The following is a 114,420-nucleotide window of genomic DNA, read 5'->3' as shown; positions in this document are numbered from 1 at the left end:
TCAAGTGTTTCATATTGTATGAATAACGATCAAGAGCATGACAACCAAAAGCCATTATTTGATGCATATTCATTAATTTCAACAAATTCAATGAATAACTTATCCTGTTGCATTTGCTGAATGATGTCCTCAGATACATTACTTGACTCCAAAAATTAACTTAGGTCATCCATCCTAGGACATTTCAACACAAATGTCTGACCATTGCAAACATACATAATGGAAAAAAAAACATATTCTCATAAAAGTCTTTGACTAAATCAAAACTTCTCCCAAACATTTAGGCAAATTCATAGCCTTAAAGCCAGTATTGTTTTGTTGGCCTAATAATCATGTGTATTTCACTTGCATTTATGATTACTTTACTACAACTATTCATCCTCAGATCACACATAACCTCACCTTAATCCCTGATTGTGACATTTGTGAATTCAGTTGTCAATTGTGCTTCTGATGTAACATGCACAGGGCAATGGTGACACCAGAATAGAAATATATACATTTTCTGCTTCACTGAACACACAGAATATTACACACATGTTTGTGCTCTTTCGCTGATATCATCCAATTTAAATATCTTAAATAAGTGTTTAAATGGTATGTTCACTGATCAAACATACATTTTTGATCATGGATCTAATCACAAAATGTGTCAGAATGACCTCTTTCCAAATAGCTATGAATACAAGAAGATATGAATTAGTTTTTAATGCTGATTTATGACTTACATAGGTAATGCGGACTCGCCTTGCCTACCGGAACGTTATGTGGAAGCCATAGCATCTTTTACAATTCACAATATTGCCTTTGTGACTCATCTCATTTAAAAATTGTAATTTCACTTTTTATCATAATCTTCACTTTTTATCTCATAATTATTACTTTTTATCATAATCTTCACATTTTATCCCATAATTATTACTTTTTATCATAATCTTCACTTTTTATGTCATAATTTAGATATTTTTTTAATCTCGTAATTATGACTTTTTTTCTCAACATTTTGACTTTTTATCTCATAATTATGACTTACCAGTGTAGGATCCATTTGTGAATGCAACAGTATGAAGGCATTTTTTCTATAATTGGCTGTTAAGTATTAAGATGTATATACTGTAGAAAATGTTAACTCCAAAGAAATATGTATTTGTAAATGTATGTTTCGTATAAATAAAACAATAAGTATCTGAATGTGCTGTGTGTTCAATAAAGAGAACATATATGGGATGATTTATTCATTTTAAAGTATTTGGGATTTTAAAAACAAAAGTAGAAAATATCTTGATTGTATGATGTTATTTCATCCAACTGAAATCAACGTCATTTCAACATCAGGCAAGCAAATCAATTAGATCGATTTTATGTTTGTTTTCAGTGGTGTGAACGACGTAGATTCAATGTGACTTTGATAAGCAAAAAGTTGCGAAATCAACATCGTTTCAATGCCGTGAGAGACATAGATTCTATGTTGATTATTTGTCGGTTTGCTAAGTGATTTTATCACACTAAAATCGTGTAAAAATGCAAATTGTTTATAGTTTGTCTTGTGGCTATACTTTTGAAACCAAAATTTATGGATGGGCCCCATTCATTTCCATTGTAAGTGCCTTTTCTTTTGTTAAATAAATGTGGTAATCAATATAATGCCACAAATGCTGTCAATTGAACTTAAATTGTACTGAACCCCAAAATATTCCTTTAACTATAAAATGACAAACATGGCTCCTCCAAATAAATTTTTGTATTGTATAAAATAACAGTATTAAAGGATAGCTCAATATTTGTATAAAAACATCTTATCAAATAAATGTGTAAAAATACAAATATTTCATATAGTCTCTCATGTCTGTCCTAGAATCTGCATGTTGTAGTGATAATCACACCAGTCACCAATTGAAATGAACTGCATCTCACAAAAGACACCAAAGTATTTGGTGATTTTTGATTCCATGTCACTTAAGGTGTGTATGTGATTGTGAGAAAAATATATAATAGCCATTCTCTCCATCCTTGGGCACCAGCTTTGAGTCTCCTCTTAACAGTACATGAATGATCCGTCCACCATTCAATACATTAGAAATATGTGAATTGGAGGGAGTTGTTCATCTGAATAATCTGAAGGATTTGTGAGAATCGACCAAACGTTTAGAGCTCTTGCGGTATTATCAACACAAGGAAGGGACAGTTTGTTTTTGTTTTATTTACAAAAAGATACACAAGAAAAACAACCACTAAATGGTACAAATATGTTAAAGGTTAATGTAAATGAATAGGTAAATAAAGTGCATTAGATGGATCACACAAGTTGCAAGTGGTTGAATTGGATGTAGCAAAGTATGACTATTATTATAATATGAAAAGATATAGATGTTTCTCTGTAAATGAAGTGAAAACCTTTTTTCTAATTAAAGAAATAAGATTATTTCTAGACATTTGATAAACAGGTTATGCAATCTAAGGAACATTAGATAATCATAAACTGATAGTATACACTAATGCCAAAGTCTCTGGAGAGAAGTTTGGATAGTGATATATGTACGTTTTGCTTGATCGATTGATGAGTTCGGTGATAGCGACGTCTTCCACTGGTGGTTCAGGGACACGCTACAGTGGATTCTGTTTCCACAGCCTTGCACACGAAGGAGCTGAGGAACGTTGCTCCCAGAAAGCACTGAGGGGGTTCTAGCAATCTGGAATATGCAGATGCAGTTTGCTCGCTAGAGCTAAACCTTGTCACTGGTATTTCTGTAGTTATCTCCCTGGTATGTGGACTCCAAACTTGGCATTGCTATTGTCTCTTTTAGTGAGATTGGTACTTGGTCGATCTTCTACTGTCTGTCTAGGATGGAAAATTGGATGATCTGTTTGATTGCCCCCTTGATTGCCAGACTCGGGACACAAGAGCTTGAATTGTTATATTCTGTTTGCCATTAATGATGCATATTTTGATATTGCCTCCTGCCTTGCCAGCCAGAATCTCAGAACGTAGGTTCATATTATGTTATTGTCGCCTTTCTCTCAGGATCTGAGACACAGGATGAAGGTGTGGCCATCCGGAGGATAGATTTATACCTTTCCAGTAAGGCGGAAATTGAAATCTGCTGTGAGAGAACATTGAGTGGATGAGTTGCAGTTGATATCCACTTTAGGGGATATATATATATATATATATATATGCATAAACTGGTCTTCTTTGTGGCTTCTTTGTTTCAGCTTTTGCCACATGGTAAGTTAATATTTGTTCACTTAGTTCGCCCGGAAGTCCTAGGAAATTTACGATCCTTTTTCACTTCTGGTATTAGAGCATAGGGTTTGATAGGTTGGTAAGAATTTTGGGCATAAGAAACCACTCGTGGACCAATGAGAAGTCCTCTCCATTGTGTAGGTCCTTACCTACTGCTCTGTAAGAGGTGTCTGGCAGTTGTTCAAGTAACTTATCTGATGGTGGCTCGGCACATGTTTGTGTTGGTCGACCAGGATCCAATCAGAATGGAGCCACTTTTTTCATGCTTTGACAGTTAGGGAGGGGCTCAGCCATAAACTGGCTATGGATTGTCATTTTGTCCGATTGTTCACCACAATGTATGATTTTTCTCCTATACAAAAATGAAAAAAGTTTGGTTTAAAATAGTTGTAGATGGAGTTAAGATTGTCACACAACAGTCACTGCTTAAATGTCATGTCATCTACCCTAAAATTCAGCAAATACGAATCACCCAAGTGGATTAAAACCCTTTAATGCAAAAGTTATATTTTCTTTAGCCAACTAGATGTAAATACAGCCTTTTTCAAAATATGTCAAGAAAAAATATTCATGTATATAACAGCCATAATTTGAAATGCAATTCTTGTGAAAATGTCAGTTTTTCTATTTCAGTGTACATGCTTAACATCTACATCTGTAAAAGAAGATTCTATTGAAATGAGCTTTGCTTATAAAATTGTTAATAGCTAATGGCAACAATGTAAATCCAAACATCTAAAATTAAGACTTTCAAATATTAAACAATGTCTACTTTCAAAAATTACAATATGCCCTTTAAAACAGCTTGTAAGCTTTTGACAGGGCACAACAATATGTGGATTTATAGGTGCCTGTTGTTGGTTCTCAGCAGTTTGGGATATGCGGTCCCAATAGAGTGGCCATGTCTATGGACCACCATCTCCAGCTGGTACACATCCAGATTGACCACGGCTGCGGTGCTCTTCTCAGTTGATGTTAGGAACAGGATGGTAAAGATGGCCATCTCAAACTCAGGACTCACACCAATAAAGGCACTCGCCACTGGCTTGACCAAACCATGCCAACTAAACTGCACATTCAAGACATGATCATCCTCATTGGGCTGTGTAGAAGATAAACAACGTCGGATATTAAGCAGTTGATTAAGCAATTCTGCACATGTAAAAGTCCTTATAGACTTTCTTAAGGATATTCATACATTGGTTCATGAAATCATACCAGTTCATTGGCTTTGTAGCCCTTGTAATCTAGAAGCTCCTGCTTTTCCTGCAAGTAAAACTGAACCCAGTTGTGGAGCCCCATGATTTCTCTGCCAAACTTGGTTTCCCCAACAAACACATGCTCAAATCCACTGGAGTCCTCCCTTGTTAAAAGAGAGATATGCATTTTATACTTTCAATTGTTTACAGGTGGGAAACACACAAAACCAAGAACATGTCCAGGTCATATATTGCCTCCATATCAAAAGAAATTAGAATTTATCTTTAATCTCGAAGAAAATGTCTAAAAATCTATTTTTAGTACCATAAAGGATTTTTGGATTATGACATTATTTTTATTGACAATTACGCATCCTTGCCCTAAATTTTCATAACCATGATGAAAAAACATTATAATAATCTGATTCTCATTACTGTAATCGAAAAAATATTGATACATTATCTACATTTTAAAGTAATTATGCATCATGCTAGCATTGTTTGTATTGACTTTAAAGGTTCACTCAGTAAAGTTTTTCCTCATTTAAAATGTTTAACTTATAAAGAAATGAATAGTAGTTTTGAAAAATATGTATAAATTCATGACCACTCATGTGAGATGAAGAGTTCAGTCATAACAGTAACCTTATCTACCTTTTTCCTATGTCCTGGGATGCTTAATGCGAAATGTGGGGGTTACTTCCGTTATCAAGTAAACATACTTGTTGTTGCGACATCCATACATCCATACATTCTTTCATTGCTGTGTTGGGATTTTGAGGAGAGGGTGTCTGATTTCACGAGCACATACATCAATCACTATGTGTTACTGAACGATAATAAACAGAAAAAAAGTCAAAAATTCAAAGAAAGCGAGAACAAAACCTGCACGCTGTTTTTCCCAGGTGCAGTTGAAATTTAATCCAAGCACAAACATAACATTTTCCATTGTTTTAGTGGAGTACCTCTTCACTTCAGATGTGTGTGCTTGTCATCTTGTCACCCTGCATGTTGATATCAGACAGACACACTGAGGAAGAGCTCTGAAGTTCTTGCGCTTGCGTATGTAATCGCTTTTTCAAGGACGGTTATTTCCTTTTAAATCTGCACGCAAGTTAAAACCTTTGTTTTATCATTGCATCATTCAGGACAGTGTTTACATCTTAAATGTGATGTGGTAATGTGCTTTTGACTTCCTCTGTATGTGTTTTTGTTTTGTGTGATCCAAACACAAAATGTTTTGCACCCTGTTTATACTTACAATCAGATCATCCGAAATGCATCTTAGCTAGCGAATGCCATAGAACGACTTCTGGTGGAAGTCACAGCCACATCCGTTTCCCCAGTAAGACCCCCAAGAAAAAGGTGTATAAAAGCTTTTATTCTACATGGAGAATGAATTAAATTAATTCTACATTAATTAAATGAATACCGGCTTACTGTACATAGTGAATTTCTACAATGGCACAAGTAACTGAAAACAACTCCAGGCTACTAGGTGTCAGTGTAAGCCAGTGTAAACCACTTCAACATAATTTAGAAAATACTGAGTGCACCTTTAATTTATGCCGAATTTTTTTCTCCATCAAGGTAATCAGAAATTGGGAGAAAACATGTTTAATTGTCTCAAAAATAATGTCAAGATGCAAGAAAATAATTTTTCTTTTGATTTTGGGATAAAATGTAACCTGGACATTTGACCTGAAATCGATGAGTATGTGCATGTGAGGGTGTTATTCACTCACCCTCCGCTCCTGTCTCTATGGTAGAGGCGGAACCACATGTAATACAACTGACTCTTAAATAGTTTCAGATCTGAGTGTGATTTCCCCTTTTCAACCAGGTACCGGTATGCACGCTGATGAAGCAAAACATGATAATATTTTATTAGATAAAACTTGCATATTCCGACCAAATGTTCTGATCAGATCAACTCAGAAACATCTTAAGACACGCCACCACCGTTTTCCAATTTATTTCTACTTGTCATGATGTAGCTTCCAAGAACAGGGTGTGGCAGGAGGCGACAACAATACTTTGGCTAGCAACACAAAAGCTGAACAACATGTCCGTTAGGCTATCTTTTCAAATAACCTCTCTAAGCAAAAATAGGGATGTATGTAGACAAGACAACTTATTTTCAGGTTTTAGTTTTTGATTGTTTCAAGAAGTCCAGAGAGGTTGAGATACTTTATAATGTAATACATATAATTTGATTTATTAAGAGTGATGAATCATACCTTCATGACTGCTGTCTCTAAGATAGCATCCAAAAAGGAGTTATTTTCTGTCACCTCCTCAGCGGTTACTCTCTCTGCCACACCAGTGGACCTCTCATAGTTATCCAAAAGCTTTATGAAGCCTATTGAGAAGCACAAGATCACCATTTAAAATCATATAAGTATAGCTGTTTATTAAGCAATTTAATATTCACCTTTATATTGATTCTATGAGATGTGAATTAAGAAGACTCATAAATAAATTCATATTCATAGAATCCATGTTCAAATGAATTTGTATTAATTTCAAATGTTTCAGGGACATTGTTGCAACAAGCAACCCCAATACAAGCATTTCCATAGAAATCAAAAGGAGAGGCTGAAATGATTTCAGGACTAAATGAAACAAGAAAAACAACGCAGAATTCTATCAATCAACTTAAAGACTAACTGCCTCTTTTTCTAAAACAGAATTATATTATATAAAGGATCTTGGCACGTCCCTGACAAAGGCATGTTTCAGCACAGCTCCATGCATTAATTAGCTTTTGTGCAAACAGCACAAACTGACAGCAGATCATGACTAGCCCTGTGGGAACTAGAACATTGTTTTTTTTATTTTATTGGTGCTAGACTGGTACATTTTACAATAATGATAAAACAAAAACATACATGCATATGTGGTGATAGAGTTCAGTTTAGTTTCATCAACACGAGTGAACAATGGTGATGAGGCACGATCTACCACACTTGTGCTTCCATGAGGTATATACCTAGCCTTGCCCTAAAAGAATTTTAAACTTTTAGATTAAATATGTTTTGGGGACATACATACTATAAATGATTACTGAGATTAAACAATGTAGAGGGACATTAGAAGTCCTGACACCTGCAATGTGATTTTGTAGTCTGTTCCAGCCTTCAGGCGGTTCACGTCTAACTTCCAGAGCTCATTGAAAATATTGGAAAGCTCCTGGTTGACAGTTTGACTGAGAAGTTAGGACAAAAGTTCATTTTACAAGATCTATCTGCCGATGTGCAGTAAATAATACGGTATTTCTATGTGAAGGTACATTTGTGAAATAATTTACCTTGTTGCATCACTGAAAGTAAACAGTGCCAACAGCATAAGGATGCTTCCGAACTCATACCTACAACAATAGGCAACACTTTATAAAACCACATTATTAAAATATTATATGATAATATCGATAACAGCTTAGTAGTTCAGGCACATGCAAATATGACAATGGTAACACTTTACAATAAGGTGCCATTTAATATCATTAATTGATGTATTTGTTATCATGAACAAACAATTACAAATATATTTTTACAGCATTTATTAAATGAATATTCTGGGTTCAATACAAGTAAAGATCAATCTCCAGCATTTATGGCATAATGTTGATTTCAACAAAAAATTATTTTGACTCATCCTCCTTAAAAAAAAAACAAAAAAGCACAAATCGAGGTTACAGTGAGACACTTACAATAGAAGTGAATGTGGACAATTTTTTTTTAGGGTTTTTAGGCAGAAATTTGAAGCTTATAATTTTATAAAAGCAATTACCCCTTTTTTACATGATGTAATATAAGTCTCAGGTATCCCCAGAATGTGTCTAAGAAGTTTCAGCCCAAAATACCCCACAGATAATTTATTATGCCATGTTATAAATGCCTCTTTTTGGGTGGAATCAAAAACATGCTGATTTCGTGTGTGTCTCTTTAAATGCAAATGAGCTGCTTCTCCCAGCCCCAACATAGCTCTGGTCTCCATAAATACAATCAGAGTCAATGGTAACTTTAGATACATTAACTGTGGAATCAGCTAACAAGCACATTCAGAAGGCGATTTGCAAACATTCACAAAATATAAAGTGCGATACTTACATCTTCACGAAATATAGCTGGAGCATGAACAGTTGGTACTGATGCATGCTTGAGAATCACTTTGTTTTGAAAATCCTGCTTTATATTGACCCTCATTCACAAAGCAGTCTGGTGTAAAATGATTTGCACAAACATACACAAATTTTGATATGTTTTGAGGCACACTTCCTTCAAAAACAAAACTTGTCTACTTCGTCTTCAGTGGCTCTGATGCCGGAAGTACATGAAGACTCTTATGTTCACTTTTACAGCCAACAACAGAACACGTATGATGCTTACGAAGCTGAGACATTATTCTTCTCACTGTATCTGCTGCTTCTTTTATTTAAATGCCAGACTGGTATCATGAGCACATGCCGCCATCTACTGTTCGTGTAGATCACTCAGGGGAGGATCTATGATAATAGGCTGGAGTCCGTCACCAGTCGTGGGCGAGGCCTGATCTAACCTGATGTCACTTTAGAGCAGAAACGAAAACGACTCGGTTACTAACGTAACCTCGGTTCCCTGAGAGGAGGGAACGAGTATTGCGTAAGTAGCTTACGCTATGGGAAAACTCAGTTTCTCGAGAAATATTGAAGTCTTTATGTAAAACGCATTGCAGCTGCACAGCAGACAGCAATGAGCGAGGCAGCTCGGTCATTGGCTGTGCTGCGGCAACTTGCTCGAACCAATGACGGGCGACTCTGAACGCAGCAACCAATGAGTGTGCGCCACGGCCAGCGCTCAGAGCCCGCCAAGATTAGCGTGGCTAAGGCTATATATTAGGCGCCCGTCATGAGAGTTCTTTAGGTTCAATCGACTGAAGCGAACTGACCAAGCACAAGCACGGCAGCTTACGCAATACTCGTTCCCTCCTCTCAGGGAACCGAGGTTACGTTAGTAACCGAGTCCTTCCCTCTCGAGAGGTCTCTCCTATTGCGTAAGTAGCTTACGCTATGGGAACACCATGCAAAACGCCGTGTGTGCTGACTTCGTGCTATAAAGCCAGATGCGGATGCCTGAGCCTTAAAGCAAAGTGATTATCCAACAAGCCGGCCAACGGCGAGCTATATAATGGGAAAATACAGAGCGCCTTTGCCCCAAGGAGGTCCATGGTGGGGCGCTCATTGTAAAAACACAAGCACATAACTTATGTACTGATTTTTCTATGTATTGATATGCATAAAAAAATCCTCTAAGTCAGTCAGAGACGGACCTATAAGGGAGGAGATAATGCTCAGCATATACATACTCCAGTCCATTCTACAGTCAGGCTGATAGAATGTTGGAATGCAATGAGGGGACCTGTAGGTTATAAAACCTGATAAATGTCGAGCGAGGCCCAGCCTGCCGCCGCACAAATATCTTCAATGGGTATCCCACTCGACCACGCCCACGAGGAGGCCATGCTCCTCGTAGAGTGAGCTCTGACGCCTAAGGGGCATTGAAGGCCCTTGGCTTCATAAGCCAGCGCTATAGCATCCACTATCCAGCACGATATTCTTTGCTTTGAAACTGCGAGACCTTTAGTGCGGCCGCCAAAGCATACGAATAATTGTTCCGTCTGTCTGAACGGGGCAGAACGTTCCAAATATACTCTGAGCGCCCTGACCGGGCAGAGTAAATTAGCGTCGCTTTAGATCCGCTGGGGACGATAAGCTGCCAGAGATATCACCTGTACTCTGAAGGGTGTGGAGAGCACTTTAGGAATATACCCGTGCTTTGGCCTAAGGACAACTCTGCAGTCGTTAGGTCCAAATTCCAGGCAAGCAGCGCTTGATGACAGCGCATGCAGGTCGCCCACTCTCTTGACTGAGGTGAGCGCCAGCAAGAGCACAGTTTTGAGCGAGAGCTGTTTAAGGTGCACGGTTCGGAGAGGTTCGAACGGGGCACTCTTAGTGCGTCCAGGACCGTGGCCAGGTCCCAGATCGGCACCGAGGGGGGGCGAGGGGGGTTCATCCTCCTAGCGCCTCTTAGGAACGAATGATTAGGTCGTTTTTCCCTAATGAACGTCCTTTATCAGGATTGTGTGACGCCGCTATGGCAGCCACATAGACTTTGAGCGTGGAGGGTGTGCGGCCCGCGTAATTAAGCAAAAAGGCGAGTACACTTGGTATCTCGCACGATTTGGGGTTCAAGCTCTTGGTATCACACCAGTCACTGAACACTTTCCACTTTTGGGCATATAAGCGTCTCGTAGAGGGCACTCGCGCCTCCGTGATGGTTCTCAAAACTCCACTGGGGAGGTTCTCGGGAACCCGTTGAGGGGCCATGCATGGAGGGCCCACAGATCGGGGCGTGGATGAAGAATCATCCCGTTGGCCTGCCTGAGGAGGTCTAGCCTCAGCGGAATCGGCCATGGGGCAGATTGCATCATCTGCATCAGTTCTGGAAACCACGTCTGGTTTTTCCAGAGAGGGGCTACCAGGAGCACTGCACATTTCACTTCCCTGATCCGACTGATGACCTGAGATAGCATCGCGATCGGGGAAAAGCATACAAGGGCGGCTCGGCCAGACTTGGGCGGGCGCGTCCGTGCTGTTTGAGAAGAAAAGGGGGCAGTGCGCATTTTCCCTGGAGGCGAAGAGGTCGACCTCCGCCTTGCCAAAGGTTTGCCATAACCACTGAACCGTCAGGGGGTGGAGAGACCATTCTCCTGGGAGAACCTTGCTCCCTGGTTCAGGACGCCTGGCACATGCGCTGCTCTCAGCGAGCGCAAGTGGTGCTGTGACCATGAGATGAGCTCCCTGGCCATAGAGTCCAGGGAGCTCGACCTGAGTCCACCCTGGCAATTTATACACAATACTACCGTCATGTTGTCCGTTCGGACCAGGACGTGTTCGTTTTTCAGGTACGGAAGCAGGGCTCTGAGAGCCAAGGCGACCGCTTTCATTTCCAGACAGTTTATATGTAGGCGCTTTTCCGGGTTTGACCAAAAGCCGGAGACAGGCCTGCCCTCGTAAAGGGCCCCCATCCTATTTTGGAGGCATCTGTCGTGATCATTTTTCTCCGTGTGTTCACGCCCAGACTCACGCCGGTTCGATACCAGTCGACAGCTTTCCAGGGCGTCAGGGCTTTTATACAGCCGTGATTTGCTCTGATTAAAAAGTGGCCCGAGCGCCACGCGTGAGTGGGGACACGGCCCTTGAGCCAGCGTTGGAGAGGACGCATGTGCAACAATCCTAGCTGGAGTACAGCTGATGCCGAGGCCATGAGACCGAGCATCCTTTGAAATCGTTTGACAGGGCGCGCGCGCGTCAAACGATTTCAAAGGATGATGTTGCAAGGCGTCGAATAGAGAGCGCGCACTCTGATGAGAGGCGCGCCGTCATCTGCACTGAGTCTAGCACTATTCCCAGAAAAGAGATATTCTGGCTGGGGGATAGCACGCTCTTTGCTATCGATTTGATTCTCAGACCCAGGAATTCTAGATGGCTGATAATCCAAGATCTGTGCGTCGTTAACTGACTCTCTGATTGTGCTATGATTTGCCAATCGTCGAGGTAATTCAGTATTCGCACTCCCTGCTGTCTCAGGGGGGAAAGTGCTGCGTCCATACATTTCGTGAATGTACGGGGGGCCAATGATAGGCCGAATGGTAGTACTGTGTACTGGTATGACTGTCCCTCTAAAGCGAATCTCAGAAAAGGCCTGTGATGAGGCGCTATCGGAATGTGAAAGTAAGCGTCTTTCAAATCCACTGATAGAAACCAATCCCCGGGGCGAACTTGCGCGAGGATATGTTTGGTCGTTAACATTCTGAACGAGCGAATCATTAAAGCTTTGTTCAGATGTCTGAGATCTAGGATGGGGCGGAGGCCACCGTCCTTTTCGGGACGAGAAAATAGCGGCTGTAAAAACCTGCCTGCGCTCATAGAGGGAGGAACAGATTCTATAAGCCCTTCTCTATTAGTTTGAGCACCTCGGTGCGTAGAACATGTGACACATCTCTCCTCACTTTAGTCTCGACCACAGCTGAAAAGCGGGGTGGTCTCGTGGCGAATTGAAGCGAGTTAACCATGTTTTATTATGTTCAAAACCCATTTCGGCATGTCGGGGATTTTTTCCCAGGCTTTTGCTCGCACAGATATGGGCTGAATGCTGGCTGGGGGCGTGTCGCAGTGATGTATGGGCCCCACCGGCAAATTGCCTTGTGCTAACACTGAGCTTACAGCTGTCAGATGCGCGGGCGCGCACTGAGCAGCATTGTTGAGTGCCGAGTGCAGGGCTGCGTGTGAGATTACAGGCACGCGCGCTATCTCCGAAATGCTCACAGCATGAGCTGGAGAAATGTTTGAAACTGTATGGACAGTGTTTTCGGGTGGGGGTGCATACATCGTAATAGGCACGCGCGCCACTGTCATAAAGCTTCCCGCTCTTAGCGGGGAGTTTCTTGGCTCGCGCGTCGCATCCGTGATGCTTGCGGCATGAGACAGAGAAATGTTTGCAACTGTATCGACAGTGTTTACGGGTGGGGGTGCATACATTGTAATAGGCACGCGCGCCACTTTCATAAAGCTTCCGCTCTTAGCGGGAGTTTCTTAGCTCGTGCGTCGCATCTGTGATGCTTGCGGCATGAGACAGAGAACTGTTTGAAACTGTATGGGCAGTGCTTATGGGTGGGGGTGCATATACCATAGTAGGCATGCGCGCCACTTTCATAAAGCCTCCGCTTCATGGCGGGGGTTTTTGGCTATGCATAGTGTTTGTGTGTAGGGGTGCATGCAGGACAGCAGTCACGCAGCTACCTTTATAGTATTTCCGCTTTTACTGGGGAAGTGTTTATAACTGTGGGAACAGTGCTTTGCGTGTAGTGGTGCATACATGACAATAGGCACACGATCTACATATATGGTGCGTCCAGCTGGAGCTGGGGAAGTATTCGGCACTGTTTGGACAGTATTGATACGTGGGAATGCGCACTTTAGTGTGGACACGTGACCCCTTAGTGACACAGGCAGAAAATGACTCTTTTTGTGATTTCTGTGTGTTGCCGTTAAAATGGCGTTTGATTGCAGGTGAGCGAGTTCTGTGACTGGCCCATTGACTGCTGTACAGACATTTCCAGCCGCCTGTAAGGGGACTGGGTAATGTTTCACACGTTTTAGAGAGAGTGGTCCGGGTTCTTCCAGAGAAGACCAGTCAAGCCCGAGGTCTTCCACGGCTTTGGACAGGATGCGGACGATCTCAGAGTCCATGCTGGTGCCCGTGCTCGTGTCCGCTAATGTCGACGGCGCGGGGTCGAAGGCCGAGCCCGGCCAGTCGTCGGATGCAGCGTCAATAGAAAGGCTGTCATCCTTTTCACCGTCGTCCCCTGACGCGCCGAACGAGATGAGACCCACCGCTCTGTTGGAGGGGTGCTGGGCCGCCTGTGTGAAATGGACTGGCGGCGGGGAGATCTTGGGTAGTGGTGAAGCACGCGGGGACTGGCCCGGCGTGATGTCACTGAATTCCGCGTGCTCTGGCAGCCTCTGTGAGCGGCGCTTTTTCTTGCGTGGCTCGAACGGAGGAGATGGCAGCACGGTGGAAGCAGGCTCGTTTGCGGCGAAGGCGGCAAAGCGAGCGCGCAGCTTGGCAAGGCCCAGGGAGTCACATTCGGGGCATCCGCCCTGAATGAGAGCAGCTTCTGCGTGGTCAGGTCCCAGGCAGCAAGTGCAGATAACGTGACGGTCCCCGTCAGGAAGAGGGCCTCTGCACGAGGCGCAGGTTAAAGGCATTTGGAACAACGCCTCGAAAATTGCTTTTACTTAACCCTTTAAGACCTAAGGGCATTTTTACAATTCATTTTCCGTCTGGTTTTATTTACTAAAAAAGCTTGTAAAACATCAACCCTGTTGTGCACAGACAATTGACACACCTCTTTTTTTTCAAGACAAATTGGACTTTCAGCATATTTGTGTTGCATTGATGTCACCTGAATGTAAAATAAGTTATGGGACCATAAAGACAAATGAAAAAATAAAACGGAAATTGAATCACTCAAATATTTATTGAAATCACACACAAATAAATAAAAGCTAAGCAAATTTCCTCTGGAAAACAGTTTGTTCATGTCTTTGGAGTCCTGGAGCACAGGAATAAACATTGTAACTTCTACAGAACCAAAACTATTTACATTTTTCCAAAAAAAGTCCAGGCGTTTTTTGCCTCATTCACTGGTGCCAAGCCTCAAAACAGTTCCTATCAGCAATCACACAGAGGGCCACATCACAGGCTTTGCATTTCCAGGGGGTGGCCTGTTTGACCTGCCTTGTCTGCTTGCAGTTCACACATTGCCTTCTACCATAGGAGGCCTTCTTGCTGGTTTCAGTTTGGTCTGATGTTGGCACAGATACATGGTCACTTTGTTGCTGGCGCGTCTCTCTCTCTCTCTCTCTCTCTCCTCAAAACTACTTTGCCGTGCGTCTCTCTCTCTCCTCAAAACTACTTTGCCGTGCGTTTCTCTCTCCACAATATCAGAGCTTGGTTCATGCGTAATGGCGCTACACCAACGTGGAAGACGGATCAGCCTGTCATTGGTCAACAACCTCACGCAAAGCATCATGTGATATCCAAAATGGCAGCTATCATCGAGCTAGCGGCAAAAATGATGGAGAATTGATAAATTATGGACATCAAGTGGATAAATCTTGGATGTAAGTGTTTGGATTTATTGCTGAAAAACTCCGAAAAGAGGCACAAGTTCGGGCTGGATAGAAAACCTTCTGTAAAGGCTACAAAGACACCAAAGACACCCCCGTGATGGCTAGCTCGTTAGCTTTCTGCTGGAAAAAACGGTAAGAAAATCGATAAAACTTTCATCAAATTATATAAATATTTATCGGAGGTGCCGTGTGATGTCGTGGACGATGCCGTCGGGCTCTGAGGGTTAAATCAAAAGCGTCGCAGAGGCGAACACTTGTAAGTAAAAAAGGATATCAGTGATGCGTGCCGGATGGCGTAGCAGAAGGCTTCGAAGGCGGCTGAAGGCGCCGGCGTCCTCTTAGCAGTCCTGCTGCAGGCTTGTCAACGGCGGGCGAAAAGACTCCAACAATCTGGAGGATCCAGCGAAGAGAAGGTCTTCGCTGAAGGAGATCAAATCTAAAGAACTCTCATGACGGGGCGCCTAACATATAGCCTTAGCCACGCTAATCTTGGCGGGCTCTGAGCGCGCGGGCGCAAAGCGCACACTCATTGGTTGCGCGTTCAGAGTCGCCCCGTCATTGGTTTGAGCAAGTTGCCACAGCACAGCCAATGACCGAGCTGCCTCGCTCATTGCTGTCTGCTGTGCAGCTGCAATGCGTTTTTACATAAAGACTTCAATATTTCTCGAGAAACTGAGTTTTCCCATAGCGTAAGCTACTTACGCAATAGGAGAGACCTCTCGAGAGTGAACCATTCATTTTGACACACTGTTTTTGATTAATAGAAATATAAGAAAGAGTAGTGGGTGGACTTTTAACATTGTAGGGTGGTTGTGTACACACACTGCCGACTCACATTTATATACAAACCATGTAAAAGTGAATTTTGCATAATAGATCCCCTTTAATTGTTCTGTTAAAATGTGTGTATTATTTGAGCTGTAAAGGTGTTTAAAATTGGCCCCATTCACTTCCATTGTAAGTGCCTCACTGGAATTTCTGATTTTATATTTATTTATTTTTTAACAAAAGGAGAGGCAAGTCAAAAATATTTTTTATGGTAATATATAATGCCACACATGCTGTCGATTGTGCTTAATCTGTATTGAACCCAGAATATTCCTTTAATCTTTGTTAATGTTTGTTAATAAAAATACAATTATTATATGACATAATTCAAATCCAGAAAAATTCCAATAGTTAACCTCGAAAGAGATGCAAAAAAAAACAACAAAAAACATAATTAACAGTATATTTGCACAGATAACATCAACTAATTTTCTAAACTAAGTAAATTTGGTTTCCCCAAACGAAACAAGCAGTGGCATGTTAAAGATCAACTCAATGACATAGTAAAATAAACATTCTGCTATTAAGCTCTCAGTATACAGTAACACTACTGGTACTGTATATGCAACATGAAAGACAAGTTTTCCACATACCCTTTGCTCATGGTGTTCGGTATAATGCTCGCGCACTGATGAACACGAGCTATTTGTGCAGTTTTTCCTCTGTTAAATGACTACTGTGCTTTACGCCCCCGTGAAGTGGCCCCTTGCGATGTTCTCACGCCTGGATACACCTAAATACGTCCATTGCGTTGAACCATTTCTACCATTGAAATAGAACATGTAGGTGTAGCATGGCAAAATACATTGAACAGGAAATCTTAAATGGGCGGTGCTTAGAAGCCAGGATATTGTCTCTGATTGGTCGAAAACGATTGTTTGAGTAACAATCTATATTTCAATTTTAACTAATTTTCACTGGCTATTTAAGGTTTTTAATTATATTATTCAATCAAATTAAGGTCCAGGGGCCGGCTTCACTAGCTATACGTAAGTTACAACTTAACCTAGTTGTGGCATAAATGGCACTTACTAGTGCGTAAATTGTGACTATTTGACCATTGCACCATATAAACTTAGGCAGGAACTAAATATTTACAGAAGCCTCTGTCCAGGAGTAACGGATGGAATAAATCAACAGACTCATTTAATGACATCAGTGTGCTCATTTTACATGCTTCAGTCCTTTCAACATAGCCAATATGATGATGTTGTATAACACTCATTTACATTTACGGGAGAAAACATTTAGTAAAAAACTTACTTCTTCAGCATGAAACCAATCTAACGGTGCACTTTCCTGTGTATGCCCGGTGTCAAGTTTCAACATATAATAAATGTTTATTGTTCCAGCATGTTGTATTAGTATTTATTTATTTATTGTCCCTTATTCATTTTAGACACGGACATAGTTATTTACATAAGCTAAACATAGCATTAATGAAAACGTGTTTTATTACGTATTGCATTTTAATGGAGATATAATTTATTACAGCTGACAGTGTGGTAGTTTGTCAAGTATTTAGACACGAGCCGAGAGACATGTAATCCACTACATTCAACTTTATTCTTCTTCTCTCTTTTCTTACATCACAATCTAAGCCTGTCTCCTCACTAGCGCCCTCAGTGTTCACTAACAGTTATTAACAGGACACAACAGACAGTTACGAGCAAACAAGGTTTGAACAAGATCAAATTGAAATTGATGTCAGTTTAATACTTCGGTGTCAAATGTGAAAGTTGTTTATTGGATCAATACTGGTAAACATCATATTATGTGGCTACGCATTACTTTACAGAGAGTTATAAGAGAGTAATAACAACAAGTTAAGTTAATCAGGTGGAGCAACCAAATTAAGCACTGACTTAGTTACAAACTAACTCGTAGTTACTAAACCCTTAGTGTGAACTTTACGTCTCAACATGAGTTAGACTTTACGAACAGCTGGTGCAACTCTCTGCCCTGACAGCTACTGAAGCTGCACTAACAACTCGCAGAACCACGTTGTCACACGGATACCGTTTCTTTTCTCCTCACTGGTCCGGATCATGGAGCTGTGAAATACTTGGAAAGAGCTATCCGTTAATAACATCCCCAGGCCCATTCATCTCTATGAATGCTCAGTTAGCGCAGGGTTCACAGAATGCGAGCGAAATGGAGGCTGCCATCTTTTCTTATGTCACGTGAAAATTTCACTTTTTTATGAGCCCTTCTAAAACAATCCGTCACTGGATGACCATGCTCTATAATTATAAATGCAATGGAATACTCTAAATTGAAATGGATCTTGCCATCGGGTGGTGTAGTTCCAGCATCTTCCAGCAGGTGCTAACAGTGACCTGCTAACCAGCCAATCCCTGGCCTCCCGGTCAGGACAGACGCACAATACTTTGTGATTATTGGATAAGAGGCATTTAACAATTTTTTCCCTTTCGTATGTCAGATAACAAGGAAATTAATGTATCTAATATATATATATATATATTTTTAGTGTTCCCTCCAATAAGACAAAACACGGTCTGAGATTTGAATGCAGTTCAGTTGAAGATTTGGCTTTGTGAGCACTCATGCGCCCCCTGGAGGAAGACAACAGGAGACAGTAACACAAACACTCCAGGACTTATTCATTTCAACTGTTTATTTCTAACAACTTGAAAACAAGTCTAATCCAAAGTTTAATATTGGACGCATGATAATTAAATTATTGTCGGGAAAAATGATAATCATCTATGAAAAGGGAGAGTATAAGAGTTAAAAATTCTACTTTGCACTTCAGTACAAGCAACTCTACAGATACTGTCCGGAAGATGGCGTTGTTCATCTTGATGTCAAGATCCAGCCATAAATAATAGTGGCTGAATCTTTTATTATTATTTATTCATTTGAAACAGTGGTGTCTAATACAAAGTTACCATATTTCTTGTAACGGTATCTATGGTATCTGACGGGTGTGTATTCAAAGTGCACTTGAGGAAACTTCATCCCCATTTATCTGTTTTATATTACATGTTACTATATAAGATTTTGTTTCTTTGTCATACTAAACCGCATATTAGATGTACTACAGACTTCTATGCCCCATTGAGCTGTGAGAGTTCAGTGGGAGGAGCAAACTCATAAATAACACCAGTGTTACTCCAGTGAACTTGGTTTTGGAATATTATTTGTGTGACTGACACAGTACAGACAAAAACAGAAGCTGCATGCCTTTTCATTACTTTATAGTTCTGTATTTTATTCAACTATTAAAAATGAGTAAAAGTCAACAAAAAAGACATGCACCTCTGAAATGGTTATGAGTGGCAAAATATATATTTTTAAATATATTTATCAGTTGCTTACCAATTTTGTGCACATGCCAGTATTGCTTTAAATATACATGCTACATGATGACAGTTCCATAAAGAACATTATTGCTATCCTTTAAGTACTGCAGCAATGTCAAAATAATTCACAATTAACTTTCATCAAGTAATGCACAATATTTTGCTAATATTTGTCCAAATGAGGCTTAAATAACATGCAAATGCAAACTTCTACAAACTGGGAGTAAAAAACAATGTACAGAGTTTTGCATGCATATGCATTAAACATATGGCACATAAAAGGAGTATTTTGTCTTTATAAACCAAGATAAAAAAAAAAAAAAAAAAGCAGTTAAAATATTAGTGTAATCATCATGTTTGGGAATGCACCTGGATCATTTGAGAACATTTTTATTACTGGCAGTGTACAACTTTATTCATTTATTTAATAAAATATCTCTTTGATTTTGCCTGAAAGTGTCACTGTGCTCTTTTGCCATCATCAAGACTGGGGCAAAATTTGTTTTAGGTTGACTGATGATAAAAAATGCATATGTCTCCAATGACAAGCAAACTAAAGTGAGACTGCCATTCATTTCTGTTAGAAATATCATATCGGTTAACAAAACAACTATATCCACTAACGATCTGTTAAAAAACAGGACAGACATTCTTCCATCTACTTCCAGAAGACATTGACAACTTCCATATGCACACAATTAAAATAATAATTTTTTAAAAAGTACTAAAATAAAAGGCAATGAAATGTGACATACTTTAAAAGTGTGAGTTTTGATGAATTGCCACAAGTGGTTCTGATTGATATATTTGGCATTCTGAGAAAGAGGTGTGTGTGTGTGAGATTGTGTGTGTGTGTGTGTGTGTGTGTGGAGATGTTGGCAGCGGAACTGGCGGTCACTTCCGATTAAAGCAGCAGCACTAGGGGCTAGACTGGCCCTGCAATGCCCTCACACATTGGAGTCATCATCTTTCACACTGGCATTGGGGAACGACGTGGACATCCCCCTAAAGAACTCGTCCTCCTTTAGCATACTCTGAACAAAAAACACAGGATGCATTTTTTTAAGCTTAAGGACACTAGTGGTAGACCGATATTATTTTTTTAAATGGCCGATGCCAATATCCAGAGAGCAGGGTGGCCGATACATCACACAATTTAATATTATACATAGCAAACACAAAATTGCTAATATTATATATATATATATACACACACACACACACACACACACACTCTCTCTCTTATTTAGCACTATATTTACTCCCTTTCACATAAAACAAAAACATAATATTGTAATTTAAATGATAGATAGCAGTATCTTCAGATTTCTGTTTAGTCATCAAATTTGAGTTATATATATTTAGTATATTTGTACATTAATAAATTAGAAGTTAATATATTAGGAAGGAAATAACAGTACACACAGTAGTCCAGCAACCATGAATGGCATGATTATTATCATTAACAATTACATTTACTCAAGAAATACAGAAACAAACCAATTGAACATATAGTGCATAGTGAATAACACATTTACTCATAACACACATGAAAGCGCTTTACCTTGGGCTGTATCCGAAAACATAGGCAGCTGACTTGCTACCTAATCGGTTAATGGTTTAACCAACATCTGTTTTGAATTAATGGAACTCATAAGGAAAATGCTCTCCAAAAGCACCTTATTTTCACCCTACCTCCGTATAGCTTCTGGAGGCAGCATTTTCCTGGTTTCATGCGAATTCAGCAATTTCCAGACAGTTTAAACGACCTGCTTAGATTGACACAATTCGATTGACACTTCGATGATTTGTGAATCAGAGGAAATTTTGATCCTGATCCTAAAGTTTTTGATTCGGCCTGATAGAATACATGCTTCAGAGGAACATATTAGATGAGCACGCGACAGGAGGCAAATGCTGGATTTTCGTGAGGCTTGTGAATTACATCTGTTTAAACGAGATTTCTGCATATTTGCAAATGGTATATAATACACATTTTATAGATATTTGCCTTTTATCATTAGAAAAGACAGTTAAAAGTTACAGGGAACTGTTGAGGACAGAGAGGTAGAATATGTGCTTTAGAGGAAGATTTAAATGCGTTCCTCAGGATGCTGAAGTTGTATGAGGTTGGTTTATTACATTGGTTTAAATAAGATATGTGCATATTTGCAGAATGTTTATGATATTAGCTTTATTGATATTTGCTTTTTATCATTAGAAAATCCAGTTAAAAGTTACAGGGAACTGTTGAGGAGAGAGAGGGAGAATGAAATAGGCGATCACTTTAATATTATGAGCTCAAACACATCTGCTGCGGCTCTGAAATGCAGACCATATAAATGAGACTGTGTTGCACATGGTCTAATAATGTAGCAACACGATGGCACATAACAAGAAAAAACCGTGACTGGTCATTTACATGTCTCAGTCGCTTCACATGCAAGAAGGCGATTCTCAGCACCCTCAAGAAACAAATTGGCCAAACGGAATAATGTATTGGCTGATATTCAGATTTTTTTTTATATCACATAGGCCAATAAATTTTTCCGGCCACTGCGATAAATCGGTCGACCACTAAAGGACACTATACAAAAAGCATCTGAAATCAGATCAGATATGCATCTGTTTGTTACCGTTAAGTTGTTGATGCCCTCAGAGAAAGCTCCAATCTGCCTCACAGTCCCTTCGGAGTCCTCCATCTGTGTCAAAACAAACACAAAAAGGAACATAATGCACCAGACAGTCAGGCTACTGTACACAGATAAAACATAGTAACTACACTACAAGAAATTGGGTCTCAGCATCAACTATGCTCAGTTTCAGAGATAACGGCGTGTAAAAATGGACCCTTCTTTGGAGGTTTGAAAAACAGAAGTAGACTATAGTTGGGTAAACTTTGCGGTGAATTGGAGACCTCAGTATTGTAAATATTTTAGGTTGCTCACTTGCTCCAACAACAAATGAAAAAAAAATCTATTTATGCGTTTCTGTGATTTTCCAAAAGGAAAAATCTTAAGTGTCACTTCGTTAGCAGCTGTAATTGAAACACTGTTGCATCTGTGGTTACTAGTTTGTACTTAATAGCATTGTAAAATAATGTCATAAATTTACATGAAATAATTACAACATCAAAAACTGCACCATCAAAGTCTGTGAAAAGAGACAATTGCAATCACTAGACAAAAGCCATTTCCACTCAGTTTCGGTGTCATTGTAGTTACTCTGTTTTGCCTTTGTAGGGCAGCCTGCTGATCAGTACCAGTTGGCACAGACATTCACTCAGAGTTTGCAGCAATTTAAATTGAACATGAAATGCCATTCGCAACACATTTCGAGACCTATTTTAAGAGCACTAGTGCTAAGCGCATCGCTATGTCATGAGTCATACACTCAAAGTCATTGAGCCTGGCCAGGGAGTTTTGGTATTTTCGTGCAAGCATGCGCTAAGTATAGACGCAAGTAGGTTTGGCGAAAAATTAGCACAAAGCGCTAATGGGCTGGGTCAATGTAATTTAATCATGATATAGTATCAACAGTGATTTTATCAGAATGCACTTATCATCTATCGCTCGATTTTGAACAATTGTATTAATTTATTGAATTAAAATGATTTCTTAATTCAAATTAAACTTCAAATGAAACAGAAAAACTTCTTACACCTGCCCCCTTTTGCAGTGACATAAACATCACTCTTATAACAACAGGTGGAAAAATAGCAATACAAACGATATCATAAATACAATTGTAAATATAAACATAATAATAATAACAGAAAAATAAACAGTGACTACAGAGAGTTTACCACAAATCTCAAATATTTGTTTCATAAAATGTCTACAACAGTGTAGACAAAATTTTCATGCTGATCAAACAGTGATCTTCATGGACATATATTGATATTCAACTAGCTTTCAGAGTTTGGACATTACAATCTGCTGGTGGAACCTCCAAACTGCAAATGCAGGAACTGAATTTAGACTTCGAATTGCAAAAAGATCTACTTTTGAAACGTCATAACGCAATGACCTATTTCTCACGAAATCAGCAAATAGAGCTTTAAGCCACTTCATTAACATACAATACACCCACAGTTTGCACACATACATCCACAGATGACCCATGACCACCCGCGCTCTCTCGAAAAATGGATAAGACATAGCACTGCGCTTTGCGCACTTGCGAAAATAGAGTCCTTCATTAATGTGATGCATTATCGTGTGAAACCAGATATTCAATAAGAAAAAATGCAAGACTGAATTTTATCCATCAGGATTGTGAAAAGCAGGCATTCAATTCCAGAATGGAGCTGGAGGGCGTTAATCGAAAAGGAAAGTACTTCATTTCAATAAAACATTACGTTGACAACATAACCGATGCACTGATGAATTGCTCCCAATAAATTGAGGATTGTGTATAAACAAAGTAACTACAGTCAATTTCGATTTCAATGTTGACTTCAATTAAGACACCCATCCGTCCATCATGAACCAGAATACCTCCATAACTCTACCTGATCAAATCGATCTAGGTCATCATCGTAGATCTGGAGCTCCATGCCTCTGTAGCCCTTCTGGAAGCTTCGCCCTTTGGGCATCTCTACATCCATGGGACAGACATATTCTTCATTGTCCTCTTGCCTTTTTTTCCTTCCAAACCCACCAAATGCCAGTTTATGGGGCTAAATGTTGCAAAAACAAAAAAAATCAAGCCAGAAGTAATTTCAAAGTGCCAATATACATATCTCGTGCCAGCTCTGCTGGAAATGTTTTGCATCATACCTTGACTTTAGCTGTGGCAGTGAGTAAAGTGTAATCTGGGTTCTCTAGACACTCTTGTTTGAGCTGCTGGGCCTCAGAACCCACTAGCAGGTTAAAATGAGTGGCCAGATGCCGCCGCAGCAGAGTCTTATTGGGAGGGATATTTAGCAGCAGAGCCATTGTCTCCACATTAAAACGAGGTTCAAGCACCTGAAACAAAGAACAAAGAGTTATCCACTTGACGAAAGTCAAACTTTACTTTTCTTTCCTCAAAACAGAGACCTCTCTTGGCTCAGGATAACTTGTCCAGTAGATCCCAGCCTATTCCCAACATGACTAATTTACAATTTTTTCCCCCAAAACAACTTACTGTACACTAATTACAGGGAGCAATCAGGGACTAAACCAACAAACTTTCAGGTGCTTGCCAAGACTTTTAAATCACTTAGTCCAACTCAATTAACCAAACCGATACAACTTTCATCTTCTCTTTCATTACCATCAGCCCCCCGTGAACTCCACTGCCCCTAAGGTTGGGCGCGTACTCAGCCAGGTCCACGGACCGCAGCCACTCCATCACACGGTGGTTAGTCCATTGAGAGATCTCAGCTGGACTTGCGTTGTTCTGAAACAATAGTGAGCATGAGGTTTGCCGGTGTTAACAAGCAATAGTGGCATAATAGCACATATTTGAAGCTGGTTTTCCCTCTCTCTGACTACCTCATCTGAAGGTCTTCGCCGCAGACAGTTGGGGTCGTAGTTGTTGAGCCGTAACACCTGGATGGCTCTCTTAATACTGAGGTGATGGAGAACACTGCCCACTTTCAAAGATAACAGGTCATCCTACTCAGCATGAGCAAGAGAAGGAAAACATTATTAAAATACAAGCAGTGAGCTCCAACAAGGGTTACTTTGTTGGTTCCTTTTCAAAGAACTCACTGAACTGAAAAAATACAATGGCTTAATTCATTAGTACATGCAGTACACATTTCTTCTACTTGTATTTATTGCTGGTTTAACCTTTTTAATTCAGTAATTAAAAGGAAAATTCAGGATTAAATAAAAATTTGCACTGTAGATAACATATGTAAAATTGTAGAAAAAAAAAGTTGTATCCACTTTTAACAGAAGTCTATGGGGGCAATTGTTGCACACTTGCCTCAGAAACGTCCATTGTAAGTGGACTTCTGCACACATTTTGTTTTGTTTGTTTATCTGTCTGTCTGTGGTAATCCACAGTAATGCAACACATGCTGTCGATGTGAGACTTACCACTGTAATATAGTGAAGCATTCTTCCGTCTATGCGTCCCTCATCAAACTGAGTCTTGTACTGTGGGAGACCAATATCATCAAGCCACCCTACAACAGAAAGAGAGGGGTAACAAGTCTGTCAATTATCAAATATTATTAAATCATCTACGAAGTAAATATGAAAATGTTTCTGATAAATGTGGCCTAGACACGATCAATCTCTAAATTAGGTTTAATTCTCTATGTACTGTATAATACTGAGGGCAAATAAACATTCATTCCTCACTTGTCACCCAGTGGTAGTCAAGTTTGCCTTTGTTGTCATCCTCTTCTGAGCCCAGTGATTGCAGCGCAAGCTGGACTTTCTTCCTGTGAAGAGGGTGTTTTATTCCCAGCTCCTGCATAAAGATGGCAAACACAGTCCTTAATAGTTCTTACCAGTCAAATGTTTGGACACACCTACTCATTCTTTATTTATTAACACTTTAGTATAATAGTGAAGTCATCAATTATGATGTAATTGTACACCTGGGATGCTTATAAATAGTATTGAAGGAGTTAACATGTTTGCTTCACATTTGGTACAAATGCTTGCAATTAGCTGTTTTGAGATAAATTGAATATGCCTACATTTGAAACCACAAAACTATTTATCCCGCTAATTTAATGTATTTTTTGTCATATTAAAATGCTTTTGTAAAGAAAGTTTAAAAAGTTTATTTTTATCTACACTTTTTTTCCTCAATGTTTTGGCTACAAAAAAATTTCACAGCGACAACAGAGGTTTTCGAAAACGTTCTCCCAAGTGTATAAATTTGTGGTGTCAAAGGTATTTTCACGTTATTCGGATTAATGTGGATGAAGCCTAATTTGCGTGCATAAGATCAAGCATTTAGATAATAGGTTAAGACACTGAAAAACATTAAAAAAAAAAAAAAAAAGTTTTGAGTACCCATACTTTTGACTGGTAGTGTATAAACTTGTATATTTTTGTCTACAAAACTAATTTAAAGCATTTAAACATAACATCAATAATTCAGCTCAAAAGGCTTTTAAGAGTATGAGAAAATGTTTAGTACATTTGTCTAGAATGTATAGTGCATGCATATCTGGTAGTATAGGGAACACTAACACAGCATTTAAGGTACTCATGCAAAGAGATTTAAAAGGATTTGGCATCCTAATCCCTTATTAGATCATACATTATAAACCTAGTACATTAGCTGACATAATGACCTGTTGAAATGCAATGCCAGCCATTTCAGTCCATTGGATCTATGCACAGCGGGCTCCAAAAGTTGAGATCACAAGTCTAAATACTACTATTTTGCATTTTTCTAATACAAAAGTTTTCATAACATTTTTTATTATCAGCATAACAATTTCAGTGAAAAGTTGAAAGAATAAATTCCTTAGTATTTGGTATGCCCCTTTTGCTTTAATATCAGCATGCACTTGAGCCGGCATGGACTCCACAACAAAACCTGATGTTGACATGATCAATGTCACAAATATTTCTTCTGCATTTGACATGATAATTTAATTTTAAATTATTTAATATGCTGAAAACTTATTTATTTCCCATTTAAAGTGAAAAAGTCCTAAATATTTTAAGTGGTTTCAGACTTTCAAAGCCCATTGTATGATATCATGCACTGATTTGGAATAATAAGAACTCACTCGTTCCAGATCGTGTTGGGAGGCCTGCAACAGAGTCTGGCCAGAGGAGACCCACTGCCTGGCCAGACTCACATACAACCCCAGCCCCTGTTCCTGCATCCAATCACACACTTGCTCACGGGACCAGCGTGCAAACGGTGCATCCAACTCACTGAAACAAGCAGAACACATACAGATATCTAGAAACATTTCTCACCTCAGAGAAGGAAATTGAGAAAAAAGTTAAACAATCTATATAAAAATGTTTTTATAATGTAATATGGTGTTGTCAGCCCTTATTACAAGGCTCACAAGAATACTTGAATCTGATTGGTCAATCAAGGTATTATGCTGTCAGATATTTTGAAGAATATATGAAATATATACCTTTCTTTACACATAATATAATTTCAACTTAAATCAATAATTCATATTCATTTAATTGGCAAGTAGCCATGTAATAAGTGGGATAATATACAGTCCGCTAGTAATTTTCCTGACAATCCCTCTGACAAGAGTGACAAGACAATGATTGGCTGTGGTACACAGGAACTACATATACTGCAAAAATGTAATTCTGACATGTATATTAGCTCTGAATGAGGACTGAACTTATAAATCAACAATAAGCAGCACAAGCTGGATACATGTGAGCCAGGGTTTGTTTACCAACAGCAGATCTTGCCATTTTAAGAGGAGCTACATCCTGTGATTACTGACCTGTTGGTGTTCTGCAGGTCACGTGACCAGCCCAGTCTAGGACCAGCTGTGGCTCTGACTCCTCCCCGTTTAAACTCATTCTCAGATAGATTGTCATCCAGGTTAAATGTTGTTGATTGACTCCTTTTGAGCCTTTAAATGAGACAAGACATTAATTTATTTGTCTGGTCTGTTTATCTCAATACAAATGTATTGAATTAACTGAACATATTTTATGCATGCTGTGAATTATTGACCAATGCTTCCACATTTAAGAACTGCATATGAAACAGATAAAGCCACAAAAATAAAATTCACATATATTTAGTGATACTTTAGAAACCAAAAAATCCTTTAAAGCTGAAGTGTGTATTTTCTGCACCACTAGCATTTTATAAATAAAATGAAGCATACAGACACTAAATCGGTCTAGTTGCACCTTTTTTTTCAACTATGAGATTTTTAGGTTAAAATGTTTAATATACACTGGGAAAGTGTATATTTAGTAAGTCTTTGTCCTAAAATTGCAATACTGCAGATCTGTTGCTTCATACTCACTTTCCAAAGAGTGCTTTAATTCCCTTTGACTTTTTCTTGCCCTCTGGGGAAATGGGGAGTGTGTGTGTGCTGTCACTGTGAGACGACCTTTGCGGCATGCCTGCTAAATCCAGATGGTCAGTGCCTTCCCGCTCAGTCTCAGCTGTGCAAACACATATATACACAAGAAAACAGAAAGCCTTGTCACCACAGAAGACTACATTACCCACAATACAATGATGCACTAGAACAGAGTGCACGGTCAGTCAAGCATCAAATAAACCAAGGATTATGGAAAAACATAGCAGTCATTCAGCTGGAGACCAGAGCAGTAAAAATGTCAATGTCATGACAAACAGTCCCACAAATTAAAGTCTCTTCTAGATCTCCTGGAATCAGCATCAAGGGGCAAGACTGCAGATTACTTCTTGTCTGGACTAAAGAACAACTGGATAGGGTTTATTTTAGGGGTGGAACAACAGGACATGAAACAAAGTCACATGCAGACATGAAGGTTAACACAACAGAACTAACGACATCTCCGTAATTAAATGGCACACTAAATCCAGCCTGAACATACACTGATTGAAATGTGTGAATGTGTTGAGAAAGTTCACCCAAAAATTGCAATTCATAAGTAAAATAATTTACTCATCCTGATTTTATTCCAAACACGTCATCTGAAGCCATACAATAGTAAATTACAGAATTTTCATTTTTGGGTGAACTATTTATTCATTTCAATTGGCAGTCTATTTGAAGGGAGGTTTTGTCTTTGAGAAATAAACAGAAAGACACATAGTGGACACATCCAGCTGTTCTTTCTACAAAGAGGCCATTCCACTTTTCGTCCAGCCTGTAAAGGGGCCTCAGTCTTCACATGAAAAATAGCATGGACATGACACCACCAAAGAACAGAAAGGAAACAGAGGGCAGATGTCACACACACACACGTACTCTCCATAGACTTCCATGCATTTTATGGATTTTATACAGATCTAACGATAATTTCTATCCCCTACACCTAAACCTAACACTCATAGAAACCTTTTTACATTCAATTATTTTTTTGTAATTATTTTTTTTTATAGATTAATATATTAAACAAAGAATAGCAAAACATATTTAAACAGAATCAACACTTAACCCAAATTATTACTCATCCCCTCCCGATTATTTATTTATTTATTTATATATATATATATATATATATATATATATATATATATATATATATATATATATATATATATATATATATATATATATATATATATATATATATATAATAATCATGCACGCATTAACTACACCACTCTCTCCACTGCCCCTCCACGAGAGACCTCCAATCTTAACACACCACCAAAAGACATGGGTTGTGTCTCCTGATTCACATCGCCAGCAGGTGGGTGTGTCCTTAAGACCAAGACTATACAATCTAGAGGGGTCCAATACAATCTATGTAAAATCTTAAATTGCATAAGGCACCTTGCATCTCTAGATGTAGACATGATGTTTTTTAGAATCCTAGACCACACTCCCTCCTCCAATACCAAGTTTAAATCTTTCTCCCAAAATCTTTCAATAGAAATTAAAGCTCTGTCCCCCAGACTCTGAATTAGCAGAGAGTAATACACTGATGCCTCATGACCTTTTCCAAAAGCAGTAATCACCTCTCCTAGACTGTCTGTCGCTTCAGGGGGGTGTATGCTACTCCCAAAAATAGTACAGAGCAGGTGGCACAGCTGTAAATACCTAAAAAACTGAGATCTGGGAATCCCAAATGTTGAACCAAATTTTCAAAAGGATCTCAACACTCCACTCTCATATAGGTCACAGAGTGTAGTAACCCTCCTTACAATCCACTCTGACCATCAGAAAGGAGACTTAAAATACATAATTTTGGGTTCAGCGATATGCTCAAGGCAACATTTAAATAAATATCTGAATTAAACACTCTGGACACTTTTGTCCATACCGAATGCAAATGCGAGATAACGGGAGTAACTTAACTTCTCCGGTTAGTTTGATAGAAAGGCTTTGCAATGGGGCAAGAACTTTGTTCAATACAAAACCAGGGAGGGGCTCTCTCAGGTGGAAGCAACCAATGAGCCAGATGTCTGAGATTGAATGCATAATAATAAATAAAAATGTTTGGTAGGCCTAGCCCACCTTTGTCAATCGACCTATGTAACTTATTGAAGTGTAAACTGGGACATTTACCATTCCAAATTAAAGACTTCGCTATGCTATCAAATTGCTTGAAATAAGAGAGGGGGACATCTATAGGGAGTGACTGTAGCAGGTAGTAAAATTTTGGAATACAATTCATTTTAATAACATTAACCTTCCAAATCATAGATAAATGTTATGAAGGGTCAAAATTAACTAACTAAATCACACAAATTTGCGGGGAATAAAATACCCAAATACTTAATGCCCTGTTTGGGCCACTGAAAGGCGCCCGGCTGAAAAGCCATTACAGGGCAGTACGCAGTCAGAGCCAAAGCTTCGGATTTAGACCAATTCACTCTGTATCCTGAGAATTTAGAAAAGGATTTAATAATTCTGTGGAGGAAAGGCATAGATCTAGTAGGTCAACTAGATCCCTGACGGGTGCCCCCATCCAGAGTAAAATAATCTGAAATTAATCAATTTGTTTGTACCGCCACTACCAGGTGTCTATAAAGTAACTTATCCATCCAATAAAGGTATTCCCAAACCCGTACATTTCCAAAATCTTAAAAAGATAATTCCATTCTCCCATATCAAACACCTTTTCGGCGTCAAGTGAGATGGCAGCAATGCGAGTCTGATCATTCACTCCCTTGTGAAGACCTGTTTACCTGCTTTAGCACCACTGATAACCTCCATTATCAAATCATCTTTGTCAACTGGCATAGTTCCTGCATCACTAAAAGCTGCGATAGTTAGTCCCACATTGAAAAAACCAGGACTGGACTGTAATAATCTTAATAATTATCATCCTATATCAAACCTGCCCTTCATCTCCAAAATAGAGACAGCCCTTGTCAAGATCACTAATGATCTTCTCCGTGCAGCTGATGCTGGCCTACTATCCATTCTTATTCTCCTAGACCTCAGTGCCGCCTTCGACACAATATCCCACCAACTGTTGCTTGAGCGGCTTGAAAGTATAGGAGTTTGTGGTACTGCCCTTAAGTTTTTTGCGCACTACCTGACAGCCCGGACATATTGTGTCAAAATTGAAGATCATCAGTCAGAGAGCTCAGTACTCCAACATGGAGTTCCACAGGGGTCAGTATTGGGGCCACTTTTGTTCATCATCTACCTTCTTCCATTAGGAAATATTTTCAGACATCATGGCATTCACTTTCACTCATATGCAGATGACACACAGCTTTATGTATCTACTAAACCCACTGCCACACTTTCTCTAAACACCCTCAATACCTATATCCACGATATCCAGGCATGGATGACTACAAATTATCTACAACTTAATAATAAAAAAACTGAGCTATTGCTCATTGGCACTCCAACCACACTCTTAAAATCCAACCTCTCATTAGTTTCCATCGGGGAGGATGTCATACCAGTTTCAAAACAGGTAAAGAGCCTTGGAGTTATTTTGGACAGTACCCTTTCATTTTCCAACCACATCAATAATGTCTGTCGGACGGCTTATTTTCACCTCAGAAACATCTCCAGACTGCGTCCCTCACTTTCGCAACACTCCACTGAAGTTCTTGTCAATACCTTGGTGACCTCTCGGATCGACTATTGCAATGCGATCCTGCAAGGAATCCTCAATAAATTACTTCACCAGCTCCAACTTCTCCAAAACTCAGCTGCACGCATTACCCGTACCAAATCTATTGATCATGTTACACCCCTGTTGAGTCAACTGCACTGGCTCCCCATATCACAACGAATCAACTTTAAAGTCTTGTTAATGACATTCAAGGCTCTGCACAACCTCGCCCCCTCGTATATCACAGAACTACTTCAGATTTACATACCCACGTGCCCACTCCGTTCATCATCAGCAGGATTATTGGTAACCCCAGACATCAGACTGTCCACAATGGGAGCAAGGGCCTTCTCCCATGCGGCACCAAAACTCTGGAATTCTCTTCCCCATCATATCCGTGCCATAGACTCCATTTCGCAGTTCAAAACCACTCTTAAAACTCATCTTTTCAAGTCAGCCTATAAACCTTAAGAACCTCCACTTTTTTCCATCAGCATTAGCCTCTTGGATGTTTTCTTTTTTAATTTATTTTATTATAATTTTCGTTCTTTTAATAGCTAATATTATTTTTTATTTCAATTTTTTGTTGTAAGGTGACCTTGGGTGGTTTGAAAGGCGCCTAAAATTAAATGTATTATTATTATTATTATTATTATTATTATTTTATTCACCACTGACCACATGATATTGAAGAAACTCCTAATGTTATCAGAAGAGCTGCGGCCCAGAATAAACCCAACCTGATCTATATGTATAAGGGATGTCATAACTTTACTTAATCGTTTAGCCAAAAGTTGTGACAATATTTGAACGTCCAGCTGGATCATGGAAATTGGATGGTTACTCTTACACTCGCTTGGATATTTGTCCTTTTTAAGAATCAGACTAATACAGACTTGTGTCATGGTTGGAGGAATTTTTCCATTCTTTAATGATTCCGTATAAACTTCTAGCAAAAGTGGAGCCAATTCCATAGCATAAGATCTAAAAAAAACTCAGCAACAAAGCCTGTAGGCAAGGCCTTAATTACCTTGCTTTGTTTATTTCAGAATTTGTTTTCACAGCCATCAGTTTAGGAAGTTCTAATGATTAGAAACTTTGTGGAACCATTAGAACTTCCTAAACTTACAGCTGAGCAAAACAATTCTGAAATAAACTTGGAGCGTGGCAAGGTAATTAAGGCCTTGCCTACAGGCTTTGTTGCAGAGTTATTTAGACGAACACCTGGAACTATAGAGATCAGAGGAGACAGAATTTTTTAAAAGCATTATTAATATCAATGGCTGAGGTAAATATTTCACCACCAGCAGATTTCACTGAGGGAATGGTAGAAAAAGACTCTCTCCGTTTTATATATCTAGTCAGAAGTTTTCCTGCCTTGTCCCCTGACTCAAACTATGACTGTCTGTATTAGTCTGTATTAGCCAAAACTCCACCTTCCATGGCAAAATAGTATTACATATGTATAACAATCGGGTCAATTCTCTGAGGCCATCAGATGACATTCGGTGCTTCAGCTCTGCCTCTGCTCTTTTAATATTTTCTTCCAACTCCACAAGTTATCGTGCTTTGGATGTTTTGGTGAATGAGGCATACTGTACGATACGGCCCCTAAGAACAGCCTTAAGTGCCTCCAAATCCACACCCACAGAGGACACTGACGATCAGTTGGTCTCAAAATAAACATTTATTTCAGCATTTAACATTTGTTGGAATTCAGGATTTTGCAAAAGGGACACATTAAAGCACCAACTATATGATTTCCTTTTCTCCATATGTGGCAGTACCTCTATACTTACCAGGGCGTGATCTGAGACTAAAATGTTTCCAATTGAGCAATCATCGACAGATGAAATTAGGGACTTATTAGGATATATTAAAAAAATCTAATCTAGAGTAAATCTTATGGACTGAAGAAAAAAAAATGTATAGTCCCTACCAGATGGGTTCAAACGTCTCTAAATATCTGTAAGACCAAGATTTTTACACATCCTGTGAAGTGTCAATGTTGCTCAGGGGGCTTACACACTTTTGCTTCACTATGATCAAGGACTGAGTCCATCAAAAGATTAAAGTCTCCTCCCAATATTATATCATAAGGGGTGCCAGCAGCATGCAACATCCCGTCAAGATCTATGAAAAAGCCCTGATCATCAACGTTAGGTACGTAAATATTAGCCATATAAGACTTTGCCCCTGAATTTCTGCTAAAACAACAATGACTCTAACAGATTTATCTTTAATCTGTTTGAGACATTTGAATTGTACATGTTTACTTATCTGTGTAATGACTACCCTGCTCTTACTTGAGGCAGCACTAAAGAAAACATGTCCACCCCATATCTTCCCAAATTGTCCAGCTTCCTGTGGGGAAAGATGCGTTTCCTGAATAAACACTATCACATTTCTTACGTTAAGAAGAGAAATAACCTTCCTTTTTATGGGGTTCCCCAACCCATTCACATTCCAGAGAGAGACAATCCGCTCATATTAATATTTAACAAAAACAAAACTATAACAACTACATTCCAAAATAAGTACAACAATCAAACCCCGACCTTCCCCCAGAACCAAACAAACCGAAAAACATAAACGTGCTCATTAACCCCGCGCATGACATCAGCAACTGGTGTCCATCCCTACGAGAGCCCCCGCGACAACTTTGCCACCGGATTGCTCAAGTCTGGTGTTTCTATAAAAATTTTGTGAGACAGTAACACAAAACAAATAATCTAGAAAACAAACTCAAGCCAATAGGTGGAATAAAAACAAAGATGATGTAGATTAAATGACAAAACTGTCCCGAAGGTGTTATTCCACAAACAAACTCCAGCCTTTAGGCAGAACCAGCACAAAAAAAGGGAAATCCATTTCCTCAGAGTCAAGCGAATGTTCAGTGAGCTGGCCCATTAGGCTGCTAATGAGTGCAACAAATGACAGAATCACTTCAATGAATTAAAAGAAATACCCCACAAAACAATCTCCAGCCAATAGGAGGCATAAGCACAAAGAACCTGCTGATTCATCCACTCAAAAGTCCCAAAAGAGTGTTACTCCACAAAACAAACTCCAGCCACTAGGCGGAATCAGTACAAAAAGATACAAAAGGGCGCTCAGTTCCTCGACTAGTCAAGTGAATGTTCAGTGAGTAGGTCCATTCGGCTACAACATGAGTTCCACAAAATATCGCTTGCTGTGAGCATGTAAAAGTTGTGGCCATCCTTAGCATCTATTCTCAATTTGGCCAGGAACATCAGTGCAAAAGCAACCTTCTGTTGATGTAAGTGTTTCCTGCATTCCTTGAATTAATCATGTTTCTCTCTTGTTGAAATTGCAAAGTCTGGGAACAAGAAAATGCTGTGGTTCTTCCAAAAAAGCCTTACTTTACTCCTCGCGGAACACATGATCTTTATCAGATGATCTCTCTTTTCCAGGAACCCTGTGAGCTCTCAATTTCCATCTTATGGCCTGTTATGTTAAGCAGATCTGGTAAAAGCCCGTCCAGGAATTTCACAATATCCCGACCCTCTTCAACTACAGAAATTCCGATGATTTGAACGTTATTTCGCTGGTTGCGGTTCTCCATGTCGCTCCAAATCCACCTTGGTAGCTAGCAGATCAGCAGCTAATTCCCTCTCTGATGACTCCAGATAATCTATCCATTTCTCGACATCCCTCACTCTTGTGACCACCTCAGTGAATTTCGTCTCTATGGCAGTGATCGATCGACGTATTACAGCAAAGATCCTTCAAGTCAGCAATGACCTTCGTCAGCATTGCAGGCATGTTCAACAATTCTTGCTGAATTTCCCTCACTTCTTCGGCCAAATCAGCTCCCTGGCTTGCGTCCTGCTGCTGGGCGCATCAGCTCGAGCACATAAGTGTCTTTTAATGTCTCCTGAGCACAAGGATTTTTAATTCTTTGACATGTTGTCTTCTTAGAAAAGTTATGGAACAGGGTGTTTCAAATGTCACCGGTTTATGACATAAAAAGTATTAAAATTAGCAAAGTGCACAGAGCTCGCCGTTCACACATCTGAACCTTGCATGATGTCCATGTTGTCCCATTTTTACATTAAAAAAAAAAAAACATTGTTTAGTACGTATACTAAACCACTTCCCTCGTGGGGACCGCTGGCTGGGCCCCACAAGGTAGGTGATTTCAGGTTTTTACTATCCTTGTGGGGACATTTGGTCCCCACAATGTAGTATAAACATACACACACGTTGCCAAGAAATTTGACTATAATAGACCAAGGGCATATCATGTATAATGTAAAACAGGGGTGGGGAACATCAGGGCTCAGGGCCATATAAAGCCCGCGAGGCCATTTGAGAATTAAATTGAAAAGCAAAAAATGGCCTTGATTCAAATAATGTTTATAATCTTAAAAGATAACAACACAAAATATTGTAATAACAGACAGACCTTTTAGTGTTTTTGGTGTGTGAACACGTAATGGAATGCGTACATTAATTTCAACCCACAATCAGAAATTGCAAGCAATTGTATGGCCCACAAATAATTTCGTAAATGCTGAAATGGCCCTTAAATGGAAAAAAGTTTCCCTACCCCTGATGTAAAATGAAGTTAGTTATACCCAGATTTGGTGCACTGGCAGTCCTCTTGCCACTTTTGATCTTGAAGAATCCCCGTCCAAAGGAAGATCTGGCTTTCCTGGTGCCAAAGCTGTCACCTTCAGCAGTATGTGAGGAGGTTGGGGATGTGGGTGGTAGAGTTGTAATCTTGTTGAACTCATCAAATGCTTTGCTCTACAAGAGCAGGAAGAAACATTTAAGGAATTCTGAGTCAACGTCAACAACCTTTATATAAAAATACAAGCTAAAAAAATTATAAACATGAAAGGTATGAAAAAGGAAAATATTGTGGACCTTTAAAAGGAGGAAACAGGTTTGAACCACTGTGAAGCTACTTATTACAAAAATTATGATTAGAAAATGATTTAAGGATGAATACAATAGTATGAGTTACAAAAAATTATGTTCAGAATTACCTCTGCTGGTCTCTGTTCTACTGCCAATGGCCTCTAGAATTAAAAATCATAAAACAAAAATTATGTTGCATCACTCTACATCACATTTGACTTACAGGGTTCCCACTTGACATTTTCAGTCATTCTTTATTTTATTTTTATTGTCTTAGAGATTGCGCTTACAAATAGCAATATCTAAACAAGGCAATATATTTTAGAGTGGACCATACATAAAAACAAATTATAATTACATTGAATATTTACTCATAAAAATATACAGGATTTTTGCAATAATGTTCTTAACAGAAATAACAAAGATTTTAATAAATTTTTATGACATTTCCAATCCAATAATAATAATAATAATAATAATTAGGGCTGTCAATCAATATTTTTTTTTTTTATCGAATTAATTACATGGTGTCCCGATTAATTAATCACATATAAAAATATATGCTGAGAAAGCCCCTCATACAACAATAATTAAATATATAAAGATTATACATATTAATATCAATATATAATTATACATAGTTATCTTTAAATATTAAAAAATTATATATTTATATTTATATTTTTTTTTTTAGGGCTGTCGATTTAACCCGTTAATAATGTGCGATTAATTTGACTCTCTGGAGTAAACAGGTGGTACTACAAGTTTGCATTTCTCAGGAATCTTCCCCATTATGGTCCAGGGGCAGTGCGAATAATTCGTTAATTATTTTAACACGTTATTTCTTGTCAAATTAAATCGCACTGAATTGCCGCGTTAAATCGACAGCCCTAATAATAATGTTTTTTTTAAATAAATCCTCTTGAAATCAATTCACCTTTTCATCAGCTCTTCCATCAAGATTACTGTGACCTGACCTTGTGACCTCTCTAAGACATAAAAAAAATAAAAAAGCAGTTTCCATAACAGCCACTCACAAAAACATCCAGATATTGATCAAGCAATATTCTGTGTTTAATACAGTTTAAGCTCAATCGACAGCATTTGTGGCATAACAACATTTATTTTTACTTGTTTTTTCAAGAAAAGGAGAGCAAACAAAATTGAGGTTCCAGTGATGCACTTACAACAGAAGTGAATGAGGACAATCTGTAAACATTAAAAAACTCAGTTTCAAAAGTATAAATCACAAGACATAAACAATGTGTGTTAACATGATTTTAGTGTGATAAAACCACTTACTACCCTTTTCTATGTAAAATTATAGCCAATTTTACAACTTTGTTGCCACAAACCCTAAAATGACTGTAAAAATTACAATTTAAACAACTTTACAGCTCAAATAATACATTAGTTTTAACTGAAGTGCTTTTAAAAAACGATAAGCTTCCCATTTCCACCTATTAAACCTCCAAAAATTGGCCCCATTCACTTCCATTAAAGTGCCACACAGCAACTTTTATTTTTGCTTTTTTTTTTAAAGAAAAGGAGGGACGAGTCAAAATGCAAATTTTTTGTGGTAATCAACATTATGCCCCAATTTGGAATGCCCAATTCCCAATGTGCTCCAAGTCCTCGGGGTGGCATAGTGACTCACCTCAATCCGGGTGGTTGAGGACAACTCTCAGTTGCCTCAGTGTCCTAGACCGTCAATCCGCACATCGAGCGGCATTCATGCATAATCAACACATATGCCACAAATGCTGTCGATTGAGCTTAACTTGTATTGAACATGGAATATTCCTTTTTGGTACAACTCTAAGGTATCAACCCACAACATTAAGATGCCAGAAACACACTTGTATTCACAATAGTAGCATTTTAGGTTACTCCAAAAATAGCATTTCAAAATGTGCCATTTTTTAACCGTATGCCACCAGACAGACATACTTACTCTGAACTGTCATGTACTGAGGTCTCCTGTGATAGAGTCGGCTCCTGACTCTCTTTATCACTACAAACGACAAACATGCATGCATTGGGATACAGAGGTGGTGGGTACAAAGCATGATGGGTAAGCAGTGAGGTGCATAAATAGCTAATGCAGACTGACATGCATGATGAGCTAACATGGGTAAAGGTGACAAAGTGACAAAAAATTATAAAATGCTATAGAATAATGGGAAGGTATGAGGAGGGCCACATGTTCATGAACTGTAGAGAAGAAATGGGACTGTATTACTAATAATAATTAACATAAAACTGAGAAACATTTAAAAAGCATTGAAATGACTAAAAAGATAAGAAAGACTTAGGATACTAATATAACATAAGATAGGAAAAGGCTTAGGAGTTGCTAACAAAGAGGATGGAATGCTGAGGTGGAATGCTGTAACACAGGTGGGATGCTTTGGGATGAAGCCAAATATATAATATAAAAGTGTGCTTGCTTGTCCTGAGTTTCACATATGGTGATCATAAAAAATAAAAACTCATGATAGTTGCACTGATCTAAGACAATACCTTATTGACTGTGTTTGTTCCAGGACATGACCACTGTCTGCTTTGGCTGAGGATGATACTGTGAGTGATGGCACTTGGAGTGTACTAACAAATGTAGTCGCCTACACACAAGAGATCATGGAGAGAAGATGTAAAAGGTAAATTCACAGCAGTGATTAAACCAATAAGATTATCAAGCATTCTGGTTTACCACTATTTCTCAAATGGTGGTCACTAACCAGGCAGGAAAAATCCAGAATTGTAAACAATTATGATGTAATCAAATCAGCAACAGCAATGCAATATAAAACTATTTAATAAAAGAAATTTCCTTTAAATATAATAATGCAATATTTGACAAGTTTATTACAAACTATTGAAATGTATCCACAGTTTTCCTTACTAACCCCTGATCGTGGCTTGACGGTTTTCTGGTTCCACAGTCCATGAGAAGCAATGTAAAAATTTAACCCCATGTGACTAACAATCCTAGCAACCGGGCCAATTTGGTTGCTTAGGAACCTTAAAGTGTTGCTGTAAAAACTACCGAAATGAGTGACCCAGAGGGAGAACAACCACTTTACGTTAGTTGGAGTAGAAATTAGTTCAGGCTCAACTTGTGCAGTTGTTGGCTGTCACGACTTGAAGTAAAAATGAAATCAATGTGGTAAAACACTGCCAAAAGATGGGCATCTCGATTCAATCAAGTATCAGGGACAATGATGCCACTTGCTTTTTTGGCCATTTTTACTAATTAAACACGCTAAACATCACATTGTCACTGTCAGCAAAGAAAACAAGCTGATGTCAGTGAAAACACTAGAGATCAAAAAAAGAAAAAATCCAGGACACTTTCACATTCAGGAAAAAAGTGAATACAAAAAGGACTACAATGTTTATATGAGTGTGGGGTGTCTCGCTCTCGTAACAGCGCGTTACATAATTGGTGGACCATGCGCGGCGTGGCTTTTCGGTAAATAAACATTATTTTTATGTTGAAATCGCACTGATTTATGGTTTACACCGAGGTATACACCTTCGGATAACAACTCATTGCTCATAGGATATCTGTTTTGAAATGTTTATGTTGCAGCTAAAAAACTATTTCCCTATTGAGTAAACATATGTGTTTTTTTAACATCTATTTTTTTTTAACACAAAGTTACCAAACATTTTGCAGGTATTTTTTGGAACAGGGGTCCCTGTTTTAAAATGTTTGAGAAACTACTAATCTCTATAAATGTCTAAAAAGACACTGTCACTTCATGATCACTTCAATCTTGGATTGTCTGTGACATTAGCATGTGAGCCACAGGTTGCTATAGTATGTGTACTGCAAGTGTTACATTTTGCCTTTAGCCTGAATAAATACAAATCAACACTGCTTGGCTTAACTGTCAATCAGACAGTTACTCTAAATTAAGAATAATTCTGGGCTGCAGTGCAGCAATCTAATATTAAGCATGCCAAAATAAAATACCTCTGTACCAAGAATGCTGACTAACATGTAATAGCGAATGATATAGCCCTGAGGCGCAATAAAACAAATATGCAATTTATGCAACGCATAGGGGCGCCATGTAAAGGGGGTGCAATCAGAAACACCTTCCCACCCCTCCCGCTTGACACTTATATGGGGACATAACCCCCTTCGCTTGATGCATACATACTCGAAAATGGGAAGCTGCACCCATGATATAGCCTCAAGGCAAAGATTATATGAATTTCAAGATGGTCTGAATAGAATATTATACCTCATTTTGACCCCTCAAGGCCACTTCCTCTGTGTATGTGAGCACAGACCTCTCCGTGTCCATGGAAATAGAGAGGGCGGTGGACATGGAGAGGGAGCTGTCGCTATTGCTCTCATCACAGTCTCCTTCTTTGACCTTATCTGATGAGAAAGACAGGAGAGGAGGTTCTTGAGTTCTCGATCATTTGTTCCGACAAAATCCCACATAGTGCCATGAGTGCAAATACAGGCTGTCATTTATCAATGCCACATTATTTGATTTAACTAATTGTGTGAATTTCCCTACCCAAAAAATTGAATCCAATTCACCACCCCAAAAAATAAATAAAAACAAATCATAATAAAATTACTGTAATGTTTAATCCAATTATTCTCAATGCATTCTTAGTTATTTAAAAAAGGTATTATGGTAAAAAAAAAAAAAAAACTACATTATTAATAATAATAATATTTTTGAATCATATTTTTCTTCTTTAAATCAACAACAAATACTACCATTGTGTATAAATATTGTACATTTTAAATTATATATTTTGTTTTTCCATGACAGTAACATCAATGTGATTTTTTGCAATATGGTAATTAAAATTGGGAAGAAAATGTGCTTAATTTTTCTTAAATTAAAACAAATGTCACAGTACAAAACATCTTAAGGGCCATAAAAAATAGACTTATTATCATTAAGCAAAATAAAATATCCATATTTCTATAAATGGAACATGTTCTTGACCGGTTTCATGACGTTCCCCCATTAAAATTTTATTGTCATAGCATTACTTCTGTTTATTTTTTTTAATGATAACAAAGATGAAAAAAAATTAAAAAATAAAAACAAATCACCTTTTCTCCCTTGTTCAGACATAACCATCTCTTGCACCTTCTTATAACGTGTCAGTGACTGTCGTAGTTCTTCAATCTTGCGATCCTAGAGAAAATAATATAAATGGCGGCATTAAATAAAGTTCCTTAATGAATTTCAAATGCATCAGAAATTGAATCTTTTTGACCTAAATGTACCTTCTCCTCATTTGCTGCCATCAATGACTCCATTGCTTTCTTCATCTTCTGTACTTCCATATCTGCAAGGCACAGGCTTGATAAACTACAAACCATTTAATTATGCCTAAAGGGCAAAGCCGCATTAGGCCTCAGGCCTGACATTTAGCATTACAAACACAGTAGACACATTGAGCTGAAATAACAGTGACCTTCTGCGACATACATGAGAAATGTACACAATGGAAGTGAGGAGGAGGCTGTTGGGTTTAAAACGTGAGTGTAGGCAGCCACAGATAAGCGTGGATGTCCAGCCTGTGAGGTCATGAGGAGTGTGAACATGGAGAAAATGGTTATGGGGCAATGCACTGCTAGTGATAATGGAGGGAAGGGAAGGGAGGAAATAAGGTTAAGAAACTAGTTTTGGGATTCAGGATGAGTTACAGAACAAGGGGACAGGCAAAGAACAAGGAGACAATAATGTGAATGTGACATGCCGAACGGCCAGCACAATCGGACTCTTGTCAGGGTGAAAACATGAAAAAGGATTGTCATTTAAAATGCGGTACTTGAATGAATAATTTTCAGGCCCAGACAGAATACAACAATATTTATTCTTCACATTTTCTGTGCTGTTTCTGGGGGGAAATCTGAGGAATTTTTAGGGTGTATTTGGAGTATACATCTAATTTATAATTCTCTGAACAAATTTAAGTAATTAAATTTTGCTGAGAGTACTACAATTTAATTGGCAGCTGATAAGCATAATTCAATTATCCAAAATGGTTAATAAACAAATGTACACTAGAGATGTGTAGAACGTTGTGAATAAGGTGTTGATATTTTTGCGGACATCTGCTGAGCTTTTTGTGTTCTAGACATATAATGTTGCATTTTAATCCATTAATTTCCTTTAAAACTGGACTATGTTTTGTAATTCACTTGGCTTTAGGTCATAGAGAGGCAAGCTTCATGAGTGCCATGCCCAAACATGCAGGCACAGGAAAACTAAAGAGGACAAAAATAGTACATAGTCAAAATAAAATTGAAAAGAGATGGGAATGTATGTGTAGAAGGTAGACATAAAGTCCCCTTACGTTTCTCTTTGAGCCTCTTTTTAAATGTTTCCTCAGAATGGAAAACTGTTTAAGACAGAGTAATGATATTGAATGTCTTTTGTTACTGAATGTGTTATAACACCAATACAAATGCTACACATAAGACAGAAAAAAAAAAAAAAAATTTAAACATAAAAAACATAACACACATACAAAAAACAAAGAAAAACACAACAAAAAGCTAAACAAACCAATGTAACAGAAAAAAAATAAAAATAAAATACACCCCAGCACAAAACACAAAAAGCAAAACAAAAAAAATACATTCCAAAACACACACACACACACGCGCACACATATATAAACATACACACATGTTTATATATATATATATATATATATATCCAAGTTTGATTTACCCCAGCTTTTAGCTTAAAATTAGTCAGTACAGCATCACAGGCACTGCACAATGACATGACAAAAATAAACCCCTCAAGGGCATGCTGAGACAAGCAACACTGTGATTACTAGGTGTGAATAATACCAACTATATGTGACCCACCTCGCTCTGTGCTGTCTAGGCCTGCAGGGGTTGGAGCTCTGGACCCAGTCTCATCATGCAACCTTCTCAGCTCACCATCTCTGCCATCCAGCTGCCTTCTCAAAATAACTAGCTCCTCCTGAACAAAAAAACACTTAGCGTATTACAAACAATATCCTGGACCACCAACATATTTAACAGGTTAAACACCCCGTAATCCAATGCCATGCAATTACTAATTATTGTCAGAGAGCTCTGCAGACTGCATATGCTACATGAAAGTTTCTACGATAAATAAATAGTGTGGATAAGAATGATCAAGTGTAGTGGTTGACCGATATATTTTTCTTTTTTTACTCTAGAGCTCATGGTGGCCGATGGCTTGTATAATTCTAATAGTATATGTATAATACAATTTTAAAGGTAATAAATAATAATTTATTTATTTATTACATAATTGACATGTACACAAACTTGCTAAATAAAAGGAGCACTTATTATACGCAATATTTACTCAAAATCCACGTGTATAATAAGAAATTCGGCAAAGCATGCATGGTTATCAGCCGATAAAGGTCATCTCAAAATATCATCCAATTAATCAGCCTATCCAAGATAACAGTGTATCGCTAATAGAAATTAAGACAATGGCAACTTTCAACAACACATCCCTCAAGATTTCCAAGTACTGGCATGGTGGGAGAGAATTTTTTGGACAAAACACAAGCACAAAGAGACTACAGTGTCACACGGTCATGCAAACCTCAAACTAAGTTTGAAATCTCAAACTAAGTGTGTGGCTTAACAGTAGAGTACAGTAGGAAGTTGCAACAGAAATAGCTTCTCCTGTGTTTTATAGCTGCCTGAAATGTACTGCCTCTTAACTAAAGCATACCTGTGGTTAATTAAACATACTGAGATCTTAAACTGGTGCCTCAAAGTCACTACTTTGAGAGGAAGTTTGATTTAATGAGCAGCTTTCAAATTATGATGAGAACTTTGTCTGTAACCTTTAAATGGTGCAAAATGGAGGGCTATAATGCTCTGTGAGCTCTGTCAAACAAAGATGACTAAAAGACTGATTCTGTGAATTGTTAGTGTACACGGACAGTCAAAATTTTGGACACACTTGACTTGATTCTAATGATCTTCAAAACCTTTAGAGTTAAATGTTTATGCCTAATTTCTTAAATTAGTTTTGCAGACAAACATAAGTGTTCCTACATTTGAATATCTCGTGTTATTTACTGGCTTTATGTTTGCTAGTTTTCACATTTTAGATGGTAAAGAATAAGTAGGCCTATCAAAATATTGACTGACGTGTACTTAAAACAAAGGGCTACATAACAAAATGCCAACAACAAAAGAGACAGTGGAAAAATAACTAAATAAAAGGTTTTGATCCAGAAGCAGTCACTCTGACAAATGCCGACCTTGAGTGCCTGGATTTTTTGTTCCTTCCTCTGTTTCTCATACTGCATCTGACCCATTTTGAGTTTCAGGCTAGACAGTTTGGCCATTAGCAACTAGTGGTAGAGAGGTTAGCCAAGGAGGAAAAGGAAAACAGAAGACGCTTAAAGATAAGACAAGAAAAGTGACAGAGGTATGCAAGAGTTCGGTAATGGTAGAGAAACAAGAGCAGAAGAGAAAATGCTATGAAAAGCTTTACTTTGAACAGCTTTAAGTTTTCAAGTTTTGTCGTTCCACTAGCATGAAACAAGCAATTCACTTATAAAGCTTACCTTGGTGGTCTTAAGTTTTTTTTCATACTGTAACCGTTCACTCTCCATATCAGACACGCGATATCTCAGTTCATTAATCTCCAAAATCAAACCCTAAAACAAATTTAAAAAAAATAATAATTTTTACAAACTATTCCAAAACCATTTAGCAAAAATAACTTACTACTTTTTAATAGTAATAACATTGTTATGTTCACAATATTAATATAAATGAATGAAAGTCATTTAAATATTAAAATCAGAATATCGAAGTTTAGACATTAACAGGACTTAAAGGAATAGTTCACCCAAAATTAAAATTCTCTCATAATTTATTCACCCTCATGCCATCCCAGATGTGTATGATTTTGTCTTCTGTAGAACACATATGTAGATTTTTTTAAGAATATTGTAGGTCCATACAATGTAAGTGAATGGTGACCAGCTCCAAAAATCACATAGAGGCAGCATGAAAGTAATCCATATGACTTCAGTGGTTACATCTATGTCTTCAGAAGCTATATGATAAGCTTGGATGAGAAAAAGATATACAGTATATAACTATAAATCTCAGCTTTTAGAATGTGAAAGTGGAGATTTATAGTAAAAAAAGGACTTAAATATTGATCTGTTTCTCACCCAAAATGATGCATTGCTTCAGAAGATCTATATTAAAACACTTGAGTTGTATTGATTACTTTTATGCCGCCTTTCTGAGATTTTTGGAGTTTTAAAGTTTTAGTCACCATTTACAGCTGAAATATTCTTCTAAAAATCTTTGTTTGTGTTCTGCGGAAGAAAGAAAGTCTTAGACATCTGGAATGGCATGAAAGTGAGTAAATAATGAGAGAAGTTTAATTTTTGGGTGAACTAGCTCTTTAAGGTTAGACAAAGTACACATTTCATGTCAACCACCCATACACATATATGGATTTCCAAGGCCATATTACGAAGCAATTTTACTTCAAAAAGCTTTAAAGAGAAGTGGAGTCGTGAGTTTGAATCCAGGGCATGCTGAGTGACTCCAGGCAGGTCTCCTAAGCAACTAAATTGGCCCGGTTGCTAGGGAGGGTACAGTCACATGGAGTACCCTCCTCGTGGTGGCGAGTTGTGCGTGGATGCCGTGGAGAATAGCGTGAAGCCTCCACACGCACTATGACTCAGTGTTAACGCGCTCAACAAGCCACGCGATAAGATGCATGGACTGACAGTCTCAGATGAGGAGGCAACCGAGATTCGTCCTCCGCCAACCGGATTGAGGAGAGTCACTACGCCACCATGTGGACTTCGAGCGCATTGGGTACTGGCCATTCCAAATTGGGGAGAAAAAGCGTAGAAGCCTTTTCTCATGTCCGATATGCTTTATTTAACAAACAGAGGAAGCATTCAATCCTTGAAAATGTCTATACGTTCGAAAAACAAGAATCTAGTGACAGCAGCTCCCATTTAGCACTCAGGCTTTTCAGGGCCAAGCTCTTTGTGAGAATGTCTTCCATTTAACTGCAGATTTATGATTCAATAAACTAAACAGCCTCTAGTAGTAAACACACAGTAAATGTTCAAAACACACAGAGACATCCACATGCAGCAGTGAAGCAGTGGAAAACTTGTGGACAATCTGAATAATTACATTCTGCATTTCAGAATACAGTAGTTTGATGATCCTCAAGAACTTGAAATCTAAAATTAGGCAAAATATAACATTCTTTACCAGATAAAAATTGGACATTTTGGTAAACAATGTGTAGATTTGCTGAGCCAGTAAAATATGTGGCAGCAAAATAGCACAGGAAACAGCCCAAACCATCTTTGAAAAATGTGTTGGGCATCCTAGAACAAACACACTTCAGACCAAACACAATTTCCCTAGAACAAATCCCATGAACCTGAGCATTCCCAAAACCCTCTTGTTGAGGAAATGTAACACTTGCCAACCCCTTCTTACTTCTGTACATCCACAGTGGGACCTAGTCCTTTGTGGTTATGACTACTTTTCCATAGAGAATAGAGGCCACCCAAACCAATTTTTGGAGATTAAATTGTTTCTGGTAAAAAAACGTTTTGCATTCAGTTTTTGCATTTATCATCCACCCAGACCTACCAAGTAGAGAATAGTTAAAAGACTACCATTCCACTGGATTGGAACAGATTTCTGCATCACAACATGACGTGATCGGTAGGCCTAGATGTGGAAGTGCTAAAAGAGCACATTGTTTAACATAAGGGTGGCTATTTTGCAGAATCACTATTCTAAACAAACATTCAAGTCATTTGTCTAATAATCACTGGAATATTTAAACAAAAGAGTTGAAAGTTGAAACAAAAGAGCTCTATACGCCAATGGCGGAATCACAAATTAACCAATGACTAGCATTATAATTAAAGGACAACCACTGACCTTTTAAAATAAAGAAATCATTACATAATCATTTCTCTCTCGCCCCATGGAGTATATAAGAATGTTTCTTACAGTACCTCACTATCTCCGAAACTTTCGTCAAAATCAAGTCTCTCATTTTCAAAGGCAGTCAACTTCAGTTTCAGGTTGGAAACTTCTGACATCAGCTCTAGCTTTTGGGTCTCCAGGGCTGATCTGCACAAGAGTTCCTAAGTAACAAATGTAAATAAGCATTCATATATTTTATGATAAAAGACCAACAAATCGCTTGGCCTATATTTAGTTTACAAGCAGTCAAATATGGTCATATCTGAGCATGAACAAAGAATTCCTATTTCAATTATTATTTTATTGAGATAGTCCAATCGGTTTGAGCAAAACAATATTTCTACGCTTCAGTTCGCTAATATTGGGTCTAATGATAAATGCCATCTGCTGGGTCTATAAAATAATATCACTAAACATTGGCATTACACCACCACTTTGCATTCAACAAGAAACTACACTGTTCACAAGTAAATACATATTCTAATATGTTGTTAGCATCAATTATTCAACTTTTAAAGTAACAACTTTTATTTGACTTTTAGCCATTCATGCTTAAATGAGCTGTTACAGAAAATATTGACACTATATTAAAAAATGTCTCAATATATTAGCTTTTGGCATAAACTATTGTTATCATTTGTCAAAAAAAATATGATTAGTCTCTTTAAATAGGCCTTGGGACAGTGAAGTGGGAAAATGACTGGAAACTATGAGAACTATTGTCACCCGTACAGAAGCACTACAGAACAAAATACACATATACCCAATTGTTGGATCAAGTCTCCGACAAGCAAGGAACATCTTTTGACCCACCCGCTGTAACATTTCCTCAGTGGCATTTAGTTTCTCACGATGTTCTTCAAGGGACAGGTCTAGGTCCCTTATCTTTTCCCCCTGTGCTTCCACTTGATCGGTCAAAACACTCACCTGTAAAGAACGATGAGCATTAACTTACACCTTACCTATATATGTTTTATATGCATGCACTGTATATAGGATGTTACCTGAAGGACAAGGGATTCTTTGTCATTTTCAAGACGATTAAGTCTGTCCTGGTAAACATCACCAGTGATTGAAATATGTCCATTTGACTGCTGGAAAAGAAACAGAAAAAGAATGGATCATTACTGAAGAATTCAAAGAGCTAACAAATGCTTATTGAAAAAGAAAATATATTAATTTTAAGTTGTTGTTTACAGGGTCACAAAAGATCTAAGCTATTGTAATCCAAGTGGCTTGCATGCACTATTTATTGTGCCAACAAAACTTTAACGGTGAGTGAACTCTGCATATACAGACTAAATATGGGTTTACATGTTGACTTTAGCTTGGCAGTCATCCAATCTGTCGTAGGACACAAACAATAACACTGTTTCTTTAATCTGTTCTGATTGACATCTTCAGGCTATTATATCAAAGACTCTTCAGTCTAGCATAGTATGACACTCAAACAGACAAACATGATGCAGTCATTTTAATACAGCTTTAAATAATGTTATCAACGCACAGGAATTATCCCAGTATGGTTGACAATGCACTACTTCAGTGCAACTTAGAAGAACTCTACAATACTTAAATGTACTGTATGGTGTCTACCAATCAGAAATACCATATATAATACATAATGCTGTATGAAGACACACTTGAAATATTTCCAATAGCCATAGACAATTCATTACTTTTGACTGTCACAGAAATATACTAAAGCCAAAAGATTTTTTTTTACCAATATAAATAGTATAAATACCTATTTCCCTCTCTAAAACATGACGACATATAGTAAGTTAACTCATATGTGAGTATGAGAACTCGTATGAGTTCTAGAATGTGGGTTAAGTACCAGGTGCCCCTGCAGCCACTCCACCAGACTGTCTGCGGTAGAGTCAGGGATTTGGCAACGCAAGCTTTCTCTCTCATCTGTGTCCATGAGCTCCAATACGCCCCTCAGGTCCTCCAATAAGTTCAGGGCTCGCATACTGCCCATGAAGGGCGATGTTGGGGATTGACAATCAAAGATGCCATTGGAGTAGTCCAGAGTCTTGGAACCTGAGTGCCAATGACACAATTCTCAAATGGTAGAAAGTAATGGCACCATTGTTTTGATGCATCTTTTTCAGACAATGTAATTTGCAAGCAATTTGTTGGAGCTACAGAGTGTACATTTAATGCTTGTGAGTGCCAGTTAAAAGGCATGCCAGCCAATAAAGGAATAAAACTCTTTTTATCTTTTTTACTCTGGTGAACATTTAGCACAATATACAACAATGTAAGGTATATCTGAGCAGAGTAATAGTAATAACGGACAGTTATTAAATACTGTTGAGTAAAAGATAGCATGACATTATAATAAGTCATGCTGCAGGCAATGCAGTAGCAACTCAAGTCTTGGAATCAGAATTAGGCCAGCTTTAATTGGTAAAACGGCAGTCTAAATCATGTGATCAGACAGGTGACTCCAACAAGAGATGCCAGCCTTATAATAAAAAAAACTGTTGATAAAAATGTATCACTTCATTAGCAGTTCATTTGGATAAATTTTGCATTTATTTAACTCACTATTTTTTGGGAAGTGAAAATGTAATGAAGCTCGAATTAGACATAATAAGCCAGCATTAGTCATAAGTAGTTTACACATTTCTACCTGCTATGATACCATCCATTTGCTCCAAGGCTGCTGCCAACATGTCACTGGCATCAGACATCATCTTGTTAAATTCTGTTCATCCTGCATCGGGGGGAATACAAAAACAAACATACCTTTTATTTGACAACTTTATGTTAAAGGAATATTCCAGATTTAATACAAGTTAAGTTCGACAGCATTTGTGGCATATTGTTAATTACCACAAAAATGAATTTCAACTCTTCCCTCGATGTTAAATCGATGTTATAGTGAGGCATGGGCAGGGCCAGAAGGGTGACATGGGGTGGCAGCTACCACCCTAAAATGAGCTTTGCCACCCCACTTACATCCTGGAGACGGTGCACAATGGCTTAACCGGTCCGTTTCGTGCATGGTCCATAACAACATTCCCCCTCAATGTCTGGCAGGACACATCGTTCCTCGTCATCGGACAACTAATACTTTCTGATGGCTTAGACACTGAACAAGACCATCATCACTAAATGAAAGGATGATAATAATGCTACATGTTCTGTATTGGCGTGCAGGCAATCATAAATTCCATATCCTCCTGAGACCTGAGCATGACTGCTGTGTGTATTTTCCATTCCCCTTCTTGATTTGTAACTATTAGCCCCTAAGAAACATGTAAAAAAATGAACAAATAAATACATTTAAAGCCAAATCGTTTTCCTAAAAAATGTTTTCCACATAAGTGGACAGTGGGAATAAGTTGTGAAATTTGTAATAATAATACCAAAAGGCAGTGTGACGAGGAGTGGGGCATGGCCACGCCATGATGGAGCACGGCCAGCACTGAATCAGCTGATCAGTGGGAGAGCGAGATAAGGGGTAGCCAGAGAAGCCAGTTCGAGAGAGTGAGACGCACACAGCCCCACTGCATATGTGTCTGTTTGTCTTATGTTTATGTTGTTTTAAGTTTTACATTAAAGCTTACGTTTACGGTTCAGCCAGTTCCCGCCTCCTGCTTGCCCATCCTTTAACTGTTACAGTCAGATATTTTGAAATTAGCATAAATAAACCTTTTGATTCAATGTAACGGCCAGTATCATCCAATCACTGCCAAACATGTTGAAAATAAAATTTTACATGACAAATTCTGAATCTATGTACTGTTTATCATTGTCCCATGTCTGCCAAAAATGTTCAGTGGTCCAAACATCATCTGCAGCCTGAAACTGAACTTTTGACCAGATGTTAGGAATTAATGCACTTGGCTTCATAGGAAAGCTATAGGATGCTCCCTTGCTCCCTGATTGGGGAATGACTTGATCTCCAGTGTGCTGTCTGTCTGCACTGATCTCAGAACAGTTTGAAATGCACCTTATTTTCATCCTAATGCTGTATACAGCCTCTGGAATCAACATTTTCCTGCATCTGGATGCATCCATTGATACTCAATGTGATAAATCACATTTAAAGCCTATGGTCCACGTATGTAGTCATTGTGTTTAACAGCGTCCCGTTTCACAATAAACAGATGACCTTTTTAAAATCCATCCATCCATCCATCCATCTTCAACCGCTTATCCGAAGTCGGGTCGCGGGGGCAGCTGCTCCAGCAGGGGGCCCCAAACTTCCCTATCCCGAGCCACATTAACCAGCTCTGACTGGGCGACCCCGAGGCGTTCCCAGGCCAGTGTGGAGATGTAATCTCTCCACCTAGTCCTGGGTCTTCCCGAGGCCTCCTCCCAGCTGGACGTGCCTGAAACACCTCCCTAGGGAGGCGGCCAGGGGCATCCTTACCAGATGCCCAAACCACCTCAACTGACTCCTTTCAACGCAAAGGAGCAGCGGCTCTACTCCGAAGCTCCTCACGGATGACTGAGCTCCTCACCCTATCTCTAAGGGAGAAGCCCGCCACCCTTCTGAGGAAGCCCATTTCGCCGCTTGTACTCGCGACCTAGTTCTTTCGGTCATGACCCAACCTTCATGACCATAGGTGAGGGTAGGAACGAAAATTGATCGGTAGATCGAGAGCTTTGCCTTCGGCTCAGCTCTCTTTCGCGTGACAACGGTGCGATAGAGCGAGTGCAATACCGCCCCTGCTGCCCCGATTCTCCGGCCAACCTCCCGCTCCATTGTCCCCTCACTCGTGAACAAGACCCCGAGGTACTTGAACTCCTTCACTTGGGGCAAAACCTCATTCCCTACCTGGAGTACGCACTCCATCCTTTTTAAAATGCCATATTTAATTAAATTAGGGACTCTTTTGACTCAAACAGGTTTTATTAAATTTTTTTATAAGGTTTCTTACCAGATGTAGGTTTGCTGCTGTTTCTCCCAAAGACAAACTTTGCTGAGATTGCCGCCATGTTGTTTTTTCACATGACTTCCTTTAAGTTTAACCCTTTAATGACAGCCTAGATTCTCCTGAACTGAGATCAGTCGGATTAAATTAAATGAAATTATGCATAGCCTACAGTGAAGCCAAAATGTAATGTCCACACATGTGGACGGGGGTCTCAGGAGGATATACAGTTTTGTTTGGTTTCTAGCCATTGGCTAGAGTGGCACTTAGAAACACTATTGCACAGAAGCACCATTGTAATGCATTGTAAAGCATGCTGTATCACACAAACAAACAATTTCAGACAAACTTAAAAGGATTTAGAGCTAGAACAGATGAACAGAAATCATGCAGAAGCAAAGGCATGTTCATGCCTTCATGTAAAGGCATGAATGGCCTGTGTAGAATCAAATAGGTTTTACAAAATGTGTAAATTTGAATTTGTAATTTTTGTAATGTTAAAATATTTTCTCAAATTCCATCTTTTAACATGTCACTTTATCCCAGCTGAGTCAATTATAATAATAGAAAATAAATACAAAAAAATTGTTGTTTAATTTCCTGGAAAAATAAGACAGGACTTTTTGCATGCCCAACCAATGGAAGACGGGGAGTGTCCTCCATTTGGTGTAATTAGTTGTGCAGAATTTACACACAAGTTTCTCCATAATCTTTAAATCTAACCAAATATTCAACTTGACTGGTTATCCCCTTTTTTTATTATTATTACAGCGGTGGTTCCAGAGAGCACAGCACATCCTTTGGGTGAAAGTTTGGCTGGTTCTCAGCTCTCTACTGTTTCCTGGGTTAAACAGCCAAGAGCCAACCATTAGCCACACATTACAAAGAATAACTGAGCCAATTATTTCAATTATTGGCACAGTGTTTGTGCTACTGCTGGGGACACTGGGCACTTTGTTAGGTGACTTGTGGGGACACATTGTTAGGCCCTTTTGGCTCGTGTCCCGAGAACACAGTGGCGGCATTCTCCCAGTTTTAATCCTAAAAACAAGGAAGTGACGACAAGATAACTGGTCATGTTCTGATATGTAGTCCACCAGTGTTGATTATGTTCTCTCTTATATATAATATTTGCAACACAAAAATAACAAAAGCACCACTCTGAAATGTGTTTAAAGGACAGGATTTATCTTTTGGGCTTTTTGGGATCACCTTTGTGAGCATTATGGCTCTAAAGTGTCTAGAACATGTGCATTACCGCTGTGTTACCACAACACAGAATTTATGCTCACAATGTCATAGATTTAGGAGAATTGTTAGAGCTACCGTTTCCATTTTTAAGGATTTTCTTGTTATTCCATAAAAGTCCCCTTATCTTATTAAACTTATAAAGCAAGCTTTGAATTTAAAAAAGGTTTAGTCTGGAAATGCAGCAGTCACTTTAGGTCAGTAAATCCAGCTATACCTCATACCACTCCTCTGTGTAACACATTTGCAACCCTATATCTGCTTTGAATGCTCAAGCATTCACAAAACTACATTTTCAAATATTCGGATGACACAGCTATTTTAAGTTTACTTTATCTACCAGTCAGAAATAAGCCAGTTTGTTGACTGGTGTGATAATAATAAGTTAATATTAAACGGAGGAGATGTTTTTGATCCAAAATGTATAGGTGACCATCATCAAGTGGTTATACATGGCCAACACATTAATCAAACGCAGACTTATAATTATTCGGGCATTTATATAGATAGTTAATTTTCTTGGAAAACACACATTGAATGGGTTTGCACCTGTCTGAACCAAAGATTGTACTTTTACGCAGACCATGTTTTTATGGGGTTAACAAAGCTGTTTTAGAAAGTATTGTAAGGTATGGGAACCTATCTATACAACTCAAATCTAAATTGGTGCACCTGGTAATGACAGCAATGAAAATTGTTGGGCAGGAAGAACAATCTTCAGGGTTTATCTGAGCAATGTATTCTTAATCACGTGCAGAAGATCTTGTGAGATCAAACTAATTTCTTGTATTCACAGTATGAATTGCTTCCCTCCGGAAGAAGATATAGAGTTCCATTTTGCAAATTAAATAGACACAGGAATTCCTTTGTACCTGTATCTGTGTGAATGTTTAATATCAGTTTAGCTTTACATGTTATTATTTGTATTATATTATATGTACTATTTGTGTATCTGTGCGGTAATGGTTGATGCTTTTATGATGCGTTTTTTCTTATTTTGTCTATGCAGTAACATGAAGTCCACAACAAATTTCCCTTCAGGACAATAAAGTATACTTTACTTTGAAACAAGCTGTGCATTAAAGAAATTAAGCTGGGTTCAGGTGTCAAGATGTTTGCAGCCAACAATCAGGTTGCAAAAAATGCTTTAAAGTACTCAGAGCAAACATGCTGTATGTTCTTCCATTTCTGAACAGGGGGTTAATGCTGTAGTGGTTAATGCTGTAGTGTCAGAGTGGTGGTGGTGTAGTGGTCTAAAGCACATAACTGGTAAACTGGTTATCAGAAGATCGCTGGTTCGATCCCCACAGCCACCACCATAGTGTCCTTGAGCAAGGCACTTAACTCCAGGTTGCTCCGGGGGGATTGTCCCTGAAATAAGGGCTCTGTAAGTCGCTTTGGATAAAAGCGTCTGCCAAATGCATAAATGTAAATGTGTCATGTATAACATAACTGCCATAGTACAATCCTAAACAGTTACGGAGTGGTCAAAATATTCTGGAGTGTTTAAATCTTCAATTGAATGTAAATACTTTATCAAACCCTTGTACAGATGTATTCATGTTATATCTAGAAAATATTTTTTCCAAACATAACATCTGACATGCATGTTCACACTGTAATACAGCAACTCAAAGATATGTTGCATTTTGTCCTGCAGACATTCCACTCTGCATTTCTAGATAATTCTGTCCATCTACATTAATAAAACTATTCAGAATGTGCAACACAGCCACAAAGAACTCCCTGTATTTCCTCTCTCATTGTGGAAAGCCTTTTATTTCGAGTTAACCACACAACTTACACATTTAAGCTAAGTGTAGGTTGCTTTGCATTGCAGATTTTTGCATGTCTGGAAATTTCCTCTCATGGCTGGAACTCTCTGTGTGAAACTTATAATTCCTCTCAGAATCATATGAAGACATTAGAAATTAAGATTCTGTGTTTGGATTTTTCAACCTGGAGAAAATCAAGAGGGTTGATGCATGTGCATAAACAGCATGCTGTCAACCATCAAAAAGTTGGAACAAAAATATTCCAAGTATTTTTTTAAACCACAGAGAAAGGAAAATCTTAACAGACAAGCTTCCCCTAATTTATGTTGATTTTTTTACTTTAACAATATTTGGAACAAATCTTAACAGAAATCGTGCCAATGATGACATTAAGTGGGAAGGAAATATGCATGCGAGATGTGTGTTACTGCCTTTGAGTGGAAACATTTTGCTTAAAATGTCTGTTGTGGCAGTTCACAATACATTTTTAGAAAAAAAAAACGGTACTGCTAAAGAAACAAGGTCATCACTGGGTGGTACCCTTGTTTTGGGTACACATTTGTACCCTTAAGGAGACAAAAAGGTAGTTATTTTTGTTCCCAGATGAACAAAACATATAAATGTTCCTTTAAAAAGATACACAATAAGTCCTTTGGGTACAATTATGAACCCAAAATGAGTTATACATTTTAACTAGAGGTACAAAAAAGGTTCCATTGATGGTACCAACCCAGAGAGGTACAGCACCTGTAGTGCACTAGGGCTGAAACGATTAGTTGACGTTATCGACAAAAATGTTCATTGTCGAATAGTCGTTTCTTCACATTTAACGTAACATAAGATCACATTAAACTGTATTGATGACTCGTGAGAGCATGACTTAGGAGAGGAAGAATTACACAAATCAGTCCAGATGCACTCTAAACTTTCCAACCAGCTTCATCTTATGTAGATAGCAAAGTACAAGGGAATTATACAAAAATAACAAATAAGTAAATACAGAAGCACTCTCGTTGTGGAATAAGTGGAGCCGGAGCTCTTTAAAGGAAACACCCAGGTGTTACATCTTAAATACAGTTATATTTAATGCATTATATTTTTATTACAGTTCAAATAAAACGGAAGCAGATCATGTAAATAACTACAAACTCAGAAAATGGCATTTCTCTGTGAGGTCAGCGCCTCTTCTATGAGTTGCACGAATGTCCCGATCTAAGGGGGAGAGATTGAAACTGCACCCAGCTGATGCAGACTGTCACGGGACGCTCGTCCCTCGAGCGCGCACACTTAATGCAGCTAGATTATTACGCGATGGCTCGTGACTCATTGAATCATAATATACGTTACTGTGCATTTCTTATCGTGAAAAAAATTGGCAATATGCAGCTTTATTAATAATCGAGAGTTTGTTTTTTGTGAGTTAAAGATGGATTGAAGTGAACAGAAAGGTGAGAGAGGAAGTCTTTGCCCCATTATACACAGCAACAAAATACGTTTATGATTTGTTTTGGCTTGTTTTCCAATAAAAATATCTAAAACTCATTTAAAACAATGTACATTTACTTCAGCTGCTATACTGAAGAAGAAAAAATTGTTATCTGAGAATGTTGAATATAATATTAAAAATACAAAGATTTCAAAATATCTAAAAATCCTTTTCAAAACCTGAGAAGCAGCATGTAAGATATTTAGACTTGCTTTTAGAGAATAGATCTTGAATATTAATCGGTTAAGAGCTAGTCCTTAGTCGCAGCCCTATAATGCACACAAAACTAATCTTTAAGACTGACTGTCTTTTTTGCTAGTGATAAATTCTGATCAGTTTGTTCAAACAGTGTGGTTAGGATCTGAAATATTAACAATGGTTTAAAGGAATAGTCAATACAAGTTCAGCTCAATTGACAGCATTTTTGACTTAATGTTGATAACCACAAAAATTATTTTTGACTTGCCCCTTCTAGCAAAGCAAAAAAAAAGAGGTTCCAGTGATGGTAGTGAATGGGAAAAATCTGTAAACATTAAAAAACTCACTGTTTTAAAAATATAGACACAAGACATAAACAATGTGTGTTAACTTGATAAAACCACTTACTAACCTTTTCTGTGTAAAGTTCCTGCCAATTTTACAACTTTGTTGCCATGACGATGTGATGTCAACAATCCCTAAAACTACTGTAAAAATGGCAATTTAAACAACTTTACCGCTCAAATAATACACAAATTTGAACAGAATATTTAATGAAAGTGCATTTATGCCTTTAAACCCTCATTGACTTACATTGTAAGTGTCTCACTTTTTATAATATAAAAAGTAGGGCTGCAACTAACTATTATTTTGATAAGCGATTAATCTAACGATTATTAGAATGATTATTCAACTCTTCGTCAATTATTGCAGCGATTAATCATTAGCTCTTAACTGATTATTCAGATTGTGCCCCGGCTTAAAAGGTTGTTTTAAACATGCTTACTAACAATAAAGAGAACAAAATCATCTTTTAAAAATACCTCTAAATGACATTCACTGAATTAAAGGGAAAAATACTTTTTATAAGTTCAGTAAATAAATTCAAGGCAAAAAAATCCTATTGCTAATCAAGTGTTTTTGTCTTGTTTTCCATTTAAATATTTAAAAAAATCCATAAAACAAGATACATTTCATTGAGAAGCAACATATAAGATATTCAGACTTACTTTAAGAGAATGTATCTTAAATATAAGTGTATTTTGTAAACAAGTGTATTTTTTACTTGGTTATACTTGGCGAGTGCAGTTAAGACGAAATATACTTATATTCAAGATCTATTCTCTAAATATCTCATATGCTGCTTCTCAGGTTAATGCATTTTTTTTTTTTTTTTTTTTAAATATTTTGAAATTTGTATTTTTATTCAACATTCTCAGATAACAATTCTTCTGCAGTATAGTTGCTAAAAAAAAAGTACGTTGTTTTAAAAGAGTTTTTGATATTTTTATTTGAAAAAAAAGCCAAAACAAATCATAAACATATTTTGTTGCTGTGTATAATGACTTCCTCTCTCACCTTTCTGTTCACTTCAATCCATCTTTAACTCACAAAAAACAAACTCTTTTTTTATTAATAAAGCTGCATTTTGGCAATTTTCTTCATGACAAGAAAAGCACAGACATTTATTATGATTTATATACTGAATCAATAAGCCGCGAGCCATCGCGTTATAATCTAGCTGCATTAAGCGTGGGAGCTCAGGGGATGAGCGTCCCCACAACAGAATGTGCATCAGCCGGGTGGCGTTTTCTGTCTCTCCCCCTCAGATCGGGATATTCTCGCACTAATAGAAGAGGTGCTGACCTCACAGAAAAATGCCGGTTTCAGAGTTTGTAGTTATTTACATGATCTGCTTCTGTATTAGTTGAACTTTAATAAAGCAATAACGCATTAAATATAACTGCATTTAAGATGTAACATTGTTTCCTTTAAAGATGCTCGACACGTACGTTTTGCTTCAGCAGAGCGGCTACACAATATTATTATCTGTTGCTTCACTTTATTTACAGATATTCCAGAGTTGTTTCCTTGCCTTTTTATTGCAACTTGCAGCAGAATTACACGTCAATAGTGGGGTTTCCCTTTACGTAAAACTCAGGTATTCCCTTAATGTACAAGCACATATACACAAACATGAGGGACCATCAATATTTTACAGTGGTGTTTATAAATGGGTATATTTCACAGTGTATCTGCTTTTCACACTACTCCAGAAATGTTTTGATGACTTGTTGTTGGGCTCCATCCTAAGTTTGCTATCTGGTCTGCTCACGCCAGGGTTGGGGAGTAACGGAATAAACGTAACGGGATCATGCATTTAAAATACAAAATATAACTAACTGTATTCCACTACAGTTACAATTTAAATCATTGGTAATTAGAATACAGTAACATTCAAAAAATATTTTGATTACTGAAGAGATTACTTTGCATTTTATTGTCATTTGTTTCATGTAATATTTAGTCCTTTCAGATGGAAAACATTTATACATATAAATGATGTGATCCAAAGTGCATTTGAACAGCGGTGAAACACTTTCTTATGATGTGTTACATTCATACGAGCAGACAGAGAAGTAAGTTTGGAGCAGTAAAAATAGAAATAAACAATAAATTGTTATCTTTACGCTAACTAAAATGCTATTTCTAGCCATTTTACATGCACATGTTATCAGACACGATCATATTTGTTTAGCAAGAAAATTCATGTTGGATCATAATTTCTTTTTTCTAGTAAGACCTTTGATATTAGGGCAAAAATCATTTTCTTGATAATGATTTTTGTATTGTTTTCTTGTAAAAATATCTAAAAATCCTTAAAACAAGGTCAATTTGATAGATCTTTTTTTAGAAACAACACTGCATAAGATATTTAGGTTGTTAAGAGAATGTATTTTTAACATGTATCTACCAGTGCTGAAGAAGTTAATCCAAAATTTGTTGGATCTTAGCTTTTCGCTTTTATTAAAGAAAAAGAGGGACGAATCAAAATATTTTTTTGGTTGCAATCGACATTATGCCACAAATGCTGTCAATTGACCTTAAATTGTATTGTACCCAGAATATTCTTTTTGTTTTTTTGCTGCTCTGAAAAAAATATATGTAAATGGAATTGGGTTGCATATGCCAAAAAGTGAGATTTTTGCTGCCTGTTGTTTTTATTTCAAAGGATCTCTTGGCTCGGTGTTCCCATAATGTAAATATTACCTTCCATTTCGCTGTCCCTTTAACCATACTGAAAAGACCTCACAATGAAATGAAAAGTAATGATCATTAGAGTGCTGAATAAGAAAAAAATCTTAATGGCCTCTGAAATCCATCAGTGCGAGCACCTGAGGGCAGAGAGTATGTATGAACTGGATTGTATGAGCTTTATTAGCTACTACGCCTCTGAAGCGCTCTGACTGACTGACAGAAAAACCTCTGCTGGCACATACTGGAGAAAAATACCAGCCTTCGGGTCATTCATCTCTACCAACATAAAAGTATTTATGGCAGGCAAGCCGTGTAAGCCAGCAAACTTGCCTCAAGTCAAGTTCATGCAAGCGTAGAAAAATGTCAAAAGAGTCATGGGACAAGTCTGTTAGATAAGACATATCTAAAGCAAGTTAATTTCATGTGTGATATACAAGTAGAAATGTGTTAATCTGGGACTCCGAAGCTCTAATGTGTACATTTTCTCCATCATTATCAAATCTGTTAAAATTACCACATTCAAGCTGGGTTGCCATGTGATTGAGGTTTATTTTGGTTAGTCTAAAGTGTTGAGGTGAAATCACAGTAAACTTTAATCAAAAGTATGGATAACATGGAGAGGGTCTTCCCATGTTTGGACCACATGACAAGTCAAATACCACTCGTTTAAACCAAAGTCTTTGTGCAAGTCAGTCCACATGACTCCATCTTTGGAATGCTCTCAGGCAGCAATTTTTCTATGTAAACAAGTTGCACACAAGTGCAGCTCCTATCTACTTGCATGGGGAAAGACCGAAATCTCCAAAATGGTTGGTCAAGATTAGTGCTGCACGATTAATCATACCACAATCGCGATGTCAACCTATGCGATTATATGAAATGCTGCGATTTTATTAAATAAATAAGTGCATGTGATGTGTGGGCGTGACAGCCCATTCTCTCTGAGAGCTGTTTGCCCATTTTCTACATTGCTAATAAAGATGACCAGTCAGTCTCAGTTTAGGAGTGGCACATGTGGTCATGTGAGTTTCCGGTGTTCAGCATGGAAATCAGGTGAAGATGGATGCAGAGCAGTCCGACACTGAACTGGTGGCCAGAAAAAATAACACAGAAACACAGATCACAGCTTTGCGATATATCTTTATTTCATCAATAATTAAAATTAATATAATACGGGAGCGTGCCATGTAAATAAACACAAACTCCAAAACTGTCATTCTCTGTGCGGTCAGAGCTGCTTCAACCAGTCACGGAAGAGACCAAATCGGAGCGTGAGTCGAGACCAGGAGAGATATAAAGTTCCACCGGCTGGTAACAACTTGGTATTACCATGGTGTATGCCCCAAAAATACTTTTTTCTCAGTGTTTTGTCCAATTTAGGGATCTATGCTATTATTTAGGTTTTCTAATGTGCTTTTGTCAGTTTGATGGCACGAGTGAGTTCTTGTGAGAATGTTTTACACTTGGCTTCATGTAGAGGAAAAAAAAAGCAGTCTGACGTGATTGCAGTGATTGAGCCAAGGGAAGAGTTACAAAAGATGTTTGGGTGCCGTGCAAGTACTAGAGAGCAGGGTGTCCCTCTAAGCAGCGTATTATACATAAGGAGCCAATCTGACATGGACACAGACTGTTCTCAAATTCAAAACATCTAAAGGGACACCCAGCTGACACTGATCTGAAATATCCTGTCACTATCACAAGCCAAGGCACCAACATAGATATTGATGCATCATACTCCACATAACCACATGCAAGAGAGAAGGACTGCTTGGAAAAGAGGCATTCCATACTCTAACTATAGCAACAGTAAAAATAAATTCCACAGCGCTTAGGTAAATGCACATTTCTGTATGCCAATATAAAACTGGATGATGAAAGACACAAACATGCCGTCAAAAAATGTTTACCTCTTCAAGGTGTAGTTCACCAAAAATGAAAATTCTTTCATCATTTACTCACCATCATGCCATCTCAGATGTGTGTGACTTTATTTCTTCTGCTGAAAACAAACAAACATTTTTTGAAGAATATCTCAGCTCTTTAGGTCCACACAATGCAAGTGAACGGTGGCCAGAATTTTGAAGCTGCAAAAAGTACATAAAGGCAGCGTAAAAATCAATCAGTAAGACTCCACTGGTTAAATCTACATCTTTAGAAGCGATATGATAGGTGTGGGTGAGAAACATCAATATTTAAGTCCTTTATTACTTGAAATTCTTAAATTAAAAATAAGAAGAATGTGAGTGGAGATTTAATAGTAAAAAAAAGGACTGAAATATCAATCTGTTTAATCACCCACACTTATATGACTTCTGAAGATGTGGATTAAACCACTGGAGTCATATGGATTATTTTTATCAAGCCTTAATATGCTTTTTGGAACTTCAAAATTCTGGCCACCATTCACTTGCATTTTATGGACCAACAGGGCCAAGATATTTTCCAAAAAAAAATCTTAATTTATGTTCAGGAGAATGAAAGTCATACCTGAGATGGCATGAGGGTAAATGATGAGATAACATTCATTTTTGGGTGAACCATTTCTTTCAGGTTTGTGATAAAATTTTGTTATACAACAAGAAAATTGGATGACGAAACCTGCATTTTCACCAGAAATATGCCCTGTATTTTGCAGTACTGTGCATTCTGGGATATAAACATAAAAAGTGTGTAGCTAGAACATCCCTTGCAAACTGTTTTCAGAAGTCTTTCAATTGAAGCAGTTACTGGAAACCAAAGCATGATGTTTCAAATTACATAAACAATTAAATGGACAAACCTTACAATTACTATTCAAAAGAGCTTATACAAATGCAAATATATGCTTAAAGCTTAAGTTCCCCATCTAAAATGCAGCATGCAGCTTTAAAAGGAAATTGACATGTTTTGATTATATGGGGAATTAACTCAAAACATGTTTCATGTTTCTTATCTGAGCTTAGTCTTGCAGATGATACCGAACCACAGGTGATGATAAAGCAGTAAAGGAAACCACATAACAGCTCTTGTTCTTCCGAGGCTTCGTGGAATGAGTGAATCACAACTCCACAAACACACATGTGCCTCAGGTAGCAAAAGTGATGCAATTTTTTAAACTCAAGTATAGCACAAAACTTAAATATCCCATTAGTGATAAAGGTTTCTATATAACTACATGCTCTCTGTACATAAACACTCGTTGTAAGCTACCCCTAAGGCTATGTAAATATTAACGGATTAGTACTTGTGAAGTTGAGCATTTAATACAATAACTCAGCTCATAACTAACTTTACTACACTTGTGGCGTACATCTTTTTACACGAATAGAATATTTCAACAAAAAGTAACAAGCATGTTGTTTCTCACTGAAGCAAGTTTAGAAAGCCAACAAATACACACGGAAGACATACTTCTCAATTATTCTGCAATTAATTCTTCTGTAATTTCTTACCAAACTTGGTTCGGCGTCTAAAGTATGAAAGAAGAAATACGTGGGGTCCTTTCCTTGTCTTTTAATGTCTTTACGAGATTTGGTTTTTCCGTAGTTGGTGTTCCCACCTCGCCAGCGCCATGTCGACAATGAAAGTGGGAATGTGAGACGTCATAGCCAAGTCTTGTCACAGGCAGGGAATATCCTACTATGGCTAGGTTTGACGTTTAATATTCAAGCACCATGCCTTCGCCATTGGATGGTTCGAGAGCTATCTAATTAATATTCAAGATACAGTCATTCGCCATAGAACGGTTACCAATTTGCGTCATCAAAATACATTAATATTCATAAGCTAATCCATCGCCATAGTAAAATTCGTAATTTCTCAACTCCACCACAGCGAACGGGACGCGATCGATTCTGAATGCAGAGGTTTGTGGGCGCCAAATCTGAAAACATTTATCTGACCACTTTAGTTTGGATTTGTTTTTTATTCTGGTATTTTAAAACTATATATGCCAATTTGGTTTGAAACTGGAGTGTTTCGCTTTAGTCAGTAGTTACTCATATTTCAGAAAACAGCTGTTGAAACAAGTCATAAAAGCCAACTGAACAAATTCGGCTTGTATGCAGCTGTTTTTTATTTGTATTACAGTCTCTTGTGAGAAATACAGAACACAAATGCACTATTGTTATTTCTAAAGAACAGAGCAGAAAATATGAAATATGAATGATCATAAGGTGAAAAATATTGTATACCAAGAGTAACCATTAGGCTAGATACTGGTGCAAGAATCCAGACAGTTATTTCAGTTTGTTTTGTGAACAATAATCTAAAGAGAATATTGTTTATAATGTTTGTAAAGTTGTAATAAATGTTTAAATCCCACAATACATTTTGTAAGGCAAAATTAAAACTGCTGAGGATGAACACAATGATTTGTTGCCAAGTATAATTCTGTAGCTTTCCTAGCTAAGAGTAAAAAATGACATTATAGAACAATCATGATTTAATTTTATTTTACATAAAGTGGTCATAACATGGGCAATAACATTTTTCTTGATCTTTTGACAAATAAGAGGTCATTTTAATATAAAAACATACGTTTCAGAACTGAAAACTTCCTCCTTAATAGAAAATCAGACATCAGAAAACTTCAAAGGACCGTTCGGATTGCTGAACAGATTATTGGTTGCCCTCTGCCATCCCTTCAAGGAATGTACACTTCCAGAGTGAGGAAAAGTGCTGGAAAAATCACTCTGGGCCCCACTCACCCAGCCCACTACTTCTTTGAACTGTTGCCTTCTGGTCAGCACTACGGAGCTCTGAGCACCAGAAACGGTCAGGTATAGGAACAGTTTTTCCCCTCAGGCTATCCATATTATGAACAGTTAAAACTGACCCATTGAGCAATAATTATGTGCAATACACAGTTTAGTCTATTTATATTTATCCAACATATCCTCTTCTGACATTTAATTCCCTTGCACTATCTGTATATAACACATTTGTACATCTATATATACATACACACACACACACACACACACACACACACACACACACACACGTTGTGTTTCCATGTTTTATGGGGACTTTCCATAGACATAATGGTTTTTATACTGTACAAACTTTATATTCTATCCCTAAACCTAACCTACCCTAAACCTAACCCTCACAGAAAACTTTCTGCATTTTTACATTTTCAAAAAACATAATTTAGTATGATTTATAAGCTGTTTTCCTCATGGGGACCGACAAAATGTCCCCACAAGGTCAAACATTTCGGGTTTTACTATCCTTATGGGGACATTTGGTCCCCACAAAGTGATAAATACACGCTCACACACACACACACACACACACACACACACACACACACACACACTGGCAGCCAAATATTTGGAATAATGTACAGATTTTGCTCTTATGGAAAGAAATTGATACTTTATTCACCAAAGCTGACATTCAACTGATTACAATGTATAGTCAGGACATTAATAATGTGAAAAATGACTATTACAATTTGAAAGAAATTATCAGAACTTAAACTGATCTTAAACTACTTCAAAGTGTTTTCATCAAAAAAATCCTCCACATGCAGCAATGACAGCTTTGCAGAACCTTGACATTCTCGCTGTCAGTTTGTCAGATACTCAGATGACTTTTCACCCCACACTTGTACTTATCCTCTTGTTTAGTTGTACATCTGGCCTTCCACATCTCTTTCTGTCCTTGTTAGAGACAGTTGTTCTTTGTCTCTTTCAGACAGAGGGCCAGAGACAGGGTGGAAAATATGATTAAATTATGACTATTATGATTATTATGTTGTAGATTTCTACTAACATTCTAAGTGGACTTCAGGGAAGATAATACAATTATTAAAAATATTATTTCATGACCCCTTTACCAGTAACGAAAAGCAAATTATGATACAGCCAAAAAGATAACTAAATAATTTCAAGTGTGTTCATTTCAGACATTTGGAATCTGTATATCTGTTTTCACAATACATCAGCAGTAGAAATCAGATTTGACCATGTAAATATACAGCTTTACATCTAATTCAAACAGAGTTGAATAATGCTTCAACTTTTCATATTTGAGTTTTTTCCAGAATATATACTGTAGAATCTAATAGTCATGCTGTATCCAAAGAAGCCTAAAGCTTCAGAGTACTGCATGGCCTTTGAGAGACCTTTCCACCTTCACTGTAATTGGAACACACTCCAACATCTCTCTGATCCATTCTTCATTCAGTGTGCCTTCAATTAATTCCTCTTGACTGAATATCGCTATAGAGACAGAAAGAGAACAGAAAAGAATGGCATAAGGAGATTCATCATATGTCTTTTCCATCACTTTCACTTGCTAGTGTAGTACTATCATCACCCAAGATTGGGGAAATGACGTATGAAAGTAAAAAGAAGAGTCTGATACCACACCATTGTTATCTTTGTCCAGCTGCATAAATATCCTGTTGGTACACTCTTCAGCAGTCAGTGGATCACGTTTGGTCAGTGAGACAGCTACACATATCTTGTACACAGCCTGAGAACAGGCAAGACACACTACAAATTATGATTATATGTTGCCCTCTTGTGGAGCAATGAATTTAACCTTTTCATTTAATCTAGAACAGTGCTCAAATAAGTAAAAGAGAACAAAAAAGATTTATAATAGCAAGTAATGCTGTGCTTAAAGGTATAGTTCACCAAAAAGGAAAATTCTTTTATAATTTGCTCACCCTAATATCCCAGATGTGTATGATTTTTCTTCTTATGCTGAATACAAATATTGTATTCAAATATTCTTTATAAGAATATTTCAGCTCTGTAGGTCCATACTATAAAGTCAGCATTAAAGTAATCCATAAAACTCCATTGGTTTAATCCATGTCTCCAAGCGATATGCAGGGGTGTAAAGTAACAAATTACAAATACTTACATTACTGTAATTAACTACTTTTTCTCAAGAATTGTACTTCAGTAACAATTAAAAACAAAAACTCTGGAATCAGATTCATGTAGTGTTTATTAGGGATGTGCATTCATTAATAATTTGGTATTAGAATATTTAAGCTCATAAAAAAAAAATTATATTCTTTACTGTTTGTCCATCGTAATCGATGCGGACCAGCTTAGTCATCCAGGAGTTGAGGGAGTAAGGCAAGTCTGTGAGTGCGCAGATGGCTGATGAAGCCAATCTGTGCACGGAAAGTTCTCTGGCAGTGAGGACAGGGAATGGTGGCTGGCCAATGGGGGTTGCCAGCTCTAGTTTTCCTGGCCTGGCGACGTTTCTCTCTGTTGCAGCAGACCTGTTGGCTTCACAGGTCACAGAGCCATTGTGGACTGCGGGCGCCACTTGTTTCTGTCCTGGGCTGTCTCCCGAAGGTTGAACTGGCCTTTGCTATCCTCTCACTGATTTCATCATTTATTACGACACTGTGGGACAAAGTGCTGCCAAAATAGGTGAACTTGTCCACTGCTCTCAGTCTTTGGCCATTGACAGTGATGCTGAGTTCCATGTACTGCTTTCCAGGGGCTGGCTGGTGCATCACTTCGGTCTTTGTTGTATTGATGGTAAGACCGAAGTTAGTGCAGGCTTCAGAGAACTTGACCATACCATGTTGAATGTCAGCTTCTGAGGCAGCATTGAGGGCACAGTCATCAGCAAAGAGGAAGTCTCTGATGATGTCTGTCATAGGTTTTTGCTTGCAGCCTCCTCAGGTTGAACACTTACTCGTCTGTGCTGTACTTGAAGCCGATTCCTATGACACAGTCAATGAAGGCATCAGTCAGCATGGTGGAAAACATGAGGCTAAAAGTGCTGGTGCAAAGACACATCCTTGCTTGATGCCGTTTGTTACAGGGAATTGCTCAGACGTCTCATTATTGTCCTGAACTCTGGCTTGCATACCATCATGGAATTGTCGAACCATGGAAATTAACTTTGAAGCCATGATCTTCCAGAGGCCATCTCTGCTGACAGTGTCAAAGGCCTTGGTTAGGTCCACGTAGATGTTCAGTGTTCTGATCCTGGCAATTTTTCTGCAGCTGTCTGGCAGCAAACACCATATTAATAGTACCTCGCTCATTGCGGAATCCGCACTGACTCTCTGGAAGCAGTCCTTGGTCCAAGTGTTTAGTGAGATGGTTGAGAAGCAGTCTGACGATGACATAGTCAGGAAGAAGGACAGGCAGGATATACGAGTGACAAAGTCTTTGTGTGGTGCCGACTGCTGAACAGACCACCGCCTCATTGTCTCAAAGATGAACATCAGCATTCAAGCAAAGCATTGCACCCAGAAAACTAAGGCCCCTCGACAATTGAACATCAGCAAACTAAAGATTGCTACCGTTAGCCAGTCCTTGGCCAACATTCTGGGAGAGTGCCTGAAAAGCACCTCCATGGACAGTGAGGACGTGGAAGCTAGTTGGGCAGCCCAGGCAAGATCATCGTCAGACTGCTTCTCAACCATCTCACTAAACACTTGGACCAAGGACTGCTTCCAGAGAGTCAGTGCGGATTCCGCAATGAGCGAGGTACTATTAATATGGTGTTTGCTGCCAGACAGCTGCAGAAAAATTGCCAGGATCAGAACACTGAACATCTACGTGGACCTAACCAAGGCCTTTGACACTGTCAGCAGAGATGGCCTCTGGAAGATCATGGCTTCAAAGTTAATTTCCATGGTTCAACAATTCCATGATGGTATGCAAGCCAGAGTTCAGGACAATAATGAGACGTCTGAGCAATTCCCTGTAACAAACGGCATCAAGCAAGGATGTGTCTTTGCACCAGCACTTTTAGCCTCATGTTTTCCACCATGCTGACTGATGCCTTCATTGACTGTGTCATAGGAATCGGCTTCAAGTACAGCACAGACGAGTAAGTGTTCAACCTGAGGAGGCTGCAAGCAAAAACCTATGACAGACATCATCAGAGACTTCCTCTTGCTGATGACTGTGCCCTCAATGCTGCCTCAGAAGCTGACATTCAACATGGTATGGTCAAGTTCTCTGAAGCCTGCACTAACTTCGGTCTTACCATCAATACAACAAAGACCGAAGTGATGCACCAGCCAGCCCCTGGAAAGCAGTACATGGAACTCAGCATCACTGTCAATGGCCAAAGACTGAGAGCAGTGGACAAGTTCACCTATTTTGGCAGCACTTTGTCCCACAGTGTCGTAATAAATGATGAAATCAGTGAGAGGATAGCAAAGGCCAGTTCAACCTTCGGAGACAGCCCAGGACAGAAACAAGTGGCGCCCGCAGTCCACAATGGCTCTGTGACCTGTGAAGCCAACAGGTCTGCTGCAACAGAGAAACGTCGCCAGGCCAGGAAAACTAGAGCTGGCAACCCCCATTGGCCAGCCACCATTCCCTGTCCTCACTGCCAGAGAACTTTCCGTGCACAGATTGGCTTCATCAGCCATCTGCGCACTCACAGACTTGCCTTACTCCCTCAACTCCTGGATGACTAAGCTGGTCCGATCGATTACGATGGACAAACAGTAAAGAATATAATTTTTTTTTATGAGCTTAAATATTCTAATACCAAATTATTAATGAATGCACATCCCTAATAAACACTACATGAATCTGATTCCAGAGTTTTTGTTTTTAATTGTTACTGAAGTACAATTCTTGAGAAAAAGTAGTTAATTACAGTAATGTAAGTATTTGTAATTTGTTACTTTACACCCCTGCATATCAGCTTTCGGAGACATGGATTAAACCAATGGAGTTTTATGGATTACTTTAATGCTGACTTTATAGTATGGACCTACAGAGCTGAAATATTCTTATAAAGAATATTTGAATACAATATTTGTATTCAGCATAAGAAGAAAAATCATACACATCTGGGATATTAGGGTGAGCAAATTATAAAAGAATTTTCCTTTTTTGGTGAACTATACCTTTAAGCACAGCATTACTTGCTATTATAAATCTTTTTTGTTCTCTTTTACTTATTTGAGCACTGTTCTAGATTAAATGAAAAGGTTAAATTCATTGCTACCGTTAGCCTGACGATGACATAGTCAATGAGAAGCCAGTGCTTTGAGCGAAGGTGCATCCATGGCATCCTGTTGCGTGTTGGGAGGCAGAAGGTTGTGTTGGTGATCAGAAGTCCATGCTCTGCACAGGTCTGGAGCAGGAGAAGACCATTGCTGTTGCATGTGCCGACCCCATGCTGTCTGATGATTCCTTCCCAGGTTTTGCTGTCAGTGCCAACTCTTGCATTGAAGTCACCAAGGATGATGAGATTTTCATTTTTGGGAACCATGGCTATTAGGGGATCCAGCTCTTCATAAAACTTGTCCTTGACTTCGTCTGTGTTGGTGCGTAGGCACTGATGAGATGCTTACGACCTTGGCACAAGGGCAGTTTCATTGTCAAGATCCTATCATTCACCACCTTTGGTGGTCCTGCCAACTTGCCGACCAGTGAGGTCTTCACTGCAAAGCAGACTCCAGCCTCAAGTCTCTCCTCGTTGCTGCGACCACTCCAGTAGAACGTGTAGCCGGATCCTCTCTCACAGAGCTCACCTTCGCCAGCCAGCCACATCTCACTCAGGGCTATGAAGTCGATCTTATACCTAGCAAGTTCTGCTGCAATCAGGGCTGTTCTCCAATGTGGCCTGTCACTGTCATTTCTGTCAAGCAGTGTCTGCATGTTCCAACTGCCAACTGTCAGAGGGATAGTCTTTGTCTTTTTCTTATGATGATTTTGACCACATTGAAGGGGTCCCCATCAGTCGTGGTACGTTGACCAGGATTGGGTGGTGCAGGCAATGTTTAGGGCACCTTTTCTAGCCCCTTCCTCAGACTACGGAGGTGAACAGTGCTGTCCTAAAGAGGGCTGCTCAGTCGCTCAGGGGGCTGCCGGACTCAGCAGCTGCTCCGATATAATGAAGAACCTGATGGCCTGAGCCGCCTGTGTGCATGTTTGCGGCTACAACTTCCAGTGCACCCACACCAGTTGCTTCGTCGCTTGCATGTCACCACAGGGCTTGAATGGGATGGATGACAAAGTGATTTGCGCTGTCATTTTGTTTAATGTGAAGAAGAGTTGCGCATCGTCAACCTCACTCTCTCGTCTGAGTCCATCTGATCCAGAGGCAAGACATGGTCAAGATGGCTGTGGATGGAAATAATTGTGCACAATACTTGTGCACATCCCTAGTGTTTATCATAGATAAGTGATGTATTTTCAAAGTTGGCATACAGTGTTCATTATAATGGAGCATGGGTTTTGCAACTTTGTACTCAATACTCACTACTCATGAGTGCTTTTAAATGAGCTACTCTTTTACTCTTACTTGAGTAGTTTTTAGGACAGCTACTTTTACTCTACTCATCCTACATCTTTTGGGAAGTAACAGTACTACTTGAGTATGATTTTTCAGTATTCTTTCCACCCCTGGTGATATGATAAGTGTAGGTAAGAAACAGATTCATATTTAAGACTCTTTTCACTATAAATACTCCACCCAGCCCAGTAGGTGGTGATATGCACAAAGAATGTGAATTGCCAAAAACTAAAGATGAAGAATGTGAAATTGAAAGAGGAGATTTCTAGTAAAAAATTACTTAAATATTGAAATGTTTCTCACCCACACCTGGCATATCGCTTCAGAAGACATAGATTAAACAACTGCAGTCTAATAGATACCATACTTGCATTGTGTGGACCTACAGAGCTGAGATTCTTCTAAAAATCTTAATTTGTGTTCAGCAGAAGAAAGAAGGTCATACACATAGGATGGCATGAGGATGAGTAAATGAGAGAATTTAAATTTGTGTCAAACAGTATTTATGTAAGTGAACATTGGTTTAGCAGAGGCCTAATTGTTGAATAAATTCAAATAACATAATTTTAACTCAAAATCTAATTGCATAGACCACAGTGCATGTCAGGAGAAACAGCATATTCTCTGTGTTATGGCTCTTCCCTTTTCAAGTTGACATGCCTTAAATGAGTTTTGCAAAGGCTTCTACTTAAAACATCAGGCTTAAACCATCACATGTGCAGGCCTCAAAGCTTCTGTGGTTTTTGAGCTCTGTAATACCCCATTGTTATCTAGCATGCAGAATATCTGCTCTGCATACTCTGCTGACTCTTTTCCCACGGTTCACGTTACAGAAGTGACATCTGAGCTCATGGAGGGTGATCAGCCCACTGGGACACTTGTTCAAGAATTTCCTGCCAGACTGAGTAATAGGAATAGAAGTGTTTGGTAACTGAATGTGTGTGTGTGTGTGTGTTTTTTTGTTTTTTTTATCTGAACATTTATTTATCACATTTAAATCAATAAAATCTAGTTTTATGTATTGATATTGATCAATAATTGTATATGAATATTTAGATCCTAAACAACTGATCTATAGATTATTTGGCTAGATGTCTGTGGTATGATTCCTATTGCTCAAGTCAGTGTGCCAGTTTCTGTCTTATATTTTTATTACACATTTTTTGATGATGAAATGAAACAAAAGTGAGGGGGCACAGAATTCCTAGCTATAGCCCTGCTGTTTATCAGGTTAGTGTTAATGATCAGAACACAGTATATAAAGTTTACATCCACACTGAAAATAATTCAGTAGTGGACATTGGTTCCACACAATGAAAATTAGTTTCTTTGATATTAAAATGTAGGCTACTCCAGGGGCGTGTCTAGAGCATTTTCAGTGGGGGGCCATGCTGGGGCACTACCTCCAAACGGGGTGGCCGCCAGTGACCAAAAAAAAAAAGCTAAATTCTACAGTATATTACGTAAATCCTATTGATTTTATTATTTTTTTAACTTGAATAAAGTTACTTGTAAACAAATGTAGTAATAAAGCATGTAGTAATTTAGTTTTTTGTCATCCCTGTATATATCCATTAAGTTAAATTTGAGAGCCAGTGTTTATTATTTTTAGTGTTTTCATAAAACTAACAAGTTTATAAAATAAAAGCAATTTAAATAATGAGCAATTTTAAAAACCCAGAAGCAGAAACGATGTCAACTATTTTCTTTTAATTAGTTTGGCCATTACAATATACAGTAGTTTTATTCACAAAATAATTCCCCCCACTGTAATAATTCAAATGGTTTGGCCAAAACATCATAGTGTTTCATTCAACATTTCTTTCAGATTAATTTACAAAAAAGCTGAGTAAAACAGAGTTAAAGTTTTAGCACTGTAACAGTTCAAATGAAAACACCACAGTTTAAAAATAAAATATGGAACCATTACATTGTGCTCTGCTAATATATTAAAGAACAGTCTTTAGTTTAGAAACAATAAAAACAGTAGCAGAAAGAGAGGAAAACAGTTGAAAAAGAAAGAAGGCAGACCTCAACTAGTTTCGGTGGTGACTGGCAAGCTCACCAGTATTATTTATAATGGTTGCAGAGTTATTATCTATATTGATTAAAAATAATGGTATTGAAGGTCTTTCAGTGTTGGATAGACATATACTTATAAGTCAGTTTGCTGACGATACAACATTGTTTCTAAAGAATGAATATCAAATTCCATGAGCTTTACATTCTATTAACAAGTTTTCTAAAGCTTCGGGGCGACATTTAAACCTAAACAAATGTGTAATGTTAACACTGCATGAGTTTCCTTTGCAGTCATTATCTAATATACAAATTAAAAGGGAAGTTAAATATTTGGGGATTATTATTTCTAAAGATAAAGATGTTATGGAGAATAAAAATGTGTTGAATAACATAGATAAATGTAAGTCCATATTGAATAGATGGCTGCAGAGGGATCTTACAATTTTTGGAAGGGTTCTTTTATCTAAAATGGATAGTTTGTCCAGATTCATCTATCCAGCCTTCTACTTGCCCATATCGACACGAATGATTCAATTAATAAATAAGGTGAATTTTAAATTTATTTGGAGAAATAAGTGTCAGTACATTAGAAAGGAGGACATGATTAAAAAATATGAAGACGGTGGGGTGAATGCTATCGATTTTGACATTATGAATGGTGTTTTGAAATTGAAATGGTTAAAATCCTTCATTCAAAATAGCCACTCCTTTTGGTTTATTGTCCCCAATGCTATCTTTAACAAACTGGGGGGAATACACTTTCTGTTATGTTGTGACTTTGAGTGCACCTCGTTACCAGTTAAACTTTCATCCTTCCATCAGCAAGTGCTGCTCTATTGGAAACTATTGTTCAAACATAACTTCACTCCTCACAACACTCCAGTTTGGAATTGTAGATATATAAAGTTTGGCAGAAAATCTGTATATCTTGAGGAATGGATATCTAAAGGGATTTGGACTATTGCCCATTTCTTGGATGATAATGGAAATTTGTTACTGTATAGAGAGTTTTGTGAGAAATTCCAAGTACAGTGTACCGTTAATATGTTTAATAGAATGATTAGAGCTATACTTCCTTTAAGATTAAGGGTTAAAGAAGACATGTTGTACTCCAAAATCTCCCCAGTACTGAGACAGCTCTCCTTAGAAGGTTGTGATTTTTGTGATAAAAAATGTACAAATAGAGTCATTAGAATTTTTTTTTTTACAGGCTTATTACCCAAACCCAATTAGATGGGAATATTTGCTTAAAGATTTTGATAAGGTTGAAATAAAAAAAATTAGGACAAATTATTTGTCTTTTCCTCTCCCTCCTAAAGCTAAGGAGGTGAACTTCAAAATTTTAAATGAGATTTATCCTACTAAAGAATTTTTAAGATTGAAATTTAATTTTGATGTGAATAATTGTGTTTTTTGTGAAACAAATATTTTAAATCTAGAGCATGTCTTCTTTGATTGTGATCTGGTGCCCCTTTTGGAGTGAGGTGCAGAATTGGTTAAGGTCTCCCACCTCTCACGTGGAAGTTAATTAGGTTTGGTGTTTGTCTGGAAAACAAAGATTGTGATTTTGTTATTAATTTCTTGTTATGTTTTGGAAAGTTTTTAATTCATAAATGCAGGTGGTTTAAATCTAAACCCAAATTTAATCACTGGATGAATGAGGTTAAACTCTTGTGCAAATCTTTAAAATTTGTTAAAAATCAGAAAGCCCTTAAATTGATTTCTCTTTTGGATACATTTAAATTAATTTAAAAAGTCCCTTTTTATTTATTTTTTCATTTTATTTATTTTAGTTTTTTTTCTATTTAATTATTGGTTTGTTTATAGTGTGTTTTCTGTTCTTTGTACTAGCTATGCTCAACCTATGGCTGAACAATTGAGGTTATATTCAGAGATTTATTGATGTACCTTGTTTGTTTGTGTTGTTGAAGGATAACAGTAGTTATTTGAGAACATTTTTATGTATATTTTGATGTCACTTGTGATTTGTATCCTTTTTTTTGGCAATAAAGATGACTTTATTAAGCTTTAAAAAAAAAAAAAAAAAACTTCTTTGAATCACGAACTTCAGTAGAGTCTATAAACTGATTGGCCGTAAAATGAACCAATCACAAGACATCTTATGGGGGGCACCTGGGGTGGCCAATCGAATTTCAGGGGGGGCCGGTGCCCCCCCTGGCCACCACGTAGACCCGCCCCTGGGCTACTCAACTACTTTGTGTAGAGAAAACCTAAATTAATTGAATTAACCTATCTTAAATTGAATCTGTACAAATAATTCCACTGAACCTTGCAGCCAAGCAACAAGCTACTTTAGCACATTGCAGTATTCTATATATATATATTTTTTGTTTTGTACTGTATGACAAGCATGAAATCCCCTGCCTGGTTTCAGCAATACATTAGTGTAACAAATATTATTCACATACTGTAGTCCCAAAACATTTGGATTGTAATCACAGATGGATTGTCAATAAAATTAAGTTTAGATCAAATGCTAAAGAATTGTGTCCCATTAACCCATTTAAAATAAGTTTGTAAAAAAACAAAACAAAAAAACAACATAGGTGGCATGACCCATCCTGCCAATGCTTCATGGCTATATATTATGTCATATTATGAATTAGGAGGCAGTCCCTTCAAGTAGTGCACTGTGAGCTACTATGCATAAAAAAGCATCCTGATGACATAGTAGGGCTTTGCCAAGTAGAATCTGATCTTTTATCATCTAAACTGCCCTAAATAGTGAGTATCAGTAGTTATAGCACAACAACCTAGTTCATACTCACTTAATGCACACTTAAAGCTTGTGACATAGGTACCACTTTTTCTGCAGGGTAATGTTGAAGCCTGTCCCATCTTCATCAGTGCAACAAAATTAACAAGCACAGTGACACATACAGTAAATAGCAGAGCCCATCTTACTTCTCTCTCACTTAATCATTCTTATCCTGGCTGTCCTGCATCTGTGAAATTAAACACAAATAATATCCCCACAGGAGGACCGCAGGCAGGAGGGTGACACATTTAATGACCTTAAAGACACCTATAGGTGACACATGAATATATGTCATTAATATAATCTTTAATACAAATTAAATTTTTTGGAAAGGTATGAGAAAAATTATAATAAAAAATACTACTCCCTGAAAGTTATCACTGAAGTAAGTGTCATGAGACATCTCACCAGTCTATGTCACAGCTAGGCAATAAAGGTTTCTCCTATTAATCATTTTGGGCGATTTCATAGTGCTGTTGTATTTAATTATTAAGGCATAATACCATATTCTGATTTATAGTTTGTCAGTTGAGGGCGCTATTTCGCAACTGTTGTGTTTGACAGCTGAAGGAACATGCTTTGTGTCGGTTTCAACGGTATCGGTGCCGTGTTTTAGAAAAAAAGGCGGCGTGGCTAAACCAACCGCTTAGTCTCGTGCAGTTAGATCGGCTAAAATCGCCTACTGCACCCATTATGTCCATTTAAATTATTTATTTGGCAAGTTGGCAATAAACACCCACATAAATCAGAATTCAGCTGGTTCTAGGGACTCTGTTACTCACACAATAGCATTATTTAAATTCAAATCAACATTTAAAGATGAAGTATGTTGTTTCTACACCACTATAGCCACCAAACGGAATTGCAAAAATAAACTTTGTTTTCAAAGCAGCTTTCTCAATACGCCCCTGGTCTACTGTTGTTCAAACAAAGAGATAGTCCCGCCCCCAGTAACGTTGTTAGGGCGTGTCTAAGCGGATCACTCAAAACAAACAGAGCAATTTTTTATAGCGCAACAGAAACACGTCCGAACCCTGCACTGTCACAGTATGTACTTGTATTTGATGAGAAATGCACTTCTCGGCCGGTAAAACAGTATGCTCTTTAAGTATACAAGAGGCAGTATGAACAGAATCCGGACATACATCCGGGAACTTACGCACGGTCCCATGACCAGAATATATGATGTGACAACAACAACCGTGAAAATAATCCACTCAAGTTCAGTTAATCAAGCGCCATTAAAACACAATTAACAAAGTTACTGTAGGACTTACTGTTGAACAGGCTTCTGTCCCGTGGTTCTCCGCCATTTGTTTTAAATCCAGCGTTTGAATGTGACATCACCTCAGCTCCCTTTGTGCATTGTGGGATAGGAAAGTGTTCAACCGATCCACACTTCAGATTCCCAACAGAAGTAGTAGGTCATTTCTCACTTACTGTCTTGTGAATGTACTCCACTGGCATACTGTTTTTGGCATACCATACAGCAGGGAAGTATGGATATTCAGAATCAGGGAGTGTTCAGTTTTCGAGAAAATTAACCTATGAATGGCATATTAAGCTGGGATAGTAGGAAGTATTTTAACACAGAAAAGGCTACATACTATTAGTTTCCAGTTTTATTTGTTTATTTTGTAGGTAGCCATGTAAGCGGGGTAGTACATTAGCCTGATTATTACACGACTACCTACCAAATAAATAAATCAACATTAAATATTTATAATGATGTTATATGTGAGAGAACCAGCCTGCTGGTTGGCTGATTTTAAATGGTCGCACAGACTGGTCAGTTGACTGGTTTCGGAGGGGGTTTTGACATTTTTTTTGTTGGTCTGTCTGAGAAGCAAACTAAGACCAGCCTGACCAACTAAAAAATACTGTTCAAAACCCCTCTTAAGCCAGAGTGACCAACTATGTTTGCGTCAGAGTTCTAATCAAGTTTATTTAGCAAAAATGACTGTCTGACTGCTCATTATCCCACTTATTACAAGACTAATTGCCAAATAAGTAAATTAATGGGCATGAAACATAAGTTGAAATGATTAGTTAACTTGTAGATATCGCAGAGTGATATGAGAAGTAGAAAAGATGACTCGCAATACCCGGATGACCGGTCTGATATTGCACTTAATCCCTGGATGTGAGGTTGTTATACAGAAACAGTAAACCGCTACACTGCACAATTGACCAATCAGAATAGAGTATATCAGACAGCCATGAAAATATTATACAGCATAATATTGTAAACCTTTACAATCTGCCTTTATTAAACATGAATATGCCACAAGATGGTGATAACGCTAGACGTAATACTAAAAATACCAAAACTAAAATATAAATAAATATATGAGTGAATCTAGAACACTGAAAAAATGAACAAAAGCTAAACCTAAAAAACAAACTATCATAACATTGGTGTATGTTTCATGAAATCATGGGACTCTTTGTGTAAGTTGTTTTCTAATCCCAGCAGTACTTCCTGAATCATATATGCTTGCAGTTTATTTGTCTTTATAAGCATCTAAAAATGTGTGTCAGCTGCTTGTGAAAGGAGTTGGTGACCTAGTTAACTGATAGTAAAAACCACTTTCTGTATGTAGCTGAGACATCTAGAATATTCTCGGAACTGATGGGGACGTATATAAAAGCAATCAAAGATGCTTGCGGAAGATTGTGGTTTATTGAAATCCATTATTTAAGTCAGCATTGCTCTCACAACGGATTAAACCACAATAAACTGGATCAGTCGAAGTAATGTGAAGGAAAAAGTGTTAGATTTCCAGTCTCGTAATGTGAAGCATTTCTGTGACGGTAACTGGTTGTCATACATGAAAGACCACACTGATTTACAGGAAACTAATGTTTATTAAAGAATCTTTTTACATGTCAGCATGGAGAGATGGAGTCTCTGCGACAAACCAGACCTGTTGACAGCAGCAGCGATGTCGTCATACAAATACTTGATAAACAAAAGGGGCAGGAGATAAGCCAAAGACAAAGGGGAACCTGCCTCCCTTCCATAACAGCCTTGCATGCATGCAGACCTGTAGCTTAACCCAAAGGCTGCTCCCCGACCAAGATATTCATGGAAGTTATGAACCAATAAGACCCAAGTAGATGAACAGTCTTTATAGTATCTAAACCACTCTAGACAGAAATAAAGAGAAAGAGAGCAAGTCTTTGTGTGTCTTATAAGGCGAAAACCTTTATCCAATACCCTAAGGTAACTAACAGAACAACAAAGAAACAAAAGATAAGCAAAGGATACACAAAAAAGGCATGCATGATATTATTTGAACAATACAAAATCAAGACAATTTCTGTTTAGGCTACACAGAGTGAGACATGTTAAATTAGGACAAAAGCAGTAGAAGGGGAAAAGGTCTGTAGTTCTACACAAAGTACAGTACTTAATTTCTGCCAAGTGCAATTGCAGAACAACACTTCAAAAAAGAATAGTCACATTTAACACCAGTGACACTATGCGGGGGAGTGGATGCATAAAATGCAGATTCCAATGGAAACAATGAACGAAAATATGATTAAAAAAAAATCCAAAAATCAAAATGTTGTCTTTACCTTTTAGGACCAGCCTGCAGTTATGGCACAGCTCAATGCTTATACACAATGCTTGGGTGGACAGAACAGCCGTTCTTGAGCTTACGGCTACAACTGCCTAATAAAAACCCTCACTGGCCATCTTACCAGGATTCTGATTGGCTAATACAGCTTAGCCATCTGTGTGACATGAGCCTTCTCCTAGTCACAAAGCAATTACAGTTGATCCCATTATATTTCAGTGACATTAAAGGAAATGCCTAAGCCAAGCGTAGGGATGCAGAGGGACCATGGCAAGACTTACATGTGATAAAAATCAATAGTGTGCACAGTCATTTTTTTCTGCATTTTATTTCTCTGTGGGAGTACATGCAGTTGGATGGGTTGGGGAGGGTTGATTCCTCATTTCAAGTAAGCTCTTGGCAGCATGTGACAGAACTGACAAGATGATATGCAGACTTTTTTTTTTGCTTTCTAAAAGCAGCTCACACCATCATCGCAGAATTACAGCACATCTGACAACACAGGGCAGCGGAGCGTTAAAGGGATAGTTCAAGCAAAAAATTATATTCTGTCATCATTTGTATGTTGTTCCTAACCTGCTTGATTTTCAATTTGCTGATGAAAGTGAATGGTGACTGAGACTGAACATTCTGCAAAACATCTCCTTTTGTTTCACTAAAGAAAGATAGTGAATAATAATGACAGAATTTTGATTTTGGAGTGAACTATACCTTTAAGGGTACTAGAAATATCTCTGCGGTCAAACTGTTTTGGTATATTGAGAAGAATCACACTTTCCATTGCGCAAGGCCATTAGACTCCTGTGGCACATTTGCACCATCACAGTAAAGCAGGTCAGTGTGCTGATCCTCTTTGAACAAAAAGTCACCAGTAAGAAGGGAAGCTGAATTTAGGAAGAAAATTTGCAAATCTGACATAACGCCATGCTGAAATGTGAATTTACAGAGTTTTCCTGGGGAAGTCAGATGACAGAACATATTTTTTGGAAAACAATAGAAAGAGTGAAATAGAAAGAGAATCATTTTATCATACTTTATATATAAATATGGAGTTATAAGAAGAGTTATAAGAAAGGGCAATTGAGGTTAAGACAATCACTTCAATAGCCAACACCATTTTGCCAAAATTAGCTGGCACACTGTATGTTTCCAAAATTCTAGCCCTTTGTGAAAATAAGCTGAATACTCCTGCATCAAAGTATACAGTCTTTTACATTTATTAAAATTAAATTATTTCTCCCCTTTGGAATGTCCAATTCCCAATGCGACCCAAAAGTCCTCTAGGTGGCAGAGGACGAATCTCAGTTGCCTCCTCATCTGATACCATCAATCTGCGCATTTTATCACATGGCTTGAGTGTGTTACCACGGAGACATAGCGCGTGTGGAGGCTTCACGCTATTCTCTGTGGCATCCATGCACAACTTCACGTACAACCACATTATAGCGACCACGAGGAGGTTACCACATCACTCTAACCTCCCTAGCAACCGGGCCAATTTCTTAGGAGACCTGGCTGGTCACTCAGCACACCCTGGATTCAAACTCGCGACTCCAGGGGTGGTTGTCAACATCTTTACTCGCTGAGCTACCCAGGCCCCACCCATGCTATTTATTTATTAATATTTTTGTGAAAACATATTCTTGGGTCTCTTTTGTTCAGTTTAACTCAAGTAAAGGGATAGATCACCCCAAAATGAATATTAGTAGATAGTTAGAAGTTAGGCAGAATCTTCACACTGCTCTTTTCCAAATCACAAAAACATATAGGGACCAGGGGCTGTCAATCTCCAAAAGCACCCAAAAAGTAAAACAAATAAATAATGACTTATATAAAATGTGATCAGATCACTTTAATGGTTACTTAATCTAAAAACTAAATCACATTACTTTCTAAATCACTTTCCCTAGAAAACGATTTGGGTTTCCTCTTATATTCAAAATGTCTATTTTTCTCCACTAATTCACTGTCGCACACCCTTCAAATATAACAGAAACACTAACAGACATACATATGAATTAATATTTAAGATGTTTATATATATTGCTTTACCATAGAAATGTACTTAAAAGTTATAACTTTTACTGAAAGTCTGTAACTTATCTGATTACAAGAATTACATTACTTTAAGAAGTAATTCAATTACAGTAACAAATCACTTCTTAATTGTATACAACCAACTGCTTAAAAGTAATCCACATGTCTTGCGCAGTATATTCCTGACTTCTGAAGCTATATAACAGATCGAAATTTAAGTCGTTATTCACTGAAAACCGTAGCTTCCAAATCACTTCTGGATATTGGTACAATGTAACCAGATTAGAGACATGCGCAAATCAACGACAATTCAAACCAAGTTTTAAACAAGTCATATGTACTATGCAAGTCATATTTTGTCCTTAGCGTGACAGTCCCTGGTCACTATATTTTTCAAGTTTATGAAAAGGAGCAGGGTAAACATTCTTCAAAACACCTCTTTTGGGGTTCAACAGAAGAAAGTCATAAAGGTTTGTAGCAATATGTGGATGAGTAAAGTATAACAGAATTTTCATTTTTGGGTGAACAATTCCTTTAAAGGGGATCTATTATGCAAAATTCACTTTTACATGGTGTTTGTACATAAATGTGAGTTGGCAGTGTGTGCACAAACACCCTACAATGTTAAAAGTCCACCCACTACTCTCTTATATTTCTATTAATCAAAAACAGTGTGTCAAAATGAACGGTTTTTGTTTCTGCTCTAAAGTGACATCACTTTAGAGCAGGCCTCGCCCACGACTGGTGACGGACTCCACCCTCCTCCCCTGAGTGATCTACACACAGTCCGCCATTGTTTCCCGTGCTGGAGCAGATACAGTGAGAAGAATAATGTCTCAGCTTCGTAAGCATCATAAGTGTTCCGTTGTTGGCTGTAAAAGTGAACATAATCTTCATGTACTCCCAGCATCAGAGCCAATGAAGACGCAGTGGACAAACTGGAATGGTAATCTGGCATATCGGGCATTTTCCCAGTGGGCCGATGCACTTTGGGCCCGATCAGAGGCGGACTGGCCATTGGGAGAACAGAGCATGCCGGTGGGTCAGCTGCGATAAGCTAAAATGAGCCGCCGCTTTATGCAGAACGAACCACATAACGGCACCGCGATATGCAGAAAAGGACTGCAAATAATCTCAAATTCAACAACTTTTGGGCCAGCTGCTATGTAAAATCCCAGGCCGATTTCTCTTCCCAGTCTAGCCCTGCCTGAACTCCGGTATTTATGCTGTCAGTAATATTGGTCCTGATTTATTGTTGCTATAGTAACCGAAGCACGAGCTGAAAAGGCACAGACCTCTTCCGGAAAGGGGGCGGGGAGCAGCAGCTCAATTGCATTTAAAGAGACACACACGAAATCAGCGTGTTTTTGATTCCACCCAAAAAAAAAAAGAAGTTATTTATAACATGGTATAATAAATGATCCATGGGAAATTTTTAACTGAAACTTCACAGGGACACCTGAGACTTATGTTTCATCTTGTAAAAAAGGGGCATAATAGGTCTCCTTTAAGTTTGATGTCTTCATGTCTGAGATTTGTGACATGTATTAAAAAAAGAAGAAAAACAAATATATTTCCCTATCACCACTAGTATACTTAGTATTTTGGAGTTGTTCACTTAAAACAGGATTATGGGATATAATTCAAGAGTTCAAACAACCCTCACCTGCTAAATGCTGGTCACATAGGCATGCAATACCTTTTTGCACACAACTGACCACTAAGACCTGATTAAAGAATGAACCCCTGAACAAGTCTTCAACACCATCTTAACACTAACATGAGCTTTCACACTTGAAATCATTTAAGGGACAGTTCACCCAAAAATGAAAAATCTGTCATCATTTACTCATAATCATGTCATTCCAAACACTTCTGCGGGACACAAAAGGGGGATTTTTTAAGGATGTCCCGTTGAATGATTACCAAACAACCAGTGATTGATGTTATTTTACAGTGAAAAGTTTGACTTCCGCCACCGATCTATGTGCATTCATAAATGAATGCAAGAAGCTCGCTTCTCACGCTTTAACCTTGCGAAAGCAAAAACAACGGAAGTCCTCATGTGAACACATTAATGCGCTTCATATGGAGAGCCATGGCAGAAGTTGAGATTTTCACTGTAAAAACTTAAATTCTGGTAATTTCCCACCAAAACCTATTGTATACATTCAGAAGACTTGGAATATTAAAAGTCACTATCAACTGCCATGGCATTAAAATCAGTGATCAGGACATCCTTTATATTACAATAGTTATACATGTAAACAATGACAACATTTTCATTTTTGGGTGAATAATTGCCAAGTGTAAAATAAGTGGTACTTGGCTGATGAGTTTTATAACGGATTTTTATAAGGGGTTATCACGCCGTTATTCCCTGAGACCCTGCCCTTATTTGCGAACGATTTGTTGGACTTCTGCCCAGAGTTTCCATCACCATTTTACCTGTAATTGATCTCCTCTCATGCAAACATGTCTTAACAACAGCAGATCTACAACACTATTTCAACAGCAGTGTAGCACTGGCAGCACAAACTATCTAAGGGAAATGCACACATTCACACACAGGTTTATAGACCAGGAAGGGAAAAAATATCAGGCCTAACGGTGATCCTCCATTTTGCAATATTTCCACACAGACTTTTCAAGTACTTCAGTTTGACAAATAATTATATGCTCGGCAATACACCCCCCCCCCCTACATTTTTCCACTCTTGTTCATCATTAAACATTGAATTCAAGATGTCTTCAGCTTTAAAAGAGTAAAATAACAACCTAGTTTCCCTTGCCAAAGGAATCCCAATATGTTTATATAAAAAAAATCTCAGTCCAGCTTCTCCTTAAAACACTGATACATAGTTCAAGTGTTGATTGACTAAGGGAATAGTTTTGAAACCCTTACACCACTGGAGCACAGTGGATGATTTGGATTCTTGCCTTATGGCTTGGGCATGTTTCTCGACATGGCAAAATGGGCCATTAATCTTCTGATCCTAGCCAAGGGGGCAGAAGTGACCTCTGAGCTGAGCTGAGCTGAAGAAATGCAAACTAGACCAAATAAAACCTGGTCCTGTTGCTTAAGGTACTCAGCTAAAGGTACTCAGAAACCAAGTGAGAGAAGAGTTCTGTTCACCTCTGTTCTCCTTCACCAAGGGTAGTCATCAAGATGATCTGCCATGCAGCTTGTCCAGATGCATTAAAAAAACAAATAAATTAAAACATAAAAAGCCAGAGAATTGTCAAAGGCCTGCTGCCCGGTGAAAATGAATGGATGGTACTTTTAAAAAGCTCCAGATAACATGGGTCTTTAAAAACAAAGGAAAAAGGTTGGTGTTGGAGCCGCGTGTTTACAGAGACCAGTGCATCTCGTCAAAATCCACAGCCTCACCCAGGTTGGCATCGGTCTCCAATAAGCTCATGATGACCGCCATGGCTGCCTCGTCAGTGCTCAGAGCGCTTAACCCAGGAACCCCCTCCAGATCCAGCTGAGAGCTACCCTCTGGAGGACACAAACAGAGGAGGATAGTGGAGAGAAGTGAGTGCCATTTCTTTTAAGAATTCAATAAATAAAAATAAAGAAATCGGTTAAGTATCTTTAGTTCCACATAGTTTACAAAAACAGAAAGCAAAGATCCTTATTCTCACTGCCTCATAATTTGTTTGTTTAATATTTATGTCATATAAATGTAATAAATCAAATTTGTGGTTTTGTATCCTTTAGATCAAAACAGTAGATTTCCAGTTGCTTGCGAGTACTGTATAAGGATATTTTTTAATTCTGTGATATTAACAACAAAGAATTAATTCACAAGAAATTTCAATTACTATAACCTCTTCAACTCTGGAGCATTTTTGGGCTGCCACTTGTAATTTTTCACACTCAAATTTAAAAGCTCACCATTTACACATACAGTGGACTCATTTTTTCAGATCACAATATGCCAATCTAAAATACAGGTGGTGCTCAAATACATCGTCCATACACATTCAGTCTAATTTTCAATTCATGCACCACCCCCATTGTTTCATCGAATATCTCGGCCTCTGAGTATACTAGAAGCTCAATCTAGGAAATTACAAAGCTGATATACTTTGCTTTGCAATGATGTATCATTTTATCATCAATAGTCAATAACATATATTTCAGATAATGTGTTTAGCATGCTTTTCCTGCTTGACCTCATATTTTGTTCTGGACATCTAAGATAAAACATTGGATTATTCACAAAAACAAGCTAACAGATAAGTAAAAAATTGTTAATTTGTTTTAGAAAACTGCCTAAGGTAAAGGTATCTAAGGTAGATATTACGTTTTTAGCTACTTGGGGTTTACAGGCACAGAAAAGAGATGTTTGTATTTGATGTCTTGCAGAAAACATTTCACTTTGTGATTATTTTGAAAATCTTTTGAACTGTGGTATTAGGGCAACAAAAACAAAAGTCACTCCTGAGAAAGCGAGCTTTCATTTGATATATTGTCTCTGTCTGATGAAAAACACACAACTAATTTTTCAAGAGCATGAAAAAACTCTCATTAACAATCTTACAAGATACTTGTTAAACAGACAGCCGGATTAAACATCTTTTCATTGTTTTTTTCAATGCACAATTCAAACAGTAAGAGGAGGTCATTCGGCACATTCCGTCTATGGTAAAAAGTCAAAATTGCCAAAAGTGGAGATATGCGTTTTTCATCAGATAGCGAAGATATGATTTTACCATTTAAGTGCTATTTGAAAGACTTTAATATTCATATTAATATTTTTACCACATGATCTCTAGGTGGCACTGGTTTGCGACGCAGATGTTTTCAGGCCTTATTTATGTAACATAAATTCATAAAAGTTCAGATTCTAATCTTTCAAACGATACCACATATGCCTGAATTATGTATTTGGACACATTTTAAGAGTAAACTTTTTCACAACACAGCACCCATTTTTTGGACATGCAGGGGTCTGTAGAGATGAAGTGGCTAATGATTTTATTAATTTCCATTACTTTTCCAGGCCTAGAAATCACAATTTTAAAATTCCTGGATATTTCAAAAATTTTCATGCCTGTGGAGACCCTTTAATTATAATTAATTTAAAAAAAAAAAAACTCACATGTCTACACAGAATTTTGATTCAGAAGCCAGGCCACTTGTTGGGCATGTTAGAAATGTTTCTGGGCAGCTGTTTTCTGTTTTTCTATTGCATACAAGCACGATATAAGTTCAAATCCTATCTACTTGAATGGGGAAAGACAGATATCTTGAAAAATGTTTGGTCATGTTTACAATCAAATAACAGTTTGTCTCCACTGTATTCAAGGACCCATACTTTGAAGTTTTCCCCAGCACTAAGTTTCCCAGAATCCACTGCCCCAATCACTTCATAGTTATACCCACCTGTATGCCATTCCCTCATTAGTGTCCATGTGTATATAAACCATCTAGTTTTGTTCATGTTTTGTCAGTCCTTGAATTGTTATGTTTGAATGGATATGTTTGTTTCCACTCCAGCAAATGTTCTACTCCTGTGTTTGTTATTAAAAGATTCAAAGACCGTACTCCTGCATCTCCCATGTTCCACTCCAGCACACCAAATGTTACAATAACATATTTTTTTAAAATCTGACAACAATGGTGTCCTAAATTGTGCTGCTTTAGCTTAAATCACAATTTTTCAGGCTGCTCTAAGTATACTGACAGGCGATGTTGCCATCAAAATGGTGATTTTTTTACTTTTAAGGCAGGGCTACCATTCCTACAGCTGCCATATTTAGCATTACGATTTCTCCCAGTGACCAGTCTCTTCCTAAACTTTGTCTTCTGTATCGAGACAGTGATTTGTATTATAGTACTATGAGAATATAATGAGAATTCTCCCCATGAGAATAATAAGAAATGCAAACAAACCCAAAAATAATACATCCAAATAAGAATTGGGGAGGACATGTGCTCAACTTGTAATAAATCTAATAAATCTTAAAGGTCCAAAAATACGCCATAATGCAAAATATAATTGTTTTACTTCTGATTTTTTTTTTTCCTGGTAAAAACCTGACATCATCTTGACAGACTTTGTGAGATTCACCCACATTTATCACCTAATGGCCTATCTTTCAAATCCTACAAACAACTAAATCAATGTAAAAACGCTATAACATATACCCATGAGATTTTCAGCCGCTGTAAGGGCTCCGCCCCGCTCTTCCTCCACCGAGTTTGAATTGCTGGGCATCTCCATGTCTGTTACTTCCCCATTTGGCACCTTAAATCATGAGGAATAACTATGGTGTTAGAATGCTGCAACAAACCATAACACTGATCATTTGTAAACACACAGGCGTTGCTCTATGGTGGACTCACGTTGCTGCTGGCCTGAGCAAGGGCCAGTGGAGACTTGTCCTGCAGTAAACTGAACGGACTTGTATTGCCACTGGATGGTGAGGAGTTCATCCTTAAGAAAACAATGTGACATTACAATTAAAAAAAATATTCACAATGAAATATTACAAGCTATGAATCTGCAAAAATGCAAAAGATCCAGATAATTGGTTTACCTGTTGTAGTCCATTATCTCATTAGCAATTTGGGTCCCAATGGTCCCAGCGTAAAATATGGTGCCTGATGCACTGGAGATCCCTGGGATGATTGGAACTTGTTGGGCCTTCTTGGCATCATCTACAAAACAAAACACACAAAATTACTATTAGATAAACTGAGGTGTGTTTAGAATGAATGAGATCTAGGTATTCATATAAATCTGAGACAAATATGAACAGACACCACTACAGATCCAATAATATATACTTTATCTTTGAGAAAAAGCAGGATGGATATGAAATTATACAGTTGTAATCATATTTTTATAAAAATACAGGCTTATGATATCTTGCCAGAAAAGACCTCACAATTACACTGGATGAGGCACGTGCACTCGCTCTTTATGATGAAATCTAGATGGACAAGTAGGGCTGGGTATCGTTCAAAAAATGTCGATATCGATACCTTAACTTCGATAACGGTTTCTAAACTATCCTTTTTTCGATACCAATTTTATTAAATCCGTTTTAACAAGATTACACATTACCTCAAAAAAACTTTGGTTTTATTTTTTCAGTTTGTTGCCTTTTTTTACAGACTTGTCTCCTGAGCCTTCTGGTCTCCTCATGGCAGAGGCTATAACATTAATGCGAGGAGGAAAAAAAACAAGAAAGCTAAACTGTTAATTCAGCCAACCCTAAAGATAAGTACGGTTTAACAAGATAACTAGTTAAATGTGAGTTAAACTTGATCAGTTACTGTCAACCTTAAAGCATTTTTAGCATTGATTTAGCTAGCTATCAATAGCCATACATCCAAACAATATCTAATGTTACGTAGGTCCCAGTTTCTAGGACTATGTCACCGCGCACAGAAACGTTCATTTAACAAGTACACAAGCATGTACCACTACAAGTTAGCCGAATTTGTTTGTTGGTTTGTTTGCTAAACGTTAACCTTACCTGTCGGTGTCCCAGTCATAGTGCCACAGCATTCATCAGTAGTTTTGAAGGAGGCTCTGTGCAGGTGGACACTGAGAGAATGACTGCATCGGATTGGTCTTCTTGCAGTCGAAGTTTATTCCGTGCACTGTCAAGTGCTTCATCAGATTTGTCATTTTGCCGGTCTTGGCAGCAATTATCTTGTTGCAAATATTGCATTGCTTGCTGTTGGCATCGAGCCTGGTGAAATGGGACTCATACACACTACAGCCTCACATGTGAGCCACGTGTCTGGGCGTAACCGGCGTAAACTAGAGTTTTGCCTTGATGCCTAAACACAGCCAATCACCGGCACTTTTAGATTTGGGCACATCTAGCATGCTATATGCTTATCACTGACTTTGACGAGATTAACCTCTTAGGTATTGAAATTTGGTATCAAACGACGAGACATTTTTCCGATACTCGGAAAAATGATCCAATTTTGTCGGTGCCTAAAATGTATCAAACTCGATACCCAGCCCTAGTGGACAAGTGCACCTGTCTCACTGAAGACTATTAAAGCATAATGGGGTCAACATTCAAATGGGATTTCAAATAGAGTTTAAAGGGTTAGTTCACCCAAAATTCTCTCATAATTTACCTCATGCCATCACAGATATGTATGACTTTAGTTCTTCTGTCTAACACAAAAAAAGATTTTTAGAAGAATATTTCAGCTCTGTAGGTCCACACAATGCAAGTGAATGGTGGCAGGACGTTGAAGGTCCAAAGAGCATATAAAAGGCCCCATAAAATAATCCATAAAACTCCAGTGGTTAAATTCAAATCTTTAGAAGCGATATGATAGGTGTGGGAGAGAAACAGATCAATATTTATGAATTTGTTTTCTATAAATTCTCCTCCTGCACAAAGAATGCAAATTGCCAAAAACAAAAGAAGAATGTGGCAGTGAAAGTGACAGTAGAGATTTACAGTAAAAAAGGACTTAAATACTGATCTGTTAATCACCCACATTATCATATCATTTCTAAAGATTTGAATCTAACCACTGGAGTCATATGTATTATTTTTATGCTGCCTTTATGTGTTTTGGACCTTCAAAGTTCTGGCCACCATTCACTTGCATTGAAAGGACCTACAGAGCTGAAATATTCTTCTATTCTTCACTTTGTGTTCAGCAGAAGAAAAAAAGTCAAACACATCTGGGATGGTAAATGATTAGAGAATTAGAGAACTTTTCTGACAATTTGGAAATGGTAACATCTACTTTGATGATGTACAAATGCAAGGTACACAACTAGAAACAAAACATATTTACAACACCCCGTGATCTCAACACTCACCCTCAGAGGCCTTGGAACTGCTCGGCTGCTCAGCTTTATCCCCTGCTCCACCTGGATTACTTTTACTGCTGAGTCAGATGAGCAAACAGTCACAAAAGAATTGGTTATCTCAACCGTTTCAAAATTGGGGTTCGTTCATGACATAGATGTGGAGCAATAACAAAAATGCCTTGTTAGAAAAATGATGAAATGCTGGTACTTACGATATAACCGTGTTGGTTGACACTATGTATTCTACTTCTTTGGTCCAGGGATTTATAAAACTAAACCACTGACTTTGTAAGGTGACAAAAGAGCCAAATTTCGTTTTAAACTTATAGCAATTTGTCTTAATCTTCTCTTTACTCCTCAGCACTGAAAAAAGAGGTCACAACGATGATACATTAATAGTAGTCTGCATAAGAAAGAGCATACAATAATATGTCACAATTATTTGTGTTTGTAATCCAATATAAATGTAAGAATCTCCCTGAGAGATTCTGGCCTCGTGTGTCTGCCTGCCATTGAAAGCTGTTCTTATGTTCTTTAGAAAGAAGACTAATGATTAATGGTGGCTGATGAGGATTTGGCTAGTCGTGTCCTTCTCTGTACAAATCTCTTAGGCAGCCTGCCCAGTTTTCTTGGAACATACTTTCAAGAAACTCTCGAATGTCTTTCTTTATTTGTGGAACACCAGTGGAGAATTTATGAAGAATGTTGCTCTTTTTCCATACAATGAAAGGGAACTGATATTCTGCCTAAAATCTTCTTTTTGTTCCATGGAAAACAATCGTACAGGTTTGGAACATCATTGGTGAACTATCCTTTAATGGTAAAATGTGAATCGTACCTTTTCGGTGTCTATCCGCCAAATGCGGCAGGTCGTCCTGATGGAAGTATTCGTAGCAGGATGTCCCTAGAAGCTCCTGGGGCAAGTAACCCAGAATAGTGGTGGCTCTGTGAGGAATATGTGTGGTTTTTAATCAAATATCTCACAGTATCCGAAGTAAAATTATTTTTCCAAAAATAAAATAACTTCTTCTATCCCAGCATAATATGCAGAGGCAACTATACAGTAAGTTATTTATAGGTTGATTTCTCCCAAATAAAGCATTATCTGCATGACAAAAACACATTACAAGAGCTCAACTAAAACACATGCTGCCCTCTAGTGACATCATGCAGAGGTCAAGGGCAAAAGCCCGTTCCTTTGATTTGATTTTGTTGTTATAACTATCAGTGAATGATTCTTGATGAGTGAGGCAGGGTTATGAGGGTAATTACATACTATGGGGTAGTTTAACTATATATATATATATATATATATATATATATATATATATATATATATATATATATATATATATATATATATTTGGTTTAAAGATGCCCCTTATCATCTACATACATTACCAGTCCAGTTCGGAGACACCTATGCTTTATTACTACTTAAGAGAACATTTCAAGTCATGAAATAACACTTTGGAAGCATGTAAATTATGTAGTGTTTAAAAATAAACCAAAATGTTTACTTCAGTGTATATACTGTAGCGATGATACTGAAAATGATTACATGCACAAGCAATTGCTGTTAAGACAAAACAAAAATCACATTTAGAGATCACCTCATAATGATCTCGAGACAAGAGACAGCTTACCGCTGATCCACGAAGGTGAATTTGCCGTCCATGGCGTAGCGAGTGACAAATTCGGTGGGCTTGACCCTGATCTCTCCGTTGGCTTGGGGGAGGGTATGGGGGTGCACGCGGCCCACCGCCACCAGGCAGCTGAAGTGTGAGCTGTCTTTATCTGCCTCTGCCTCCCCCTCAGTGCCCAGCTGACGTGTGGGCCAGGTGCGCATGTAGCCCGTACAGTGCACGGTGCAGTACCGCTGTGACTCTGTTGGGGAAATCAATCATCTATTCAGTCAATTTACAGGCGACTTGTGAGCCAAATGTTCCACCATAATTTGTTAAAGAAGAATCCAAAGGTGCATGTTTCTTTTCCTTTTTTGATAAACATATGAACTGAAGCATAGGGACAAACATTTGGCATATAATTATGAACAGCTTTTTATCCAGAATTGAGCTAAATGTGACACAAGGCAAAGTTAAAATCTAAGCTCTCGAGCACCACAATATACTTTGATTAGCAATGGTTAGTCAATGTTCAACCAATTTAATATGGTTGCCATCATAAAGGTAAAAAATACCCATGAAAATCTAAGGGGCACATAATGTCTCTTAAAGGGGTCATGTCATGATTAATACAATTTTCCTTGACATTTTGACATATAAGAGGTCATTTTACTATAAAAGCATACTGTAAGTTTTAGAACTCAAAACTTCCTCTCTAGCTCGAAAAGAGCATTTATTGTTTCTACTCTTCAAAAACAACTAGTTTGGAAATTGGCTACATTGTGACATCACAGTGCAGTGTCATTTGAATAGCTCCACCTCCACAACATACGTAATTGGCACAGTGAACTGATTCTTCAAATCTGAAAGTGGTACTATTGTTACTGTAGTTTGCTTTTAAACAATAAAAAAGATTAAGATGTCATGTAAAAAACTGTATCTCTACAAAGCCTTCTGAAGAATCCAATGTTAGGAATGAGTGCTTATAAGCTCTGAAGGTGTTACAGTGGCATACCCAAAATTAAAGGCTTATAACTCTACAAAAAAAAAAAGAAAAAAAAAAAAAAAAAGAATTGGCTTCAATTCTAAGAAACTGCTGAAAAACCAAAAATCCAAATAAAACAATGAGCCAAAATGTTACTTTTTCTTATTTTTCTTATTTGACATTATTTATCTCTTGGTGTAAATAAGGTGGCTTTGAAAAACTGCTTTTGTTTTGTTCCCAATCTTGTCAACAGTATCTGATAAAAAATGGTGTTGATACAATAAAGCAATCAAAAATTATTTAAAGTTTACAAAATCACAAAAATTATTTATCATAGCGTCCAAATACATCTCTGTGTGTCCAAAAGTCTCTCCAAACCAAAAAAACATAATTGTTCATAAGAACTAATTACACATGCAAACACGACAATAACTAAATGTATGCACAGCATGCAGACATGATTTTAGTAATGAGATTTCACAGAATGAGTGCCTTTTGACACAATGAGTCTGCATCACTCAGTCATTTACATGGTACCATCTCCTGGCGGCCATATATAACATTGTGATTCACGTGGATTATTTAATGATCAATGCATTAGACTGTCTTATGTGGGCAGTTTGAAAGGTAATTACCTCCTCTAAGTAATGGTATATAATATTTTATGTTCCGTCTATTTGTCTTGAAGTTATAAGTGAAAATGCGGCATATAAACAACACCAACATATTTGTCAAAGACATATACTTAGCTATTACTCATATTTTTGTCTGTAAGTAAAACAAACGTATTGTATTCTACTTTTTGAGAGCTTTCCAACAACATATGACACATGGCTATTTGATCAGTTTGATGTCCAATCCCGTGGACGTTTTAATACATTTATTCTTGGAAAAAACAGTTCCACAAGTGTTGGCTGGGGATGTCTGTGCTTCAAAGATGTTAGCGAATCATAACACAGTGGTCATGTATATTGAAGTCTTCATGGGGAAAGCACAGAAAACTGAGTGTTTTCTGAGAGAGGGCCAGAGACAGAGTGGAGACATTTACATTAATGCATTTGCCAGATGGTTTTATCCAAAGTGACTTACAGTGCATTCAAGGTATACAGTTTTTTATCAGTTTGTGTGTTCCCTGGGAAAACTCATGACCCTGGCTTTGCTAGCACCATGCTCTACCAATTGAGCTACAGGAGAACTTAAAGGTAATTTAATGCCATCTTATGACAAAAAAATCTTTACTTCCATTATAAATTAGCCTCAATGAAAATAAAGTAATTTAGTAATCAGTAATAAAGTAATATAAAAGAAAAGTTAATTTCTGACATTGCTACTGACCTTTCTTTTTTGAGGCACTGGCCTGAAAGTCCTTCTCCTCTTTGATGGTAATTTTGTTGTACTTCATTCGGCAGAAGAAGGAGCGTCGGGCCCCGGAACAAAGCCGAGCCGCTCCGACAGGAAGCTCAGCCTGCACCTGCAACCCCGCTTCACACAAACACACACAACAGAGAGACTGGTATTGGTTAAACACACATGGGGTTAAAAAGTTCAAATTCAAAATCTAATTCATACCTCACAACACATAACACTTTTGAAATTTTACAAATTTTAAACGAAGAAACTCCTTTGTACAAAAGGTCAGATTTTCTTGCTTCCATTGAAGCACACAAGATACTCTCTGGAACGTTCTCAAATCATGTTGGATAACATGGATCATCATGTTTCGCTCAAAACTTGTGGAGTCCACGCCAGCAAATTCAAATTAAAGCAATATATTGATATGCTGATAAATATAATTTTCAACAAACATCATAGAGAGAATTGATTATTATGGTATTAGTATGTTTACTTTTGGCATCTATGAGGCGCTCCCGTGGATAGAGTTCAGAGGCAGACAGCTGTTCTTTCACTTTACCGATGTCCTTGGGATGAACGTAATCAAACAGACTCTGCCCAATTAACTCCGTCTAGGGAGAGAAATGTAAAAAAAATGCCATGGTCTGACTAATATTTTGCTAACAGTCTCAACATCATCAGCTCAGGTAAATAATCAAAATCAGTTTCTAAAACAGCCCTTAAAGACTACATTTAAATCAAAATTTATGTTTTGTGCTTTTAGGCTTTGACTAGCTCTTATGGTAAAATAAACCAAAAATATTGATGAATCATCTTGCACTTACTCATTTTGTCTTTCAAATGCTCTCTAGAATGAGCATGTCCCTCCCGTTATTATCATCAACTTCTGACTAGCAATACCAAGTACCAAATAATGTTCATGACTGTAATGTAAACTAAAGACAATTGGCTATTTAAAAAAAGAAATCAGGAACAAGCCCCTGAAATGTCCCACTCAAACTTCCTGTTTCAATAGGAAACACATCAACACAAGTGAAAAACTGTGCAAGTCAAGCCATTTCATGGGGTCATTAAAATATTTCTATAGATAATGAATAAATAACACTCAATTTACAAAACAATAAATAAAATAAATATTTTATTATAGACAGATTCTCATACTCGACTGTATTTCAGGATTTTTGAAACCAACTCTGAGACGAAGACTATTTTTCCACGGTCACAGCCAACCACAAAGAGAAATCCGTCGGCAGCCTGGACAAAAGAGAGGTCATTTTGGGTTGATGTTGTACATTTTGCAATTTCAAACAGTCAACACACCATGTTTAAACAAAACATGCTCCAACATATGTAATGGTAATGTGCTACTCAACACACTCCTTCAGCCTATTTAAAGTTCAATTTCACTGTAAATAATAATGTTTCCTTTCAAGTGTTTCTCAATTAAGTATGCATTGCTTGTGCCCTTGCTTGTGAGGGTACCTACTAAACATTTATTTATTCCCAAAATGTTTTTTTCCTATTTTTTTTATAATGTTTCCAGAATTCCAGGTTTTAAAGTTTAATTAAATTTCATAATCAAATTGATTCTCAAAACTTTTAAAAACTTTTAACAAGTAAAAAATAGAACAATTACTTTTTGGACAACACTTTTGTTCAGTACAACATCACTCTTGCTTGTGATATATAGCTTAATGTTTTTATTGTTATTAATAGTATTACTACAGTGATTATTACATTTTACTATACAGTTGTAATACATTTCTTTTGGAATTTCTTTAATTTCAGGCATCTAGCTTTTATTTTGAATCGTGCTTTTATTTTGATGTGTGGTTTTGATGGAAGCTTCACTACTTCTTCTGACGGATAAACAGTTTGCTACATGGCCCGGTGTGCTCGTTAAAGCGCAAATGCTGTAATTGAATTATATGAATAGTCTACATGTGCTGTGCACCTCAGTGGATTAGCACTCTGTTTTGTCATCTCATACAACACAAATGATTCTCAATTATGTCAGGGGAGTTCACAGTGGACAAGCATTCTGCTTCACACACACCTCATGCAGATTAAGATTCACAGTTTAAAAATCATACTAGGACATATCATGATTTTAATTGAATTAATTGTGCTATTAAAAGGAGTAATAGAGCACACATTCAAATAAGTGTGTCTGCAGAAACACAGGTCTCGTGTCATCTTTTTCATTTTAGCAATGACTTGGTACCAGTACTTTTTACAACACTACATTGCTCTATAAACTGTAGGTTTTACCCTTAGGACAAGGTGTTTAAGCTCATCATCTGGGAGGAATGCAGGTTTGTAATTGGTTTCTGCAAATGAGCTGGTCGCACCTGAAAAAGAGGCAATCCATTACACCACATTTCATTGAGATTCTGGATTTAAGATCATCCATAACGGTTTAACATATTTGTTTTACATTAATTAGGCATTCTTGGGTGAAAAAACATTTTCAAGGTTAAAATTAGTCCTTTTCAAAAAGTTAATTGTGATAACATTCCTTTGACAGTCTTTTAGGTACCTTTGAGTGATTTAAGATGCTGGACAGCCATTCGTAACACAGTGAGTTTGTCAAGCTTACGAGACACGGGGTTACAGGTGGGAATCATCGCTGCCAATTCGTCAATCAGGTTATTCATCTTATCTCGCCGTCGTTTCTCAATTTGACTGTGAGGTTCCCTACAAATTGACAATGTATTTAATAGTGTAAGTACCACTGATGAAGAGTGATCAAACTGAACTGCACTAAGCTAAAGTTAAGCTGCTTAAAAGGTGAAGTGTGTAATTTCTGTCAACGAGCAAAACTGCAAAATATAGATTGCTTTCCCAAACACTCCCCCTGTCTGCCATTGGTCGAGCAAATAGATAATCCTGCCCCAAATTAACATCATTGGTTAAGTCAATGTTGCTGTATCAATTGTTCTGATAGCGCCACAGAGGCAGTTTAAACTTTTCGGAAGAAATTATGCTTCCCGAAAATGCTGTACTTATAGCTGTCTCTTATACTAAATACTTGAAGATCCAAAATATTTTATGTACTAGTTTGCATGACTGTGGAAACTAACAAAGGGATAACTATCCTCATATATAAATAGATACAATAAGTACCTGATACATTTAATTTTTAAGTGATGGTCGTCTCCTTCCAATCTACAACACAGAATATAAATAAAATTGTGACTTTAAAAATAATTAATACAATTGTGAATTAAGATGCACCAATATGTGTCTAATAACATACAGTAGATGTGTAACAACTTGCTGGTAATGGGTACAATACCTGCCCTGATTGTCCTCCATATCCTCATCTAGATTTGATGCAGATTTTGTTTCCCTGGAAACAAAGTGGTGAAATTATTAAAGTGGCTCGTGAATTGCTGCCATGATTTTGGAGAGGACAGTATACACAGACCACGCACTACCCGTCTCAACGCATCTCGGCTCATTCAGAAAAGCAGGACATGGGGGAACAGGCCAAACAAAACAATATTAGTCATACAAAGCAACCATAAAATCTCTTCATGTACATTTCAAACATTTATACTCGCACACCCACACGCATACTCTTTCTTGACACAGATGTAGCCCAATTTGTAAATACACTTACAGGTCCATGCTGCCTTTCCTTTTCCTGGGCAGCTCCATGCCTGAGGCCATACCAGCGGCTGTAGAGGGGGTTATCAGACCAGAGAGAGAGACAGAGAGGCCCTGGGGTTCTTCCTCTAATGCATCTCCTGCCATAGGGGAGATAAATTGTGGCACTTTTTACTTAGGTTGTCCTCTAGGCATAGAGAATTGAGATGAGTGATAAAACTAATGCAACTAATGATAATTCAGGATGCTTGTCTTCTATCAACTAAAATCTGAAAAAAGTAACTATACTATCTATAACAGCACCATAGAAATTATAACTCATCAGACAAAAGTTATGCATATTGAGGGGTAACTCATGGACGAATATGTGAAAGATTTACATTTCAAATAAAAATATGAACGTAACTAAGAAAAAACGAATTTAGTAATAAACAATCCCATTCTGAAATCGTCTTTTACTGCATTTTATTCACATTTTAAGAAAACAGCCAGTAAAGGTTTAATATTCAGAAAATGTCAATATATAGAAACAATTTTCAACATTTCATAGTAGTAGAAGCCTATTGGTTAAAAGTGCTGGGTAGATTGCTTCTTAATTGTAATCTGGAACTGATTACAAATTACATGACTAAAATTGTAGTCAGTAACATAATCTTTTGGATTAAACTTTTACGGTAATTTAATCTGATTGATATATTTAGATTACATTCGGATTAATTCTGACCTAATTCTTGTTTATTTGATGTCACATTATTTATAGTAGGATAGGTTTTTGCCATTTTGAAATAATATTGCTTGAATGCATTAAAGAAAACTTACTAAATGGATCAAAATATGATCATTTATATTATTTTGTGTGTGTGTGTGTGTGTGTGTGTGTGTGTTTTACTTTATTATTTGTCTGTTTCTGAGTGAAATTAAAAAAATAACTAAAAATGGATTGGTTTTACAAACGTTATCCATATGTGGTGCAACGTGATCATACAGGAAGTAGGCATCTTGTTTTCGAGAGTTCCAGTACCCTTGCATTGGACACATTGTGCATATTCGCTGACAAGTGACATCTTTTTTTTGCATCAGCTCCAGTGTGTTTTCTTTCCTATGTGGCGCAACCGGAAACGTCTCGGTTACTGTTGAAACCTTCATTCCCTGATGGAGGGAACGATACGTTGTGTTGATGTAGTGACACTAGTAGCTCTTGAGAGCCCCAAACACCTCTAATCTTCCAGAAAAAGCCAATGAGAATTGGCGAGTGGAATTTGCATGCCACTCTCCCGGGTATAAAAGGAGCTGGAATGTGGCCACTCATTCAGGTTTTGTGCTGAGGAGCCGAGACAAGGTCCCGGCCATTTCAGTGGCTAGTACGGCGTTGTGGCAAGAGGGACACAACATCTTGTTCCCTCCATCAGGGAACGGAGGTTACAAAAGTAACCGAGACGTTCCCCTTCTGTCACTCAATCGACATTGTGTCAATGTAATGACACTAGGGTTCCCTATAGAAAAATGGCACAACAGCTGAACCGTGTTATGTGAACTGCCTATGCAGGTACAAGCAAGCTACTGTGTGCGTAAAAGCAGGTGCATCAGTCTGCATGTAACCACCCCCAACAACCCACAAGATGTCATGTTGTAGCTCCACACACCCTGAGGGGGGGAAGCGACATAACTAGCATGGGAGCAGATTGTGCCAGCCGCTTTCTTTTCTTTCTATATTTTCTCCCCACAGGGTATTCGATTCAGATGGGGCCATCTAACACTATTATACGCATCGGGAAGGTGTTCTTATCCTTTCCTATTCCTTCAGGGGGAAAAGATCCCACGGAGACAACATCCTGCCCGAAGGGGAGGTTAACATATGGCAAATACATCACGAGGGCTCACCAGCCGCACATGGGAGAGGCGCATTGGTAGGTCCTGCCTTGAATTAGAGAAGCTCTACAACACAGCGACCGGGGCAGAGGGAGGTCTGCCCAAGGGAGACGCGGGTCTGCCGACAGGGAGACTGTACTGCAGAAAATACATCACAGGGGGTTATTGCATAACCGACACTTGAGGAGCACCTACAGGGCATATTAGCACCCGTATTGGGTCTGGCTGCGAATTCCTCCGCCGAATCCTCGAGTCACAGGGTTCGCGAACTCGCGTGGGAGAAGAATGTCTTCGCCTCACGGAGAGGAAAGGTACTATACACTATTGATAATCTTACCTGTTTGTTAATGACAAAACACGGGATCTAACCGGCTCAAAAAGGAGATTGTAAAATATTGCAAAGGTATTGGGTGTTGCCCAGCCCAATGCTCTGCAGATGTCTGCTAGAGAGGTGCCACTGGCCAGTGCCCACGAGGATGTCACACTCCTTGTAGAGTGTGCTCATACTCCCAAAGGGGCAGGCATGGCCTGGGCCTGGTATGCCAAAGCGATGACATCCATAATCCAGTGGTCAAGACTCTGTTTGGAGACAGCATTCCCTTTCCGCTGTCCGCCAAAGCAGACAAGGAACTGCTCAGAGCATCTAAAGTTCTGCCTGCGATCCAAGTAGATATGCAAGGCACGCACCAGACACAGGGCTGGGTCGGCCTCCTACCGTGGCAGCACTTACAGGCTCACCACCTGTTCCCTGAAGGGGGTCGTGGGAATCTTGGGCACATAGCCTGGCTGGGGTCTCCGGATCACGTGAGAATCTGCCGGAACGAACTCCAGCCAAGAGTCGCTGACAGAAAATGCTTGCAGGTCCCCAACCCTCTTGATGGTGGTGAGCCCAATCAGGAGGGCCGTCTTCAAGAGAGGGCTTTCAGCTTGACTGACTCTAGCGGCTCAAACAGGGCTCTCCAAAGGCCCAGGAGAAACACAGAGAGATTCCATGAGGGGAAAAGGTGTGGTCTAGGAGGATTCAGCCTCGGGGTGATGATCTGGTCATGCTTCCCTAGGGACTTACCGTCCACAGCGTCGTGGTAGCCACATATACCTTCAAGGTGGAGGGGGACAGCCACCCCTCCAGCCTCTCCTGCAGGAAGGAAAGCACTGATCCAACTATGCATCTGGGAGTCTTCGGCTCGGGAAGAACACCAACTTGCGAACAAATGCCACTTCAGGACATAAAGCTGCCTCGTAGAGGGAGCTCTGTCCTGAGTGATCGTGCCTACCACTGCCAGTGGTAGGCCACTTAGGTCTTCTGTGTCCCATCCAAGGGTCAGACATGGAGGTTCAGAGGTCTTGGCACAGGTGCCAGATGGTGCCCCGTCACTAAGAGAGTAGGTACCTCCTCAGGGGAATTTACAGGAATGTACTGTCACGAGGAGTGTGAGGTCCGAGAACCAAGTCTGGGTGGGCCAATATGGGGCCAAGAGGGTGACACATTCCTCGTCCTCCCTGACCATGCACAGGGTCTGTGCAAGTAGGCTCACTGGGGGAAACGCGTATTTGCACGGCCCCCGGTGCCAGCTGTATGCCAATGCATCTGTACCATGGGGGGCTCCCATCCGGGAATACCAGAGCGTGAAGTGGGAGGATTATCGGGAAGCGAACAGGTCTACATGTGCTTTGCCAATTCGACTCCAAATCAGCTGGACCACCTGGGGGTGGAGTCTCCACTCTCCGCTGAGCATCGCCTGCCGCGACAGTGCGTCTGCTGTGGCATTGAGGCTGTCCGGGATGTGAGTGGCCCACAGTGACCTCAGCCGTTGTTGACTTCAGAGGAGGAGAATGCAGGCGAGTTGCAACATACAAGGAGAGCGTATGCCACCTTGGTGATTTATATATGCTACTGTCGCTGTGTTGTCCGACCAGACCACTGTAAGGCGAGCAGTACAGCCAGCATCTCTAGGCAGTTGATGTGTCAACCCAGCCGTGGTCCTGTCCAGGAGCCAGAGGCTGTGTGCCCATTGCACACGGCACCACGGCCTGATTTAGAGGTGTCTGTGGTGACTACGACACATCTGGGCACCTGCTGTAAGGGGATATGGACCGCATCCGGGAATCACACAAAGATGGAAAGGCATCTTTAAAAAGATGCTTTGCTGCTCTAATAGAGGAAAATATCCTCTTTGCCGAAATATATACTCTCTTAGTAGCGCTGTCAAAGTGGCCTGGGGAGTAATCTGCACTAGGCATGCAGAAGGAGAGTAACCTGCTCGAATACGTTGTATATCCAACAGCATACACCTCTTTCTTAGGTGAATGGAACAGCAGTGGGATTCAGCTTGCTGAAACACAACCGCTCGGCTCTGAAGAAAAAATTCCAGCTCCTTTTATAACCGTATGTCCGGGGGAGTGACATGCAAATTCCACTCGCCAATTCTCATTGGCCTTTTCTCAAATATTAGAGGTGTTTTGGGCTCTCAAGCGTGACCGCTAGTGTCACTACATCAACACAACATCGAGTGAGTGACAGAAGGGGAACCCGTGTTAGGATCCCACTTGGAAACAAGGACGTATTTTTGTTTGCATAATCAGTGATAAGTGCAATTTGAAGGTTGAATTTTCCCTCAAACATTACACTTTTACTCCACTGATGGTTAGGGTTAGGGTTTAATTTATAAAATATGCATTCCTCTTCACTGTATTACAGCATGTAGAGCAGAAAAAAACTTGCATTTTGCACCCTTCCGTGGATATTTCACCTGGGAAATGGAGCTCATATGCCCAACAATACTTACCACTTTGGCCACTTCTAATTTTGGTAAGCACAGACCAATTTTAGCTTAAAAAAATGTCAACCTACAGTTTCCGATTTCACTGTAAGATCAGTCTGTGTGGTAACCAGTCACATATGTCACAAACAAAAAAAGTCTCAAAAGTTGGTGCAAAAGTGCACTGATGTACAATTTGAAGCAGAGCACAAAAGCATTTCACTAAACTAAAACCAACTTCAAACTCCATCTTCAGCATAATTATGGCTGGTGACTAGTGTCAGGTCTGTGTGTGCTATTCCACCCCTCCAATCGAAAACACTCTAAGACTGACTGAACATAATATCAGATGTAGTTGGATTTAGGATGAAAATTTTTAAATAATGTATTTAAAAAGAAGAATTGATGGGATAAATAAATTGTGAACAATTTACTTCCTGATCAATATGTAATCATGTAATCAATATAAATAATTACAAGTAGTTGATTTTTGTAATTTCATTATGTAAACCATATTCTCTTTTCATGGCAAGAACAAGGTGAAATCAAATGAATGAATAAATAAAGGAATTAAATTAAAATAGTTAAAATGAATAAATGGATAAACGGTAACACTTTACAATAAAGCTGTATTTGTTTACAGTTAACTACCATTACATTAGTTAACATTAACTAACAATGAGTAAAACTTTTTCAGCACTTATTAATCTTGGGTATTGTTAATTTCAACAAATACGAATTCATTTATAAAATGTAAAAATTAAAAATGCATTATTAACTAAAATAAACTAACAAATAAAAAATATATATTTTATAAATTAACAATACCTAAAAATTATATTAAAACATTGCTAATTGTTTGTGATATGTACTTAATGCATTTAATATTGTTAACAAATAGAACCTAGTGTTACCAGATAAATAAACCAAACAAGCAAATAATCTTCAAACAGAAAAATTTAAATAACTTTAAAATGTCATTTTGTTTTCAAATGTGTTTAGATCTGGATAAACTGGTGTAAAGCGGGTCTAAGGGAAAGGTGGAGGCGAGAACTGGCTTGGCAATATAAATAATAGTTTAATGATAAACTGATTGAAAAACACACAAACAAAAACACAGAGCAGCTCCATGACATTCTCTCGCTCTCTTGTCACCGGCTGCTTTTATCCCTCACGCGCCCCCATCAGGCTTCCCACCTCCCCTCGCGGACTGCGGTCCTCTAGTTCCCTCTGCTTTTCTGGGGGACGGCAGGGCACTCCTCTGCCTCTGGCAGCAGCTCTATCGCTTCAGGCGGTCGGGGAGTCCAGTCCCCACTCGCCTCGCGGACGGCAGCCATTCCCCGCGTCCAGGCGGTCGGCTACTCCACTCCATGGCAGCGACGGTCGAGGACTTCGCGACGGGCATCCCTCCTCCTTCCCGGGTTTCGGCACCAATGTAAGAAGTTCAAGGAGGACACAGGAAAATAGATTCCTTCAACCCAGGTTAGTGGGCTTTTATTGACTAAAACAGGGTGCCACAACACTCCAGATTCACAATAAACTTGCTTCACAATAAACTTGCTTCACAATAAACTTGCTTCACAATAAACTTGCTTTCACAATAAACTTGCTTCACAATAAACTAGCTTCACAATAAGCTTTCTCTTTATAACAGGCTTCACAATAGGCTTCCAGACCCAGACTCTCTCGAACCGTCGTCACTGGCCACCTTTATCCCTCACGTGCCCCATCAGGCTGATTCCAGCCCAGCACCGCCCTCCTCCGTTCTACAACTGGCTTTGATATAAATCTCATTACCATGAGTAATGTACACTGGCATGTAAACTTATGATCTTATGTAAATCTCTAAATCACAGACAGCTGTATTATGTCAATTTCTATATATGATCACAAAACAAAAACCGAGCAGTTTACTAGATTTGGAGGGTGACACGTCTTACCGACTGACACATTTTTGACATTAAAACTGTAGTGAGGTGGCAAACAGGAGTATGCCAAAACACAACTTGAACTGGAGTGGGCTCCACTGTCCAACTATGTGCTATATAACTATGTGAAAACCAAGAAACTGTGGAATAGATTTCATAACAGACATAGAAAGAATCAAACCATCTGTAGTGATTTTTTTTGCGAATTCAGAGTGAGTGTTGTCTTAAATAATAACGTCGTCACAAGGAAAATAACTGTTTTAAGTGTAATCTTAAAACCCAGAAACCCAGTTTACAACATAGCAAAAGTTCACAACGAATTATTTGTCACATTGAGGTTGGGCGACCATGAGGAAACCTATTCAATATACCACAAACTAACAACTTGCATCACTTGTCTACATGATTTAAATTTAATGTACATTCTTCAGCTTTCTGCGCAAACAAAGCTTAGAAGCCTTTATGAAAGAATAGTTACGGTGGCCCCAAAAATATTTGGACAATATTGTACAAGTCATGCTTAAAAATATATTAATTATATTTTACAAACCAAGTGGCACTTTTCTAAGACATTTTTCTTTTCATTTACTTTTAACCTGCTGGCCTCAAGGTAATTTTAAGTGGAAGTATGAAGTCAGTTCCCTTCAAGTTCACACAGGTGCTCTAGTAGACTAACTACAGATGTGGTTTGTGACATTAACTATGGACATGTTCCGCAAAGTTTGACAACAAGAAAGCATCCAAATATTGGTCTAAATGTTTCATAATTTATCTATCTTTTTTTAAAATGCAATGCTGGAAAAGTTTATTTATGCTATTTGTCTTTAAAATCAATGGCAATGGGTTTGCTTTTTGCTATTATAAAATGCAAAGGAATGTACACATTTTTAACTGTCCAAATACTTTTTGGGGCCACAGTATTTCTACAAAGCATATTCTTAAACACTTACATTCATTAACAAATAGCTTTAGCAGCATTTGCATTTTAGACAAAATATCAGAACAGTACAGTTACGGTTGCACTTGAAAGCAAGCATGGACTTTGATGGAACAAGTATCCAAACTTTCATTAGTTTCTACAGGTCCACGTGCCAGCAGGAGATACACTTAAACCACATTAGCCATCTGTTATAGCCATTCAGGACCATATCCCATAATCCATTCACAAACTTGCAGTGAGTAGAGCATCTTATTCATAAACAGGCTTTCACAGAGCAGTCCGTTTTTCCACCAGCTTCACCTGTTGCCATAAGCCTCTAAGATCAACAGACAAGCTTCACCTCATCTGGTCCTGAACTGCATGTCCTCGGACTGGCCATGTGTACATGTGCCGTGTGTGTGTGTATTGTGACACAGTCACTATGTTCGAGCGACAATGGAACAGGCCAGGCCAAACACTAGCTCACGTCCCTGGCTCCTATATTTAACACAGCTCCGCAGGCTCAGTGACCTAAATAGTCGTTAACAGATCGGCAACAACCTGATTTTTAATCCCGTGCGCTGGAGTGAGGATCTGCGGTGGGATTATTTGGTTTTATGAGGCTGATAGGAGGACCACACCCAACAGTGAAAAGTTCCTTCTTTCACTGGCTTATATGATCCAAACGCCACTCTACCCTGCATTTGGATTCTAGCACTCATGATGACTGTACACTTAAAGTATAAAAACATTCAATGAACTTAATAAAATTAAGAAAAACTTTCACACAATTAAAAATGTTTTTATCAAAAACTAATTTATTTGATTGAACTTGATCAAGTCTTGTTATACAAATCTAAATTAATTTTGTTACATTTACTAGAATAAAATGGTCAAAGTATTTTTTTTATTCCGTTAAGGCAACATAATTTATACCACTTCCATTTTTTTTTCAATCATTTGTTTTTGTAAGTGTAACAAGCTTGTAAGTCAGGAGTGCAGGGTCCTTAGCATCCAACACACAAGCCACAATGATGGTCACACTCAGACCCCGTTTCCACCTGGTTTTAAGATCACATGTGGTCAGCTCTAAATACATATAAAATGTATTTAGATTAATCATCATACTTTGCACAGTTACCATGGAGCTGTATGAGATACATGCACCAACTGAATTTAATTACATCAAACATTGTGCATGAAACGTGACAAACATTTGTGAAAGTAGGTCATTGATTCTACTGACTGAGTTGAATTTTGGCATGCTTTTGTTTTGGCGCAACACCTTAGTAGTATTTAGTGGGCCTGTGTTCCATCAACCTCTTCGGGTGTTTAATACAATTTTAATTATTTGTTCAGTTAAAGGTTGAGCAAACAAGTAACCAGTCAGTCATGTCCATGTTATTTGATCATCATGATTGATGGTGGCCCCTACAGATGTTCAACAGGTACGAGCGAGGAAATTGGCTATTGTAAAACAAGTTTCATATAATCTGTGACACTGAATATTAATATAATACACTATTGTGTTTACAATTCAGCTATTATGTTTATTATAAGTTGAAACACTGTCTATCTAAACATTGCAGGTTGTTTAAGCATTGAGCCAATGCTGTGAGTTTGGCAGAGACTATCTGTTTTTTCGACCAATGGTAGATGTGTTGCTTGTTCAGGAAACCTGTTTGAAAACAATCACCAAGTGCACTAGTCATTTAAATACATTCAATATGTTTGCTTTTTTTGGGTTAAGGTCCTAAACCAACACGATCAGCCACATTATGCTGACTTACTGATTATCTCCCATAAGACATTTTTGCATCGGCTCACACGTTTACCTTCACTTGTGGCACAACAGGAAGTGCATTGTATCAGTAGCATGAGAGACCTGGGTTTAGATCCTGCATTGAACCAGGAAATAACTGCGTTCACATAAACAGTGACAAGCATGATTTTGAGTTTGCATTTTTCCCTGAAATATTATTTTTACTGCACTGATGATAGGTTTAGGTTTGGGTTGGAGGGTTCAGTTTATAAAATGTGCATTCCTCTTATCTGTATTACAGCCTGTCATGTTGAAAACAACCAGCTTTACTTTTGGCACCCCACTGTGGACATTACACCCGGAAAATGGAGCTCAAACATGCTCATACGGTCAACAACAGTTACCGCTTTGGCCAATGGGGGCAGTTTTTTTTAATTTCGGTTAGCACAGACCGATTTTTTCAACAAAAAAAAAAATAAAGTACAAAATTACTGTTTCCAATTTCAGTGTAAGATAAGTCTGGAAGTGGAGCTTTTTCATGTAACCTGTTTGAAACAATCACTGAGTGCATGGAGCAAATTATGCTTAATAAGTTGATGATGGTAAGAACATATAAATGCTTTAAATGAGTTTCCTTTACTGGGGGAAAATCTGATGGGTATGAGAATTGGTGACTTTTTGTCCATTTGATATCTGAACGCACACAATGAAATGAAAAGTTACACTTGCAATTGACCGCAATAGGAAATGAATGGGTAACACTAAAAATCACAGATTGTTTTTCATTATTTATTATATAAAATCTAAAAAAAAACAGCCACAATGCAGAAAAAACACACCCAGACATGAAGGGGTAAGACTACCTTACAAACTACCTGACCAACATACACACACACAAAACTGAACTGGTCAGACTATAAAACAGAATTGTTTTTGAATTTGTCAAAAAAAAAAAAAAAGAAAATCAGCCACAAAGCAGAACACACATACATACCAAAATGAATTTGTGAGACCATAACTCATCTACAATGCTGAACACACACATATTTATCTTGTTACAACCAGGGATAAATTAGGTTATTACTCATTAATCATTACTCATTTCAGGTATGCAGGTATGAATTTCAATTCAGTAGGCTGAATTATTTTATTATTCTAACATATATTCTGTGAAAGGTGAACAAATTTGTAAATAATAATAATATTTTCCAATTGACAGATTAGTCAAAAGAATACGAATGATGATTCTAATAATTGGGTCATTTGGGGTAACTAAGCTTATAATTAATTCAATATTTGTATCTTTAAAAACCTGTAAACCTTTTCAACTTGCAGCATATGCAAAATAAGAGACTCCTAAGATATCTCAGGGGTCTATGATTTATAACTGTTCAAATTGTTTAGAAAGTATTATTTCTCTGTATATTTGTCAGAAACAATTATAAAAAACATTTATTATGGCTCCCAATTCCCTACATAATTTGGGCCAAATGGATCACAGCAATTGAAGTCTTTTTTCCCTCACACAAAAATAATCTTTATGGTTTGATTTTTACCCTCTTCATTTATACTCTAAATTGTGGGTTTGATGTCTTAATACAATTTTATTTATTATTAGTCTTGCATATTTTTTTTATCTGCCATTAAACTTTGCATGGAATGCACTTTACATTGCATTTCCACAAATTTGTAGATGTATCAGCATCAAATTTAGACAAGAAATAATAATACATTTTAGATTATTATATATTACTAATTTCTATACTCTGTGTGATACTGGACAACTGGATTTCAGTGAGAAAATAAATTATCTGAGCTTGACACTGACACTATTATTCTTATAAAATAAATCACTTTAAAAACATGTGAATGAGCAAGAACATGAAACATCAGTAATGTCAAGACAAAAAATATACAACAACATAAAAAACTAAACTAACCGCTGTATTAAGAGTGACAATAAATAAAAATAACATAATTTTCGGGTGTCTATACATGGAGGCAACAGGAAATCATCTTTTCAACACATCATTTTCAAAAATTCAGTTAAATTAAAGGTGACATACCGGCAGCTATGGTTGCCAGAAATTTACTGTAAAAATACAGTGTTCTTGTTCAGGCTTCACAGAATGTTATTTTGATGCCTGTATATTTTACGGTCTCACTACATTTATGTAACTAAATTATATAAACTTGATATATTAAACTTCAGATTTTCATTTTAAAATGTATTGTTATAACTACAGTAAGTAACTACATAAGGCCACATTATGATTTAAAGTTCATCAAGAGTGGCCCTTCCTGGAGCAGTAATTAATACACAGGTAGAGACAGTGCAGTGTTACTCTCACAAAACACCATCAGGGTAACTCATGTGACACTAAAATAATGCAATAAACATGAACTAAATATATCAAAAACACCCCAATGTAAATAACTAATATTAATAATAGAAGAAACATAACTATTCCCACAAGATATAATGAATTGTGAAGGGTCACACAGGGACTTCTAGGAATGCCAGATTAATGTTTATATTAATAATGATTTTAACGATAGTATAATGTAAAAAGTATACTGTATGTATTCTCTTGTTTTTACAAAGTAAAATCACGCAAAAATGATATTTTTTTTACAGTCTTTTAAGGTTATATTTTTTAGGATGTTAAAGAGTATATCTGATGCAGAGTAAGTATTTTTATGTTTCACTTGGTTAATTGTGGTTTGATATACAGAAAATATTTTTAAGATCGATAGCAGAACAACCTCTTAACTTCCCCTACAAGATATAATAATTCCTGGTATAAAAAATCTGTGAAGAGGTCCTTGAGAATGAAACATTGAAATGGTCCTTTGCTGTTGTTCTGGGATTGATTTGCACTTTTCGCACCAAACTACATTCATCTCTATAAGACAGAATGCATCTCCTTCCAGAGTGGTATGATGGCTGTGTGCTCCCATGGTGTTTATACTTGTGTACTATTATTTGTACAGATGAACATGTTCAAGCATTTGGAAATTTCTCCCAAGGATGAACAAGACTTGTGGAGGTCCACAATTATTTTTCTGAAGTCTTGGCTAATTTCTTTTGATTTTCCCATGATGTCAAGCAAAGAGACACTGAGTTTGAAGGTAGGCCTTAAAATACATCCACAGGTACACCTCCAACTGACTCCAATTAGCCAATTACCTTTTCAGAGGCCAATTGACTAATTGCCTAAACGCTTGACATCATTTTCTGGAATTTTTCAAGCTGCTTAAAGGCACAGTTAACTTAGTGTATGTAAACTTCTGACCCACTAGAATTGTGATATAGTCAATTAAAAGTTAAACAATTCACTATTAACAGTTTAGTCTGTAAACAATTGTTGGAAAAATTATTCGTGTCATGTCCAAAGTAGATGTCCTAAATGACTTGTCAAAACTATTGCAAATATGAAATCTGTGGAGTGGTTATAAATTAGTTTTTAACGTTTTTAATGACTTCAAACTGTAAACTTTTGATTTCAATTGTAGTTAGTAGGTCCCCTGAATAGCTGGGAGAGAATTTCTTTCATATGTAAGCAAAATGGACATTATACCAGAAATATACCCATATGAATCGATATTGAATCGGATTAAAATCGAATCAGGAAATCTGTATAAGTATCCATGTAGCCCTAGTTTCCAGATGTCCACTGTTCTACATGTACACATCACATAAGCAAAAATAATCATTTTAACATTTCTGCATTTCTCAGAAGACAAGCTGACACTTCAATCACAACTCTCTCTATTACTTTCAGAGCTGAATGCTCTCTGCTGCTTTCACACCATAAACTCCTTAAACATTCAATGTAGTTAAAATGTAACTAGAAGGAAAATTATTAACTGTAGCTTGAGATCAGGTGCTGCAACCTGTCATGCAACACATTTAATGCTTCTATAGATAGACAGCAGCTAATCAAAGTGCTGCTTAAAGCACACACCTGTGCAAAAGCATGGCAATATACCCCAGTTCTGCTGACCTACTTTTATTCAAAGCTTCTCCTCTAAATTTACGGCTTTCATGTTCCTCACAAATGAGAGTAAATAAAGCCTATGGACTATTAAACATTTTATGTCTTTCTTGTGACATCCTTGATGAAGATGAAGTACCATGATATGAGAGTAATGATTAAACTTTTGTTGACATATCTCTGATATGTAGTTACATGCAGGATAAATGAGGCTCAACATACAGAGCATAAACACAGGCTGCATTAAGATGTATACAAATCCTTAATTATAGTAGTTCAATTTTATTTTCCCTATGCTGCTAAAGCAATCTGTGATTCCAAAATATGTAAATATCAGAGCAATGTCAATAAAATAATAACAAATAATATACAAAGAATATCTTTAAGTTTGATTAAAACAATATGTGCTTGACAGAGCTTTCAAGCCAAGCACTACATATTAGGTAAATTTAGGACACTTTAAAGAATTAAATAAGCTTGTTTTATGCATATGTTTTAAAAGAATTGTATTGTTTTAAGTGCTATTTTAATTAACACTTTTTTGTCTCAATCATAGGCATTTATAAATATTATTAAAGTGAAATACACATTAAATCATTAATACATGAAGATGTTATTTTTGATAATGCCTGCTTTCTCCCCCACAAATGTATAGCATAAAATCTGCCAGGGCAAGTGTATTTTACTTGACGGCTATGCCAGAATATGTCAACCCTCTAATAAAATATTGACCTGAAAAAACCTGTCACGAGACGAGCCAAACTGACAGCAGATTTACACATTTTAAGAAGAATAAAGAGCACAAATATGCTCTTACGATGACTAGCTTCATTTCTACAGATTGTTTATAGCTTTGTTGTGCAAAGGTTCACTGGCTGAAGAGAGAAAGCAGCGCCTGAGGAAGAGGAAAGCAAACGAGCCGTGGCCTACAAGTATGCCGAGTTTGACCTAGATATTACACAACCATTACATGGCTCCAGACACGCGCTGAAATCAGACTAGATCAGGCATCGCTATGACTTCACAATGCAAATGATGCCGATTTACGTCACAATACACAGTTTCACTCATTAAAGATGAGACCCAATACAGTATAGGAGTTGAGCAAAACTAAAATAGTTTCAATCTCAAAACATTATATTTTTTCGCAAAATAAATTACCGACGAATTTTGACTACCAAACATATCTGTGCAACACACTAACTTAAAGAAAAGCGAATTATAGAATAAACGTTTTGAAGCAGTGATACAAATCAGTTATTCATCGGAGAAACCGTTCAAGAACTTTCTTAACTATTCCTCTAAAACACTGCAATCAGTGCACTTCATGAAAAAATATAAAATTATTAATGTAAAATTATTAGTATGAAACCATTATTATATTTTATATGTGCCTTTCCATATATAAACAACACATACGTGGATTTGTTTAATTTTTTTTTATGCATATTCCTTTTCTAGATAGGACTGATACAAAGACTTAAAAAACTTTGGGTACATAAAGCACACACAAAAAACTTTGCAATACGAAGAATATATATATATATAAGCAGTAAAAGAGCAGTAAAAGAGTCACCACAAGCAAGCAAATAAACGGAGTTAGCATAGCGACAATTTGCCGAATGTGACAGCAGCCAATCTGCCAAGGCCTCGCTAAATAACAACAGCACTACATGGATTTAACAAACATGCTTCTCGGTCACAATAATATATTAAAGTTCTCGACGCTTCGTTATAACGTATATAGCCACCAAATGTTCCACTATTGTGTTTGTAGTTTATCAGCGCGCTCGTCCACTGCGCCTGTAGTCGACTTCGCTCTACTGAACTACTGACCTAGTTTCGCTGCAAACGCCAAGTGTGCAAACCAATCAGCGAGGAACACCGAGAGCTCCCCTCTCCTCTCACCCGGCGAACAGCGCGATCTGCACCAACTCTCTCCGCTCAAAGCTGATATCAAATACAAACGGATCCGTCTATCGTTTACTATTCTGTTGTATTTTAAACGGCGAGTTACCTGTCCTTTCCCCCGTCGCTCCGTCACCGCCGCCAGCCGCTGTATTCCTCGCCGACATGGCTGGAGCCGGTACGCCGGGGCCCAGATTTCCGATGCTGCATGTGGAGAAGGAAGTCAGTAGTAGATATTTACAAGAGGGGGAGAGGTGAGGTGTAGGCGGAGGGGGAGGGGGGCGAGGCCGGTTTAATTGATTTAATATTTTTTTTTTTTACAACTAGGCCTATGTCAGTTGTGAGGGTGGGCTGAGCATAAAAACGTGCAGGGCGAGGACACGATGATATCAGGACTGTGGTTGAAATCCGGGAAAACGCGGAAGACGAGGACGCAGAATCCCCTCCTACCATCATCCACACCGCCTTCTCTTGTGTCCCTCGCTAACCTAGTAAGTCACGCGATATGTTATGCAAGCCAAGAAAAATGCGGTCACGGTCGCGATGTCGGGCGGTATGCTGTGCTGAACCGAACGAGCGACGGAGCAGTCAATAATGTATCGCCTTTTCGATTGCAACAATTCGACCATATCGAATTAGAAATAGAAGGCGTATCGTAGGCTACTAAACAAACAACAACAAAAAAAACATTAAGTTCTTGCAAAATCC

At 38.0% G+C, this 114,420-nt stretch overlaps 3 protein-coding genes across 9 annotated transcripts; all 3 read right to left on the bottom strand.

The window, feature by feature from the left end:
* Positions 1-2,186: 2,186 nt before the first annotated feature.
* Positions 2,187-16,812, bottom strand: LOC127661974 (uridylate-specific endoribonuclease C-like). 2 transcript variants are annotated; one of them, XR_007972824.1, is made up of 10 exons: positions 16,603-16,812; positions 7,754-7,813; positions 7,552-7,651; positions 7,335-7,446; positions 6,684-6,805; positions 6,189-6,301; positions 4,463-4,607; positions 4,096-4,346; positions 3,394-3,596; positions 2,187-3,101 (listed from the first exon to the last, which is right to left on the bottom strand). XR_007972824.1 is itself a non-coding variant. In XM_052152962.1 (9 exons), exons 1-9 carry the CDS (start codon positions 16,611-16,613, stop codon positions 3,485-3,487), a joined length of 1,026 nt encoding a protein of 341 aa, XP_052008922.1. In that variant the 5' UTR covers positions 16,614-16,812; the 3' UTR covers positions 2,187-3,484. The 2 variants fall into 2 exon arrangements, 1 of the variants encoding a protein (XP_052008922.1); XM_052152962.1 differs by having other exon boundaries at positions 2,187-3,596.
* Positions 16,813-18,645: 1,833 nt separating this feature from the next.
* On the bottom strand, positions 18,646-64,089 carry LOC127661695 (liprin-beta-1-like). Of its 5 annotated transcripts, XM_052152521.1 has the most exons (29): positions 63,956-64,089; positions 50,525-50,608; positions 49,724-49,929; positions 48,888-48,977; positions 48,697-48,810; positions 47,913-48,044; positions 45,459-45,551; positions 45,150-45,242; positions 43,738-43,855; positions 43,215-43,259; positions 42,139-42,200; positions 41,962-42,046; positions 41,123-41,262; positions 39,390-39,490; positions 38,821-38,880; positions 37,804-37,855; positions 36,995-37,027; positions 36,581-36,752; positions 28,265-28,406; positions 27,728-27,859; positions 27,029-27,179; positions 25,635-25,746; positions 25,368-25,456; positions 24,816-24,938; positions 24,595-24,720; positions 24,117-24,305; positions 23,849-24,016; positions 21,972-22,037; positions 18,646-20,369 (listed from the first exon to the last, which is right to left on the bottom strand). In XM_052152521.1, exons 2-29 carry the CDS (start codon positions 50,586-50,588, stop codon positions 20,283-20,285), a joined length of 3,045 nt encoding a protein of 1,014 aa, XP_052008481.1. In that variant the 5' UTR covers positions 50,589-50,608; positions 63,956-64,089; the 3' UTR covers positions 18,646-20,282. The 5 variants fall into 5 exon arrangements, with proteins under 5 accessions (XP_052008481.1, XP_052008483.1, XP_052008482.1 ...); XM_052152523.1 differs by lacking the exon at positions 38,821-38,880; XM_052152522.1 differs by lacking the exon at positions 43,215-43,259.
* Positions 64,090-79,318: 15,229 nt separating this feature from the next.
* On the bottom strand, positions 79,319-114,138 carry LOC127661562 (aryl hydrocarbon receptor nuclear translocator-like protein 2). 2 transcript variants are annotated; one of them, XM_052152322.1, is made up of 17 exons: positions 113,822-114,138; positions 98,583-98,709; positions 98,256-98,309; positions 98,084-98,125; positions 97,497-97,654; positions 97,229-97,308; positions 96,119-96,211; positions 95,451-95,568; positions 94,940-95,086; positions 92,641-92,881; positions 91,833-91,939; positions 91,207-91,357; positions 91,004-91,071; positions 88,734-88,854; positions 88,540-88,630; positions 88,342-88,441; positions 79,319-85,683 (listed from the first exon to the last, which is right to left on the bottom strand). In XM_052152322.1, the coding sequence occupies exons 1-17, from the start codon at positions 113,877-113,879 to the stop codon at positions 85,532-85,534; spliced, it is 1,908 nt and encodes a 635-aa protein (XP_052008282.1). In that variant the 5' UTR covers positions 113,880-114,138; the 3' UTR covers positions 79,319-85,531. The 2 variants fall into 2 exon arrangements, with proteins under 2 accessions (XP_052008282.1, XP_052008283.1); XM_052152323.1 differs by having other exon boundaries at positions 91,004-91,068; positions 113,822-114,133.
* Positions 114,139-114,420: the final 282 nt, after the last annotated feature.

The sequence above is a fragment of the Xyrauchen texanus genome, chromosome 21 (assembly GCF_025860055.1).
Source record: "Xyrauchen texanus isolate HMW12.3.18 chromosome 21, RBS_HiC_50CHRs, whole genome shotgun sequence".
Lineage (NCBI taxonomy): Eukaryota > Metazoa > Chordata > Actinopteri > Cypriniformes > Catostomidae > Xyrauchen > Xyrauchen texanus.
The sequence above is the reverse complement of the archived record's forward strand: the minus strand, read 5'-3'. Positions and strand labels throughout refer to the sequence as shown.

Bases quoted from the DNA above. Each gene is read 5' to 3' on its own strand.
- LOC127661974 (XM_052152962.1), bottom strand. The intron at 6,806-7,334 runs GTATGTTTTTGT...GCTTCTCAATAG, and splicing joins CTCTATCACCACATATGCAT to GCTTCATAAAGCTTTTGGAT. The intron at 3,597-4,095 runs GCACCTATAAAT...ATTTTTGTATAG, and splicing joins CTGCTGAGAACCAACAACAG to GAGAAAAATCATACATTGTG.
- LOC127661695 (XM_052152521.1), bottom strand. From the start codon at position 50,588: ATGATGTCTGATGCCAGTGACATGTTGGCAGCAGCCTTGGAGCAAATG. The intron at 45,243-45,458 runs GTAAGCTTTATA...CTCTACCACTAG, and splicing joins AAAAACTTAAGACCACCAAG to TTGCTAATGGCCAAACTGTC. The intron at 42,201-43,214 runs GTAAGGGGACTT...TGTGCCTTGCAG, and splicing joins AAAGAGGCTCAAAGAGAAAC to ATATGGAAGTACAGAAGATG.
- LOC127661562 (XM_052152322.1), bottom strand. From the start codon at position 113,879: ATGTCGGCGAGGAATACAGCGGCTGGCGGCGGTGACGGAGCGACGGGG. The intron at 91,358-91,832 runs GTACGATTCACA...CTCTTTTTTCAG, and splicing joins GGCGGATAGACACCGAAAAG to TGCTGAGGAGTAAAGAGAAG. The intron at 88,631-88,733 runs GTAAACCAATTA...TGTTTTCTTAAG, and splicing joins GAGATAATGGACTACAACAG to GATGAACTCCTCACCATCCA.